The sequence below is a fragment of the Pelophylax lessonae genome (genome assembly GCF_965119305.1).
Source record: "Pelophylax lessonae genome assembly, chromosome: 3".
Lineage (NCBI taxonomy): Eukaryota > Metazoa > Chordata > Amphibia > Anura > Ranidae > Pelophylax > Pelophylax lessonae.
In genome coordinates this window covers 436916459-437060637 of record NC_138770.1, presented here as the reverse complement: position 1 = coordinate 437060637, position 144179 = coordinate 436916459, and the positions used below count along the sequence as shown (strand labels likewise).

Genomic DNA, 144179 nt, shown 5'->3' with positions numbered 1-144179 from the left:
TTTTATTCCTACTCCTCTTTTCTGACTGTTTTTTACTAGTTTTGAATTTGGCTAGGTTCAATGTCACTACTGGTAGCATGAAGGGAGACCTGGACCCTATAGAGGTTGCACAGGCAGTCCAAATCCTCCAGTATGGCACATCAATACATGCCATTGCCAGAAGGTTTGCTTTGTCTCCCACCAGTCTCAAGAGCATGGAGGAGATCCTAGGAGAGCTGGACAGGGCTGTAGAAGGTCCTTAACCCATCAGCAGGACCGGTATCTGCTTCTTTGACAGTGCTCATCCTGTTCCTCCTTGCACAAAGCCCTACAAAATTACCTCCATCAGGCCACTGGTGTGAATGTCTCTGACCAAACAATTGGAACCAGACTTATTAAGGGTTGCCTGAGGGCCCAACATCCTCTAGTGGACCCTATGCTCACTGCCTGGCACCATGGGGCTTGATTGGCATTTGCCATTGAACACCAGAATTGGCACATCTGGCCACTAGCAACCTGTGCTTTTCACAGTTAAGAGCAGGTTTACTCTGAGCACATGTGACAGATGTGAAAGGGTCTGGAGAAGCTGTGGAGAACGTTATGCTGTCTGTAAAATCGTTCAGCATTACTGGTTTTATGGTGAGTCAGTGATTGTCTAGGGAGGTATATCCATGGAGGGATGCACAGAACTCTACAGGCTAGACAATGGCATCCTGACTGCCGTATTGGGATAACAAATCCCTGGACCCATTGTCAGACCCTACGCTGGTGCAGCAGTGGGTCCTGGATTCCTCCTGCTACATGACAATGCCTGGCCTTATGTGGCGAGAGTATGCAGCCAGTTCCTGGAGGACGAAGGAACTGATACCATTGAATGGCCCCACGCTTGCCTGACCTAAATCCATTTGAGCTCTGGGATATTGTTTCAGCCCATCTGCTGCCGCCAGGTTGCACCTTAGTCTGTTCAGGAGTTCAGTGATTCCCTGGTCCAGATCTGGGAGGAAATACCCCAGGACACCATCCCTTGTCTCATTAGGAGCATGCCCTGACGTCAGGCATGCATACAAGCATGTGGGAGCCATGTACACTGAGTACAATTTTGAGTTGCTGCAATGAAATGCAATGCTGCATCTTTTTTTTTTTTCACTTTGATTTTTGGGGTGTCTTTAATTTCAGCCTGCTGTAGGTTGATAATTTTTTATTTCCATGAAACTATGTGGCATCCTTTCATTCCTAACACATTACCCAGTCCATATCAGTATAGATATCTGGCATAATATTTTTCCCCATTGAGATCGGATGTGTTTTCAAAGTGTTTCTTTAATTTTTTTGAGCAGTGTAATAATATAAAGAAACCAAACAAATGTAGCAGAATACATTTTGACCTAAAATTTATGAAAGATTTATTTGCAACATTTTATAACCGAAATAAAGAAAGTCGCTTTTTCTCTTTCGTTCATTGAAGGACACAGCTTCATATCTTCATTAGACGGATGGGTTATGCTGCACTTCCTAGGAGTAGGACACTAGGTGGAAAAGGGTTAACAAAAGTTAACAAAACTTTAACTACGCCCGTGGGGCAGTACCTGGTGGTATACGCCCACTTCTTGTTCCAGGATGTTTTTTTTTTTCCTGCCTAGTCAGGAGTAAGGACCTAGCTCCCTGTTGGGATCTTTCGTCCTGCCATCTTTTTTCCCTTTTAAACAGATTTCCTTTTCTTCATATTCTTTCTACAATTAAGTTGTTCCTGTGACAACTTCAATCACCTGCCAGAATGGGTGAGGCACTGGATATTCTAGATCCTTACAGTCATCCAAGTCTGGCCATCGAGCGCACGCAGGCCTTAGCTCTGCGCTAGGTCTGCCGCAACAGGGTCCTATGGAAGGACTAGCCTGCGAGTAGGACACCTCATGTGGACACATACGACCTGGCCACGGCCAGAGTCGCAGCCCCCCCCCCCCATGTTGAGATGGGGAGGTGCTCGGAGTGAACCTCCGCCTGGCTCCTAGGGTATGGTGAGTAGTGCCCCTGCTCCCTTGGGGCTCTGGGGTGTTTGAGGGGTCCTCCTGGGGTCGGTGGGTCTCCTGCATCCTCCCCTCACCCCCCTCTCTGGGGTTTCCTCTTTAGGGGTGGTTCTCCAGGTTGGGGGGGGTCATTGAAGTGTATTATTTTTTCCTTTGTGCTATGCTCCCCGCACTATCACTTCAGTAATAGTGCAGGATCTGCTGTCTGGTCCGCTCAGAGCGGTGAGCACTTGGATGCCTATATGCTCTGCTGGGCTGCTCCCCGTGCCATGGGTGGCCCCACCATTGTGGAAAGGGTAACATGTACGGCCGTTCGGCCACCATGTTCCCAGAGTCTGTGGCCATTCTGCAGTGACTGCCTGGAAGGCAGCAGTGACTATTTTGCTGTAGCCGTGACAAGCAGTGAGGGGGTGGCGACCTCTAGTGCTGGCACGGCTGCTTGCTGTTCGCTGGGAATCTGCATGCTGCGGCTGGTGCTCTTCTCTCCCATTTAATCTGAGACGGTGGTCGTGAGTCCTGGGAATATCTGTTGCTTGCAGGCAGTAGTGCTGGAGCATGTAGTCCCACAGGTGTCAGTATTGTGGGGTGCTTCAACTAATAGCTAGATACATATATATATACATTGATTTTTCATGGAGCCTGCAGGAATCATCTCAGAAAGGGGGGGGAGGGGAGGAATCCTCCTCGGGGTCTCACTCAGCCTTGGCAGCAATGATGGCCATATTACAGTCATTATTGGTAAAAGTGGACCGGGTCTTGCAAAAAGGACCTGGCAAAAAAAAAAAACCTGCCTTATCCATCTCCTCAGACTCCGAGGCTAAACTTGACGCTAGTCACCCCATGGGGTCTGCGTCCATGCACCTCGGGTGCTCTGATAGCAAGGATGATTCCTCTTCCACCTCTGCACATAGAAAGTGCTGGCAGAAGCACTGATTGTGTCAGTGCGAGAAACTCTAAAGATGGAGGACGCAGCGGCTGCAGCATCGGCCACTCTGGTGCAATTTGGCACCCGCAGGCCATCCAGAGTGCCTAAAGTGTTCCCTTTCCCTATTTATTTTGATGAGATTGTCACTAGACAGTGGGGGTCTCTGAAATGCATGCCTGGGATACCCAAGCGTTTCACAGGAAGGTATCCTTTTTATTAGTCTCTTTTGAAAAAATTGATGGTACTACCTGGGGTGAACTCACAGGTTTCTAGACTGAGTAAAGTTACGCTACTACCAGTAAAACACTCAGTCTTGAATCCTTGATCTGCCATCTTTTCATCCCGGCGGGTTCTATCCTAAGACCGGTGTTCATCAGGGTCTAAGACACCAAGGTTATAGCAGAGTGGGTGAAACTCCTATGCCAGGATTTGGAGGAGGGTCAGCACCCTCATGAAATAACAGAATTTTTGTAAAATCTTACCTGTAAAATTCCTTTCTCTGAGTCCCCTGACAGTTGCCACCTCTTCATATTCGTCACAATAGGGTAATTGACCTTTCTCCGTAGGAGTAGCTAGGCAACAGAATATGTCAATATTAAAGCTTTTAACATATCCCACCCCCAGGGGGTGGTACCCTCAGTCAATACCCTCCTGCTTCCTGTTCCATACCTCAGTTTCAGTAGAATAGCAGTAGAGTACATAAACAAACCCCAAAAGAGGGGCGGGGGCGGCGACTGTCGGAGGACTCAGAGAAAGGAATTTTACAGGTAAGATTTTACAAAAATTCAGTTTTCTCTTACGTCCTCCGACAGTCGCCGCCTCTTCATATTCGTCACAATGGGGACGTCCCAAAGCAGTGCAAAACATGAGGGGTGGGAAACGCATCCGCGCCTAAGGCAACGCAGTCTCCACATCAGAGAAAGTAACCTTACCAAAGGAAGGAAACCAGCTGGGCAACATGAAAAAACTTTGCTCAACAGGAGCAACAACCCAGGAAGAACAAATAACCTAGGGATAAAAAACATCCCAAACAGCCAAAGGCGCAAAAATAATGGACCTTAAGGTACTGCCGCACTAAGAACCTTGCGGCCAAAGGAAGCATCTGCCGATGCCTGAACATCCACTTTGTAGAACTTTGAGAAGGTGTGAACGGACGACCAAGTCGCCGCCTTACACACCTGGGCCACAGAAGCCCGATGATGACAGGCCCAAGACGTACTCAGAGATCTAGTAGAGTGCGCCTTCACAGGCATAGGAGGAACTTTCCCCTTCAAAGCATATGCCTGCTCAATGGTCTGTCTGATCCATTTGGCGATGTTAGAAGCCGACGCCGCCATGCCCTTCCGAGGTCCCTCAGGAAGGACAAAGAGAGAATCCGTCTTGCGGAAGGATTTTGTCGAATTCAGGTAAACCCTGATCGCCCTAACAACATCCAAAGAATGGATAAGAAAAGCCACCTCCTTCGGATGCTTAGGCTCCGCGCAAAGCGAAGGCAAGACAATGTCCTCATTGAGGTGAAATTCCGAAATCCTTTTCGGAAGAAAAGAAGGATTAGGTCGCAAGACCACCTTATCCAAGTGGAGTACCAGATACGGAGACCTGCAGGATAAAGCCGCTAGCTCCGAAACTCTGCGAGCCGAAGTGATCGCCACCAAAAAAGCGACCTTCTTGGACAACAGAGGCAACGAGATCTCCCTGATTTTTTCAAAAGGAGCATGTTGTAATACGGACAGAACAAGGTTCAAGTCCCATGGAGGCAAAGGCTTCCTCCTAGGAGGGACCAGGTGTCGCACCCCTTGAACAAAGGTGCCAACCAGAGAATTAGACGCCACAGGGCGTTGAAAAAGAACGGCCAGAGCAGAAATCTGACCCTTAATCGTGGCCAACGCCAAACGCTGGTCCACGCCCGTTTGAAGAAAAGCCAACACTCTCAAAACCGAGTATGAGCGAGGGGAATACCCCCTGGACTCACACCAGGCAAAATAGGCCTTCCAAGTACGGTAGTATATTTTCCCCGAAGAGGCCTTTCTAGCATTGATCAAAGTATGAATGACCTCTGGAGAGAGACCCCTATCCTTCAGGACCTCGGTCTCAACAGCCAGGCCGTCAAAGCCAGCGACTGTAAAGCAGGATGGAATATCGGTCCTTGAGACAGAAGATCTTCCCGAAGAGGCAGACGCCATGGAGCGTCGACCGCCAGATTCACGAGGTCTGCGTACCAAGACCGGCGAGGCCAGTCTGGGGCCACCAGAATCACCGTTTTTGGTTCCGAGGACAACCTGCGAAGGAACCGGGACAGCAACTGAATTGGTGGGAATGCATACACCAGCCAAAACTGATGCCACTGAGCCACTAACGCGTCTGCCCGAGGATCGCGCGTCCTTGCCACGAACCTTCCCACCTTGTTGTTCAGACGAGACGCGAACAGGTCCACATCCGGAAGACCCCACTTCGCGCACAACATCTGGAAGACCTCCGGGTGGAGCGACCATTCCCCCTCGTCCAGAGTCTGGGGGCTCAGATAATCCGCCTGCCAGTTGTCCACCCCTGGAATGTGAACTGTGAACTTCCGTTATCGCCGGGACGTGCGTCTCGGCCCAAGACAGAATGTCGGCCACTTCCCGAGCCGCTCGAGCACTCCTGGTGCCCCCTTGGTGGTTGATGTAGGCCACCGCTGTGGCATTGTCCGTCTGAACCTGAACCGGACAGCCCTGAAGCTTGTTCGTCCAGCGTTGAAGGCAAAGATTTATCGCCCGCAATTCCAGAATGTTGATCGGAAGGGAAGATTCCTCCTCCGACCAAGTTCCCTGGGCGGATAGAACGCCCAGAACACCACCCCAGCCCGACAGGCTGGCATCTGTGGTGATCACCGTCCACGAAAGCGGACGAAAAGATTTGCCCCCCGACACCGCCGGGGACTGCAGCCACCACAGAAGATTGCTTCTCGTGCGAGGACTCAACGATATCTGAAGATCCAGAGATTGTGGTCGGCCGTCCCACCTGGACAGGATCTCCGCCTGGAGATCCCTCGTGTGAAACTGGGCGAATGGAATCGCCTCGAAAGCTGAGACCATCAAACCTAAACACCTCATGCCCGTCCGAAGGGATGAGCACGGAATTTCCCGAAGGGATCTGACTTCGTCCTGAAGCGTTTTGAGCTGGTCTTCCGGCAGGAAGACTCTTGCCTGAACCGAATCCAGAATCATACCCAGATAGGGAAGACGAACGACGGGCACAGCGTCGATTTTGGAAAGTTTATCGTCCAACCAAACTCCTGCAGAGTTTGCATCGTGACGGACAGGTCCTTCACCAGACCCTGACTGGTCGCAGACCGAACCAGAATGTCATCCAGATACCCCAGGATTGAGATACCCTGGGCTCTCAGTAAGGCCAGAACCGGTGCAAGCACCTTGGTGAAAACCCGCGGAGCTGAAGCGAGACCGAAGGGTAACGCCACAAATTGATAATGATCCTCCGCAATGGCAAAACGAAGGTACCTTTGGTGACCCTCGAAAATGGGGATGTGTAGGTACGCATCCTTCAAGTCGCTGGAGGCCATGAATTCTCCTGGAACCAGAGCAGCCACCACCGAGCGCAGGGATTCCATGCGGAACTTGCGAACCAGCACAAAGCGGTTCAGAGCTTTCAAGTCCAGAATTGGACGTACCTTGCCCTCCTTTCTGGGCACAGTGAACAGATTTGAATAAAACCCCCGAAATCTGTCCCGATGAGGCACCGGAACCACCACTCCTTGAGCCCGCAGGTCCTGCACTGCCAGGTGCAGATCCCGCAAACGCTCCGGAGACAGTTGAAGGTTTGAGGGAAAAAACCTGTTCGCCGGCCGAGACAGGAACTCGATCTTGTACCCTGATCGAACGATCTCCTGAACCCACCTGTCCCGAACGCGGGCCAGCCAGGGTTGAAGAAAACCGAGCAAACGTCCCCCCACCCCAGAACTGGGTGAGGGCGTCCCTTCAGGCCGCGTTGTTATGGGCAGCGGAACCGGACTGGCCGGACTTCTGCTTACCTGCCCACGGTTTCTTTTGGGAGCCTTGACCCTTGAAGGGTTTGCCCTTCTAGTGCGACCGAAAGGCACGAAAGGACCCCTGAGGGGGCCTAAACGAAGCGTGCTTCTTACCTTGAGCGCCCTTAGCCTTGTGAGATTGGGGCAAGAGCGTGCTCTTACCCCCAGAGATCCCCTTAATCAGCGTATCCAGCGAATCGCCAAAAAGACGAGATCCCGAATAGGGCAAATTAGCCAAAGTCTTGCGAGACGATTGGTCCGCAGACCAACATTTTAGCCAAATTAAACGGCGTGTCAACACCGCCACGCTGTGCACACGTGCAGCCAAAGGAATTACATCCAATTCCGCATCACACAAATACATGACCCCCTGATGGATCTGATCCACCATTGCCAAAGTCGTCGGCGGGGCAGAATCAGCCACCAGGACGCGCCTGAGAACTTGCGTCCAATCCGCGACAGCCTGAGCTGCCATAAGGGAAGCAAAAATAGCTTTCAGCATGGAACCGGTAACCGAGTAAGTATGACGGGCCAGAGACTCCAGTCTCCTGTCCGTAGGGTCCCGGAACACCGGGGTATCCTCTGCCAGAATCGCAGTAGATTTATTCAAAACCGCCACCGCGTGATCCACCGGAGGCGGCACACACCAACGTTCATCAGTGGCGGGTGTGAAGGGATAACGCAGCTTGAACCTACTTGGCACAGCAAAAGGTTTCTTTAGATTGCGCCATTGTTCACTAACAGCGCGCTGAAAATCCTCAGTACAAGGAAAAACATGCGATGTTTTGCGCCTTCGCTGTGTCCCATAAGAAGCCAGAACGGCAGGTGGACACGGTTCATCCTGCAAATGCAGAATTTGTTTGATAGAAGCAACCAATTCATCCATGATTGCAAGCTCTTCAGACGAGCCAGGGGGAGAATCATCAACCCCCTCAACCTCTGCATCCCCCTCCGACCCTGCAAAGTCCAGGGACGAACGGAACCCCAATAAGGGGACCCCAGCCATAGCAGCCCCATCACTCTCTGAATCAGAGGATATTGAAACTCTGGGCCGTTTAGTGGATTGAGCAGCCACAAGCATTTGCACCTGAGCAGCCAGGTTAGCCACAACTGTGGCCAAATCGCCCCCCTCAGGGGAAACAGCAGCAGCCCCTTGACCACCCTGTAAAGGGGGAGGAAATTTGCTTTCCTGAGAATCCATGCCCCTAGAAGTGTGTAGAAAAAAGGGTAACTGCCCCTTTAAAAGCGCGGCGAGCGCAGCCCACCGCCCACACACACCTGTACAAGTCGACCCCCACAGGGAAAACTACTACTTAGGCAAGGACACAGGATTAAGGAGGATAAAAACCTGGAGAGATCACTGCTGCTGCTGTATCGATCGGTGTGCCCAGGGAAAAGGAAGTGATGTACCAGAAGCCGCTCCTATAAAGCCTATAGAAGGCTACAAGAAAATGGCCGCCGGGGGAGGAGGTAAATGCAGTATGACATAAGGCCGGAGCGATCGCCGCCAAAATGGCGGCGTTTGGCGCCAAAACCGCCGCTCCCAGCATATAGGAGAAGCCCTCATAAGCCTGTAGTTAACATTAAAATGGCGGACCGCAGCAGCGGCCGCCGCATGTTGCACCAAACATGTACCACAGCATGCCCTACAACATATAGCATGTCACACAGAGAAATCACACAGTTAGTAACACAGAACAGTGTATCACAGCCCCCCTCCTTGCAGCCCACAGCAGCATCCAGACAGGGAGTCTCACAGTGTGAACAGACATGCAGGGTTACACAGTCCCAGACTGACACCCACTAAACAGACAGGTCCCCACACAGAATACACTTACCTTCTGAATGGCGTGGGGAGCCTGCACAAGCGATCAAGCCACTGCACATGTGACAGGGAGAGTCGCAGCCAAGACGCAGTAGAACTGCGGTGCGAAACCGCATGGCGTCCGGTGAGGTAGCCACCTCACCACAGCATCCCTGCAGCGAACAGGGATGGGTCATTCACCAATGCCAGGAAAAAATACCTGACTGAATGCTCGATGGCAGGCTGGGAAGCCACTGGCCCACAACCTGCGACCAGGGGGGCCAGCCCGCATGATCCTCTTCATCAGAAGAACTAACTAATGCTGACAAAAGTAACAGCTAAGGAAAGAGAGAGAAAAAACTCAAATAAAATCAAAAAGAAGATAAAGGCTGAGACAAAATGCCCCAGCACAGAAACAGCCAGCTAACTCCTAACAGCTAGTCAATGAAACTGAGGTATGGAACAGGAAGCAGGAGGGTATTGACTGAGGGGACCACCCCCTGGGGGTGGGATATGTTAAAAGCTTTAATATTGACATATTCTGTTGCCTAGCTACTCCTACTGAGAAAGGTCAATTACCCCATTGTGACGAATATGAAGAGGCGGCGACTGTCGGAGGACGTAAGAGAAAGTAGAGTTGGTGGACCACTTGATACAGGGGTTGCAATACATTTGCGATAAAGCCCTGTAGGCCTGCAGAGCGTCGGCGACTTTACGCTGCATGATATGTATAAAATGTTGGTCTGCAGGCCAAGCCTCCAAGAAGGTTTTGATGGATCTTCCTTTTGTAGGGGACCGTCTATTTAGAGCCTCCATGGAAGAAATCATTAAGGGGCTCACGGGGGGGCAAGAGTACCTTGCTTTCCAAGGGTTTCTAAAAGCAGGGAGCTCTGCCGCAAATATGGTGCTGGTTTCTCTACTCACATGGTCAGGTTACAATTATAGGATTTTCGATCCTTGCCCCGGGCAAGGTTCTTCCCCTCCAAACCGAGTCTGTCAGCTGATCTGCTTCAAGGCCTTTTCAGAGCAGTGCAGGACATGTCACAAGGGATAATAATTCCGGTTCCACTGACGGAACGGTTTCAAGGTTTTCTTTATGGTACCCAGGAAGGAGGGAAAGGTTTGACCAATCTTGGATCTCAAGATAACAGGGATGTTAGGCGCTTGTGCCAAAGAGAAAGGACCCCAGTGCAGCAACAATAGTTAATTGAGACAGTCGGGGACTACTGGAGCATATGCTCTACAGGTGCTGATGTAAGACTCAGGGCAGCTCTGGCAGGCAAAAGACGAAAATCCCGCTGGCAACAAAAGGAGAAAAAAGGCACTGCCGAGTGTAGTATAAAATTTATTAACATGACATATATATCAACTCACATGGGAATTACCTTAGTCCATAGTTCCTGGATCGCTTCTGTATGTCTGCCTTCCGACTGGCCTGCAGCTGGGTGATGATGCTTACAGGAAAGGCCGTGGAGGAGCTGGATCAGGCAAAGGCAGCGGTGAACCGCAAGCCTTCCGGAAATGACGTAACGTGTCTCGGAGCATGCGCACTACGCTCCTTCCTCAGACGTATAGAGACACTCTGCATCGGTGCACATAAAAGGACCAGCGCCAGAAATGGCTGCAGAGGATGTTAAGGGGCAGTACAAGCGGCAGCAGGAAGTGGTCCAGTGCCATAGCAAATACAAACATGATATTTAAAAACATATAATAGCATATTTCATAAAGTAGTAGTAAAAGAGCATAAAAATTATTGCTAATCTGTATAAAAAAGACTGAAACTAAAAAAAGGACACACATGTCCCTTATATAAATTTGCACAATATAAAAACCACCACAAAATGGCCACCGGACTACACAAACATGGCCACCATGCATTGAGCACATAGGTTAAAAGAAAATGGCGGGACCCAGGAGGGATCTCAGGCCTCAAGGACAGGCCCAGGCAGGATGGGGGGCACTGGTAGGAGCCCCCACCAGGTGCAACCTCCCCCCCAGCACAGCTGATTGCATTGAGCACACAGGCTACAAGAAAATTGGGTCCGACCATCCCAAGGAGGAGCCCACATCCACCCCAATACCAGGAACCAAGAGGGCACCACTCTAGACAGAACCCCTCACCATCTAAATGGGAGGGGGCTGTCGGCCAGGAGGAACGCTGCGACTTGGGCCGAGACCCGGTTGTGTGCGACCTCACGAGGCATTTAACTCGCAGGCCAGCCTCGTCCGGTGAAGCTATGTGGCGGCCGACCTAGCGCTGAGCTGAGATTTGCGTGCGTTCGCTGGCCAAACTGGGGTGACCACTGGATCTAGATTATCCAGGACAGGGAAGGAATCCTGTCTATTAATAGACTATAGCCTCAAATGATGTCTTGTCTAATCTACCTACCAATGGTGGTGTGAGAGGCAGGGAGCCCACTTAAGGAACCTTCAGGAAAGATGAAAAAACTAAATTTTTGTAAAATCTTACCGTAAAATTACTTTCTCCAAGTCCTTTGACAGTCGCCGCCCACTAATACAGTCTTCACCAATGGGTATTGACCTCTTATCCACAGGAGCAAGCAATTTACATAGACACAACTACAGGGGGCTGTCCCTCTGGTCCCATACCCCTGGCTAGCCTCATTCCTCATTCCCAATTCAGTTTGGTAGCAAGCAGTAGATAGTCCATGAACCCCAAAAGAGGGGCGGGGGCAGCGACTGTCAGAGGACTCAGAGAAAGGAATTTTACGGTAAGATTTTACAAAAATTCAATTTTCTCTTACATCCTCTGACAGTCGCCGCCCACTCATACAGTCTTCACCAATGGGATGTCCTAAAGCAGTGTAGACATGAGGGGTGGGAAGCACAACCGTCACAAAGGCAACACAGCACCCAGATCAGAGAAAGGAACCTTCTCTGAACAGAAAAGTAAACCCTCTGGGTAACAGAAAAGCTCAACTGGAGCAACAACCCAGGAAAGCAAATAAACAAGGGGAAAATAACCCCAACAGACAGGGACCAGCAAAGCCAGGGCCCCCTCAAGGCACTGCCACACACAGAACTTTGCGGCCAAAGGAGGCATCTGCTGATGCCAAAACATCAAGTTTGTAAAATTTGGAAAAAGGTGTGCACGGACAACCAAATCGCAGCCTTGCACACCTGGGCCACCGAAGCCTGATGTCGGAAAGCCCATGATGCACTCACCGCTCTGGTAGAGTGCGCCTTGACAGGAAAGGGCGGAACCCGTTCCTCAATCGCATAGGCCTGTACAGTCTGATCGATCTTGAAATGGTTGCCGCAGACGCAGCTGTACCCTTCCAAGGTCCCTCAGGAAGGACAAAAAGAGAATCCGACTCTCTGAAGCATAAAGTGGACGACAGGTGATCGCCCGGACCACATCCAAGGAATGTAAGGCAAACTCCTTAGGATGCTTAGGATTCGCAAAAAGCGAAGGTAAGACAATATCCTCATTAAGGTGAAAATCAGAAACCACCTTAGGAAGGAAGGATTGGTTTGGTCGCAAGACCACCTTATCCCTATGAACCACCAGGTAAGGGGAGCGTCAAGACAGTGCCGCCAACACCGACACTCTGCGAGCAGATGTGATCGCCACCAGAAAGGCAACCTTTTGTGACAGCAGAGGCAGAGAAATTTCCCTGATGTTCCCAAAGGGAGAATGTTGCAAAACGGACAGAACCAAGTTCAAGTCCCAAGGAGGTAAAGGTGCTCCCTGAGGAGAAGCCAAAGGACGCACACCTTGAATAAAGGTGCGCAGCAAGAATTTGACGCCAAGGGGCGCTGAAAAAGGATTGCCAGTGCAGATAACTGGCCCTTAATCGTGGTCAACGCAAGGTGCTGGTCCACACCAGATTGCAGGAAGGCTAACACCCACGCCACCGAAAAGGAGCGAGGATGAATACCCCTGGATTCACACCAGGCAAAATAAGTCTTCCAAGTACGGTAATAAATCTTACCGGATGAGGCCTTCCTAGCCTTGAGCAGGGTAGGAATGACCGCCGACGAGAGACCCCGATCTCTCAAGACCTGGCTACCAAAAGCCACGCCTTTAAAGCCAGCGACCGTAAAGCAGGATGGAAGATCGGCCCCTGAGACAGCAGATCGTCTCGTAACGGGAGCCGCCACGGAGGCTCGACGACCAGTTGTATGATGTCCGCGTACCAAGACCGGCGCGGCCAGTCTGGGGCCACCAGAATCACCAACTTCGGTTCCGAGACCAGCCTGTGAAGGAGCCTGGACAACAACTGAATCGGAGGGAAGACAAATCAGGCGATACTGATTCCAAGGCACCACCAGCGCATCCGCGCGTTCTTGCCATGAACCTTCCCACCTTGTTGTTTAGCCGAGATGCGAACAGATCCACATCCGGGGTTCCCCATCTCGCACACAGCATCTGAAATCACCTCCGGGTGTAGGGACCATTCTCCCTGGTCCAGGGACTGGCGGCTCAGATAGTCGGCCTGCCAATTCTCCACACCTGGAATGTGAACTGCCGAAATCGCCGGGACGTGCGTCTCGGCCCAAGACAGAATTTCGGTCACTTCCTGGGCCGCCCGGGCACTCTTGGTGCCCCCTTGGTGACTGATGTAAGCCACCGCAGTGGCGTTGTCCGTCTGGACCCGCACAGGGTGGCCCCGAAGATCATCCAACCAATGGGGCAAGCACAGTCTGATCGCTCGCAATTCCAATACGTTTATCCTCCGACCAACCCAGCCCGACATCCGTGGTGAATACCGTCCACAACAACAGGCGGAAGGATTCCCCCTCCGTCAGAGCCGGGGAAGGGAGCCACCAGAGAAGATCCTCTCTGACTTGGCGACTCAGAGATATCCTCCTTTCCAAGGATTGAGGATGCCTGTCCCACCTGGCCAAGATCTCCGCTTGAAGAGATCGCGTGTGGAACCGTGTAAAACGGTATCGCCTCGAAGGCCGACACCATCAACCCCAGGGACCGCATGCAGGCCCTGAGTGACGAGGAATCCTTGTCCCGGAGGGACCTGACCTCGTCCTGCAGAGTCCGGAGCTTGATCTCCGGTATAATTGCTTCGGCAGAGTCCAGGACCAGTCCCAGGTAAGGGAGACGAACAGAAGGGGACAAGGTCAACTTCTGAACGTTGATGGTCCACCCGAACTCCCGGAGCGTCTGAACGCGAAATAGACTCGGGCTGGCACTCAATCTTAACAGGAGATCGTCCAGATATCCCAAGACCGCAATCCCCATGCGCCCGCAACAGGGCCAGAACAGGAGCCAGCACTTCGGTAAACACCCTTGGAGCCGAAGCGAGACCGAAAAGTAACACCACAAACTGATAGTGATCCTCCGCGATTGCAAATCGGAGGAACCTCTGATGACCCTCGAATATGGGGATGTGTAAATACGCATCCGTGAGGGAAATGGAAGCCAGGAAATCTCCCGGGCTTAAGGAGGCCACCACCGAACGGAGGGATTCCGCACAAAGCGGTTCAGTTTTCAAGTCCAGAATCGGACGTACCTTGCCCTCCTTCCTGGGCACAGTGAACAGAGTCGAGTAAAACCCCCGAAACCTGTCCCGATGAGGCACCGGGACAACCACCCCTTGGGCGAGGAGATCCTGAACCGCCCGAGCAAGATCGCGCAATCGATCTGGGGTCAAATGAAGATTTGAGGGAAAGAATCTGTCCGCTGGCCGCGAAAGGAATTCGATCTTGTATCCTGATCGAATGATTTCCTGAACCCGGATCAGCCAAGGGTCTAGGAAACTGCGCAGCTGTCCCCCCCCCACCCCTGTAATGGGTGAGGGTGTCCCTTCAGTTGGAGGCGGAAGGACCCGCCAGGCCGGCGTGGGTGGATTTTGCTTGCCAGCCCAGGGCTTCCTCTGACCACCCTGGCCCTTAAAGTGTTTCCCCTTGTCCTGTGCCTGGAAGGCACGAAAGGACCCCTGATTTGGTTTAAAGGAAGGGCCCCGCTTACCGAGGAAAAACGTACCCTTGGGGTTCTGGGGCAGCAGAGTGCTCTTGCCCCCAGTGACCCCTTTAACCAACTCGTCCAGGGAATCCCCAAAAGACGATTCCCCGCATAAGGGATGTCAGACACCATCTGTCTGGAAGCCTGGTCAGCCGACCAGCTCTTCAACCGCATTAAGCGACGGAGCAGCACCGTGACACCAGACAGCCGTGCTGCTAGAGAGGCCTCATCCAAGGCCGCATCACAAAGGTACAAAACCGCCAGATGCATCTGCTCCACCATCTCCACAGTAGTTGGAGGGGCGGAATCTGCCTCCAGAGTGCGTTTGAGCACCTAGGCCCAATCAGCCACAGCCTGAGAGACCATAACAGAGGCAAAGATGGGCTTCAGTAAAGAACCCGCCATCATATCCCTAAACACCGGAGAATCCTCCGAGGACATGAGAGAGTGGCCTTGTGCAACCTGGACACTGCGTGATCCACTTTAGGGGACACGGTCCATCGCGAATCCGTAGGAGACGCAAAAGGGTAACGGAATTGAAATCATTTTGGTACCACAAAAGGGCGCTTTAAATTACGCCATTGTTCGTTCACCGTTTCGTGACACTCAGCGGGACAAGGAAACACCTGTGCCGTTTTCCGGGTTCTGCGAGTCCCAAAGGAAGACTGCTTACCCGGTGGGTGGGGCTCATCCTCTAAATGTAGTGTTTCTTTAACAGAAGCAATAAGTGCAGACACAGCAGCGCGTTCTTTAGCTGCTTCAGGAGAAGGATCAGCCTCCTCCTCCCCCTCCACATCAGAATGAAAGGACTGAGACCCCTCGGGGGGGGGTAAACTGTCCAGGGCAACCATATCAGACTCAGAATCAGAGGATAATGAAAACCTAGCCCTTTTTCTAGAACCCCGTTCTGACATCAATAAATCCACCTTGGACGCAAAAGTCGCAAGTGCAGCAGCAAGAGAAGGTGAAGATTCAGGAGTACCTGAATCATTCACCAAGGCTGGAGGGAATTTGCAGTCCTGGGACTCCATGAGAAAAATACTATGGTGCTGGCCCTTTAAGACGCAATCGCGGCGACCCACCGCAAAGCACCGCAATAAGGATTACACTAAGGTACCCCCCTGAGATGGGAAAAGCACTGAAAACAGAAGAATATTCCCCAAAACCACCAAAAAGAACCCCCAGAAGTGTTACCACGCTGCTGGAAACGATCTCTGCATACAGGAGAGGAAGTGATGTCACTCGCTAGAGGCTGAACAGGAAATGGGCTAAGGGAAAATGGTTGTTAATGCATCTGAATGGGAGGCTCCGGTAAAATGGCCGCCGAACATGTGCAAAGAAGAACACCATGCCACACACAAGATGGCGCCCGAAGGCGCCAAAAACACTACATAGGGAGCTGCAGAAAGTGCCCACAGTTAGCCCAAAGCAGGTGCCCACATCCAAAATGGCGGACCCGCGGTTTTTGCACCGCAGCGGTCCGCACCCCCAAACACACTGATAAGTGGATAGGGACCCCCACGGCGATACATGCACCAAGAGGCCCCCGCAGGGCCCGGGAGGGATGCGAGCCCCGGACACAGACATGAGGGGAGAGCACCGACATCAGCAGACTGTCATCCCCAAAGAGAGGCCCCACACAGAAGTTACTTACCTCTCCATATGGTGTGGGCGCCTCAGTATCGCGGGAACCCCCCCACCCCAGATGGCGGGGGAGCCGGAAGCCGAAATAGGATGCGTTGCACGGTCAAAACCGCATGTTGAGGCATCCCGGCGAGGTAGCCACCTCGCAGGCTTTTGCCCCTGAGGACAGGGGCAGGTCGTTTGCTAGGCCAGGGCGCACGCATAGCCCGCTAAACACTCAATGGTGGGCTGGGATTCCATAAGATCCTCTGTCCTGGAGTACCAGGACGACCAGTCCAATTCCCAGCTCCGCAAACGCTGTAGTCTTCCGAAGATCCGACTAACTAAGCGCTTAACAAATAAAAAGCTAGTAGTGCAAAGAAAACACTTTTGCAGAAAATAAAAGTAATAAAACAGAAGAAAGGCTGAGACATATAGCCCCAGCACAGGGATCACCTATCTTACTCCTAACTAGGCAGAAGACAAACTGAATTGGGAATGAGGCTAGCCGGGGGTATTGGACCAGAGGGACAGCCCCCTGTAGGTGTGTCTATGTAAATTGCTTTGTTTTTAACAAGTCTTATCCTAGCTTGCTCCTGTGGATAAGAGGTCAATACCCATTGGTGAGGACGTAAGAGAAAAAAAAAAATGCATTTGATTGTTGAAAGGAGGTTGTAGCCAAGAGGTGGACTCTACCAGCTCATACCACATCAAACCAGGAAATTGTGAGGGAAGGAAAATATCCTGGATAAGGTGGAAGAAGGAAACCATGTAGAGGAGAAGAGGGTTTGCATCTCAGGACAACCTTTACTTTGTGCAACACCAGGAACGGCTACTTACATGATATGGCCACTAACTCAGAGACCCTCCACACATGACTGGTAGCATTGAGAAACAATACCCCGCAAGTAACCAGTGGAGACAGGGCTATCTGGGTATACACCCGGTTCCAAATTATTATGCAAATTCTATTTAAAGCAGAGTTCCGGCCTCAAAATTTTTTTCCCGATAAAAATACCCCCGGGACAGTCAGGGCTAGTGCATTTCAGCAATGATAGCCTCTGAACTGTCCCCGGGTTCACTTACCTTTTAGAAAAAATACTTACCTTGAAAATGTCTTGTCCAGCGCTGCCATCTCAGGTGTGGGCAGTTGAAGCCAGAGTGTCCTCTTTGGTGATGTTGGAGTCCCAGAAGGCCCTACTCATCACTTCCGGTGAAGGCGCGTCATCCCTGCACAGCTTCTGGGTATGCCTGTTTAGCTGTTTAGCAGGGAATGACGCGCCTGCAACGGAAGTGGCGAGTAGGGCCGGTGCAGGCGTATTGACTCCTGGGATCGAGGACGTTCGGCTCCTAGGAGTCAATGCAAGCAGGAAGTCACAGCGCGGGCTGCGGCCGCAGAGGGAGGAAGTAGAAGGAAGGCAAGTATATTTTCTTCAAAAACAAGGTAAGTAAAGCAAAAAAAAATGTGATTTTCCAATTCTTTTTCAGGTTACTTAGAGCAAGCGGATGTCAAATTTTTTGTTTTGAGGCTGGAATTCCACTTTAAGTGCCACAAAGATTTTTTTTTTTTTTTTTCAGTTTAACTCATGGATGGCATTGTGTCTCAGGGCTCTTTTGATCAGTGAAAACAATCTCGGAAACCTGTGATAATTAGATTGCCAGGTGAGCCCAATTTACATAAGGAAAAACTACTAAAGGAGGGTGTTCCACATTATTAAGCAGAGCACCATTTTCATACAATATGGGGAAGAATAAAGGATCTCCCTGCTGCCGAAAAGAGTGAAATAGTTCAATGCCTTGGACGAGGTATGAAAACATTCGATATTTCACAAAAACAATCATCGCACTATTAGGAGATTTGTGGCTGATTCAGAGCACATACGGGTTCTTGTAGATAAAGGCACATTGAGGAAGATTTCTGCCAGATCCATGCATCAAATCAAGAGAGCAGCTGCTAAAATACCATTACATAGCAGCAAACAGATATTTGAAGGTGCTGGGCCATTTGGAGTCCCACGGACATCAAGGTGTAGAGGCCTCCAGAGTCTTGCAACTGTGCATAAACCTTCTATTTGGCCACCACAAACCAATGCTCACAAGCAGAAATGGCTGCATTGGGCAGAAAAATACATGAAGACTAATTTTTCAAACAGTACTTTTCACTGATGACTGCTGTGCAACCCTGGATGGTCCAGAAGGATGTAGTAGTGGATGGTTGGTGGACGACCACCCTGTTCCAACAAGGCTGCAATGTCAGCAAGGTGGTGGTGGAGTCATGCTTTGGGCCGGAATCATGGGAAGAGAGCTGGTCGGCCCCTTTAGGGTCCCGAAGGTGTAAAGATGTCCTCTGCAAAGTATGTGGAGTTTCTGACTGACCGCTTTCTTCCCTGGTACAGAAGGAAGAACTATGCTTTCCTTAATAAAATCATCTTCATGCATGACAATGCACCATCTCATGCTGCAAAGAATACCTCTGCATCAATGGCTGCTATGGGGATAAAAGGAGAGAAAGTCATGGTGCGGCCTCCATCCTCCCATGATCTCAATCCTATTGAGAACCTTTGGAGCATCCTCAAGCAAAAGATCTATGAGGGTGGGAGGCAGTTTTCATCCAAACAGCAGCTCTGGGAGGCTATTCTGACACCTTGCAAACAAATTCAAGCAGAAACTGTCCAAAAACTCACAAGTTCAATGGATGCAAGATAAGGGGTCCTCCGTTAAAATGTTTAAAAAGTTAAAATGTTGTTATAACTTTGATTGAAATAGCTTTTGATTTCAGTAAATATGCTCCAAACACCACAAATGACAATTTGCATTTTGAAACTTACTGTGCATAGTAATTTGGAACAGTGCATTGTAAGTTTTTTATGTTTAACCACTTGCCGACTGCCCACAGTATATTTACTGCGGCAGTCAGCCCCTTACAGGCAAAGTGACGTAGTACTACGTCGCTAGCCTGAGAGCCTCTAGGGGGCAAGCGCGTGCCACCGGAGGCGCGCTCCCACCCCCGCTCGTTCCCTAACATGTCCGCGCGTGTGACCGGTGGACCCGATGTCCGCCGGTCCCTCGCGATCTCCCGGTGGAGAGGGAGAAAGGCAGGCGGCTAATGTAAACAAAGCTGCCTGTCATTCACCCTGATCTAACTGCAGAGATCATACGATCCTGCTATGTAGGATCATATATCTCTGTGGTAACATCACTAGCCACACCCCTTTACAGTTAGAAGCACGCCCCTAGGGACACACTTAACCCCTGCATCACCAATAAAGTTAACCCCTTCCTTGCCAGTGTCATTTTTACAGTAACAGTGCATATGTATAGCACTGATTACTGTAGTAATGTCACTGGTACCCCCAAAAGTGTCAAAAATGTCAGTCAAGGGTCCGATCTGTCCGCTGAAATGTCACAGTCTGCAGAAAAAAAAAAAAAAACACAAAAAAATGACAAAAATCTTTCCCTTAGTTAGTAAATGCAATAACTTTTGCGCAAACCAAACAAAATACGCTTATTGGGATTTTTTTACCAAAAATATGTAGGAGAAAACAAATTGGCCTAAAATGTTAAACATTTTTGATTTTTACATTTTTTTGGGGGGAATTTCATATAAAAAAATTTGAAAAATATTGTTATTTTTTTCAAAAGTGTCGCTCTTTTTTTGTTTATAGCACAAAAAGTAAAAATCGCACAGGTGATCAAATACCACCAAAAGAAAGCTCTGTTTGTGGAAACAAAAGGACGTCAATTTCATTTGGGTACAGCGTCGCACAACTGTGGAATTGTCCATTACAGTCACGCAGTGCCGGATCGCAAAATAGGGCCTGGTCTTTGAGCAGACAAATTCTCTGGGGCTTAGGTGGTTAAACCGCTGTATGGTCTTGGCCACCATGCTGCAGCTCAGTTTCAGGGTCTTGGCAATCTTCTTACAGCCTAGGCCATCTTTATGTAGAGAAATTTTTTTTTTTTTCAGATCCTCATACTTCGTTGCCATGTTTAACGTCCAGTGACCAGTATGAGAGAGTGAGAGCGATAACACCAAATTTAACACACCTGCTCCCCATTCACACCTGAGACCTTGCAACACTAAAAAGACACATGACACTGGGGAGGAAAAATGGCTAATTGGGCCCAATTTGGACATTTTGACCTAGGGGTGTACTGTACTCACTTTTGTTGCCAGCGGTTTAGACATTAATGGCTGTGTGTTGAGTTATTTTGAGGGGACAGCAAATTTACACTGTTATACAAGCTGTACACTCACTACTACATTAAGTAGCGAGCATACACTACTCACTACTTTATATTCTTGAGTGGTGTCACATGAAAAGATATAATAAAATATTTACAAATATGTGAGGGGTGTACTCACTTTTGTGAGATGTGTGTGTGTGTGTGTGTGTTCTATATAAAATCAAATCTTTATTTTTTCTGTGGAATTAACTTGGATTTCTGCCAGTCACAGACTGTTATGCCCCTCCAGCCAGTGTCTTGTGCTTATCTGGGTGGTGGACATGAAGGAAGAGGAAAGTAAAAGGGCTGTCCTATACCACTGTGTATACACCCACGTTTGACTGTGGCCTGCTCAGATGTGATAGGGAGGATGTGCTCAACTTAGAAACTCATTGAAAACTGAGCATGTGCAAAGCCGCCAACACTGCTCTGCAAAATCCCTAGCTGCATTGGAGACTTGGACATAAAAGGGGAGCAACCAGGTTTTTTTTTTTTTTTGCAGCATACAGAAAACAAATCTCATAGTGATTGAGTATGAACAACAGGTATTGATTGTTTTTTATGATGTGGGTTTAGTGACACTAAGTCCAGAAACAGCTGGGTCAATCACAGGAACTGTACACTTCTGTAGGAAACCCTCCTTAATGGAATATTGCGAAGGAAAATGTTTTTAAAGGGGAAAAGATTTTTAGGGTAAGGCAAGTCGGATGGACTCTAAAAGCGAGTGGACGAGGAAGGTCTTGGCAGGTTTGGGCAGTTTTACTGAGCTCATGCTGTAAACATTAGGATGAGCAGACTCAGGCTGCTGTAACACTAAACCTGATCATACAGCATCAATAACAGTAGCACTGGAAGCTTCGATGAGATCTCAACCAAAGGCGTCTCATTCTAATCTTGATTTCTCAGAAGTAAAGAGGGGGCTCTTCCTTGACTACCGCCTCAACTCCAAGAACAAAAGTAAGACTTACTCAGGAGCAGAGACCAAAGAGACTTGTGACATCTGTAATCCATGGACTTTAAAATGATTGAGATCCTACCTACCCATATAGTCAGAAAATTCCTCTCCAAATAGGTGGAAGGAAGGTTGTGTAACCGAAGGGCCAGCAGAGAATCAGACTGTTAACAGTAGACAGAACAGTTTCCTCCGATCCCCCACCGTACACAAGTCCATCGGACTCCTTGCCCCTATAAGTGCAAAATTTCCCCGATAGGGGTGCTCATGACCTTTGCTCATGCTGAGGGGGAATGGTCAACCCTTCTGTGGCAGGCCCTGTGAGCTGCTGAGTCCAGGAAACATCCAAAAGGTCACTGTGCTGGTATTCAGGAGTCCAGGTTCCAAGCGAGGAAGAAGCTGAAGCAAATTAGCATGAGCATGGGCAGTGGAGCTGTTGAACTCAAGAACACACAGGGGCAATAGCAGTTTGTGCAACAGACTTGTGCCAGAAGGGGATTAAAAATAGCACCAACCACAAAAAGGTTGATGTTCTGCTCCATGGCTCGACACAACATTTAAGGTGGTTGTAAACCCTCACACATATCCAATGAAGCAACTGGCAGCAGGTGAAACAAAGATGAAAGAAATCCTCCTACTTACATTGCACCTGTTTATCTGCAGTTTATACAGTTTGTCTGAACTTTCAGAGGCAGTGGGAGGGTAGCTGAATGGAGGGATGAGACACACGCTCTTGCACACAGGAAGAAAGCTCAGGCTGTGGCCTGAAGCTCCCTTTCCTGTCACTTTTTACCTCTTGGAGTCAGGAAAACTTGTCAGACGTGACATGCAGATAGCGAAGGAATGAGGCAGCAGACAAATGACACTAATGGTTCTGGATTGAGAAAAGCACACACTATAAAGGGATATGCTTAGTTCATATTTCATGCCACAGGTTTTTAACCACATTAAACTTTTGCAGCCCTTGTGCAGCTAGAACAATTCTGCATCTGCACTTCTGCTCCATGGCTGCGACATGACATTTAAGTTGCCTCAGACCATGCTCCTAAGTTGCCAGCACAATGGCTCAATACCCCTAAGCGTTTATAACCAGAACCAGCCCCATCCTAGCTTCACACACAACGATGCACATAACCCCAAAGGGTTCTTTGACACCACCACCGGCAGATCAGGCCCTGGACCTGTATAGCAGTTGTCCTCAACTCTGGTCATCGGGACCCACTAACAGGCCAGGTTTGCAAGATAACTAAATTACATCACAGGTGATCTCATTTGCTGCTCAGTGATTGCAGTATTCTAGTCTGCATCTCCCCAAGGTAATACTTAAAATCTGGCCTGTTAGTGGGCCCCGTAGAGTTGAGTTGACCATTGCTTTATAGCACCCTGTGGCTAACTCAACACTATGCACCACCAACCAAGGTGAGGGCCATGTAGGATCCAGTGTCTGAAGTAATTTTACAGGCTGGCCCTGCACTTTCGCTGGGCCAAGTCTGTGTACAGTTCCCCAAGTCAAGTGACCCAAAAAGCCACAGTGGCTATGGTATAGCTAGGCGCTTAATAGAAGAATCGTGAGAGGGGGGGGGGGGGGGAGACTGCGGCTTGCTGGGTGTTGGAGAGATTATAAAGGAGATGTCCCTGTGGCTATTTATTTATTTTTTTGGCCAGTGGCAAAGCAGCTTAAGGTAGCAGTATTTAGCGGTCTGGCTGAAAGTAAACTTATACTAAATAAGCTATAATACAATGCAACACTATATTACCACCCATTTCAGAATTGTCCTTATTCGAACTGGTCTGCTTAATCCCTCTCATAAAACCCCTCTGGCATCATTAAAGATCTATTATTCATACCATTACATAAGTCTAAAGGGAAAGTGTAAGCTTTTTAGTACAAAATTGTGTACTGTATTTGCCAACCAATGTAAAGTCCTTTCATTACAATTATCTTTAACTTTAGTTTTCTTAACAGAAATGCCCAACATTTACAACATATAAGCTACCTGTTTCCTATATCTGTAAACTTGATTAACCACTCCCGGACCGCCCACCACATATGTACTACGGCAGGGCAGCCTGGCTGCACAAAATCACGTATAGGTATGTGATTTTGTGCAGGGGTTCTCGGGGGCACATGTGCCTCCGGAGCACCGCTCCCGCTGTGATCAGACACAGGAGACAATCAGCGGGTCCAGTGGCTGCCGGCCAGCCGCGATCATTCAGGGGAATGACAGAACAGCCGCCTGCCTATGTAAACAAGGCAGACGGCTGTTCGGTCACAGAGGCAGAGAGAGATCTTGTGTTTTAGCTAAGCTGAAACACAGATCTCTTTTCCTATAGCACATCCACCCCCCACAGTTAGAAAGCACTCCCTAGGAGCACACACAGCCCCTTGATCACCCCTAGTGTTAACCCCTTCCCTGTCAGTGTCATTTATACAGTAACAGTGCATTTATTTTTTATATATAAACAATATAGAACGTCGCTATCAGTGTCAGAAGCATAAAACAAAAGCACATCAAGTGTATAATAAAAAACAAAGTGCTCCAGTGCATCTAATAAAGTGCATGTGCAAAAATTTTCATGAAATCTGAGTGGCAAAAATTTGAGAGTGGATGTGATAACCGTGCATAAAATGTGCACATAAAAGTGATGAATTCATAGTCACACAAGAAAAAAAAACTGGATTTTTGACTTACCGTAAAAGCCTTTTCTCTTAAGCTCATTGACAGACGCAGACTTCTTGATTAATATCAGTAGGGTTTATACTGCCCCCTACAGGAGTAGAACACTAGGCAGAAAAAAAGTTCTGGCTACGCCTATAGGCAGTCCCAGGGGGGTATACCCTTTCACTTCCTGCTATAGGATGCCAGTTCTTTAAACAAAGCAGTGTCAGAGAAATCATACCAACCCAACTCAAAAAACAGAGGGGCGGGTACTGCGTCTGTAAATGAGCTTAAGAGAAAAGGATTTTATGGTAAGTCAAAAATCCAGTTTTCTGTCGCTCATTGACAGACGCAGACTTCTTGATTAATATCAGTAGGGACGTCCCAAAGCAGTGCCATAAATGAGGGGTGGGACAGCAGAAACAAATCCACAAGGCTAAACATAGCCCACCAGGTAAAACAGGACTCATCGAGACCCATCTGAGAAACAGAACCCCTCAAGGGAGACTAAGAGCCCCCTTAAACAGCAGCCTGTAAACTTTGCGGCAAAAAGGAGGCATCCGCAGATGCCAGCACAACTTTATAAAACTTAGGAAAGGCACAACCAGACGACCAGCCAACCTGAAGCACAGAAGCCGGACGACGAAATACCCCAGAAGGAATTAAGCGCCCGAGCAGAAAGCGCCTTCACAGTGAAAGGAGGAACCTGACCCTTATTGAACCATCCTGTACCACCGTCTGCCTGACCCATTCTGGAAACAGTAGCAGCAGACGCAGGCAACCCTTTCCCAGGGCCATCTGTGAGCACAAAAAAGGAATCTGACTTGCGAAAAAAAGGCAATAGTTGCCAGGTACACCCAAAATGCCCGAACCACAACCAAAGCATGTATGCAAGTCTTCGGATGTGTAGGCTGAGGACATAAGGAGGCAAATAAGACGACTTCATGCAAAGTAAAAAACGGAAACCACCTTCGGAAGGAAGGACAGTCCCGGACGAAGCATCCTGTATCCCTATGCACCATCAGATAGGAAACGACAGGACAACGCTGTCAGTACCGACACCCTGCACGCAGCAGTAATAGCCACAAAGAAAAAAGCCACCTTCAGGGACAAAGTGAGCAGAGGAATCCCCTGAAAATTTGCAAAGGGAGGGGTCTGAAGAACCGACATCACCAAGTAAGGTCCCAAGGTGGTAACGGAGGTTGTACCGGAGATAGCAGGTGTCGCACCACCTGGATGAAGTATGACCAGGGGAAAAAAAATGGCCAATATCCTAAGGAATAATATTGCCAAGGCCGAGACATGACCCTCGATATACGCAAGGCCAACCTTGAGAAACTCCCCGGGGAAAGAAGGCAAACAATCGAGCCATGGAGCAAGAGCTTGGGGGAACCCCAAAAGACGCACACCACACAATATATGACTTCCACGTACTATAATCCATCGTTCTAGAAGTCGCTTTCCGTAGTGTGAGCAGAGTAGGGATGACTGAAGTAGACAATCCCCTTTTCTTCAACACCCGGCAATAAACAACCAAGCAAGCAAAGCCAAATCGACCGTAAAACAGGATGGAAGATTTGGTCCCCGACAGCAGGTCCTCCCTGAGAGGAATTCCCCAGGGAGCACCCGCGACCAGCCCAACCAGGTCGGCGTACCAAACGAGACCAGTCTGGAACCGCAAGAATGATCGGAATCCCTTCCACCTCTATCCCGCAAGCAGACATAGTAGTAACCTGAGAGGAGTAAAGGGATACAGCAGCTGATATAGACCCCACGGGCCCACCACCGCGTCAGCGGCGTCTACCTGAGAATCCCGGGAGCGGGTCACAATCTGCTGTACATCACTGTTGATCCGGGACGCCAACAGAGCCCCATCTGGAGTACCCCAACTTGGGCACAACTGGTGGAACACCTCCGGATGGAGAGACCATTCTCCCAGATCCAAGGTCCGTCGACCGAGGAAATTCGCCAGCCCATTTCCCACTCTTGAAAAGAGAACAGCGGAGAAGGCTTGAACAAGCGTTCCGCCCATCGGAGGATGTCGGCCACTTCCAAGGCCACAGGGGCAATTAAGGTACCCCCTCAGCAATTGACACAAGCCACGGCCGTGGCATAGTCCGATTGAAAGCGCACTGGACAATCCCAAAGACAAGCGGTCCGGCGAAACAGGCAAGCCTGATCGTTCCCAGTGCCAGCACAGAAAGAGGCCTACCTTCCAGGGACCAGATTCCATGAACAGAAAATCCACGAAAACCCCTCCACACCCAGATAGACTGACATCCGTGGTAACATAGACCATAAATCGAAAAGGAGGGACTTCCCTGGAGAAGCAGCAGGGGCTGAAGCCACCATATCAGTGACTCCCTGGGCACCAGGCTCAGCGGAATCGGATTTGTCCAAGGAAATGCGATTATTGTTCCACTCGAGAAGGGTGTCCTGCTGGAGGATTCTCATGTGGAATGAGCGAAAAAGGGCCGCCATGAAGGATGACACCAGCAGTCCCAGAACACACATACCGGCCCGAAGGGACGACCAGTTGCTGGGCAGCAACAGCTGATTGCAGTCCGAAGCTCGTAGAGTGCGTGCAAAGGAAGAAACACCCTGGCTATGGGCGCCGACAGTCCCCGCTGTCACAACATCGCCAGAACCAGAGCCAACCACCTATGTGAAGACCTGAGGAGCAGAAGCGAGACCAAAGGGTAACGCCACAAATAGATAATGGGCAACTCCCACTGCAAAGCGCAGAAAAAAATGGTGTCCTGCGCATAGAGGATGTGAAGGCAGGCATCATCGACAGCCATGGAGGCCAGAAAGGCCAATGCAGGGAGGCCAACACCATGTGATGGATTCCGTCTTGAAACTTTGAACCAGCACGAACCTGTTCATCTCCTTAAGTCCAGTATAGGACGCTGTCTTGAATCAAGGAGAGCCACGGGGCCGGGAACCGGCAAAGACGTTCCCTCACCCCAGATATGGGTGGGGTATCCTTCAGGCTGAAGCGGCCATGCCCGCAGGTCTGGAGAGATCTGATTCTCATTTTTCCAGACCAGGGTCGCTTGGAACCCCCCCCCCCCCCCCCCCGAGGGAGCCTTGAAGGACTTTGCCCCATCGAATGACCCTGAAGGACGAGAGAACTCCCTTTGTGCTGAAAGGAAGGGTCCTCACCAGCGACGGGGGTCCACACCCTTAGTAGCCTATTGGAGAAAGGTACTTTAACCCCAAGTGAGACTTGAAAAAAGTCAGTCAAGGAAGTCCAAAATCAAACGATCCCCAGAGGGAAGGATCAGGGAAGCAAGCTTTCAAGGCCGATCCGCAGACAAACACTTCAGCCACAACATGCGCCAGAGGACCACTGCCCAAAAAGGACAAACAGCCCAGCATGGGAGCAGTGACCAATGCAGGAGCACAAACAACTGCAGCCCTTGCACCAGTTGGTCCAGCAGCTCTGAAACAGCAAGGGGGAGCAGCCTCCCCTCCAGGTCACGGCGTAGTAGCGTAGCCTATGCAGCCAATGTGTGTGACACCAGGGCACCCAGCAACACCAGTCTTAAGCAGGCCCCGCCAGAGATAACAGTGCGGGACACAGATCCCTCCCTCTGATCCGGATCTGCACAGGATGGGGGAACCTCCACCGGGATCACAGCAGCTCCATACAGTCTGCATACCGGCGGATCCACCGTAGGTGGCACAGACCACTATGCAATGAGGGACCCTGCAAAAAGATTGCGTCTAGCACCCCCTCAGGCTGGGAGCAGTGTCCAAACCCCAGAGGAACGTTTTAGATGGTCCCACTATTGTTTGAGCATATTGCCAAGTACGCAGGAAAAGGAAAAACCTTTGCTGCTCTGGAAGGCAGGTGAAAGACAATGTATCACGCACAGAGACTAACAGTGCGTCCACCAGTGCCTAGGGCTTGCGAGGCAGCGAAGGCAAAAAGGGGACAGAAGACCCGACAGGGAGACCCGTGTCAGCAGCGACTGATGCAGACCCAGAATCTGAGGCATCAGATGAGGAAGGGGTAGGCGGAGGGTGTTTATTAGCACCCTGTCCTTTAAAGGCCACCCCCAGCCGGGACACGAATGAATCCAGGGCCACCGAAGTGCATTTATAGCCAGCCGGGAGACCGGCGGCCACCTCAAGGAGGTCAGGTAGGGACTCAAGTTCAGAAGGGTCCATTTTACACTAGGGGGACCCGTTAGCAAAGTTGGAGGAAAAAACGTTTTTTTTTTTAAAACGTTAATAGCGCCCCCAAGTGGCCAGGCAGCGCGCACTAGAGACCCCCCCCACAAAGAGAGAGAGACCCCCAAGGCTCACCAACCCACAGCCAGATGCACCAGAAGGCCCAGATTGTCGCAGCAGCACGCTGCAGAGTATTGCGCCCAGTTCTGGGGAGGTCAGCAGCGATTCTGCTGCAGAGCATTGTGCCCGGGTCTGGGGAGGTCAGCAGCGATCCTGCTGCAGAGTATTGCGCCCGGGTCTGGGGAGATCAGCAGCGATCCTGCCGCAGAGTATTGCACCCGGGTCTGGGGCTCTGCACACCTCCAGGAACTCCCATACAATGAACCCAAGCACTGACATGAGCCGGGTGTACCATGATGGCCGCCGCCATGCAGAGCACATGTAGGCTACAAGAAAATGGCGGCTCCGCGCGCAGCGCCAAAGGGGACCCCCCCCCCTCGTGCCTACCCACGGATCGATCGGCAGATGGGCCTGAAAAACACAGGTAGCAACCCCCCCCGCCCCCATCTGCGGCCTGTAACCCAGATGCAGCCCCCTGGAGTCACCTCCCAACAACCACACTAGGGGGGGGGCAGATAGGTGGGGGTGCGTAACAGGACAGAGGGGAACCCGGGATTGTGGGGGTCCGACCATCCCAGGGAGGGGCCCGCGTCCACCCCAAAACCCATCAGGGGGAGAGGGGGGGAACAGTTTACTCACCATACCGGAACAGAGCGGGCGCCACTCCAGACAAAACCCCTCGCCTCCCAGTGGGTGGGATGTCGGCCAAAAGGGACGCTGTGACTCGGTCGCTGACTGGTCGTATGTGACTCGGCAGGACGTTTAACCCGCGGGCGAGTCCCCGCCCAGTGGGACTATGTCGCGGCCGACCCAGCGCGGAGCTCGGGCCTGCACGCGCTCGTAGGCCGGCTGGGGTGACCACTGGATCTCAACATCCAGCCCGTCGGCCAGATCAGGCATAATTGCTTGAAGATCTCACAGGAACAACTGGAGAAAAAAGCCAACTAAAAAAAGATTTATCTAAAAAAGCTTGCCAGGACCAGAGATCCCAGCAAGGAACTTAGGTCCTTACTCCTGACTAGGCAGAAAAAAACTGGCATCCTATAGCAGGAAGTGAAAAGGGTATACCCCCTGGGACTGCCCATAGGCGTAGCCAGAACTTTTTTCTGCCTAGTGTCCTACTCCTGTAGGGGGCAGTATAACCCTACTGATATTAATCAAGAAGTCTGCATCTGTCAATGAACGACAGAGAAAGAAGAAATACATAAAAAATAATCAAAAATGTCCAATCAGTAGTGATAAAGTCTGTATAGTCCGTGAATAAAGTGACCCAACAAGCTGAAGTGATAACCGTGCATTCGCCCAACACCCGATGTCCAACATTAAGTGCAATGGCCGCTCACCTTAAAGCAGATTGCAGATGGATAGGGATTCACTCCATTATGGATGGTTCTCTGCTCATATAAAATAAAACAGGGTATGCATAGTGTAAAATGAATGACAACAGCTTTAATAATATAGTAGTAACATAGATGAATAGAGATGTAGCATAAAACTGGACCGGAGAGTCCTAAAGTAAAAGCAGCGAGGATATTCCAAACGTCCGGTCACGGTCGTAGTCACCCGACTCCTCCCGACGCGTTGCGTCACAATCCCGTGACTTTTTCAAGGGTTGTTTCAAGTATACACGCTATTGAAACTTTGTTTTAAGGTGGTGAGTGGCCATTGTACTTAATGTTGGGTGATTGCACGGTTGTCACTTCAACTTGTTGGATCACTTTATTCATGGACTATACAGACTTTATCACTACTGATTGGACATTTTTATTTATATTTCTTCTTTTTAATAATTTTTTGTGCGACTATGAATTAATCACTTATGTGCACATTTTATGCACGGCTTGCACATTCACTCTCAGATTTTTACCTGCTTTCATTAAATTGTTTGCACATGCACTTTATTATTAGATGCACTGGAGTAATTTGTTTATTATACACTTGATGTTATTTTATGCTTCTGACATTGATAGTGCCATTCCATATTGTTTATATATGGATTCTACATTGTATAGGTTGACACTTCAGGTATTGGCTGCTATACATTATTTTATAGTGTCACATCTATGTACTTTTTGCCTTACTTTCACTAAAACTTGGTAGCGCATTGGTTTGATTTATTTGAGTGCAATTTTTTTTTCAGCACTGATCACTGTATTATTGTCACTGGTCCCCAAAAAGTGTTACTTAGGTGTCAGATTTGTCTGCCCCAAAAAAAAAAAAAAAAAAAATTGCTGATCTCCGCCATTACTAGTAAAAACCATAAAATAAAAGTAAATCAATGTATCCCATAGTTTGTAGATGCTTTAACTTTTGCACAAACCAATCCAAATACAGGATTTTTTTTTTATTTTACCAAAAATATGTAGCAGAATACATATTGTCCTAAATTGATGAAAAAAAACACTTGATTTTTTTAAAAAAAAAATAATTTATTGGGAATGTTTTATAGCAGAAAAGTAAAAAAATTATTTTTTTCCTTATTTGTTTAGAGCGCAAAAAAATAAAAACCACAGAGGTAATCAAATACCACCAAAAAAAAGCTCTATTTGTGGGGGGAATTTTTTTTTTTATTTAGGTACAGCATCGCACGACCGCACAATTGTCCGTTAAAATAACGCAGTGCCGTATTGCAAAAAAGGGCCTGGTCATTAAGGGGGGGGGGGGGTGTAAAACCTTCCGGAGCTGAAGTGGGTAATCTATGGCTGCTATTGCCTTTAAACAGAAGCCATGGTACTATATGGAGTAGTAAAGAGGTTTTCACCAGGGTTATGCAATATAGAGGAAAACAAGATTAAAAACTCAAAATGTTTCCTCTTCTATACACCTTACAGGTAGAGCTGCACTCTGTTCCTTTTTTTTTTTTTTTTTTTTAAAACCGTGAATGCCATTCACTGTTTTGCACAGCAAAAACTAGTGTTCTATTATATCTGACTATATGTACATAACATATATACCACAGGACATGTATAGAGACAAAACATGATCAATGAAATACTTTAGACACAAGATAAAAATCTAGATTTGAGAGAGTCACCAATAAAATGTTTTACTGAGGAAATTTGCAGCAGCATTAAACCAGCTTCCACTGTTCTCTTCCTTTGAGGCTGGCCGAGTTAAAGCTTTCTCTACATCTTTCTGAGGACTTTCTTCTTCTGGTAAATAGTCTGGTAAGCATGAATTCTTTTCAACCGGAATAATTTCACTTGGCATTGGGAGATACACCTATATAGACAAAGCATCACATACCATAGGTTACCTAAAACGTAATGGCTCCACTACAAAATTAAAAGTTTGTATAAATCCTAAGCAAACAAATCCATATTTGCATTTCCAGAAGTCACAAATTTGTTAAGTCTCAGGGTATCTGCCCAAACATAGGAACGGAAGTGCAGAAAAAGTCCAGTGATTTGCCCACAATCCAGGTCACAAGAGATATCTGCAGCTCAGTGCACAGAGCACACCCCAGTATCTTTGCCACCAGTTAGATCTTCACTCCAGCACACGCCCCAGTATCCATGCTGTTAAAGTGATTGTAAAGTCCCGGTTTTTTTCCTATAAAAATAATAAACATGTAATACTTACCTTGCTCTGTTGCAGTGCATTTGCACAGAGCAGCCTGGATCCTTCCTTCTCAGGTCCCTCTTCTGTGATCCTGGCCCCTTCCTCTTGCATTTGAGAGATCAAAGATGCATTCTACTTATATTTAGACATATTGAAGTTATTTTATAAAAAAACATGTTAGCTTTGGGTCACTTTAACATAAAAAACACACTTTACTTCAATATTATTGTTAAAGTGATTGTAAAGTCTTTTTTTTTCCCTTTAAAAATAACAAACATGTCATGCTTTACTTACCTGTGCTATCCAGTTGGTTTTGCACAGAACAGCCTGGATCTCCCTCTTCTGTGATCCTGGCTCCTCCCTCCAGTTGAGTGCCCCCACAGCAAGCAGCTTGCTGTGGGGGCACCTGACCTGAGTCATAGCTCCCTGTATCCAGACACGGAGCCCTGCTCCCTTTCTCCTGATTGGCTAGCCGACTTTTACAGCAGTGCAAGCGAATGGTGTCGCAGCCAATCGAGGGGGAATTTCCATTCATTTCCTGTTGTGCCTACAGTACAAGAAGTAAAGGGAAATCTCCTATATGGGACTAAGAAAGATGGATTTTAAACCATTCCCTACTTTGTCTAAAATGAAAAAGCATCAGCATTTTTATATTAAAAAGATAAGTGCATAATTTTTACGATTTAAAGTGTTCAGCAACCTTCCCCTGTACTGCCAAACTTCTCCCTCATTGTGACAGCAGGGGGGGGGATGCTCTCTCCACAACCACTGTCACAATTTGAAAAAAGTACATATACCATACAGGGCTCTGGCCACACAGCCGTGTCATTTATTCACAGAGTTCTGTGAGTAAATGAACTACAGATACTGTCTGCCATTGCAGCAGACAGCTTGTAATGAACTGAGAGGGCGCGGATGAACGCTCTTAGTTCATGAAGTCTTCCAGCTCTCCAGTAACTGACTGCCCGTAGGGGAGGTATGAGCAGAAAGCTTTATTTAGAGTCTGCAGAAGCCTAAATTGCAGGTGAAATACTTTTATCCACAAAAAAACGTGCACTTGTCTTTTAATATAATGCATATACACATACATTAAGCTTCAATACGTTAAGAAATCCCGATGAAATGACAACAATTATACTAAAATCAAAACGTAAGTGATTATATGTTTGGTGCACAAGGTACACATATACTAGGGTTGATCTACTAAAACTGGGGAGTGCAAAATCTGGTGCAGCTCTGCATAGAAACCAATCAGCTTCTAACTTGAGCTTGTTCAACTAGGCTTTTATTTAAAAAAAATAAAATATGGAAGTTAATTGGTTTCTTTGCAAAGCTGAACCATATTTTGTACTCTCCAGTTTTAATAAATCAACCCCACAGTAAAGCAAAGGAATCCCTGTTTGCCACCAGAATTAGTGTCCTTATTGGAAGTTTTTTCCAATATTAAAGTTTTGGTAATTACTCAAAATTTAGTATTTTCATTTACTTTCAAGTGGTTCTAAAAAGGTTAAAGTTTTACTTTTACCTTAATGCATTTCCTGTACTAAAAAGGTAAACTTTGCTACTTGCTGTGCCCCATTTCCCCCTATATTTATCCAAATCCTATATTGATCCAGTGCTGTGTCCATCCACATGTCTTCTCACCTTTCTCCCCACTCTCACAAGCTTGGCTGGGAGCAGCGGGAGCTTTTGGCTTCTGCTTCTGTCATTTAAATCCCATGAGCAGAGGACTGGGCAGAGCTGAGCTGTGCGCATCAATGGCACATCTGCCACCACAGCAAGCACTTGCTATGGAGGCAGACACAGATGAGCAGGAGCCAAGTTCGCTGGCTGGACCCCCAGAAGGGGAGGGCTCAGGGCTGCTCTGTGCAGGGAGTTTATTATTTTTATTTAAGAAAAAAAAAAAAAAAAAAATTGCCTTTAGAGCTGGTTCACACTACTCCGACTTGATAAGTAGCTCCCAATGCTGTGCAAAGGAACCGTTCTAATCGGAGCGACTCAAGTCGCTCCGACTTAGAAAAAGGTTCCTGCTCTATTTTTTGGTGAAGTCTAAGCGACTTGCCTTGACTTCTATTATGAGAAGTCGTTTGCAAGCCGTGATGAAGTCGCGCTGCATGGGCGACTTTGAGTCGGATTAGTGTGAACCGGCTCTTAAACTGCTTTCACTTTTGGTGAGAACAGTACAAATACAGAGGGTAAAGCTCCATAATGGGGACACAGACTGCAAATAAAACCTGAAGGGTGTTCTAATCCCTCTCTACTGTGTCTAAAACTTAAAAAAAAAAAAAAAAAAAAAAAGAAAAGAAGAAGTTTTGCATTTAATCAGAAACGGGTTTTAACCTTTACATCTGTAAGCATAGTGTGGAAAAGCTAGTCCATATGAAGCCAAGGAGTAGGGCAGGCACTTCTTGTAATCTTGCTAAATGTATGCTGTGCTCCACTGAAACAATGGTTGCAATCAGCTTATGTTGTTTTCACCTAAAAAGGTCCTAAAATTACTATTTTGGATACTGTGTGCGTACACACACCTGTTACTTTGAGTTTGAACCTATAAAGAGTCAAATTTATGCAGAAACTAAGATTTCACAGATCTTACATATACAAAGTGATATTCACTACCATTACAAACCATACCTCATTGCCCGATTCATTCTTTACCACTTGCTGTGCCTTCAGCACTTTGGTTTCTGCAATGGCTGAAGTTAAACACTGTAAAAAACAATTGTAACAATGAATGAGATAGTAATGTACAGCTGCCTTTCCTAGTCACCATCTCTATCTATAGCTCTATCAAGCATTCACGGACAGCCTTAAAATCATGGGATTTTTGTACTTACCGTAAAATCCATTTCTCCGAGTTCAACGGACACAGCGCTCTATAATCCTCTATAAATCATAACTAGTGGGTTTTATTACCTCCTCCAGGAGTAGGACTAGGCAGAACAAAAAACACCTGGCTACGACCATGGGCCATCCTCAGCTGGTATATAACCCCCCTCTATGCTCTAGGTCAGGGGTGGGGAATCTTTTTTTCTGCCAAGGGCCATTTGGGTATTTATAAAATCCTTTGAGGGCCGTACAAAATTATCAACTGAAAAATGTGCCTGTTATATTTGTTCAAACATTTAATTAACTCACCCCTAAAGTGATGGCTGCAACTGCTTCTGTTTGGTGAGGTGTGTGATGTTAGCTGGTATTGATGATGTTGCTACTTGCAACTGGTTTTCCAGGTTTGCGTCGGTCAGTCTGGAGCACAGTCGACTCTATGTGGTGGTAAGTTTTGAAAAGAACTGTTGATGGGTACTGCTGGTTGGTACTGCTGGTGGGTAAAGCTGGCTGGCACTGCTGGCTCGGGCTGGTACTGCTCTGGGTACTGCTGGCTGATACTGCTGACTCAGGCTGGTATTGCTGTGGGTACTGCTGATTTAGGCTGGTACTGTGCTGTAGGTAATGCTGTGGGTACTGCTGGCTCAGGCTGGTACTGTGCTGTGGGTACTGCTGGCTGGTATTGCTGTGGGTACTGCTGGCTCAGGCTGGCACTGCTGGCTGGTACTGTGCGGTAGGTACTGCTGGCTGGTACTACTGTGGGTACTGCTGGCTCTGGTTTGGTACTGCTGGTTCTGCTGTGGGAACTGCTAGCTATGGCTGGTACTGCTGGCTTTGGCTAGTACTGCTGGCTCTGGCCGGTACTGCTGTGGGTACTGCTGCCTCTGGCTGGTACTGCTGCCTCTGGCTGGTACTGCTGTGTGTGCTGCTGGTGGAAAATACTGGAAGGGAGAAGTGTAGCGTGCAGCGGCGCTGCGCTGGAGGAAGAGACGATGTCTATTGGTCACAGGCGGAGTGCATTTGATATCACTGCGCCTGTGACTCACTCAGACTGTCAGAACGGAGCCGGAACTATATAGGAAGCATCGGCTCCGTTCTGACAGATCAGCTGAGACACAGACTCAGCTGCACGGGGGGCCGGACCAGATGACTTCATGGGCCACATATGGCCCTCAGACCGTAGGTTCCCCACCCCTGCTCTAGGTAATCAGTTTAGGGGCAAGCAGTATTAGTATCAGAACTCCAGAGGGGTGGTGCTGTGTCCGTCGATGAAATGGATTTTACAGTAAGTAAAAAAATCCCTGTTTTCTCTTTTGTTCATCAACAGACACAGCGCTCCATAAATCATAACTAGTGGGACATCCAAAAGCAGTGCCAAAAGGAAAATGAGGGGTGGGGAAAATAACCCATGGCTAAACATAAGAGCCCTTAACCAGGACGCAGGAGCCTTAACCGGGACACAGGAGCCCCGTCTGAAAAAAAAAAAAAAAAAAAAAAAGGTATAAAGAATAAAACACCCCTCAAGAGGGAACAGCCCCTCTTAAAAACAGCAGACTGCAAAACTTTGAGGCCAAAAGAAGCATCCGCAGATGCCAAAGTATCTACCTTATAGAATTTTATGAAGGTATGCACGGACGACCAAGTGGCCGCCTTGCAAACTTGAGATATTGATGCTGGATGATGGAAGGCCGAAGAAGCACTCAGCGCCCGAGTAGAATGCACAGGGACAGGGAAAGGTGGAACCTGACCTTTAATGGAATAGGCCTGAGTCACCGTCTGTCTGATCCATCTGGAGATGGTAGCCAAAGAAGCGGCCAGCCCTATTCTTGGTCCGTCCGTAACCACAAAAAGCAAGCCTGACCTCTGAAAAGACTCCGTAGCTGCCAGATACACCCAAATAGCACAAACCACATCCAATGTATGCAAAGCAAATTCCTTGGGATGAGCCGGCTTGGGACACAAGGAAGGCAACACAACATCCTCATTCAAACTGAAGTCAGACAACTTTGGGCAGGAATGATGGACAGGGACAAAGAACCACTTTATTACTAGCTACTAGTGGTAGGTTACTAGTGGTAATTATTATTACCACTAAATAGGGACTGCAACAGGATAATGCCACCAATTCCGATACCCTGTGGGCTGAGGTAATAGCCACCAAGAATGTCACCTTCTGGGATAACGTAGGCAAGGGAATTTCATGAATATTCTCAAATGGAGGTTTCTGGAGAACTGAAAGCACTAAATGTAAATCCCATGGATTTAAAAGAGACCGTACAGGTGGAGCCACATGTTGAACCCCCTGAATGAAGGTACGAACTAAAGAGTGCGTGGCTAGGGGGGGTTGCTTAAATTAGATTTAATAGATTGCCAAGGCAGACACCTGGCCCTTGATGGTACTCAGGGCCAACTTCTGATCAATGCCCCGTAGAAGAAAGGTTACCGTGCCTCAGAAGAGGATCGAGGGTGAGCAACAATCGACTCACACCAAGAAATGTACGCTTTCCACGTACGATGGTATATCTTGCTGGAAGACGACTTCCTCACCTTCATCATAGTAGAGATGACTGATCCAGGCAAACCTCTATCCTTCAGTACCTGGCTTTCAATAGCTAAGCCATAAAACTCAGCAACTGTAAAGCAGGATGGTATATTAGCCCTTGGGACAAATGGTCTTCTCTCAGAGGAAGCCCCAAAGGGACATTTATGGCCACCAGGATGATTGGAAGATCCTCGTTCTTGACTCCTCGCAGGGACTGTGGAAGAAGCCTGAGCTGAGGATGACGCTGGCCTTACCGAGGCACTTGGGACGCCTATGGCGTCTGCCAGAGGAACCCATGATCACACCACGAACCTCGGTGTCCTCCTGTGGAGCCGAACCTGCTAAAAAAGGAGCTGCATGTAGGACTGTGCAAACAGAACTGTCTTCAAGGTGGATACCACCAGACTTAGAACCTGTATGCAAATCGGGATAGAGAATGGTCTGTGTGACAGCAGCTGGAGAATCACCGCGGGTGGTTCCTGAAATTTGGCCAGAGGAAGGACCACCCTGGTCAGAAAAAAAAAAAAAAAAAAATCAGACCTAGGTAATTTAATTTTCTGTATAGGGATAGGGGGAACCTTAGATAGTTCGGACATCACCTGAACCTTTGCAGGATTTCACGGATCTCCTTGATGCTCACCAGTCGTCCACGGGGCTGGAAACCAGCAAAGATGTCCCCCCATCCCAATAATGGGTGAGGGCAGACCTTCATGCTGAAGGGGTCTTCTCTTTGGGTTCAGAGAAGCTTGCTCTAGGCTTACCAGACCAAGGTTGCTTGGAACCTCCCGGGGAAGATTTGAAAGATCTATTTCCCTTATTCTCCATTCCAGAAGCACAAAAGAATTTTCAATGTGCTGATAAGGAGGGCCCCCGCCTGCTACGAGGCTCATTCCCTTTCCTGGATTGTGGAAGGAAGTTATTCCCCCCCCGTGACACCCTTACTGATGTCATCCAGGGTAGCCCCAAACAGTCCATTGCCTTGAAAGGGAAGATCAATGACAGCTTTCTAAGAGGCTTGGTCTGCGGACCAATTCTTAATCCACAGCACGTGCCTAAACACCACCGCTGAAACAAAGTTTGGACACCACAGGAGCTGTATTAACAGCCGGATCACAAATAAAGTGCAGCCCATGGACCAACTGGTCCGCTAAATCAACATAAGCAGCGGGGACCTGCTCACCCCCTTTTGGTGGTATTTGATCACCTCTGCGCTTTTTATTTTTTGCAATTTTAATTAAAAAAAAAAAGATTTTGCGAAAAATTTACATTTTCTACTTTGACTGTTAAAAAATGTACAATATATTAAATTTTTGTCATATTTAGGCCAAAATGTATTTAGCTACATGTCTTGACAAAAAAATTCTCAATGAGCATATTTTTATCCACTTTAAGACTGGAAGATTTTACCTCCTCCCTGACCAGGCCATATTTTGCGATTCTGCACTGTGCTACTTTAAAGGACAATTGCGCGGCCGTGCGAGGCTGTACCCAAATGAAATTTAGGTCCTTTTTTTCCCCACAAAGATTTCTTTTGGTAGTATTTGATCACCTGTGCGATTTTTAATTTTTGAAAAAAAGAGCGACAATTTTGAAAAAAAAAAATTATATATTTTTACATTCTGTGTATTATATATATATATATATATATATATATATATATAAAAAAAAAACATTCTCCAAAAATAAAAAAATAAAATAAATAAAATAAATGTATGAATCAAAAATGTTTAACATTTTAGGCCAATTTGTTTTTTGCTGCATATTTTTGGTAAAAAAAAAAAAAAAAAAAAATTGCAATAAGCGTATTTTGATTGGTTTGCGCAAATGTTATCGCGTTTACCAACTACGGTAAAGATTTGTCATTTTTATTGTGGTTTTTTTTTTTTTTTACTAGTAATGGCGGCGATCTGTGATTTTTTTGCGGGACTGCTACATTACGGCGGACAGATCAGACCCCTAACTGACATTTTTGACACTTTTGGGGGGGGGACCAGTGACATTACTACAGTAATCAGTGCTAAAAATATGCACTGTTACTGTAATAATGACACTGGCAGGGAAGGGGTTAAATGTATGCCTCATGCTTACTGACGTGTGTGGGGGGAGGGGGTTCTGTGAGAGACAGATCGCAAGTTCAGCTATGCTGAATCCTGTGATCTCTCCCTGTCTGTCACAGAGAAGATCCGCCTGCTTTGTTAACACAAGTGGGCGGATTTTCTCACACTTTCCCCGACTATCAGGGAAGAGAGGCGGTGATCCTCCTCCTCCGCTTGCTCCCGCTGTGTCTAAACACAGCGGGAGCGAGCCTCCGGCGTCGCACGCCGCCGAGACAGCTAGGAGTCCAGCGACGTAGGTCTACGTCGCTGGACCTAGGGCTGCCACTGTGCCGCAGTAACAGCACAGTGAGCGGTCCTAAAGTGGTTAAAAAGGACTCCTCAAAAGGGATAACATACAATAAAATGTTTGGGACCACAAACTGTAATTTTGGCTGTTCCCATTCCTTACAGGAAAACCTGTCAAAATAAGGCACATAAGGAAACACCTTTGAAGTGCGAGGTGACTTATTTATACCAAACGACACAGCCACGTTTGTGGCTACATCAGCCACATCCTCCATTTTTGAAGTCTCACCACTGAAACCACTGAATCTAGATTATCCAGTCTGTCACCCAGCCCGGCAGTTGATTGTAGACCTCCCGAGAGAAAAAACAGAAAAAGATGTAAGGAAGGAGAAAGTTGCTAGGACCAGAGATCCCAGCCGGGAGCCTAGGTCCATACTCCAGACTAGACAGATAAAAACTGATTACTTAGGAGGAGAGATGGGGGGTTATATACCAGCTGAGGATGGCCTATGGGCCTAGCCAGGTGTTTTTTGTTCTGCCTAGTCCTACTCCTGCTGCTTGTAATATAGAATTGCAATACTATGTACAATCCATTATTACATCTAATAGGAGTACATTGATCTTTTTCTGTTTTATTTGTATAGAAATCCTCTGAATGTTGGTACTGAGCTCCTGAAGAAGTGCGAAATTGGCACAAAACATGTTGGGCTAAGGGTACCCCAAAATTTCAGACATGCTCCTGTGGTGTTATTTGTCTATCTTTGCTGCTATTTAGGAATACCCTGGTTGGGAGGTTCTCCAATTACATTATTTTGTTGGAGAAAAATATTCAATCACTTAGGATGCCTGTCCTTGTTGAAATTATTTACTTGTATCTATTTTTTCACCATTGTGTAAATGTTTCTAAAGGAATTGTAATAAAAATCATTTTTAGACAATTTTAGTCTGTTGTAAAATTTTGGTGTGCCATTAAAGTCGGTTCTCTTATGCAACCCCTTACTAATTGATTTAGGATGAGGCACAGATTTATACATTAGGGTCCACAGCGCCACTCTGTGGTGACACTCAAATATTCTATTCCTGGAGGAGACAATATAACCCACTAGTTATGATTTATGGAGCGATGTGTCCGTCGAACGAAAGAAAAAAAAACTAAATTTGTTCTCTACAACTCAGCCAGATACATAAAAGTGCATTCCTTTTATAGCGAGCACATCTCTTTGCATGAAAAGCATTGCACCACGCAAACAGTGGATCATAGGTGCAATGTCAGACTCCTGCAGACATTTCCTCCAGCTTTCTGCCTGTACCTCTGTACAAGCTTTCAGTTAGAAAGCTTGGAGGAAAGATCAATAGAATACTAGTGTGTCAATTACCAGGGGTTGCTTAGGAACAGGTTAAATGCTCCATCCTACCCAGCGAACCCCTCCATTAGCCTTACGCCCACTTGGTTCTCCCACTGGCCCTCTGTTTTCGCACCATGTTGTTGTTACATGACACTTTGTGGGTTTACCTGTGATTTATGTTGCTCCTTACGTGCATAGTACTGTTTATATGTGTATCACTTTTGTACCTGTTCATTTTTGGTGGGCTCTATTACCTGCCCTTTATTGCTGTGTTCTTTTGTGCTATGTATGCTTTATTCCTTAATAAAATGTTTTTTTTTTTTTTTTTTCAAAAGAACATTTTCAGATTCAGAACTTTTTACTTTTTTGTTTTTTTCTTCTCTCCACCGCTTGGCATTTGTGGTCAGTTCCACAACATAACTGTATGGGGGAGAAGGGCAGGTGATGTTGAGATGAGTCAATAAACTCTTTTCAGTCCACAAAAAAAAAAAAAAAAAAAATGCTCCATCCTAAATACACGCGCAACATGTTCCTAAAGATGAACTTAGCCTTCAAAGTCTTGACACACAATTAGGCACACCTCATTTTAGATTCTTTAGAAGTTTTAGGATCTACTAACAAGCAACACTCTTTTCAGAAATTTTAGGACAACATTAAACAATTGACAACAGGAATGGATAAAAGAAGCCAGAGAAATGGTATCATTAAAAGTAGAACTATAGACACAACTTTGTCATTTTGGATAGAGTAAGGGAGGGTTATTTCCCCATCAGATTTTTTTATTTTTTTTGTTTGCCATCTGTGTCCCATTGCAGAGATTTCCCATAGCCAAACAGGACGGGAGAGGAAACCCCTGCAAACTAAGGGAATTCCTTGGGGACCCCCAGAACTAGTTCCCATTGGAAGATTTCCCCTCCATTACTTTTCTGGGGACAACCCAAAATTTGGGATTTTTGTTTTACTTTCAATGACATTGGTAAACAGGACAAAGCGGGTGAATCTCCTTAATGGGGCGCATAAAGCTATAAAAGTAGCAGCACTGTGAGAGCTCGATACCTACCCGCCCGTTTTTCACCCTTTCCTCCTGCCACTGCTGGGACTACTCCTTGTGACTGATATGACCAGTGGTAGGCACTCCTCGCTGCCTTGCAAAACTGCTAACTTTTCATCTGCCACGAGCGGAGGGGGAGCTCCTCCCGCCGAGGCCTCTAACATAGCGACTCAGACAGAAGACTAGGAGCCAGGTGAACTTTGCAGCCCTTATGCAGACTACCACTACCTGCCAGACTGTCCTTACAGGTAAGATTGACTCCCTATAGCTTGAAATTGGCCCGATTAGAAACGTCATGGACAAATTTCATACCCGCCTGATGCTGAGCACCATGTGGGGAGTAGGAGGATATTCTCAATGATCACACAGCCACCCTCCATACTCTTAAGAAGGTGAAGGCTCTGGAATCATGAGCAGAGGATGCGGAGAATAGAAACAGAAGATATAACCCTGGTATTGTGGGTCTGCCGGAGGGAGTGGAGGGTCTGCTCCGTTCCCTTCTCCCGCAGGCCCAGTTCTCGCCCTTGTTCGTGGTCGAACGAGCACACAGGAGGCCGGCAAGTGGGGGCCCCACCACGCACCTTTATTTTCTGTCTCCTCAATTTTCGCGACCGTGACCTAGTCCTGAGAGGCTAGAAAGCTAGACACCCCCTGCTACAAAGCCATTAAGCTCTTGATATTTCGTGACTACTCAGTGGACACTCAAAGGATTAGACGTTCGTTTGATCGTGTCAAGCTCAGTCTCAGAAACAGGAATATCAAGTATAGCATGCGCTTTCCAGCCCGATTTAGAGCCCAAGACAGAGAATTTGTCCACTTCAATTCCCCTGAAGATGCCTCGCAAAGGGTGGAAACTTTGCCCAAAGCCTGAGGATCCTGCCTGGCTAAATTTAAACAACTTGGTTGGCTTTACTGTACCTATACTACACGAGATTGCCTAATAATGGAATTTTACAGGGGCCGTCCTTCGCTTCTGATGGCTGGTATCTGATACTGGCCAGCATGGCCCCTTTATTCTGGAAACAAGTTGCTCTACGTATTATGAAAAATGTCTGAATAATGGGATTTTTGACATACCATAAAATCCATTTCTCTGATGTTCATTGACGGACACAGCTCCTAATATTCATAACCATTGGGACGTCCCAAAGCAGTGTTAAACAACAGGGGTGGGAACAGCAAAACAATTCCTAAGACTAAACAGTAGCCAACCAGGCAACATGAGCTCAACCTAAACAACTGGAGCTCACTTGAAACAAACAATACACCCTCAAAGACGATTAGGTCCACTAAACAGCAGCCTGCAAAACCCTGCTGCCAAAAGCAGCCTCTGCAGATGCCAGCACATCCACTTTAAAAACTTTGTAAAAGTGTGCACCGACAACCAGGTGGCTGCCTTGCAAACCTGCGTCACTGATGCCTGATGAAGGAAGGCCCAGGAGGCACTAAGCGCCCGAGTAGAGTGCACCCTAAACAGGGAAAGGAGGAACCTGACCCTGTCTGATCCATCTGGAAATGGTTGCAAAGGTAGCAGACAACTCTTTGAGGCCCATCAGTGAGTACAAAGAGTCTGACTTCCTGAAAGACTCCGTAGCTGCCACCTGACACCCCAATTGCCCGGACCACATTACAGGCAATTTACTTCGGATGTTTAGGCCTCAGACACAGGCAAGACAACACAATGTCTTCATTCAAATTAAAATCAGAGACAACTTTTGAGAGGAACGACGGACAGGGGCAAAGTACCGCCGTCCTGATCTCTGAATTACCAGGTAAGGTGAACGACAAGATAATGCTGCCAGTTCCAACGCACGCAAAAGGTATTAGCCACCAAGAAGGCAACCTTCTGGGACAATGTAAGCAGGGGAATCTCCTGAAGATTCACAAAGGGAGGCTTCTGGGAGGACCGAAAGCACCAAATTGAGGTTCCAAGGTGGCAACGGAGACCGCACTGGAGGAACCAAAACGTTAGACACCCTGAAGATAGGTACGCATCAAGGAGTGTGTGGCCAAGTGTCGTTGCAAGAAGACCTCCAAAAGCAGACACCTGGCCCTCGATGGAACTCAAGGCCAATTTCTGTTCAACCCCCATTGAAGGAAGGTCAAGATCTGAGCCACTGAGAAGGATGAACCTCAAGAGACTCACACCATGCAATGTATATCTTCCATGTACAATAGTAGATCTTCCTAGATGTAGATTTCCTAGCTCTTAACAGCATAAGAATCACCGACTCAGATAAACCTCTATCCTTCAGCACCTGGCATTCAACAGCCAAGCTGTCAAAGAAGAAGCAGGATGGGACAGCAGATCCTGAGAGGAAGCTTCCAAGGAACGTAGATGACCAGCCACACCAGATTGACGTACCAAGCCTGCCGAGGCCAGTCTGGAGCTACTAAAATGACTTGAATCCCTTCTGCCTCTGAGCCACTAAGATGACCGGAATCCCTTCTGCCCCGATCCTGCATAGAAGGCTTGTCAGAAGCTTGAGAGGAGGGAAAGTGTAAATCAGACGATACTGACCCCGCAGGGCTACCAGCGCATCTGCAGCGTCCGCCAGAGGATCCCGTGACCGAGCCACAAACCTCAGCAGATGCCAACAGATCCACCTTGGGGATGCCCCACCGGAGACACAACTGATGAAACACCTCCGAATGAAAGTACCACTCCCCTTGGTCCAACGCCTGCTGACTGAGGTAATCCACCTACAATGTTTTCCACCCCGGGAATGTGTACGGTGGAGAGGGCTCGAACGAACCATTCTGCCCACCTTAGAATGCCGGCTACCTCCAGAGCGGCAAAGACACTTTTTGTGCCCCCCTGGGGATTGACATAAGCCACGGCCGTGGCATTGTCCGATTGAATGCGCACTGGGCATTCCTGAAGACGATCCATCCAATGGTCCACACACAGTCTGATCGCTCAGCGTTCCAAGACATTAAATCGGTAGTCTAGATCTAGACTCTTCCAGTGACAAAATCCCTGGAGCAGAATGTTTGCAGAGGATGCCTCCCAAGCGCGGACAGACTGAAATCTGTGCTGACCACTGTCCAATACAAGGGGAGGAAGATTTTGCCCTGATGAAGCGCCGGGGAACGAAGCAACCATATATCAGGGACTCCTTCGTTCCCCGACTCAGCCAGATCTGAGAAACTGCAGACTCTTGTCCCATTTGGCCAAAATCTCCCTTTGCAGGGACCTCGTATGGAACTGTGCAAAACGGAACCACCTAAAAAAAAAAGGTAGACACCATCAGGCTTCGCACCCACATGCAAGTCCAGAGGGATGACCATCTGCTGGACAGCAGGGGACAAATTGCAGCCTGCAATTTCTGGAGTTTGTCCAGAGGAAGGAGCACTCTGGCTAAGGCCGAGTCCAGAGTCAGACCAAGATAGTCTAGCTTTATGGACAGAACCAGAGCAGACTTGTGAAAATTCTGAATCCAGCCGAACTCCTGTAAAGTTCGTATGGTAATCTCCAGGTTCTCCACCAGAGCAGTAGGAGTCTCCGCTCGCAGAAGGAGGTTGTTCAAGTAGTCAAGTACCGCGATTCCCCATTGGCGTAACAAAGCTAGCACCGGTGCTAACACTTATGAAGACCCGATGAGCAGAGGCGAGACCAAAAGAGTAACACCACAAACTGATAATGCTCCTCTTCCATGGTAAAGCAGAAAAAGCGCTGGTGACCGGCACATATTGGAATGTGAAGGTAAGCATCCTTGATGTTGATAGAAGCAAGAAAATCCCCCTGACGCAGGGATGCCACCACCGTACGAATGGACTCCATTCTGAACTTCTGCACCCGCACAAAGCAGTACAGCGCCTTGAGGTTCAGAATTGGACGCACCTTGCCTTCATTCCTGGGAAGTGTAAACTGGTTTGAGTAAAAACCCTGAAAACATTCCAAAGTCGGAACCAGGACAATCACCGCTTTTAGTAACAGGTCTTGTACCGCCCCAAACAGACCCTATAAGCGTTTCGGGGACAGGCACAAGTTGGAAGGAAAGAACCTTGCTGGGGACAAGAACGAAACTCAATCTTGTAGCCGGTCCGAATGACTTCGTGGACCCATTTGTCTTGCACTAGGGAAGTCCACGGGTCCGGAAACTAGCGAAGACTTCCCCTCACCCCAGATACGGGTGGGGCGCACCTTAATGCTGAAAGAGCCTTGTCCACGGGTCTGGAGAAGCCCGCTCTCGGCTTGCAAGACCAGGTTTGTTTGGATCCTCCAGGAGGAGGCCCTGAAAGGCTTCGAGCCCTTGTCAGTCAACCCTGAGGGATGAAAAAAATTTCCTATGAGCCAAGAAGGAGGGCCCCCATCTAAAACGAGGTTCCTTGCTCTTAGTAACCTGAGGAAGAAAAGGTCCTCCCTGTGAGACCTTGAATGATGTCATCCAGGGTAGCTCCAAACAGGCGATCTCCTTGAAAGGGTAGATCAGTCGAGGCATTTCTAAAAAAAAAAAAGAAGAAGGTTGGCAGACCAGCATTTGAGCCTAAAGACACTAGGGGAGCCGCATCCAAAGAGGCATCCCAGATAAAATTGCAGCCCCTAGACCAGCTGGTCCGCCAGCTCAGCAAAAGGTGGGGGGGGAGCTGTTCCTCCAGGTCACGGCGCAAAAGCTTAGCCCACTTGGAGTTTGCAACACCAGGGCAATGGTGAATACCGGCCTCAGTGCCGAAACAGCCAGAGTGTACATATTGCGGGCCACAGCCCCTGCCTTCCTATCAGCCGAACCCTTCTGGCTGGGGACTCTTCAACTGGAATCATGGTTGCCTTGTTCAAACTGGAAACCGGAAGGTCCACCACCTATGAAACAGTCCACTTCTTAATAAAGGGACTTCTCCTAGCGGCAATGGCTAAAAAAATAACTTGGGGACCCCAAGGGGATGCTTTGGCTGTCCCCACTCTTTAGCAACAAATTGTCAAAATAGGCGGGGAAAGGAAACCCCTTTGCCGCTCTGGATGGCTTGTGAGTGCCAAAGGGAACCTGCCCTTTCATCGCAGCTGCATCCTCCATCTTTAAGGTCTCACGCACAGATACAATCAATGCGTCCACCAGCGCCTTTTCATGCGTGGTTGCAGATGTGGAGGAATAATCCTATCATGAGTATTCTGGGCACGTGGTCGCAGACCCAGCAGGGTGACCCACGTCTGCAGCGGCCGAACCAGATTCAGGACCTGATGAGACAGATGAGGTGGGGGGCGCTTTTTGCTAGCCAGTCGCCCGAAAACCACCTTCACCCGGAACACAAAGTACTCCAGGACCGCTGTCAGCACATCCATAGATGGTTGAGACCCAGAGGGCCCCGCAGGCTTAGAATGGATCAGGTGGAGAGGTGTGTTCTAAAGACTCCATGAGTCACCAGGGGGACCCCACAAAAAAGGTGTAGAGCACTGCAAGGGACAACCCCCACCGCGCTGGCAGCACCACCTGGTCGCCAGGCACAAAGCAATCCTCAGCAGAGGGAGAGAACCCCACTAGACTCACCACCCAGCTGAAACAGGCACCTGCAGCCACCAGGATAATCTGCACTGCATGCATGGCGATCAGGAAGCAAAAAGATCCAGGAGTCAGCACCAGGGGATGAGCAGGGGCTCCCACTGACGAAATCGCCGCCCACAGGACTCCTGTCATTGCCGCTGCTATTTTCATTGGCAAACCACCGCAAAATGGCCACCTGACTACACAAATATGGCTGTAGTGCATAGAAACACACAGACTAACAAAATGGTGGCCACGCACAGCACCACAAGGCTTCCAGGGACCCAGGAGGGTTCCCCAGGCCTCAAGGACAGACCCAAGCAGGATAGGGGCCCTTGGAGGAGCCCCCACCAGGTACTAATGCCCCCCCCCGCACAGCCGATCCTTGTCTGGGCACCCCCCCAGGAGGTGGACCAGACCACCCAAACAGCCCCAACATAAATGGGGTGGGGGGGGAGACGACGGATGAAAGGAGGGTGCCTGACGGTAAGGAAGGGAACCCAGGGGTCTGACCATCCCAAGGAAGGGCACATGTCCACCCCCAAAAAACTCCAGGGGGCGAGGGGGGGGGACAGCTACTCGCCATACCAGGAACTGGGTGGGCACACCCCTGGGACTGCTAAAAGGCATAGCCAGATTCTTTTTCTGCCTAGTGTCCTACTACTGTAGGGGGGGGGGGGCAGTATAACCCAATGGTTATGAAGACCAGAAGCTGTGTCCGTCAATGAACGAAGAAGAAATACTCTTTAGCTATTTGCAATGTTCCAAGTACTGTGAACCGCAGTACTCTGGGTGACCTTTAATTCTGCAGGGATGGTTGATCCTGTGATTCTCTCATACAGGTGGACTTCTTCGGAACAGACTAAGATGCTATGAGACTGCAATATTCTTCGGTGTTCCACTGCACATGCCTGATTGGCAGTTGCCATCCCTGTTCTTGGGCTTAAAAGCACACCTGTGTTTAAGGACGGGGGGGACTGGGGGTAGTAGGGGTTTGGTGTTTTTCTCTCTATTTCTTTGTTTTTTTATTTTTTTTGTAAGTCACAATTCTGTATCTTGCGGCTAATCGGGTGGAGGGAGATGTCCGCTTCCATCTACCACTGTAGAATGTAATATGATTACGGTTTGTACGGTGGAGATTCAGAGCCTGCACACATTTCTTGATTACCAATTATGGCCCCCTATTTATAATCCCCTGGAATGTGAGGGGTTAAACTCTAAATGGTCCCACACCGGTATTCTGCAGGAAACACCTTATGGACAGCAGAATACCAGCTCTCAAAAAACCCTGGATAGGTTCACACTATCAGTTTACCTACTCCTACTCAAGAGGAGTCAGTATCCTGATACACAGGTCTCTCCAGTTCACTCTCCTGGATCTCCACTTAGACCCAGATGGGAAATATGTTATCCTTCATGCCATCTGTGATAAGCTGGAACTGGTGCTCGCCACTATTTATAACCTCCCCAGCTAGTATGTCATTACTCTTCAAAGCATGCACCATTGCTGGCCAGATACCCTACTGCAAATTTATAGATTAGATAGATTAGATAGATTAGATAGATAAGATAGATAGATTAGATAGATAGACACACACCGTCACACGGCGGTTTGCACTGCAGGCAGCCACCATCATCTGTGTTCCGCATAGGGTGATTTCAATGCGAGCATTTTCTCATCTAAATGTAAGTGTGATTCTTTACATTTAATAAAATGTTAAAAGATAATGCACCATTGGCGGTTCCTTTCTTTCCCCACTTATATTGAGGTTAATAACAGCGAATACCCACCAGAGACTGACCCATCACCTACCGTGTTGGAAGGGAGAAGTGTCTGTTGATTTACAGCTCTACCCAGTCATTGATTTGGTAAGAGGCTCAACATCCCCACTCCTCTTGGATGGTGTTAGGGGTCACATCTTCCCAACCTTTTTGGTGTTTGATCTCTGGAGCGGAATCACATATATATGCCCTAAATTCTCATCTTTTTGGTAAGAAGCTACGCTGGTGGTGGGACACTGAATTTAGTCACGTGATCTTCACCTCTTCTGTTTAAGGCTTCATCACAACAAATTTAACTGGACTATTTTTATATATCACTTGGGACTTTATACATCACCATGCACACCTGAGACACACATTGATGTTTTCACTGTGATTGCTGTGGTTTAATGTTTGTGTTTTATGCAATCCTTCTAATGTCATTAGCACATTTTGTTGTACACCTTTATTTTTGATGTTTTCAGTACACGGTTGGTTTGTTTAAAATCCTTCCCTTGTTTACACCTTGCAAAAGATTTATTTCAATCATCACCTTATTGATTAGCGCACCTGAGACTCCTGGCCTGGCTGGCTAAGGAACGCTCCACAACTTCACACAGCCAATATTAGAGATGGGGGCTCCCTTTGTTCTGACCCAATCCAGATTAACGCTCAGCTTGCTTTATATTATGAACGCCTTCATTCTTCTAGAGTGGACTATACTCCTGAAAATTTGGTGACTTTTCTAGACTCTGTAGACTTCTTGGTGTTAAAAACTGCAGCTAGACAAGGAGCTTAGTTGCTCCTTTTACACTGAAGGAGGTGCAGGCTGCAATAGCCTTTCTCCAAAACGGGAAAGAACCAAGGACCAGATGGTCTGCCTGCCAAATGTTTTAAAATGAATGCCGAACTAACGATATATTGCTTTCATGCGTTGGTCCACACTGTGTTGGAGCAGGACTTTCTTCCACTATCGATGTCAGATGCAGATATAGTAGTGGTGCCTAAGCCCAGTATAGACCCTGAACTATGTAATTCTTACGGGCCTATTTCTTTGCTTAATGTAGATGCAAAGATTTTTGCCAGGATTTTAGCCAATTGCCTTAACTCAGTGATCCTGTCTCGGATTCATGGCGATCAAACTGGTTTCATGCATGGTAAGGGTACGGACATCAACCTCCGCCGACTATACACTGCTTTAGCCTATGTTCGCAGTGGTGATTTTCGCTGGATGAGGAGAAAGCCTTTGATTCTGTGGAGTGGGAATTCCTGTGGCAGGTGCTCCAGAACTTTGGCTTTGGATCCCAATTTGTGTCCTGAACCGAACTACTCAGTCTCCCACTGCCAGAGTTAGGACCAATGGCACTTTGTCCACATCCTTCAAACTGAAAAGGAGGTACCAGGCAGAGATGCCTGCTCTCCGATCTATTCGCGCTTGCTATGGAACCACATGCCATCCTTATCTGCTCCCTACCTATGATTATTACATGTCTCCCAGTCGGTCCCCTATTAGAAAAAATAAATAAAAATAAATCTTTATATGCAGATGAAACCCTATTTTATCTGCCTGATGCCTCAGATTTTCTTTGGGCGGCCCTTGAGCTTATAGACCGGTTTGGAAGATTTTCTGGTATTAGAATTGAAGTAAATCACTACTTTTTTCCTATTACAATCGCCCCTAGCCTTCTCCAGCCCAGACTGACTTTTCAATGCCAGGCATGGAAGTCTCCCTAGTGAGCAGAATTCATTTCATAAAAATTACCTCTCTAACCAAGTTCCTTTATGTTTTTCGTAATACACCATACCCCGCTTACTTTTTTTTTTTTTACTAAGCTTGACCACGTCGTAACTAATTTCATTTAGAGGGGTTCCTTCCCTAGAAAAGCCAAGTGAACTCTGCAGCTACCCTTGTTGCTAGAGGGACTAGCGCTACCCTGTTTTCCTCAGTATTATTGGGCAGCGAAGTTGGCGACAGTGTGCCGATGGTTTGAACAGACACGTACCAATCCATCGGTTAAACTTAGAAGTGGCCATCCTAGGCTACTCAGTGTTAAGTAACTAAGGCTGGCCATACACTATACAACTTTCTTGTGCAACTTTCCTTTAGATTTACCAAAACCATGTAATATAGGGTCAAACCTACAAACTTTCAATTTGTATGCAATCAGGCAGGCCTTTGCACTACATAGTTTAAGGTAAATCTAAAGGAAATTGAATAAGAAAATTGTATAGTGTATGGCCAGCCTTAGTGTTTACAGGCCCAAAGGCATACCAGAACATGACGACTTTGATGCGCACAACGGTCATAGTATAGGGTCAGATGTTTACTGCTATCTCTGAAAGGGGAGAGATTTCTCCTCATACTCCACTATGGTGCACCCCCCCGTTTATCACATCTCTGTTGTTATACTGGACTCTAATTTATGGGCCAGGTTTGGTATTAAGAAGTTGTAGCAGATTATGCCGGAAGGACGACTGCTACCATTAAATATAGTCTTAAGCTTACTTTTAATCTCCCCTCGTGGAAGTTCTTCCGTTATCTACAGCTACACCATGCTGTCCAGACACAATTTCCCACTCCGGTCACAGTGACCTCGCACGCGGTGGAGCGTTTCCTCATTTCCAGCAGTGTGAGCAGAATCCCATCATCCCTATACCTTAGGATCTCAAGTCTATTTAACATCTGGCAGAGATATACCTTCCCTTACCTCTGACTGGGATGAGCAATATATTTCACAGGTAATTTTAGCTAGAGACAGATCGATTCAACTAAAAATTTCTCCGTAGGGCGTATTACATTCAACTAAAGCACTCTAGAATCTACCCTTCTCAATCTGATCAGTGTCCCAGGTGTCAGACAGACTGGCACATTTATACACGTAGTGTGTGGTCATACCCACTGATCCAAAAATTCTGGAGAGAAGTGGTGGATGAGAAACTCTATGGGAGGACTGTTAGTTGCCATGGACCCTAGGGTACTTTTATTGGGTATCTGCGACACAGTAGCTCCCAAATCACACCTCTGTCTTTTATACAGCCCTTTATGCAATAAAGACTATCCTATCTCAATGGAGAAAAAAAGAGAAAGGCACCTCTAAGTGCAATATTGAAAGGTTTATTATAGAGCACAAGGGTTTAAAAACACTTACAGGATCGTGGTTAAAAAGGCATATCATAGAAAAGTCCTCATGCAAGTCGCTTGTTCATCTTCTCTGTGGGGGAGAGTGGAGAGAGCTGTCAGATTCCCGGAAGACATGCAAAGGCAAGGAGGCAATGAGGCAGCCTGGGTTCCGGAATCACGCTGGAACGCATGTGGATGATGTGGCGTCAGTGGGCGGTAACGCATTTTGGAGCATGCGCGGCTCCTTGAGACAAACAGAAAGTCCAGAAATACACAGGAAATCAGACAGGGGCAACACTCAGAGTAAAGGGTACTAAGGACTTGAGTGGATAAACTCATGACATCCTCAGCAATGGAGAATGAGGGGGGGATGCCTCTGCAATTGTACAGTGCTGCCAGGAGATGTTGCTTCCAGAAAGAGAAAAGGTAGGTTGTGCGGCTGCAGTAACCTCATTGAAAGTGAGGTGACGCAGGCACACTTGGCACAACAAAGGAAGCACAAAAAGGCACAAGTGCGCAATTCTAGACAGAAACAGCCCTAAATTGAGGAATACTCCAGGGGGAACAGGAGAACAAACGTATTCTACTCTGTACTCCCTGCTAAAGCTTCTGTTGGAAGGATACACAGAGAAATTACCCTGAGATTCACACTCCACAAAGGGCATATTATTCCCCCAGGGTTTTTCAGGAACAGGCATATCACAGCCATGGACCTATAAAGAACCCTGCAGCTAACTTCACGTTTTGCACGATTTGCGAAAGAAAAGCACCTACAACAGAGACCAGCACATATCAGCAACGTTACAGGCTGGCTCTGCTTCTTCCTCCTGGCTTCGTCCAGGAACAGTTCCCCAAACCCTCTGCCAAGGAGTCAAATGATCTGAAAACTGCAGTAGATCAGTAGCAGGAATCTCAATTTGGTGGAATATCAACAGAGATCAGGAGAAATCTCCATAGAAAGAAAGCTTCTATCAGTAGAAAGAAAAAGTACATCACTCAAGGATACCAGCAAAAAACTGAGGCTAAGAAAGTGGCAGTGGTTACATAGGTGGATGTCCCTACAGCCTTCCTTTTTTTGCCAGTATCCAATCACCTGAAGTCAGCTGCATGTAACCCAGGCATAATGATGAAACAGCTATGTCCCATATGGATAAGAAATAATTGTATTCTACATGCCCTAGTGTTGATGTGCAATGATTTGCACATATCAACGCAGATAGAATGAACAAGCTCTTTAGTTCTATGTTGCTAAGACCTGGTATAGCAAAAGTAGGGGGCTGCAATTTAAACCTCTTATTATTGCACCAATTGCATGGGGTAGTAGAAGGTCTAAAAGCAACCCCTGTTAATGGTGCAAGACTGTGCAACTAGCATTACCACAGCGAGTTGGATCTTGATGTGCTTTGTGTACTTCTTCCTGATCTGTGCAGTAATCCAGTGTGAAACATTTCCTCTGTTCAGGCGCTCCTAATCAAACCAATCACTGTTGCCCTCTCTTCTAGTACAGAGTGACTGGTCTTGTAATAGTTTTCTGCAAGCAGCCTGTGGAGGTTGGATCCATTGAGTGGCTCCCACAACTCTGTTCTCTGCACAAAGTTATGTTCCACACAGTGATGAGGTCACCACAACATATACAGGGTAATATCTGGGTTTGCAAAAGCATGTGGCACACAAACTGGATGTATATCCTTTGAAGCACAAATAACAAACAAACATTTAATGAAATATATTACTTAAAAATAACAGTGTTCTGATTTTTAACATCGGACTCTTCCTTAAATCTCCCAGAGACTTCTGCTATTAATATATCGGTGTCTACACACCTGTTGCGGCCTTTATGTGGGCTTTCTACTTACCCTCTTGAACTTATTTTGCTGGACTGGTGCTTTAAAATCTTACCTCAGTTGCCAGTTCTGGTTTTACCCGAACAGTGCACCTCCTCAGGGCTATCTGAAAAGTGAAGCTGATGACGCCTTTCACCTTTAATAATGCTTCTTCACACAGTGATTTTCTGGCCTGTGATTTAAGTCAGGAGAAACACTTCAGTCCAAATCTTGCAATGCTAAACAGGATTCTCTACTTGGCCTGACAAACTGACCCACAACTTTCAGAGCATTCCAAAAAGTGTGAAAAAATTCTTACAGGGGAAGGGATACGGTGAGCCTGTTTGCAATTCAGATGTTCAATAGGAATAAAGTTACAGGTCCACATATGCAAATTAAATTGTAGCACGTCTGCTTATAGGAATTCTTTTCATCAACACACATACAGGTGCATCTCTTAACCCCTTCCATACAGAGCAGTTAGACACCCTTCCTGCCCAGACCAATTTTCAGCTTTCAGCACTCTCACACTTTGAATGACAATTGCTCAGTCATGCTACACTGTAACCAAACAAAATTTTTATCATTTTTTTCACACAAATTGAGCTTTCTTTTGGCGGTATTTGATCACAACTGGGGTTTTTTTTTTTCGTGATATATGCAAAAAAAAGAGCAAAAATTTTGAAAAAAAAAAAAAAAACACAACACTTTTTTAGTTTCAATTATAACATTTTGCAAAAAATTAATTTTTCTTCATACATTTGGGCTAAAATGTATACTGCTACATGTCTCTGGTAAAATTAACCCAAATTAGTGTATATTATTTAGTCTGTGTGAAAGTTATTGAGTCTAGAAGCTATGGTACCAATTACTGAAGATTGATCACACCAGATGTACTGACGGCCTATCTCCTTTCTTGAGGCCCTGAAATGTCAGGACAGTACAAATACCGCCCAAATGACCCCTTTTTGTAAAGTAGACAGTCCAAGGTATTTAGTAAGAGGCATGGTGGGTTTTTTGAAGATGGAATTTTTTCCCACAATTCTTGGGAAAATTAAGAAAAAAATGTTTTTCTTCTTTTTTTCCCCCCATAAAGTTGTCAATTTATAAGCTATTTCTAACACATAGCATGTACACAGCAAAAATTACACCCAAAAATACATTCTGCTACTCCTTCCGAGTATGGCGATACCACATGTGTGAGACTTTTACACAGCCTGGCCACAAAAAGAGACTCCACGTCCAAGAAGCACCTTCAGGCGTTCTAGGAGCATAAATACACATAAAACTTTCTTACTACCTATCACACTTTTCAAGGCCCTAGAGCACCAATACAATGGAAAAGTCCACAAAATGACCCCATTTTGGAAAGCAAACACTCCAACGTATATTCTATGAGGCATTATGGGTCGTTTGAACATATTTTTTTCCACAGGTTTTTGGAAAATGTGGGAAAAAAATGAAAACTTTTTTTTTTTTTTTTTTTACACAAAGTTGTCAATTTATAGGATATTCCTAACACATAGCATGTACACAGCAAAAATGACACCCCAAAATACATTCTGTGACTCCTCCTGAGTATGGCAATACCACATGTGTGAGACTTTCACAGCCTAGCCATATAGAGGGGCCCAACATCCAAGGCGCACCATCATGCATCCTAGCCACTTGCCTAGGCCTATTTTTGACATTTGGTGTTTACAAGCTAAAATCAGTTGTTTTGCTAGAAAACTGCTTAGAACCCCCAAACATTATATATTTTTTTTTAGCAGAGACCCTAGAGAATAAAATGGAGATTGCAATATTTTTTATCACACCGTATTTGCGCAGCGGTCTTCCAAACGCAATTTTTTTGGAAAAAATTCACTTTTTTTAATTAAAAAATAAACCAGTAAAGTTAGCCCAATTTTTTTCCATAATGTGAAAGATAATGTTACGCCGAGTAAATAGATACCCAACATGTCATGTTTCAAAATTGCGCACGCTCACGGAATGGCGACAAACTTTGGTACTTAAAAATCCCCATAGGCGACAATTTAAAAATTTCTACAGGTTGCCATCTTTGAGTTACAGAGGTCTAGGGCTCAAATTATTCCCCTTGCTCTAACGATCGCGGCAAAACCTCACATGTGTGGTTTGAACACCGTTTACATATGTGGGCGGGGTTTCTGTATGCGTTCGCTTCTGCGCGTGAGCTCACGGGGACAGGGCGCTTTAATTTTTTTTTTTTTTTACTATTTTATTTTTTATTTTTACACCGTAAAAAAAAAAAAAAAAAAATGATAATTTTTATTTCTATTAAAAAGGAATGTAAACATTCCTCGTAATAGAAATAGGCACGACAGGACCTCTTTTTTGTGAGATCTGGGGTCAAAAAGTCCTCAGATCTCACAAGTACACTAAAAGATAAAAAAAAAAAAAAAAAAAAGACCTTTAAACCGGTTGCTAGGCAACAACATTTTCAGTAGCTCCGGTCCTCCAAGACCATAGAGTCAAGTGAGGGCAAGCTTGCCCTCACTCGACATCCTGTCTGTGAGGATCTGGGACCGGATCGTTTTCCCCGCTGCCGGCAGGACCGGAACGTGGCGGGAGGGGGGGGCGCCTCTTCCGCCATCCCGGAAGGGTGATCCCACGGCGAATCCGCCCCTGGGACCACCCTTATCGGAAAGCCAACTGTCCACCGTTTAAAAAAATACCAGGGTTATGGCAGCTATCTGCTGCCATAACACCGGTATTTAGGTTTAAACGGAGGACGTATATAAACCTTTTTGGACTTGGTGGCTGTATGAAGGGTGATAGGTACTCGGGTACTTTGTTGGGCAGGTGACAGGTACTCTGGTACTGATGAGCAAGTGGCAGGTACTCGAGTACTCCGATAGGCAGATGACAGGTACTCGGATACTCTGATGGGCAGGTGACAGGCAGGTAATAAGTACTGATGAGTAGTACTGATACTGATAGGTGATACTGTACTGATGGGTACTGATGATCAGTACTGATACGTGATAGGTACTGATGAGTAGTGATGGGTACTGATGAGCAGGCGGCAAGTACTCGGGTACTTCAGGCGTCAGGTACTCTGATGAGCAGGTGGAAGGTACTCGGGTACTCTGATGGGTAGGTGACAGGTACTCAGATGACGGGTACTCCGTTGACAGGTACTCAAAGTACCCGAGTACCTGTCATCAGAGTACCCGAGTACCCGTCATCAGAGTACCCAAATACCTGCCACCAGCCCATCAGAGTACCCGAGTACCTGTCATCTGAGTACCTGATGGGCTGGTGACAGGTACTCGGGTACTTTGATGGGCTAGTGACAGGTGCTCTTTATTGGGGGGGGGGGGGGGGGCAATCAGTGTGTTTGGGATGCACTATGATTGGTAACTAGCTGTTACCACACTCTCTTCCTCACACAGGATCAGTGTGTGAGGAGGAGAACACGGTGACAGCTAGTTACCGTGTTCTCTGTTGACATTTGTGACCGGCTGTGATTGGACACAGCCGGTCACGTGGTAAAGAGCCAATTTCATTGGCTCTTTACCTAGATCGGGAATCGACTCTGTCCGAGGGACGAGCCTCGTCCCCGATCGCTGCTCTGCGCGCCCCGGGGGCGCGCATTGCAGAGAGAATGAGCGGCTCGTGCTGGAGCCGCTCATGTGATCGGCTGTTATTGACACAGCCGATCACGTGGAAAAGAGAAAAATTTCTATTGGCTGTTTACCTTGATCAGGGATGGGCTATGTCCAAGGGACGAGCCTCACCCCCGATCGCCGCGCTGCGCGCCCCTGGGGGCGCGCAGTAGAGGGGGGAGATCCGGGCGACGTCATATGACGGCGGCCCGGATCCTCACAACCACTTTGCCGACGTCATTTTACATGACGCGGTATGGAAGTGGTTAAAATTAGATCATCAAAAAGTTATTTATTTCCAGTAATTCAATTCAAAATAGATGCGTTACACACAGTTATATTTCAAGCATTTCTTGCTTTTCATTTGAGGAACAGGTCATGCAGGTAGTGAAAACCCAAAATTCAGTATCCCAGAAAATTTAAATATATTACAGAAGACCAATAAAAAATAAATAAATAAAATAAATAAAAGGTGGTGTTGAGGTGTTCTGGAAGCCCAGGGTGTTCCGATAGCAGCCTTCAGCTCATCTGCATTGTTGGGTCTGGTGTCTTATCTTCCTATTGACAATACCCCACAGATTCTCTATGGGGTTTAGGTCAGGCGAGTTTGCTGGCCAATCAAGCACAGTGATACCATGATCATAAAACCCGGTATAGGTACTTTTGGCAGTGTGGGCAGGTGCCAAGTGCTGTTGGAAAATTATAATTTTTTTTATATATATATATATATATATATATATATATATATATATATATATATATATCCCTTAGCGCAGACAGAAAGAGGGTATGTAGCCCATATGTGCCATAATGTCACTGTCTAGGGTGGTGCAGTTAAAAGATTCCACTGTGTATGGCTGCAGCACTTCATTGAGGATATTGAATGCCTCTGAACTGTAAATAAAAGAAAAAAAAAGGCGGAGCCGCCAATTAAATCTGCATCTCCATAAAGTTGGTCAACAGTGGGAAGTGCTCTAGAATTTCCTGGTAGCGGGCTGCGCTGACTTGGGACTTGATAAAATACAGTGGACCAAACACCAGCAGATGACATGGCTCCCCAAATCCTCACAGACTGTAGAAACTTCACACTGGACCTCATGCAACTTGGATTCTGTGCCTCCCCACTCTTCCTCCAGACTCTGGGACCCAGATTTCTGAATGAAATGAAACATTTTCTACAGTCCGTGATGATTTGGATAGCAATGTCACCTGCCTGTGTTGGTCCACTGCATTATCAAGTCCAAAGTCAGCGCAGCCCGCTACCAGGAAATTCTAGAGCACTTCCCACTGTTGACCAACTTTATGGAGATGCAGATTTAATTTTCCAGCAGGACTTGGCACCTGCCCACACTGCCAAATGTACCAATACCTGGTTTAACGATCATGGTATCACTGTGCTTAATTGGCCAGCAAACTCGCCTGAACTAAACCCCATAGAGAATCTGTGGGGTATTGTCAAGAGGAAGAAGAGACACCCTAGACTCAACAATCCAGAGGAGCTGAAGGTCACTATCAGAGCAACCTGTGCTTCCAGAACACCTCAGCAGAGCCACAGGCTGATCGCCTCCATGCCACCCCGCATTGATGCAATAATTCTTGCAACAAGGAGTCCCGAGACCAAGTATTGAGTGCATACTTTACTGTTATACTGTACATTGACATACTTTTCAGTAAGCCAACATTTCTGTATTAAAAATCCTTTATTGTTATGTAATATTCTAGTTTTCTGAGATACTGAATTATGGGTTTTCACTAAATGTAAGCCATAATCATCAAAATTAATAGAAAGAAACGCTTGAAACAGATCACTCTGTGTGGAACATGCCTATATGCAGTAATGTATACGAGTTTCACTTTTTGAATTGAATTACTGAAATAAAACTTTGATGATATTCTAATTTTATGAGATGCACCTGTATAGTGGTGCGCATACGATTTTCTTTCTAGTCCATTGGAGGACACAGGAATTCAGCCATCTGGCAAACAGAAAAACTGCGAGTCCGCCCTCCTAAAACTCCTCCTCTAATCTAGGTCTTAATTTTTTTTTTTTTTTTTTTACTACTGTGCCAGGAGGATGGACGCTTTTTTTTCCAGTTTGCTGGAAATTCTAAACCAATTTTTTGCTAACCTTTTTACTTTGTGAGTAAGGCTGTTCAGGATGATGAAGCAGCAGGCTACCTCGTTATTACACCACTGGGCACCGTTGAAGTTTAATGCCCCATCAGTTCCACTGTGATATGGGTTACTGATGAGGAATGTCGTAATCCACTGAGAAGTGTTGTGTGCCCTCTGTTTCTTGCCATTCAGTGTACAAAAAACACCATCCCGTTGCTGATCCTGTTTGCAAGCACCACTTGGAACTCTGGTCTTCAGTTTGTTCCCACAGCTAGTCAGCTCTGGCAACCTGACCTTCCTCAGCACCAGCTGCCTAAGTGCGCATGTACCTAAGGCCTTGCCTCGGACCTTGGGACTTGTTGCAATATCACTACATGGAAGCAACATGCTTGCACATAAACAGAGTGGACAGCTCAGCCCCTACTACGCTAGTCTTCAGTATCCGCTGAGGGGACTTTTCGGCCACATGCTCTCCACTCTTTCCAAACAAACAGACTTTACACATGCTCCTGGACCATCCTCTGCAAAGTCCATCTCTGAACCGCCTAAGCCCTTCAGATTAGGCCACTGCTCCCTTTGATCAGTAACTCAGATTCTCTCTTTGGAGACTGTTGGGAGTTTGAGACAATGTAGTCACCTGTCTTTACTGCAGAATTGTGAGAACTTTTTCGGAACTTATATCTGCAGTGCCCACTATCCTGCATTTAGAGTAGCCTGCTGTCTACAACTTTGGAAATATTAGAGCTCCTAAAGCTGCACAAATCTCTATTACACTCGCTATTCATTATATTGCTCTATGTGTACTGGAACCACAATGAAAGGGTCCTGAGACCCATCTGAGTGTGCGCTGGAACTGTTCCATTTTGAAAGGGAATTTAGTGAATAGTAGCCTATTCCCACTGTGGAGCCAACAGTGAAGCAACGTAAGGGGGAACATCACTGGGAAGGTAAAAGTATTTATCTTTAAGGATTGTACCAACAAGATAAAGTCCCCCTTTAATCTCAGTTTGAACTAACTGGTTCTGCTCTTCATCCTGTGATGCCCTTAATCTGTTAAACTATGTCACTTCTCAGTGAGATCTTTCCAGTGCTGGGGTAGACCACTGTTTTATAGATTAGTGAAACAAATGTTTGGAGGCCTTATACTTCAGTTGGGATGGCTTGTTACAAGCATCCAGACTCATGTTTCACATAGGTCTGATATCCATAGAGATATGCAGAGCATACTGGTTGCGCTGCTGCGACAATGAGGCCATATCCAGGGAGCATCTATAACTTGCTTGGAGTTTAACGGATGTTTTGGCCCTACACTTGAAAATATGATCAGTAAAGCCACAGGAAGCCAGAGCTTGCTCCTATCGCAACGTATAAGGTTTAGGAAGGGCCTGAATTCCACCGCTCTTCTACTGCTCTGAGGTACCTTTGAGACCCGTTCCTCTTAGGGGTTAATCACCAGTGTTTTCTGTTGACCACATCAGGTTGTGAGTCTTCTCTTCCCTACTTGGGAAATTGCTATTATTTTACCTGTCCTGGTGGCTTACCTTTATGCATATTTGGTGTTCTCTTCTGTGTGAAGTCACCCCCCTCTGGCAGTGACCTTCTATCCCCTGTTCTGAGCTTCAGGTTGATTTTCTCTGTTCTCCCTTTGGTCAGGTTGGTAGGTTCCCCTATCTAATTGGGGGCTCCACCTCACCCAGGTTAAGGCATTGGTCCTCCAGACAGCTTCTGGGCTGCAGGCAATTTACATTGCTTTCTTGCCACCTGTTAGAAGTGGTTGCTGTGTTGCCCACTCCTTTGTTGAACTGCTTTTGGATGCCCTGACTGTATCTCAATTCATGGGTCCTTTAATGGATTAGAAAGAAAATCCGATTTTTGTATTTATTTATTCTAAAAAAAAAAAAAAAAAAAAATATTGAGTCCTATGAGGGACACAGGTGGCTTCCCTCTGTTTCTGCTCATGCTCTTGGCACTGCTTGATCACAAAGAACTGAGGCTTGCTGGCTAGGAGGAGTTCTACCAGGGGCTGGCTTACAGTATTTCTATTAGGTTGGAATGCTAAATGCGCTTAGTGCTAGAGCGTGAATACATTTCAATGGCCAGGATACATTTCTATTCTGGCCAATGAAATTACCGTCCAAGTGCTTGATGCGACTAAACACGTTAAAAAAAAAAAAAAGAAACGCGGCTGTAGGCTTGTTTTTGATGCGGCTTTTCTCCTGCTGGTAGAAAAGCATTTAGGAGAGCTGGGCAAACACCCAGTGTGCATGAGGTCTTAAAAGGAAAACTAATGCAGCCACCACATCTAAGATTTGGCAAGCTGCATTATAAAAATATTTTTTGTTTTTGTTTGGGGTTCAATACCACTTTAAACCTTAACTATATTCAATTACATGTCTGAGGTGGACTCCTACAAAAGGATTCATATCCCAATGTTACTTAATGCTGTTAAAGTTTTCTACGGGAGCATACCATGAGCGTGGTATCTAAGTGGGAAAAAGACATAGGAGCAATTGGAAGAGGCTCTCTTGGAGGTCAAACAATGTTCCCTGAATGTGGCACAGTGCCTCTCGCATCTGTATCTACTCCTGCAGGTTCACTACATGCCAGTGAGGCTGTTCCACATGGGCAGGAGGGAAACCCCCATATGTACTAGATGCAGCAGGGAAAAAAAAAATTACTTACCGTAAAAATCCATTTCTCTGATGTTAATTGAGGGACACAGCTCCTGTCATTCTTGACCATTGGGTTATGCTGCCCCCTACAGGAGTAGGATACAAAGCAGGGGAAAAAAAAAAAAAAAAAAAAAAAAAAAAAACCTTCTGGCTACCCCCATGGGCAGTCCCATGGGGGTATACTACCTCTCCCTGTTATGGTCACTCAGTTTTGTTACAAGCAGTGTCTGGAGAATTATAACTCCACAGAGGGGTGGGTGCTGTATCCATAAATGAACATCAGAGAAGTTGATTTTTCGGTAAGTCAAAAATCCCATTTTCTTTTTCGTTCATTGACAGACACAGCTCCTGTCATTCTTGACCATTGGGATGTCCCAAAGCAGTATTCAACATGAAGGGGTGGGAAACTGCAAAAAATTCCCAAGCATAAACATAGTAGAGTGGGCCTTGACAGGGAAAGGAGGAACTTGACCCATAATGGAATAGGCTTGAACCACCGTCTGTCTGATCCATCTGGAAATATTCGCAGAGGAAGCGGACAACCCTTTGCGAGGTCCACCTGCGAGCACAAAGAGTATCGAGTATCTGACTTCATGAAAGACTCCGTAGCTGCCAGGTACACCGCAGTTGCCCAGACCACATCCAAGGCATGCAAGCCAATTTCCTTTGGATGTTTAGGCCTGGATCACAGGGAAGACAACACAATGACTTCATTTAAATGAAAGTCAGAGACCACCTTAGTAAGGAATGACGGACAGGGGGGAAGCACCACCTTATCTGGTGTTTCACAAGGAGAATGCCACCAGTTCTGACACCCTGCGTGCAGAGGTAAAAGCCATCAAAAAGGCCACCTTCTGGCAGGGGAATCAACCCGAATATTTTCAAAAGGAGGCTTATGTAGAGCTGAAAGCACCAAATTAAGATCAAAGGCAGCAACGGAGCCCACACTGGAGGAACCAAAATGTCGGACATCGAGAAGAAAAGTGCACACCAGGGAGTGTGTGGCCAAAGGTCGTTGGAACGATCGCCAAGGCCGATACCTGGCCCTTAATGGTACTCAAGGCTAATTTCTGTTAACCCCCATTGAACCCCCATGCACCCTAAAAGAGACTCACCATGCAATGTACGTCTTCCACGTACGATAGTAGATCATCCTCGGGAGTGGATTTCCTTGCTTTGAACAACGTAGGAATCCCAGACTCAGACAAACCTTAAGGCCTTGTCAAAGCCAGCGACTGTAAAGCAGGATGGAAGATCGGTCCTTGGGACAGCAGATCCTCCCTGAGAGGAAGCCTCCACGAACGTCGGCAACCAGCTGTACCAGATCGGCGCACCAAGCCCGAGAAGGCCAGTCTGGGGCTACTAAGATGACCGGAATCCCTTCTACCTCAATCCTGCGTAGGAATCTGGGCAGAAGCTTGAAGAGGGAAGTTGTAAATCAGACAATACTGACCCCATGGGACCACCAGTGCGTCTGTGGCGTTTTCAGTGGATCCCTTGACCGAGCCACAAATCTTGGCTCAACAGAAAGGTGAAGAGACGCCAACGGTTCCACCTCGGGAGTGCCCCACCGGAGACATAGCTGATGAAACACCTCTGGATGAAGAGACCACTCCCCATGGTCCAACGCCTGCTGACTAAGGTAGTCTGCCTGGTAATTTTCCACCCTGGGAATGTGTACAGTGGAGAGGGCTGGAACGAACCGTTCTGCCCATCTTAGAATGCCGGCTACCTTCAGGCACTTTTTGTGCCCCTTGGTGATTGACATAAGCCACGGCCGTGGCATTGTCCGATTTAATACGCACTGGGCATCCCTGAAGACAATCTGCCCAATGATCCAGGTACTGATCCAGGTCTGATCGCTCAAAGTTCCAGGACATTTGATAGGTAGTCTGGACTCTTCCAGCATCCAAATTTCCTGAGCAGAATGCTTGCCGAGGATGCCTCCCCAGCTGGACAGGCTGGCATCCGTGGTGACCACTGTGCAATACAAGGGGAGGAAGGATTTTCCCAGCCGAAGAACGAAGCCACCATATCAGGGACTCCCTCGTTCCCCGACTCAGCCGATTCGGATTGTCCAGAGACTAGGGAATCTTGTCCCATTTGGCCAAAATCTCCATTTGCAGGGACCTTGTATGGAACTGTGCAAAAGGAACCGCCTCAAAAAAGGTAAATGCAATCAGGCCCAGCACCCGCATGCAAATCCAGAGGGATGACCATTTGTTGGACAGCAGGAGAATTGCAACCTGCAATTCCTGAAGTTTGTCCCGAGGAAGGAGCACTCTGACTAGGGCCGAGTCCAGAGTCAGGCCCAAATAGTCCAGTTTTGTGGACGGAACCAGGGCAGGCTTCTGAAAAAATCAGAACCCAGGCGAACTCCCGCAGGGTTCGTATTGGCATCTTCAGGTACTCCTCCAGAGCAGATGGAGACTCCACTCGCAGAAGATTGTCCAAGTAGCCCAGTACCGCGATCCCCCGTTGGCATAGCAAAGCTAGCACCGGAACCAACAATTTTGTGAAGACCCGAGGAGCGGAAGCGAGATCAAAAGGGTAACGCCACAAACTGATAATTCTCCTTTCCCACAGCAAAGCGGAGAAAACGCTGGCGACTGGCACATATTAGAATGGGAAGGTAAGCATCCTTCATGTCGATAGAGGCAAGAAAATCCCAGAGGTAGGGATGTACCCACACAAAAAGTTTAGCGCCTTGAGGTCCAGGACTGGACGCAGGTTGCCTTCCTTCCTGGGGACTGTGAAAAGGTTTGAGTAAAAACCCTGAAAAAGATCCGAAATCCGAACCAGGACAATCACCTCTTGAATGAACAGGTCTTGTACCGCCCCAAACAGACCCTTTAACCGGTCTGCGGGCAGGCGCAGATTGGAAGGAAAAAACCTTGCCGGGGGACCAAAGCGAAACTCGATCTTGTAACTGGACCGAATAACTTCGTGGACCCCCTTGTCTTGCACCAGGGAAGTCCACGGGTCCGGAAACAAGCAGAGGACACCCCACCCCTGATATGGGCGAGTGCACATCTTCATGTTGAAGGAGCCTTGTCAGCGGGTCTGGAGAAGCCCGCTCTCGGCTTGCCAGATGAATTTAGTTTGGGGCTGCCAGAGGAGGCCCTGAAAGGCTTCGAACCCTTGTCAGTCGAATCTGGGAATGAAAAAAAAAACTTTTTATGAGCCAAGAAGAAAGGTCCATGTCTACGACGAGGTTCCTTACCCTTAGTAGCCTGTGGAAGAAAGGTATCCTTCCCACTTGTGAGACCTTTAATGTGATCCAGGGTAGGTCCAAACAGATGATCTCCTTGAAAGGGAAGATAAGTCAAGGCTTCCTTAGACATCTGGTCTGCAAACCAGCATTTAAGCCAAAAAAGACAGGCGAGCCATCAGGGGAGCTGCATCCAAGGAGGCATCACAGATAAACTGCAGCCTCTGGACCAGCTGGTCCGCTGGCTCAGCAAAGGCAGGAGGAAGTTGTTCACCCGCCAGGTCACAGTGTTGGAGCTTAGCCCACTCGGTCAGAGTCTGTGACACTAGGGCAATGGTTAATACTGGCCTCATTGCCAAACCCGCTAAAGTGTACATAATGCGGGCCACAGCCTCTGGCTTCCAGGCAGCCAGACCCTTAAAGGCCGGGGACTCTTCCCCCGGGATCATGGTTGCCTTGTTTATTCTGGAAAACAGAGGGTCCACCACCAATGGCACAGTCCAGTTCTTAAGAAGGGACTCCTCATAGGGGTAATGCCTAGTAAAGCGCTTAAGAACCCCAGAAGAACGATTTAATTGTCCCCACTCTTTAGCGACAATTCTGTCAAAATAGGCGGGGACAGGAAACACCTTTTCTGCTCTGGATGGCTTGTGAGTGCCAAAGAGTACCTGCGCCTCCGCCGCAGCTTCAGCCACGTCCGCCATCTTCAGGGTCTCACGCACAGATACAATCAGTGCATCTACCAGCGCCTTTCATGCGCGGTCACAGACGTGGAGGAATCATCCTTACTATCAGAGGATTACAGGCACGTGGTCGCAGACACAGCAGGGTGACCCACGTCCGCGGCAGCCGAATCAGATTCAGGACCTGATGAGACAGATGAGGCAGGAGAAGGCGGGGGCGGGGGGGGTGCTTTTTGCTAGCCTGTCACCCAAAAGCCGTCCCCCACCTGGGACACAAGGGACTCCAGGACCTCTGTCAGTGTATGGGAGGGTCCCGCAGCCTCAGAGAGGGGAATCCGGTGGGGAAACGTGCTCCAAGAAATCCATGAGTCACCCACAAAAAGTGTAACACACGGCTACGGTACAACCCCCACCGCGCTGGCAGCACCACCCGGTCGCCAAGCACAAGGCACAGAGCGATCCTCAGCAGAGGGGGAGAGGACCCCACCAGACTCACCACCCGCCCACAAAGGCACCTGCAAGCACCCAGAAATTCTGCACTACACGCGCAGCGATCAGGAAACTAAATGATTCAGGAGTCAGCAGCAGGGATAAGGAGGGGCTCCCACCGCCAAAAACGCCGCCCACAGGGCTTCACTGTCATGGCCGCCGCTATTTGCAATGGTAAACCACAAGAAAATGGCCACTGGACCACACAAACATGGCTGCTATGTGTAGGAATACACTGCCTACAACAGAATGGCAGCTCCGCGCAGCACCACAAGGCACAGGGACCTAGAATGGGGGGGGGGGGGGGGAACCAGGCCTCAGCACAGATCCAGGCAGGATGGGACACCCTGGTAAGAGCCCCCACCAGGTACAACCTCCCCCCCCCCCTCCTGCACAATCAATTGTCCGGCCACGCACCCCACCCCTATTGCCATTAGTGCCCTGCCCCCCACCCCAGGAAGGTGGCCAGACCACCCAAAAAAAATAAATCCCCAGGGTATGTGGAGGGGGAGGGAATGACAGGATGAGGGACTTGACAAGGGGGGGGGGGGTGCCTGTGGGAAGGAGGGGAACCCGGGGGGGTTCCAACTGTCCCAAGGAGAGGCCAATGTCCACCCAAAAACCCTCCAGGGGTAGAGGGGGGACATCTACTCACCATACCAGGAACCAGGTGGGCAAAGCTCCAGACAGATTCTCCTCTCCATCGAAATGGGGGGCCGTCGGCCAGGAAGAACGCCGCGACTACAGCCAAAGCCAGGTGTTTTTTCTGCCTAGTGTCCTACTCCTGTAGGGGGCAGCATAATCGAAAGGTCAAGAATGACAGGAGCTGTGTCTGTCAATGAACGAAAGAGAAATATTTTAACACAGGGCAGTTTTGGAAAATTTGATAAGCTCTGGGCTTCCTTGGTTAGACACACCAGGCCTGGCGCCTGTTGACCTTAATATAGCACACCTAATAATTGGCATGGAGTGATAATGATCCTGATATGATGGTATCCTTGGGCAATGAAGGAGTTAAACGTATACATGATTTACTAAGTATCCTATTTTTTTAATTTACGTTTTAAGCTCATTACCAGTTGACTGTTGTACTATAACATTTACTGCTGAGATGCATTCATGCTTTTAAAAATGTATGTTCTAATGTAATGCATTTGATATAGATTCTGCAATGCTGGAATGATTTGTTTATTGAAACTTTATTTGAGAAAAAAAAAAAAAAAAAAAAAAAGCTCAACTCTTCAGACAAACGATAGACATTATTGCAACAGAAAGAGAAAAATAATCTCAATGAGAGGTTCCAACAGTTTTCCACTCTATGCAAAATGAAAGACGTTTTGGCTGGAGATATAATTGAATCATCTATGTTTCTATAAATAAAATTGGTTTAAGGACAGGGTACTTACCAGATTATCAAGCCCATGGATGTGGAGTGTTATAATTTTTGCTCTTTTGTTGGAACTTGTAAAGAAGAACTGGGGTTTGGCTTTGTTGCTGTTTTGTTCTGGATTATGCGTTTGAACGGACGCACTTAGCAACATGTAAACTGTCTGTGCAAGTAGTTTAATATGATTATCGATATCACCTCTGAAAGGGGGAACAAAAAACAAACACGACAGCATTATTTCTGTATCATTCTCCATTGTACTTGTTACATTACATTGTACTTGTTACATTCTTACATTGTACAATGTAACTGCCAACAGATTTGAAAAATTCCACTAACTAGGCTGGGTTCACACATGTCCGGCTGCAGTTTGCAGTCTGGAGCTTTTCTGTTCACTGGTTTAGGTGAAATTCAGGGCCAAATTTTTCCCTGAATTAATACCTGAACCAGATACAAAAATAAAGCAAAATACCCTTTTCAAAACCGCACCGCACCTGCTCTGGACACGTGTGAACCGGCTCTATAGAAAGCCGGTCCCATTCACATGTTATGCAAATTGGATTCGGGTAAAAACGCATCCAATTTGCATATGTGAACCCAGCCTTACACAGAAGTGTTCCAAGCAGAAATTGAACCGTTTAAATCTGAACCCAGAGAAAAAAAAAGGGAAATGTAATGTTCAATTACATATATGTGAACTGTTCTACCTGCCTAATCAATTGAAAATCATGAAATACAACCAGGGCTAATGGGTTAACTAATGGGCACTGATGGGGCAGCACTGAACGGTGGCACTGATGGGCTGTCCACGAAGGAGCAATAAGGAAAGAACAACCGATCAAGCCCGCAACCTCAACCCCAGCTGTCACTGGGAAGATGATATCTGAGGTGGGCAGGCAGTGAGAGCAAGTCATGCTCATCACTGCACCGCCCACCAGCGGAGGGCATCGGTTCGCAGAAAGCAGTGAGTATCCCGCACCAGTAGGCAACAAAGCCGCGGCCTCATGTATCGGCCAGCCCAACCTTAGTCCGCGTGCGGGGGGTTGAGGTCCACATGGGAAGAATCCAGACTGCTGCAGTGTGGCCCAAGCACCAGGACCCAATTTCCAGTCGATACTGCAACCTGGCACCAGGGTTTTGTCGAGCCCTGAACACGACCATTGTGCCAGAGAGCACAGCCAGGTCCTAGACCTCTTTCTGTAGTCTACTGGTCCAGAACCCACTTCAATGTCCTCATTTTACTTTGTTTTCCAAAAACTAGCTGATGAGTTCATCCCTTGCTCTGCCCCACAATTAGCATATGTTCAGGCAGCATTATGCAAAGTATTGGAGTTTACCTAGTAGTGAGTACTTCCCCCCTCCTAAGGCTAGAATTCTGATGTGTAGAAGATTTCAGGAGGCTGGTGTCAAGACAAACCCAAGTATTTATCTAGATAAAAATTGTAATAAATATATTAATTAAATAGTCTTTTTATTCCTACCTGGTGTCCACCTTTGAATTTAAACTCTGGATTTGTCTGTTAATGTCTAGTTAGTGAATCACTACTTAATTCAGCCAGATCTCATGGATGAGGTGGAAATATGGTAATGTACAGATCTATTGAGGCGACAATGCCCCCAGAAGGAGGGAGGCAATATCTAACCTTGCATTTTCCATGCAAAACTTCTGAACCCATAGGAACAAGTTGAGAGTCTTCAAATCCAGAATGGGTCAAGCTCCTCCATTCAATTTTGGAACCATAAAGAGGTTTGAGTAGGAATATTGAAAGTGTTCTCCTGCTGATGCTTTGGCTCACAATCTGTTGGACAGCTGAAAGCAGATTTTCCCTCTGTGTAAGGGAAGGAGAAAGGTTGGAAAGCATGAAGCAGGGAGGAGGTAGAGTGCAAAACTCCAGTTTGTGGCCCATAGAAACAACACTCTGGGACCCAGGCACTAGAGGCCAGCAGACATCCTCCTCCCCTTGAGTAGTGGGGACATTGCATCACTGTGCAAAGGCAATACACAGCACCACAACCCAAGAGGGACACCCACAGTAGGTGAGCTGAGGCTATGGTCTGTTAAGGCTCTGCCAAGAAGACGCCTAAAACACTGCAGTGCCTAATAGTGCAGCTGAGTTGATTAAGGAATCGTTTTGGAAGAAATTATGCAGAGAAATCGAGAGTAAAGACTGGTAAGAAGGTAAGCTTCTCATTTTAGAAGAAATCTACTGCCTAAGTACGCTAACAAACAACTGAGACAAGCTGGGAATGTGAGGGGTTGCATAGGGGATATCCCTGAAGCTATCTGCAAAAGGATTTTACAGTGAGTACATTAATTTCAATTTGCCTGATTATTTGCCTGATTATATACATTCAGGGTTGTCTGATGTTTCTCAAACCTGGCAACGAGAAATAATTAACTAATTGATACTTAGCAGATTAAAATATAGAGTCATCCATTGTAGTACATCAACAAATATTCTACAGAAATGCAAAACTATATGCTATATTCATAGCTCACTGAATATATAAAACATAACCAACTTACCTGTTTCTTATATTCTCCAGACTCACCATCATACCAAGTTCATGCCTCATAATTTCACAGTGACTAGCATTCTCACATAAATAGCGAATAGCCTATTTTGGGGGAAAAAAAAGAAATTACTAGTGTTTGTAGAGCTGACTGGATGCCTTTACTGAGCTCTCCTGCTTTTGTCTGCCGGCTCAAGGCCAGCTGCAGCAAAGATCTGTCCATTTTAACAGAAAATACCTGAACAAACGCCTAGACAATTAGTCACATAACTGGATACTATAATAGCCAATCATTGGCATTTACCACTGCTTAGCCATGAAATTAGGCACCGTGCACCATCTACCCCAGTGCCACGATGCTGAGCTCATTACCTGAAATCTGGGGATAAATCGTAAAGCATGCATGCGCTCCATGTATGGAGAATGCCATTGATGAGCTTCTTTTGAAAATGCTAGCTGCTAGGTTTCCTGTACCATGAACACACAGATTGAAAGCAATCTGGCTCCTGCGGATTACCCTTTATAGTTACATAGTTAGGTTGAAAAAAAAAAAGAAAAAAAAAAAAAGAAAAAAGAAAAAAAAAAAAAAAAAGAAAAAAAGAAAAAAAGAAAAAAAAAGAAAAAAAAAAAAAAGAAAAAGTCCATCTGGTTCAACCAAAAAAAAAAAAAAAAAAAAGTCAAACCTAAATGACTGAAGCAGTAATGGCAGCCTCCATGTTTCCGTACAGCAGACTTCCTGTAGTTGGAGCTGAGTGAAGGTGGGACATGCCGCCAAGAAGGGGATTACCTCCTCGCACTCCTCTCGGCCGCTGGCCCAGCTCTCCAGCATCTCTGAACTACTCCCGGGTTAGCCTCTCTTCCAGAAGGGCGCTCTGGTGCTAGGAAACCCCCGACTCCACCAGAGCCTCCACGTCCCTAAGGAGTGATGGGAAATGCTCCTAGATCTTACAAGTGGGGTACCTGTCAAAATCAGGTACCCTCTTCCCTCAAAAAGTGCCCAATGTGGCAGTGGGGGGTGCAAACATGCGTAGCTTCCCCTTTGGGTTTTGGCGTCTGTTCTTAGGCAGGACTTTTACTTTTAAAATGTATAGATTTCCAAAAAGGATGACCTAAAATTAGAAATGGAAAGTCAATGCATTCTGTACAAGTATTTATTAATTTTTTTCTCCCCCTTTTTTAAGGGCTCTTTCACACCAGCAAGCCATGCATATCAAGGTCTGCTGGCGTGCGCTGGGAGTCACAACACCAATCCCATCACATCAATATGTTTCCCTTTTATCACAGAACGTATGACATGTAATACAGTTCTATGCACCACAGTGGTGTTGCAATGCAGTGGTTCACGTTGCAACCTACTGCACTAGGAAAAATAAAATTACTTTTTTTAGTTCACACCACATGAAACCATTTCCCCTTTCTTGCAGTGGGGCTGTACTTTAAATAATTGTCAATGCAGCCCCAGTGCATCTAGTGTTGCACGCTGACTATACTTTAATTGGATCAATCCCAGCATTGGATCGGGTGTGATAAGATCAACTCACTCTCCACTAAGATAGTTCCCACAGTCTATCTGCATGTCCCCCTCAATGATTACATCCTAAGATATACCAATTGGATGACACTCTCTTTCAGTACTTTGATCTACTCTCCCCTTGCTCTTCACACCCAGTGTACATCCCATCACTGTGATGCTCCTGTCATTAGAGCGAGACGTCACCCATTCAATCTATACGTGTTCACCAAGGAACTGATACTAACAGATGAACTTTCATGCTACACACAATGAGTGGCCTCATATCATGGAAACGGCATTTCTCTACTGCCATTAAAGTTAGGCCACACTAGGGCTAAGTGCAATATGCAGTCAGCATAGACTCTTGATATTTTTGATATACATATACGGCTATGCAGAGCTGACTTACATATTCCACATACCTCGTTTGGCGTTTGGGAAACTGTCACTTTTATATACTGTGGTCTTCATAAGAGCTATAACTGTATTTGTACTGGCTCTCTTTTAAAGTGGAGCTTCCACTTTTTTTTTAGTCCTTTTGGGGGGGGTGACCAAGTTTTCACAGGTACCCGCTCCCACTTCTGCCCTGAGCGGAAGTTCTCCTTTCCCCCTCCCTCCCTGCAATCTTCTGGGACATGTCAGAGGTCCCAGAAGATTGCCGGCCAATCAAGACGCGCAGCGCAACTCGCAGTGCGTAACCGGCTGTAAAGCCGCAAACTAACAGCTGGGTGCCCAACCTAGTGATGCCGGCGCCGCTGAGACCAGAGGGAGAGGATCAAAGCTACAGGAGACCGCATCGCTGGATCGTGGGACAGGTGAGTGTGTGTTTATTAAAAGTCAGCAGCTACACTTTTTGTAGCTGCTGACTTTTAATAAAACACAGAAAAGGCTGGAACACCACTTTAATATAGTCCAATAACCCTATGCACTTTAGCCATCACTACCTGTCTTATTGAAACCACTTCCTTGAATCACTGGAGGGCTTTACCCTCTAGGACAGGGGTCTCCAAACTATGGCCCTCCAGCTGTTCAGGAACTACAATTCCCATCATGCCTAGTCATGTCTGTGAGTGTCAGAGTTTTACAATGCCTCATGAGGCTTGTAGTTCCGCAACAGCTGGAGGGCTGTAGTTTGGAGATCCCTGCTCTAGGAGAATACAAACCCCCCTTTTTTTGTATGCATCTCCTTGGTTATTAGACAAGTACTCTATTGGTGATATGGTATGCTCATTATGTTGATTAATTACCCCCCACCTTCTTGGTTTTTTTTTGCTTTGACTTATCAGTTACCATTGTTCTTAGCTCCCTCTGTGTTGTCAGTGGGAGGAATAGTTCACCAGCGTTGGTATCAGTGAGAGGAATAGCACCTCATCCTTGGGATGTGGTTGGAGACCTCGGCAAGTTGGAGTTCTTGGCAGAACACTGGAGTGCAGACGCTGTCACCTGTTCTGTGAAAACACCAAGTGGCTGAAATCTCCAATTATTGCTGCTTGTAGAGTCAGCGGAAGGGATGTTGTTGGAGATGTCGGCAAGTTGGAGTTTTTGGCAGAACACCGGAGTGTATAAGCTGCCGCCTGTTCTGTGAAAACTCCAAGTGGCTGAAATCTCCAAATATTGCTGCTTGTAGAGTCTTACTGGAAGTGACGTGGTTGGAGATTTCAGCAAGTTGATGTTTTTGGTAGAACACCGGAGTGCAGATGCTGTCACCTGTTCTGTGAAAACACCAAGTGGCTGAAATCTCCAATTATTGCTGCCTGTAGAGTCAGCGGAAGGGCCATGGTTGGAGATTTCGTCAAGTTGGATTTTTCAGCAGAACACTGGTCCTTGCCCACATACAAGGGGCATGTATACATATGGCTGCGGGCGGCCTTAGCCACTTCTAATTGGTACAGGTGACCTCTCCCAGGCAGGTTCGCGCTATGATCGGAGCACACCTGAGCTCATCCCTAGTCATTACAATGGCATACGCCCACCCGCCTTGCAGCGCTGGGGGTCATTGGTTCAATTCCCAACATTGAGGACAAGGACTGATGTGAATGTACATTATTGCCTCGTTTCCACTGAGCGGATCGGTTCGGGTCGGTACGCTAATTTGAGTGTTTCCATTATGAAAGTGGCCCATACAACCAAACCAAACCGCACCATTCCTGGTCCTGCTTCAGATGTAGGGCCGTAGGAAATGGTACGGTACGGTTAGGGCGGAGCTACTGGCGTCACACGATACATTCCACTGATTGGCGGACAGGAAACCATCAATGCTCACATCAAATGAAAGAGCAAAACAAACACCTCATTTGGCGTAAACCCCGCATGGTCCCTGGTGGCCCGACTTGCAGTGGAAACGCTCACCTGAATAGACCGGACCATTCTAATCCTTCCAAACTGTACCGACCCGAACCGTTCCGCTCAGTGGAAACGAGGCATTAGTATATGAATATTGTCCTGAAACCCCTGTTCCCACACCATGCTGCTTCCCTGACCTGCACAGCGCCCTCCACCACAGCTCCATCCTGATGACTGAGAAGGAGGATGAGCCCCGCCAGGCAGCTCTTGTCATTGATGATCCCGGCTCTATTCCGGGGCTCGGCCGCTAGGCTCTTCAGATGGCTGACCACAGACACGGCATCCATTCTCTTCCCCCTGGATAGAAGGCTGTCCCTGTCAGGTGTCAGGGTCTCTCCACACGTACAGCAACACCAACCCGACCGTTACCTGTTCTAACGTGCAAGGCTACGTACGCCGATTGGTTCGTTCCGCCGTCACATGGTCACACAGCGCTCAGCTGCCCAATCAGGGGGTAGCTTGTGATCTCGCGGCGCTGAGTTTGAATGAGTCTCGTGCTACTTCCTGTCCTGCAGAGAGCTGAGAGCTGCACGGAGGGTCAGGACTGTCACCTACAGAGTGGGGGGATCTTAGAGCTTCCAGTGCTGGTAAGTAAACATTGTACGGTATGCACCCGGTGTAAGCCACTGCTTCCATGTGTCATCCGCACTATTCTGAGGGACCTTGCTGATTTCAGCACACTTACCCTCTAGAATATTCTATTCCAGCTTTTTAAACCTGAACTATTGGCATGTGACACCCCCCCCAAAAAAAACACCCTTGAAGTGTAGTCCCACCCACCAAGCTTGCAGGGGTTAATTTGGTAGTAAACCGTGAAAAAAAAATTTTCCCCCTGTAAGATAAATAATGTGCTAGTATACATCGCATTCACATACTAGCACTTTATGAATTACTTACCTTAGAATGAAACCTTTCAAGGGAGCACTATCACCACTGACAGGGCTTCCATCATCACCCAGTCTTCCTTCTGGGGTCACATGAGTGGCTGGAGCCGCGATGACGTCACTCACACGCGTGTGCGCAGGAGCACATATTTATGGCACAAGCTCTGAAGGTCCAGGCTGTTGATTACTGCAGATCGTCGGGTAATGCCTCCACTGGCAGCTGGGGTGATTTGAATACTGCGCATGTGCAGATTGTCGCAGGCATTACCTGACAATTTGCAAAGTGCAGAGGCAGAATCTGATCGTCAGATTCAGCTTCACTCTCTCTGCGCATGCGTGTCCTGTTGATTACTGCAGATCGTCCGATAATGCCTCCAATGGCATCTGGGCTAACGTCAACATTGCGCATTTGCAGATCATCAGAAGCATTATCCGACCATAAGCAAAGCGTTCTGTAGATTACTGCAGATTGTCAGAAAATGCCTCTGATGGCAACTGGCATGACGTCCACATTGCGCATGCGCAGATCGTCTGAGGCATCATCCGATGATCAGCAAAGTGTGGTGTTCTGTCGATTGCTGCTTTTTGTCAGATAATGCTTCAGACGACAGCTGGGATGGCATCAACACTGTACACTTGCAGATCATTGGAGGCATTATCCGACAATCAGCAAAGCCCGGTGTTCTGTAGATTATTGCAGATCGTCAGAAAATGCCTCTGACGGCAGCTAGCATGATGTTCACAGTGCGCATGCGGGAATGGTCTGAGGCATCATCCGATGATCAGCAAAGTGTTGTGTTCTTTCGATTGCTGCAGATCGTCCGATAATGCCTCAGACGGCAGCTGGGATGACGTCTGCACTTGCGCAGAGGCGGAATCTGATTGCCGATTTCTGCCTCGCTCTCTCTGCGCACACGTGTTTTGTCAATTACTGCAGATCGTCAGATAGTGCCTCCAACGTGCACGCGCAGTGTTGACGTCACACCAACTGCGACAATTTAAAAAAAACCTGATCTGGCAACCAAGTCACAAAGCAGTTATTCTCCTTATACCGCAAGGTGGACCAAGCCAAGTGTCAAATAGATCAAAGTATATGAAGCAACCTAACTGCCTCAAAGATCATTTCCTCTACATCACTTCTCCTTTAAAGAGAAACTACACCACATCTAAACACACAACAAACCATAAACACCATTTCATTCTTTTTTAATATTCATAGCAAACTCCTTCATCCATCCATGTCTCCATGCTTTATTTTGCTGAGAAATCACTGTGAAAAACACCCCCTAGCATTTCTGACTGTGGCCATCTTGTGAAAGGACAGATGATTCATTTAGCATTTACTTCCTGGAACCCGTCTGTCCTTAGCTCAAGCAGGAGGCTGTGATTGGCTGAGAAAGCTGTTCTCCCTTCCTGAAGACTCCTGAGTTGAATGACATTATTTGCCTAGGCCTGGAACCCAGAATGTAAGAAGAAATGTAAAAGGAAAAAAAGTTTAAAACAAATGTGTACTAATGCTAGTAGCATAAGTAGCATAATGCTAGTAGCAAAAACCCATTATAAATGCTATAGGCATATTATTGAGCATTACTTCATTCTTAATGATGAACGCTTGTGTGACCGACCTGTAAGGCCTTGTTCTTGTTGGAGATACAACAGCTTTCAGCTTATTACAGATAAACTGCAGTTCACAAATAGGACAGTAGATGTCACTAATGCTTAATGATATGCTATGCATACTCTATGATGTGTTGTCATTTCCTGTACACTATACTGAACTTGTTGGTTATCTCTTCCTGTCTGTGTTCTTCTTACAATGAGAAAGTGACATCTTTGATATCTGTGTTATGTTCCAATAAAAGAAGCCAGTTCCTGTTTACTCCACACTGTCTGATCTGAATGGACTCCGCTGCACCCAGTGATCGCACTCTGCAACAGTTCTCACTTGTGGCAGTCCTTGCCACCCCTCCGTTGTGTATCACTTTTCCGAGGACAGTTAACAGGCGGCTGAGAGGCGATCTGTATTTGAGCACCACAAATCGAAAACCCTGTTTAATATTCAAAGCAAACTCACCCACCCATCCATGTCTCTATACTTTATTTTGTTGAGAAATCCCTTTGAAAAACACCCTCTAGCATTTATAGTTACAACCATCTTGAGTAAGGGCGGATGATTCATGTAGCATTTACTTGCTGTAATCCATCTGCCCTTAACTCAGGCATGCAGACAGGAGGATGTTGATTGTAGTGTGATTGTAAAGTCTCGCTTTTTTTTTCTCCTAAAATAACAAACATAGTATACTTACCTCCTCTGTGCAGTTGGCTTTGTTTAGAGCAGCCCGGATCCTTCTCTTCTCCAATCCCTCGTTGCTGCTCCTGGCCCCTCCCTCCTATCGAGTGCCCCCACAGCAAGCAGATTGGTATGGGGGCACCTGATCCAAGCTGTAGCTCTGTGTGTCCATTCAGACACAGAGCTGCCGTTTGGCCCCACCTCTTCTCTATCCTGATTGGCTAACTGACTTTGACAGCCATGGGAGCCAATGGCGCTACGGCTGTCTCAGGAGGGAGAGTCCCTGATGGCCGAAGGACTCGTGGACATCGCTGGACAGAAATGGGGTTCGGGTAAGTATTAGGGGGGCTGCTACACACTGAAGGTTTTTTTTTTTTTTTTTTTTTATCCTAAAGTGGAACTTCACTCTCTCAATCAACATGGACTATTTCTAATCCTTATGCCGCTAGCATTAGTAAATAGATAGGAAAGTATATCACATTTACTTGTTTTACTCTTTTATTTTTGCATTTCTTCAGTTACTTCCTGATTTCCATGCCTAGGCAAATGATGTCATACATCCCAGAAGCCTTGAGGAGGGGAGGGAGAGTTCTCAGCTCAGCCAATACCTGAGACGGATTCCAGGAAGTATACGTTACATGAATCTTCTGCCCTTACTCAAGATAGCCATGCCAGGGGGCATTTTTCAAAATGAATTCTCAACAAAATAAAGCATGGAGGCATGAATGGATGGAGGAGTTTGCTTTAAATACTAAAAATGAATGAAGTAGCGTTTTTGGTTTGTGGTGCCCAGATGCAGTGCAATTCCGCTTTAATGCATAGAATGCATTAAGATAAAAAACCTTCTGACTTTACAACTCCTTTAACCACTTCTGGACCGGAAGAATTTGCCCCCTTTATGACCAGGCCATTTTTTGCGATTCGGCACTGCGTTATTTTAACGGACAATTGCGCAGTCGTGCAACGCTGTACCCAAATAAAATTGATGTATTTTTCCCACAAATAGAGCTTTCATTTGGTGGTATTTGATCACCTGTGTAATTTTTATTTTTTGCGTTATAAACAAAAAAGAGCGACAATTTAGAAAAAAAACAATATTTCTCTTACGTCCTCCGACAGTCGCCGCCTCTTCATATTCGTCACATATGGGGTATTAGACTTTGCTCCGAAGGAGTAGCTAGGCAACAGAATATGTTAACAATAAAGCTTTAACATATCCCACCCTCAAGGGGTGGTCCCCTCAGTCAATACCCTCCTACTTCCTGCAACCATATCTCAGTTTTAATGTCTAGCTTGTCAGGAGTGGCTGGCTCTCTCTGTGCTGGGACTTTCTGTCCCAGACTCTTTCTTCTTTTTAATATTTTGTTTGAGTTTTTCTCTCTACCTTTATTTTGCTGTTATTTTGTCAGCGTTAGTTAGTTCTTCGGACGAAGAGGATCATGCGGACTGGGTCTCGGGCTGATCCCCCTGGTCGCAGGTCGTGGGTCAGTGGCTTCCCAGTCTGCCATCGAGCGTTCAGCCAGGTAACGCTCCTGGCATAGTGAACGACCCATCCCTGTTCGGTGCAGGGATGATTGGTGAGGTGGCTACCTCACTGGACGCCGTGCGGTTTCTTAACCCCCATTTTGTGCGTCTTGAATTGCGACTCTCCCTGCCTCATGTGCAGCGGCTTGTTCGCCTGTGCGGGTCCCCCACGCCATGTAAGGTAAGTGTATCTATGTGGGGACCTGTCTGTCTAGGGGGGTGTCAGTCTGGGACTGTGTAACCTGCCTCTATTCACACTGCTTGTCTCCCTATCTCTCGGCTGCATGCTGTGGGCTGCAGGGGGGGGGGGGGGGGGGGAGCTGTATGACACTGTGTGTGTCAGACTGGTCAGTGTGTGAAGCTGTGTGCTGTGGGGCATGTTTTTTGGCATGTTTGGGCACTGTACAGCGATCGCTGCGGCGATCTGACATGTATTCTGATATTGGAATGTAATGTGTGTTTTAATGCACTGTGGAGCGGCGGTTTCGGCGCCAAACGACGCCATTTTGCCTACACCCGCTCCGGCCGCATGGTTTACATGCATGGCGGCCATTTTCTTGTAGCCTCCATAGGCTTACATAGAAGCGCCCTGGCAGCATCACTTCCTCTTTCCTGGAACACCGATCGAGGCAGCAGCAGCGGCGAGGGTCTCCTCAGGTTTTATCCTTCTGTTCTTGCTATCCATTGCCTGTGTTCAGTTTGCATATTCCCTGTGGGGGTCTCATTGTGCTTGAGTGTGGTGCGGTGGGCTGCGCTTGCCGCGCTTGCTTAAAAGGGGCAGTTAACCCTTGGTTGTCTGGCATTACAGGGGCAATGGATTCTCAGGAGGGCAAATTTCCTACAGTATTGGTGGAAAGCCAGGGGACCGCTGTTTCCCCCCCAGGGGGGGATTTAGCCTCTATTGTGGCTGGCCTTGCTGCTCAGGTGCAAATGCTGGTGGCTGCTCAATCTACTAAAAGGCCCAGAGTTGCTCTTTCCTCTGATTCTGAGGGTGAAGGTGATGGGGCTGTTCTGGCAGGGGCCTCCTTATCGGGGTCCCGCTCCTCTCTTGATCTAGTGGGGTCTGAGGTGGAGGCTGAAGTTGAGGGGGTTGATAATTCTCCCCCTGGCTCGCCTGAAGAGCTTGCAATCATGGATGAGTTGATTGCTTCCATTAAGCAAACGCTGCGTTTGCAGGACGAAGTGTGTCCCCCCGCTGCCTTGGCGGCTTATGGGACGCAGAGGAAACGCAGGACGCCGCAGGTTTTTCCCTGCAATGCTGATTTTCAGCGCGCTGTTAAGGATCAATGGCGCGATCTGCGCAAGCCTTTTGCGGTACCGAGTAAATTCAAGCTGCGTTATCCTTTTTCGCCTGCCACTGATGAAAGGTGGTGTGTGCCTCCACCAGTGGATCATGCAATTGCGGTTTTGAACAAAGCCACTGCGATTCCTGCAGAGGGTTCCCCTGTTTTCCGTGATGCCACGGATAGGAGATTGGAGTCTCTTGCCCGTCATACTTATTCTGTTACGGGTTCTATGCTTAAGGCTCTGTTTGCTTCTCTCATGGCGGCCCAGGCGATCGCAAGTTGGACGCAGATGCTTAGGCGCGTCCTAGTGGCCGACTCGGCCTCGCCGGCGACCCTGGATATGGTGGATCAGATCCACCAGGGTGTCATGTATCTGTGTGATGCGGACCTGGACCTGATTCCGTTGGCTGCACGTGTGCACAGCGTGGCGGTGTTGTCTCGCCGCCTGGTTTGGTTGAAATGTTGGTCGGTGGACCAATCTTCACGTAAGACCTTAGCCAATCTGCCTTATGATGGGTCTCGCCTTTTTGGGGAGTCCTTGGATGTGTTGATTAAGGGGATCACCGGGGGTAAGAGCACTCTCTTGCCCCATTTCCCCAAGGCTAAGGGGGCTTCTGGGAAGAAGCATGCTAATTTTCGGCCCCCTCAGGGGTCCTTTCGTGCCTTTCGGCCGCACTACAAGGGCAAACCGTTCAAAGGTCAAGGCTCTCAGAAGAAGCCCTGGTCTGGTAAAGAGAAGTCCGGCCAATCCGGACCTGCAGCCCATAACAGTTCGGCCTGAAGGGGCGCCCCCACCCAGTTTTGGGGTGGGGGGACGCTTGCTCGGTTTTCTTCAGCCCTGGTTGGCCCGTGTGCGGGACAGATGGGTTCTGGAAATCGTTCGATCTGGTTACAAGATCGAGTTTCTCTCTCGGCCGGAGAGCAGATTTTTTCCCTCAAATCTTCAACTGTCTCCAGAGCGCTTGCGGGACCTGCACCTGGCGGTGCGGGACCTGAGGGCTCAGGGAGTGGTGGTTCCGGTGCCTCATCGGGACAGGTTTCGGGGGTTTTATTCCAATCTGTTCACCGTGCCCAGAAAGGAGGGCAAGGTTCGTCCGATTCTGGACTTGAAGGCTCTGAACCGCTCTGTGCGGGTTCGCAAGTTCCGCATGGAATCCCTGCGGTCGGTGGTGGCTGCCCTGGCTCCGGGGGAATTCATCGATTTGAAGGATGCGTACCTTCACATCCCCATATTCGAGGGTCATCAGAGGTACCTTCGATTTGCCATTGCGGAGGATCACTACCAGTTCGTGGCGTTGCCCTTTGGTCTCGCCTCGGCTCCGCGGGTCTTCACCAAGGTGCTTGCACCGGTTCTGGCATTATTGAGGGCCCAGGGCGTTTCTGTCCTGGGGTATCTGGACGACATTCTGGTTCGGTCTGCGACCAGCCAGGGTCTGGAGGAGGACCTGTCTGTCACGATGCAAACTCTATAGGAGTTTGGTTGGACGATAAATTTTCCAAAGTCGACACTGAGTCCGTCGGTTCGTCTCCCCTATCTGGGAATGATACTGGACTCGGTGCAGGCGAAGGTCTTCCTGCCGGAAGACAAACTCAGGACTCTCCGGGAGGAAGTCAGGTCCCTCAGGGACGTTCCGAACTCGTCTCTGCGGACGTGTATGAGATGTCTGGGATTGATGGTCTCGGCCTTCGAGGCGATTCCTTTCGCACAGTTTCACACGCGGGGTCTCCAAGCGGAGATCCTGTCCAGGTGGGACGGGCGACCTCAATCTCTGGATCTTCAGATCTCGTTGAGTCTTCGCACCAGGGAAAACCTTCTGTGGTGGCTCCAGTCCCCGTTGGTGTCCGGGGGCAAGTCGTTTCGTCCGATCTCGTGGATGGTAATCACCACGGATGCCAGCCTGTTGGGCTGGGGTGGAGTTCTGGGCGTTCTGTCCGCTCAGGGGACTTGGTCGGAGGGGGAGTCTTCCCTTCCGATCAACATTCTGGAATTGCGTGCGATAAGTCTCTGTCTTCATCGCTGGACGGACCGGCTGCAGGGTTGCCCGGTTCGGGTGCAGACGGACAATGCCACGGCGGTGGCCTACATCAACCACCAAGGGGGCACCAAGAGTGCCCGAGCGGCTCGAGAAGTGGCCGACATTCTGTCTTGGGCCGAGACTCATGTCCCGGCGATAACGGCGGTTCACATTCCGGGAGTGGAGAACTGGCAGGCGGACTTTCTGAGTCGCCAGACCCTGGATCAGGGGGAATGGTCTCTCCATCCGGCTGTCTTCCAGACGTTGTGCGCGAAGTGGGGTCTTCCAGATGTGGACCTGTTCGCGTCTCGCCTCAACAACAAGGTGAAGAGGTTCGTGGCAAGGACGCGCGACCCTCGGGCAGACGCGTCGGACGCGTTAGTGGCCCCGTGGCATCAGTACAGGCTGATGTACGCGTTTCCACCGATTCAGTTGCTGTCCAGGTTCCTTCGCAGGTTACACTCGGAACGCAGCACGGTGATTCTGGTGGCACCGGACTGGCCTCGCCGGTCCTGGTACGCAGACCTCGTGAATCTGGCGGTCGACGCCCCGTGGCGTCTGCCTCTTCGAGACGATCTACTGTCTCAAGGACCGATATACCATCCTGCTTTACAGTCGCTGGCTTTGACGGCCTGGCTGTTGAGACCGAGGTCCTGAAGGAGAGGGGTCTCTCTCCGGAGGTCGTCCATACTTTAATCAATGTGAGAAAATCTTCCTCGGGGAAGGTTTATTACCGTACTTGGAAGGCCTATTTTGCCTGGTGTGAGTCCAGGGGGTTTTCACCCCGCACGTACTCGGTGTCCCGTGTGCTGTCTTTCCTTCAAACGGGTGTTGATCAGCGTTTGGCGCTGGCTACGATAAAGGGTCAGGTGTCTGCTCTGGCCGTTCTGTTTCAACGTCCCGTGGCTTCCAACCCATTGGTTGGCACCTTTATTCAGGGTGTGCGGCATCTGGTTCCCCCGAGGCGGGATCCTCTGCCCCCTTGGGACTTGAATCTCGTTCTATCCGTGTTACAACGTGCTCCTTTTGAACAGATCAGGGAGATCTCGTTGTCTATGTTGTCCAAAAAGGTCGCCTTTTTGGTGGCGATCACTTCGGCTCGCAGAGTGTCGGAGCTGGCGGCTTTGTCCTGCAAGTCTCCGTACCTGGTTATTCATTTGGATAAGGTGGTCTTGCGACCTAATCCTTCTTTTCTTCCGAAACGAGTTTCGGACTTCCATCTTAATGAGGATATTGTCTTGCCTTCGTTGTGCACGAAGCCTAAACATCCGAAGGAGGTGAGATTGCACTCTCTGGATGTTGTTCGAGCGATAAGGGTTTACCTTAAGTCGACTGAGTCTTTTCGAAAGACGGACTCCTTGTTTGTTCTTCCAGAGGGTCCTCGGGAGGGCATGGCGGCTTCGGCCTCTACCATAGCCAAATGGATCAGGCAGACCATTGAACAGGCCTATGCCTTGCAGGGGAAGGTTCCCCCTGTGCCTGTGAAGGCGCACTCGACTAGATCTCTGAGTACGTCTTGGGCCTGTCGTCATGGGGCTTCTGTAGCCCAGGTGTGTAAGGCGGCGACTTGGTCGACCGTGCACACTTTCACAAAATTCTACAAAGTGGATGTTCAGGCATCGGCGGATGCTTCCTTTGGCCGCAAGGTTCTTAGTGCGGCTGTTCCCTAGGGTCCCTTGTTGGGGACTCCTGGCTGTTGGGATAAGTTTTGTATCCCCTGGTTTTTTGTCTTTTCCTGGGTTGTTGCTCCTGTTGAGCACTTGTTTTTTGCTGTTGCCCAGCTGGTTCCTTCCTTTGGTAAGGTTCCTTCTTTGATGCGGAGACTGCGTTGCCTTTCGGCGCGAATGCGTTTCCCACCCCTCATGTTTGCACTGCTTTGGGACGTCCCCATATGTGACGAATATGAAGAGGCGGCGACTGTCGGAGGACGTAAGAGAAAACGGAATTTTTGTAAAATCTTACCTGTAAAATTCCTTTCTCTGAGTCCTCCGACAGTCGCCGCCCCCGCCCCTCTTTTGGGGTTTGATTGTGTACTCTACTGCTATTCCACTAAAACTGAGATATGGTTGCAGGAAGTAGGAGGGTATTGACTGAGGGGACCACCCCTTGAGGGTGGGATATGTTAAAGCTTTATTGTTAACATATTCTGTTGCCTAGCTACTCCTTCGGAGCAAAGTCTAATACCCCATATGTGACGAATATGAAGAGGCGGCGACTGTCGGAGGACTCAGAGAAAGGAATTTTACAGGTAAGATTTTACAAAAATTCCGTTTTTTCACATTCTTCTATATAACATTCCCAAAAAAAATGTCAAAATCAATTTTAACGTTTTAGGCCAATTTGTTTTCTGCTACATATTTTTGGTAAAAAAAAAAAAATCACAATAAGCGTATTTTGTTTGGTTTGCACAAAAGTTATCGCGTCTACTAACTATGGGAAAGATTTATGTCATTTTTAATGGGGTTTTTTTTTTTTTTTTTTACTAGTAATGGCGGCGATTTGCGATTTTTTTTTTTTTGCGACATTGCAGCAGACAGATCGGACCCCTAACTGACTTTTTTGACAATTTTAGGGTGACCAATGACATTTCTATAGTAATCAGTGCTAAAAAATATGCACTGTTACTGTAATAATGACACTGGCAGGGAAGGGGTTAACACAGTGGGTGATCAAGGGATTAAATGTAAGCCTAGGGGAGTGTTTCTAAAGGCCCGTACACACGTAGCGATTGTCGGCCGTAAATATTCGGCCACCGACCGATCGGCCGATTGTATGATGCTTCCGACAACCGACTGCAAATTTTCGGCCGAACAGCATCTGGTGTGCAGGCTATAAAATTTTTGTTGGCCAACACCAGAACGGCCGATTGTTCCTCAGTCAGTACAGAATTCGGCCGACAACCAGCAGATGAGCAAGACTGGGCATGCTCAGAGAAGAAAAAACACACGGAAAGTAAACCATCACATGATATCACTTCTGCAGTCGGCTGTTGTTGGCCGAAAAAATTGTGTGCAGTCTTTAGCACTTTTCAACCGACAGGACAGCCCCGGACAAAAGACGGCCAATCGTTCGGCCGACAATCGCTACGTGTGTACGGGGCTTAACTGTATGGGGATTGGGCTTCTGAAATGATCATAGAGACCTGTGATCCTATATAGAAGGATCACAGGCACTGTGTGATCATTCCAGAGAGAACAGTCAGCTGTGTTTACAATAGCTGACCGTCCTCCTCTCTCAGCGGGGAGCGATCGTGGGTTCCCGGCGGCAATCAGAGCCACCGGCCCCGTGCATCTGAGTCCCCGCTGCCGAGTGGGGGCGGGAGTTCGCCGCTGCCGGCACGCGCTCGCCCCCTAGCAGCAGGTGCGCGACCGACGTAGGGCTACGTTGGTTCGCGCAAGAGTGCCAGCCTACCGCAGTAAGACTGCGACGAGTGGTCCTTAAGTGGTTAAGAGTGTTAACACTGAGAGGGGTGCTGACAATGCTGCTGTCCAAAGGTTGTACTACTACAGAATACAGACACCCTTATACAGGAAGTGTTTTATTGGCTGGATGGCAAGGTGAAATGAAGGAAAAAATATTAGAAAGAAGACTAATGCAGTTACCACATCTAAGGATTAAAATAGTAAGCTGCAATATATTCCATTTTTGTTTTTGGGTTTAATACTGCTTTTAAAAAATAATAACCTTCTATTGCTCTCAGCCTCCTCCAAATCTCCAAATTATTTTTCTGCTGTGAACCGACTTCCTGTTAGAGCTTTTGTTCTTCATGGTTCCACTGTATAGGTGTAATAACTGACTTCTGGCAGCCTTGATTATGCATTATGCTACTGTGGGGTGGTCAGCAAAGTGGTACATTTCATAATTGTTGCTATTTTTTCAGAAGGAACACAGAATGTGAAGATTCTCAAAAAGTTTTTTTGGAAACCGTCTTCCTTTTGGATAATGAAATGTCTCTTCTTCTGGAGTTTATTAGAGAGCTTTTAGAGTACCTGGGCATTCCACCTGACAGGGTAAGTATAGTTTTCTCGAAGACCTGAACTTTCGTGACTGCCATTGTGTATTAAAAATCACCTAAAATAAGGAAGCTGTGCTCAGATAAGGCAAGTAGAGGGCTTGTCACCAATCATCCCTGTGGGCTCCTTCTAGCTGAACTTTTGCCGTTTTACTGACTCCTTGTTCTGCACTGTATCCTTGTGTGCAAGCAGCCATCCTGGTAGATGTAGAGCTTTGCTACTGTATGGTATTGCTGCCCCCCAATTACTAGGGATTTTATGATTCCTGGGAGTTATTTAAAAAGTAAAGGAAGTTTAGAAAGCTCAGATCCAGAGTATGAATGAAATGGGGAGATATTTGCACTGCAGGTTCTCATGTAAAAAAAAAAAAAAAAAAAGCTTCCCCTCCAGCATTGTGGTTGGCTTATTAAAAGCCTATTCTCTTGATGAAGTGGTTATACTGGGGCCATGGCTGCAGTCATGAGCCCAGTATCGTTTTTTTTTTTTTTTCTGCCAGTGATGCTCTTTCATGTAAAAGCAATCCTAGCAGTTAAAAAATGAAATCAGATGCTTTTAAGGGGCAGAGGAGAGATATAACATTTTTCCCCACAAAAAGAGCTTTGTTTTGGTGATACTTTAATCACTGGGGTTTTTTTGCTAAATAAACTAAAAAAAGACCAAAAATTAAAAAAACAAAACACTTTTTTCTTAGTTTCTGTGCTTTTGCAAATAAATAATCTTTCTTTATAAATTAAGCTAAAAATGTTTAGGCATCAGCACCCCCTCTCCCCTCTTGTACTTGCCTGAGCCCTCATTCGATCCAGTGCTGTGCATGTTTGCAGCTCTTCCCTCCCTTTCAGCTCCTGCTGCTGTAAATCAAATCAAAGACCGTTATGAACGGACGGGGCTGAGTCTCGCTGTCTGTGTCAATGGATGCAGCAGCACAGCTCGGGAATGAGCACACACAAGTGGCGGCATGGGAAGCGGCTTCCCATGGGGACACTGGATAGAGAGGGAGGGCCAGGAGCACCAGCAGGGAACCTGGGAAGAGGAGATTCGAGGCTGCTCTGTGCAATTCTTTTGCACAGAGCAGGAAAGTATAGACAGGTTTGTGTGTGTGTGTTGTTTATTTATTTTTTTTTTTCTTTATAATCACTTTAAATAATAGTTGTTCCTTTTTTTATAGCTTGTGCCAATATGGGAAAGGTATATCAGCAGACGTCGTTTTCTTCGCGCTCTAGTAAACTACCTTCCTCCAGTGTTCTTTCAGGGAATCGATTTACAGGTATTTATTATAAACCGATGTAATCCTTGAGTGCCGTTTGTTTAATTTAACACAGTTTAGCACATTTAGCCAGATTTCACATGTGTTAGACCCTAAAAGTGTGCATATATTTTTGAAATATTGGGATCAGGTTTTTTACGTAATCTGCTATAATGAGACTGCATATGGGTGACCTTCAATACTGTAGTGCACCTGTGTTCATATTCTCACCTAGCGGTAAAACGGCTTTAAAACATGCCCTCACTGACCTCTGTAGCTGCAGGCATTCTGGAGAAATTCATCTTTAAAAAAGAGACACTGAAATCACAACTTCTCTCCCTGTGCAGAAGAGATATGCAGCCTGCCAGCCTTCAAATGTTAACAAAAAGCAGGTGCTCCAAGCTTTGAGAAAAAAACTAAAACCAGATTTCGGAGTTTCTGTTGTGATCCTTGGGGATGAATTAATCCAGGATAACTGCAGCTGCAGAGGTCAGGTATGGCTTGCTCTAAAGCTCAGTTACTGGTGTGATTATGTTCTCAACCAAACTGTCAAGCCATCAAATGGTTGGATGCTATAACTGATCAAATGTGCAGCCCCATGGCAGCGGCAGATCAAACAGGATTTAAGATGGCAGCTTCCTTGGTTGTAAAGGCTAAGAGAATTTAGTTCTGTTTTAATATGCAAATACTTTTATATCCATTGTGTAAGCACAGTTGCACTTTAACCCCTTGGCGCCGGCCGTATGCAAATATGCGGCCTCTCTGCGGTATATTTGCGAGACTTGCTGTCCAGAAACAGTTACCGGTGCCTAACCGAAAGCTTTTTGGATAACGTTACAGCCAATCATGGTAGTCATAAGATCTTAAGCCCCACCTCCTTGTGTCATAAACCTCATAAAGGGCTGGGAGGCATTGGTCTGAAGAGGTAACTGATGTCCATTTGGATGCAATAAAGGGTACCTGTCACTTAAAGAAAGTTGTAGGTATGCCAGAGTGAGCAAAAATCAAATACATTTCTACAGGTGCATCTCAAAAATAGAATATCATCAAAAAAAGTCATTTATTTCAGTAATTCTATTTAAAAAGTAAAACTCGTATATTTTATATAGATGTGTTACACACGGAGTGATGTATTTTCTCTATCGCTCATTGACAGACGTAGTCCTCGGTGATTCAACACCCTCGGGTTATGCTGCCCTCCACAGGAGTAGGACTAGACAGGAAAGAAAATGCTCTGGCCACACCCTAGGGGCAGTCCCCAAGGGTATATCCTCCCTCTCTCTGCTACAGCAAATCAGTTTTTTTCTGTCTAGTCAGGAGTAAGGACCTAGATACCTTGCTGGGATCTTCGGTCCTGGCAGGATTTTTTTCTTAAAGATTTTTAGACAGCTTTTTTTCTCCAGTGTTCCTGTGAGATCTTCAAGCAAGAAAGCTGAACTGGGCGACGGGCGGGATGTTGAGATCCAGTGGTCACCCCAGTTCAGCCTACGAGCGTGTGCAGGCCATAGCTCCGCGCTAGGTCGGCCGCGACATAGTCCCACTGGACGGGGACTGACCCTGCGAGTTAGACGTCTCGCTGAAACGCCAAAGACCATGAGTCACGGCGTCCGTATTGGTCGACAGCCCTCCAACTTCGGTGGAGAGGGGTACTGTCAGGAGTTGGCGCCCGCCTGGTTCCGGTACGGTGAGTAGTATGTTCCCCCATTTCCCCTGACGGGTCCTGTGGTGAACGCGGGCCCCTCTCTGTAATGGTAAGGATGGGTTTCCCTCTATCCTATAACATGGCACAGATCCCCCTATATTGAGTGTGATTTTTGTGTACAAAAAAGCCAGAAGGCTTGGTTTGGGAGCTGACAATCTAATTACAAGTATGTTTTAATGATTGTAATCTGTGGCAGTACTGGAATCTTACTGTGATAATAGAAAGTATCCTACCTGTCAGAAGCCACAGGACATGTATGCGGCTTTCCAGGTCATTCCTCCAGCTAAAGCATGCCTCCCGACGGCCACGCGGTCCGCCAGGGTTCGGTCAAGCTGATCTCCATGAGAGAAAGATTTTGCGATGCCGAGATACTCTGCAGTCACGCCGCTATTCTGTAACAGACCGCCGTAGATCGCACGAGGCCGCCATTTTGGCGTAGCCTCGTGTCTTCAGCATGGGGGCGGCCATGTTTGAGGTGACCCAAACACCTCGTGGAGCTAGGGGAGGCGCCGGAAGGCGTGCGGAGGGGCGGAGCCGCCTCCTTTCTTCCCGGGCAGCCAGCCAAGAGACTTCCTGTTTGTTTGAGACAGTGCTGAGACTAGTTGCAGTGTACTCTGAGCATCAAGTGGTGAGCCTGGGGGTCTATCTCTCTCTCTCTCTCTCGCTCGATAGGGATCCCTAGCAGGTAACACTGAGGGGCTTTGTGGCGCTGGGGGTCTGAAAAAAAAAAATTATTTTAATAATCGATTAGTTGCCGATTATTTTTTCGATTAATCGGATAAAATAATGAAAAAAACTCAATATGCCTTTTTTTTCATTTATTTAAAATAATAATGAGCAAACAGAGTGTAAGTGCCGGTTCACACTTGTGCGATGCTGGAAGGCTGCGTATTCGCAGCCTGTTCCCGCATCGCATCCGCACAAGAGGCAGTTCACACTGCCATATGCGATACGCAGGGGTGTCAATTAAATGTTAACGACACCCCCAGTTTGATCGCATATCGCAGTGCGATCTGACAGTTCGCACAGGATCGGATCGCACAAGTGTGAACCACTGCGCGATCCGATCCTGATGCGGCTGAAAAAAAGGGTCATGTGCGGGTGCAGTGCGAATCAGCGCACCCGCAGTAGTGTGAACCAGCACTTAGTGCCGGTTCACACTTGTGCGGTTTGCGAAATCGCATGTAATTCGGAGCGCACTGCTCCTAAATTACATGCGATCTCCTGTGCGGATGCGAGTTCAGCCATACACTTTGTATGGCTGAATTCGCAGCGCATCCGCAGCAAACTCGCACATGAGGCATTTTTTGAGCCGCCTCAGGATTGGATCGCACAGTGGTTCACACTTGTGCGATCCGATCCTGTGCGAACTGTCAGATCGCACTGCGATATGCAATCAAACTGGGGGTGTCGTTAACATTTAATTGACACCCCCTGCGTATCGCATATGGCAGTGTGAACTGCCTCTTGTGTGGATGCGATGCGGGAACACGCTGCATATTCGCAGCCTTCCCGCATCGCACAAATGTGAACCGGGACTTATACCAAAACTTTTTTTTTTCTTCTTCTTAATTAAGCTTCTATATACTGTAAATAATATAATAAATGCTTATCTAGATAAAAGAGTTAACATTCCTTATAAGGTGCAATATTATAATAGAAAAATAAGTGAATACAAACATCCATGTCAGCCATAGATATGAAATAGGCAGCATAGAAAGACCCCCTATATGTGCTATATGGACGTTTTTAATCACTTATTTTTCTATTAGAATATTGCACTTTATAAGGAATATTAACTCTTATCTGGAGAAGCTTTTATTATATTTTTTGCAGGCTGCATTGCATGGACAGGACACTGTAGCTCTAATCTCGGCACTCACGTTAACTTCTGCTGCTTCTGTGCTCTTTTCTGCCTCCCCTCGATCTGACTCACTCCCTCACTGACCTCAGCAAGAGGGCGGAGAGGAAAGGCAGAGAGGAAAGGAGGGGGGAGGAGGGAGGAGAAGGGAGGGGGGAGGAGGGGGGAAGTCACGGAAGTGCATAGCTGTGAGAGAGAGAGATAGCCGTCGGCTTCACACTGCAGACAGCTCGCTGACAAGCGGGGAAAGTTCACAATGCAGCACAACTAATCGACGGAGCAACTAATCGATAATGACAATCGTTGACAACGATTGTAATTATCTATTATTATCGATTTAGTCGATTAGTTGTTTCAGCCCTAATTTACAGCAGTTTTGGAGTCTATGGTGGCTCGGGTGGAGGCGGCCTGTCAGGAACAGGGGTCAAGAAAGCGACCCCCGCCTACCCCTATATCATCTGACACTTCAGACTCAGAGTCTGAGATGGTCATTGCAGCTGCAGGTCCCTCTGCAAGGGCTGTTGTCTCAGGTAAAGTTCCTTCAGACAGTGAGGAGGACGTTCATACTTCCGCCATAATTCGGGAAGAAGCATTGGTGGACGCACTAGTTGTGGCGGTTCGGGAAACCTTAAGACTTGAGGTTTCACCGGCAGAGGCAACTGAAACAGAGATTCCCTTTGGTACTAACAAACCCACCAAAACGGTGAAGGTTTTTCCTGTACCCAAGTGTTTTGGTAATAAAATTAAAGAAGAATGGGAGCATTCTAAGCGTACCTTTACTATTTAAAGTAAAGATAGCTAGACGCTATCCGTTTGAGGAATCCCTCATTAAGAAATGGACGGTACCACCAGTGGTGGACCCACCTATTTCCAGACTGAATAAAGCCACGGTTATTCCAGTAGAGGACACTTCGTCCTTTGAGGATCCGGTGGATCGGAAGGTGGAAGCGGAGTCCCGCACTATTTTTTCCCTGATAGGGTCAGCATTTAGACCAGTAATTGTCATTGGTCTGGTTTCCCAGACACTTTTGGAATGGGCGAGATTGGTGCGCCAGGACCTGAAGGGGAAAGATATCCCCCAGGGAACATCCTGAATTGATGGAACAGATTATACAAGGGCTACATTTTGTCTGTGATGCAGCCTTGGATGCTACCCCCCTATTAGGGCATGCATCTATGTCAGCGGTAATACTCAGACGTGTGCTGTGGTTAAAATGCTGGTCAGCGGACCTAGGTTCCAAAAAGACCTTGACGAATCTCCCCTTTCAGGGGAATTGCCTACTTGGGGCCACCCTAGATGAGATCATTAAGGACGCCACTGGGGGCAAGAGCACTTTCTTGCCACAGGCTGCTAAAGTTAAGGGACCTCGTAACAAGCGAGGACCTTTCTTTACCGCCCATAAAGGGTTCGTACGCCCGGCTGGAACAAGCGGGAAAGGCAAGGCTCCTCCAGGAGGGTTCAAGAAGGGCTGGTCGGACAAACAAAATACCGACTCAGCCAAACCCGAAGCAAAGGATTACACAGCCTGAAGGTGCGCCCCCACTCGGTTTGAGGGTGGGGGGACGTCTTCACCGGTATTCAGGGCATTAGATCGAGCATCGATCACTGCTACCGGTGCGATTCTTCCCTTCCAACATTTTAGTACTACAGGGAGCGGCAGTTACCGTTCCCTGAACAGATCTTTTCCTTTACCTTTTCCAAAGATTAGTCTCAGTTCCCCACAAGAATCGGATCCGGTTGAACAGACAGACCAAGAAGCCTTTAGCCAGGTGACTTCGGTCCCGGAGGTTCAACCAGGAGAGATCACCGTTCCTGATAGGAATCAGGTGTCTGATAAATGTGTGGGAACAGAGAACGAGCAGACTTTGTCGGATGGTCGGGGCCAGATAGCTCTAGGGCCGCCTGGTTCAGATCCAGTCAGCGCCAGTGGTCCTAGAAATTCTAGGCTGGCCTCGTCAAGCCGGTCTGGCCGACTTGGACATACTAGTCGCGGACGTTCCTTGGGAACTTCGTATCAGGGAGTGTCTGCGGTCTCAAGGACCAATCTTCCATCATGCTTTACAGTCGCTGGTTTTAATGGCCTGGCCATTGAGACCCAGGTACTGAAGGACAGAGGGTTGTCAGCTTCAGTTATTCCTACCCTTATTAAAGCAAGGAAAGCGACTTCCAGCAAGGTCTATTATCGCACATGGAAGACTTATATCGCGTGGTGCGAATCTTTAGGGATTCCTCCACGTACCTATTCGGTGACCCGAATATTGGCCTTTCTGCAGAAAGGGGTTGAGCAGAAACTAGCCTTGAGCACCATCAAAGGTCAAGTTTCAGCATTAGCAATCTTCTTTCAGAAACCTTTAGCTACCAAGTCCTTGGTGCGGAATTTCATCCAGGGGGTGCGGCACCTGGCTCCACCAGTCCGCGCGCCCTTACCGCCCTGGGATCTTAATTTGGTTTTGTCGGTTCTACAGAAACCTCCCTTTGAAAACATCAGGGAGATTCCCTTGCTTACTTTATCCCAGAAGGTGGCCTTCTTGGTGGCTATCACTTCTGCACGCAGGGTGTCAGAACTGGCTGCATTATCATGCCAGTCCCCATACTTAGTGATTCATAGAGATAAGGTAGTGCTTCATCCTAAGCCATCCTTTCTTCCAAAGGTGGTTTCATATTTTCATCTGAATGAAGATATCGTACTACCTTTCTTGTGTCCTCAGCCCAAGCATCATCGGGAACATGCGTTGCATTCCTTGGATGTGGTTCGGGCAATCAGGGTTTACCTGAAGGCTACGGAATCGTTCCGTAAGACGGATTCACTTTTTGTGATCCCGGATGGCCCCAGAAAGGGGTTGCCTGCATCTGCCGCGACTATCTCCAAATGGATTAGACAGACGGTGGTACAGGCTTATTCTATTAAGGGTCGGAGTCCTCCGTTCCCTGTTAGGGCGCACTCCACTCGAGCGCTCAGTACTTCCTGGGCCTTTCGCCATCAGGCGTCAGTGGTCCAGGTATGTAAGGCGGCCACCTGGTCGTCGGTACATACCTTTAAGAAATATTATAAGATTGATGTGATGGCATCGGCGGATGCCTCATTTGGCCGCAAGGTTTTGCAGGCCGCAATTTGAGGAGACCGGTGGTCTACCTCGAGCGTTTTTTTCTGTTGAAAAATTTCTGTTGAGTCTCATCACTGAGGATGAGCATTGTAAACTTCTAGTTGGCACCGGTTGGGCCTTCTAGATTGGATTTGATTTCCAATTTCCCACCCCTCATTTGTGGTACTGCTTTGGGACGTCCCGAGGGTGTTGAATCACCGAGGACTACGTCTGTCAATGAGCGATAGAGAAAAATGGATTTTTGTAAAATCTTACCGTAAAATCCTTTTCTCTTAGCTCATTGACAGACGTAGTACCCGCCCCTCTGTTTTGGAGTTGGGTTGGGTTAAATTCTCTAGACACTGCTTTGTGACATAACTGATTTGCTGTAGCAGAGAGAGAGAGGATATACCCTTGGGGACGGCCCCTAGGGTGTGGCCAGAGCATTTTCTTTCCTGTCTAGTCCTACTCCTGTGGAGGGCAGCATAACCCGAGGGTGTTGAATCACCGAGGACTACGTCTGTCAATGAGCTAAGAGAAAAGGATTTTACGGTAAGATTTTACAAAAATCCATTTTAAGCATTTCTTTCTTTTAATTTTGATGATTATGGCTTACAGCTAGTGACACCCCAAAAATTCAGTATCTCAGAAAAGTAGAATATTACATAAAACCAATAAAAAAAAAATGATTTTTAATACAAAAATGTTGGCTTAGTATTGAGTGCAGTATAGTATGCACTCAATACTTGTTCAGGGCTTCTTTTGCATTAATTATTGCATCAATGCGGTGTGTCATGAAGGGATTAAGCCTGTGGCACTGCTGGGATGTTTTGGAAGCCCAGGTTGCTTTGATAGCGGCCTTCAGCTCGTCTGCATTGTTGGGTCTAGAGTGTCACTTCTTCCTCTTGACAACACCCCACAGATTCTCTATGGGGTTTAGGTTAGGCAAGTTTTCTGGCCAATCAAGCACAGTGATACCATTATCATTAAACCAGGTATTGGTACTTTTGGCAGTATGGGCAGGTGCCAAGTCCTGCTGGAAAATGGATGCGGCTCCCCTAGTGGCTTTCGGCAGTGGTCCTTCGGCGTGTCTTTTGGCTTAAATGCTGGTTTGTGGACCAGACTTCTAAAAAGGCCTTGACTGATCTTCCTTTCAAGGAGATCACCTGTTTGGTGCTACCCTGGACGACATCATTAAAGGTCTCACATGGGGGAAGAGTACCTTTCTTCCACAGGCTACTAAGGGCAAGGACCCTTGCCGTAGATGTGGGCCCTCCTTCTCGGCTCATTAAGAAGTTGTTTCGTCCCTGAGGGGCGACTGACAAAGGATCAGAGCCCTTCGGGGCCTCCTCTGCAGGATCCAAGCGAACTTGGTCTGGCAAGTCAAGTGCGGGCTTCTCCAGACCCATGGATAAGGCCCTTTCAGCATGAAGGTGCGCCCTCACCCATATCTGGGGTGGGGGGACGTCTTTGCTAGTTTCGTTCTTAACCTTCGGTAAGGTTCTTCCTTCCAACATGCGACTGTCCCTGGTCCGCTTACAGGCTCTTTTTTGGGGCAGTGTTAGACCGAGGACTACGTCTGTCAATGAGCTAAGAGAAAAGGATTTTACGGTAAGATTTTACAAAAATCCATTTTAAGCATTTCTTTCTTTTAATTTTGATGATTATGGCTTACAGCTAGTGACACCCCAAAAATTCAGTATCTCAGAAAAGTAGAATATTACATAAAACCAATAAAAAAAAAAAAATGATTTTTAATACAAAAATGTTGGCTTAGTATTGAGTGCAGTATAGTATGCACTCAATACTTGTTCAGGGCTTCTTTTGCATTAATTATTGCATCAATGCGGTGTGTCATGAAGGGATTAAGCCTGTGGCACTGCTGGGATGTTTTGGAAGCCCAGGTTGCTTTGATAGCGGCCTTCAGCTCGTCTGCATTGTTGGGTCTAGAGTGTCACTTCTTCCTCTTGACAACACCCCACAGATTCTCTATGGGGTTTAGGTTAGGCAAGTTTTCTGGCCAATCAAGCACAGTGATACCATTATCATTAAACCAGGTATTGGTACTTTTGGCAGTATGGGCAGGTGCCAAGTCCTGCTGGAAAATGGATGCGGCTCCCCTAGTGGCTTTCGGCAGTGGTCCTTCGGCGTGTCTTTTGGCTTAAATGCTGGTTTGTGGACCAGACTTCTAAAAAGGCCTTGACTGATCTTCCTTTCAAGGAGATCACCTGTTTGGTGCTACCCTGGACGACATCATTAAAGGTCTCACATGGGGGAAGAGTACCTTTCTTCCACAGGCTACTAAGGGCAAGGACCCTTGCCGTAGATGTGGGCCCTCCTTCTCGGCTCATTAAGAAGTTGTTTCGTCCCTGAGGGGCGACTGACAAAGGATCAGAGCCCTTCGGGGGCTCCTCTGCAGGATCCAAGCGAACTTGGTCTGGCAAGTCAAGTGCGGGCTTCTCCAGACCCATGGATAAGGCCCTTTCAGCATGAAGGTGCGCCCTCACCCATATCTGGGGTGGGGGGACGTCTTTGCTAGTTTCGTTCTTAACCTTCGGTAAGGTTCTTCCTTCCAACATGCGACTGTCCCTGGTCCGCTTACAGGCTCTTTTTTGGGGCAGTGTTAGACCTTTTACTTTACAGGTGATGGTACCAGATCCGATTTTGGAATGTTTTTTTTTTAGGGGTTTTACTCAAACCTATTCACAGTCCCCAGGACGAAGGCAAGGTGCATCCAATTCTGGACCTCAAGGCGCTGAACTGCTTTGTGCGGGTGCACAAGTTCAGAATGGAGTCCGTTCAGGGGGATTTTCTTGCCTCCACCGACATCAAGGACACTTGCCTTCACATTCCAATATGTGTCGGTATCCAGCGCTTCCTCCGCTTTGCGGTGGGAGAGGAACATTATCAGTTTGTGGCTTTACCCTTTGGTCTTGCCTCTGCTCTTTCACAAAAGTATTGACCCAAGTGCCAGGATTGTTATGCCAAGGGGGATCGCGGTACTGGGCTACTTGGACATCATCCTTCTGCAAGCAGAGTCTCTTACTGCTCTGGTGGAAAACCTTGAAATCATCATACGAGCTTGAGGGAGTTTGGCTGGGTTCTGAATTTTCAGAAGTCTGCTCTGGTTCCTTTCACAAAGCTGGACTATCTGGGTCTAACTCTGGACTCGGCCTTATCCAGAGTGCTCCTTCCTCTGGACAAACTCCAGAAACTACAAGACTGTGCCTGGAACATTGGACAGATCATCTTCAGGGATGTCTAATGCGTATTCAATCAGCAATGCCACAGGCGTGGCTTATGTCAGTCACCAGGGGGGCACAAGAAGTTTCCTGGCGGCTCCAGAGGTGGCTGGCTTTCTAAGGTGGGCAGAACGATTCAATTCAGCCCTCTCCGCCGTACACATTCCTGGGATGGAAAACTGTCAGGGAGATTACCTTAGACGGCAGGCGTTGGACCAAGGGAGTGGTCCCTTCATCCAGAGCTGTTTTGTCTCTGGTGGGGCATCCCCGAGGTGGACCTGGTAGCTTCCTGCCTCAACAGAGGTTTGTGGCATGGTCACAGAATCCTCTGGCGGACGCCACAGACGCGCTGGTGGCCTCGTAGGGTCAGTATAGTCTGATTTACGCCTTCCCTCCTCTCCAGCTTCTGCCAAGACTTCTACTCAGGATCGAGGCAGAAGGGATTGTGATCATCTTAGTGGCCCTTGACACCTTAAGTGCAGTCTCTGTTGGCCCTTCGGACTTTGGTTTGGTGCTCTCAGTCCTCCAGAAGCCTCTTTTTGAGAATCTTCAGGAGATTTCCCTGCTTATGCTGTCCCAGAAGGTGGCCTTTTTGGTGTCTTTCACCTCTGCTTGCAGCGTGTCGGAACCGGCAGCGTTATCCTGTTGTGAACCACCAGTAAGGTGCACAGTGATAAGGTGGTTCACAGTGATCAGGTGGTTCTTCACCCTGGTCTGTCATTCCTTCCTCAGGTTGTCTCGGATTTTCATTTGAATGATTATGTTGCCTTCCCTGTGTCCCAGGCCAACACACATGTAGGAAATTGCTTTGCATGCCCTGGATGTGGACCGGGCAATTAGGGTATACATGGCAGCTACGGAGTCTTTTAGGAAGTCAGACTCCCTATTTGTGCTCACTTATGGGCCTTGGAAAGGGTTGTCCGTTTCCTCTGCGACCATCTCCAGATGGATCAGACAGACGGTGGTTCAGGTCTATTCCACCTGGGGTCAGGTTACTCTTTTCCTTGTCAAGGAGCATTCTACTCGGACGCTCAGTGCTTCCTGGGGTTTCCGTTATCAGGCATCAGTGACGCAGGTTTGCAAGGCGGCCTCCTGGTTATCGGTGCACACTTTCACAAAGTTCTATAACGTGGATGTGTTGGCATCTGCGGATGGTTCCTTTTGGCTGCAAGGGTTTTGCAGGCTGCTGCTTAGAGGACCTGGTCCTCTTTGAGGGTGTATAGTTTTTTCAGGTGAGCTCCAGTGGTTTTGGTTTACCTGCTTGGCTATAGTTAGCCATGGGAGTTTCTTTTCCACTTTTCCCACCCCTCCTGTTTAACACTGCTTTGGGAAGTCCCACTGGTTAAGAAGATCAGGAGCTGTGTCGTCAATGAACGAAAGATGTTTTGACTTATGCCCCATACACACGTGCAGATTATCTGCAGACTTTTGTCTGCAGACTTACCTTTTCTATGTAGTGCAAGGGCCTGCCGGATTGCATACAAATTGAAAGTGTTTAGGTTTGACCTCATATTATATGGTTTTGGTAAGTCTGCAGACAAAAGTCTGCAGATAATCTGCACGTGTGTATGGGGCATTACTGTAAAATCCATTTCTCTGATGTTTATTGATGGACACAGCACCCAACCCTCTGTGGAGTTGTAATTCTTCTGACACTGCTTGTAACAAAATTGAGTACCTAGAGCAGAGAACCTAGAGCAGAGAGAGGGCGTATAACCCCTGCCCATAGGCATAGCCAGACTTACTTTCTGCATAGTGTCCTACTCCTGTAGGGGGCAGTATAACCCAATGGTTAAGAAGATCAGGAGCTGTGTCCGTCAATGAAAATCAGAGAAATTAATTTTATGGGAAGTCAAAAATCCCTATTTTTTTTTTTTTTTTTTTATTATTATTATTGGTTTTATGTAATCTTCAAATTTTCTAGAATACTGAATTTTGGGTTTTCACTAGCTGTAAGCCATAATTTTCAAAATTAAAAAAAAAAAAAAATAAATGCTTGAAATAGATCACTCCTGTGTAACGCATCTATCAAAAATATGTATTTCACTTTTTTATGTTTAACCTACCCAGAAATATTAACCACTTGTCGATCTCAATACGTATACATACGTTGCGGTTTGCAATTGGTTTACCGACATTATGGCGATATTGTTTTTTTCAGCTGGCAGCTGGCTTTCTCTTGAAAGTGTCCCGAGGCAGCGGGAGGGCACATTCTCTCCCGCTGCTAAACGGTGTCTCTCGAGCTTACCATTTCCCCCGATTCGTCCAAGAAATGATCAGACAGTGCTGCCGGCTGGTCACAAAGATGACAGAGTAGATCAGCTTTGGTCTTCTCTATGGCCTTGGAGGACCGGAGCGACATCGTAACGTTCCTTCGGGTCCAGGGTAGGGTGGAAGCAAACAAATTTGGTCTTTCGCTTTCAAAGGTAAATAAGAGATTTGGAATCTTTTTGACCCCAGGTCTCTTCATAAAGAAGACCTGGCACCCTTTTTCTATTAAATAAACAAAAACAATCAGCGCAGACAGGTAGATGTAGCCAAATATAGATGGAAATGCTGGCTGAACACCGACCCGGGACACACAGCAGAAATCCCAGAACGAAATAACAAGCAAAATGATGCAGCGCAAATCCTAATAGTATCCTGAAAAAAAGTAATACATAAAGGAAAGAGTCCCAAAAATAAAATAAGAGTCCTTAGGTCCACTTGGTGTTGAAAAAGGATGTAGGAGACAGCGACTCCACACAGTGATCTCCCTCCACCAGAAAGCACACATATGCCCTCACCTCATATTTTGACCCCTGTTTTACCAGAAGGCCAAAAATCGCTGTATGTATCCACATCAATCAGCGGGCTCCAGATTTGCTAAGGACCAGGTAGAACCCATATACAAAATGCCCCAGGTAATGGTATTCACAGAGGCTCTGTGGAGTATATGAAAAAACAAGAGAAGCGGGACCTCTAAGTGTAAACTGTAAGCAATAAAGACTTTTAGACAGCAAACAGCAGGCACATCGATCGTGTAATGTTACACCTTCAGCGTTGTGGGCTCTGCATAGCGGCAGCCAGCCACACACGCTCGAGACAGCAGCAGCGGGTGACGTCAGACGGATGCGACTCCACCTCCCGTACGCGGCGTTACGTCCAGCAGGACTTCGTCAGCGGGGGTGGAGTCAATTAGTCACCACAGTCATTAAATAACAAGACGCTGCTCACATGATATCAGGACGTAATAACAGGAACGCACTGATGAGGACATCTAGTGGTCATTTGTAAGTATTACATCCTCTATGAATAATACCAAAAGGACCCACAGGGCCTCATGTGTATTATATATTCTATATATTTTAATTTTTATGTGTTTAATATTCACAGCAGCGGTTGATGTCAGGGTTCTAAAATATCTTATTTATTGGAGCATTTATTAAATTTTATTATAAGATATGTTACCTATATTTATTAATCCACATGAGGCCCTGAAGAATACCACTGCAATGAAAAGCTCTTACACATCATACCATGAGTTCTGCTCAGCCCAGGAGGAAAGACCCATAACAACATCATTTATTTATTTTTAATCCTACAATTATTATAAATGTATAGGTTCACCTATGGAAGGTTTATAAAATAGATATATGTACCTCTGTCATAACATTTATGAGAATACCATTTGTTTTTTACATAGTCGCAGTCCCTAAAAGGGAAGGTTAACAACAGTAGGGCTCTGTGCATCATAATGTAAGAGATGAAAAAGTATTTTGTCAGCATTAGGTTAGTCAGCTGACATGGCATCAACAGGTTACATCTGAGAAAAGGTGAATATGTAAATGTGAATCTTCCATATATATGGCTACATAGTTATAACTTAAAGTTATTTCATGCAAACACTTTTTGATAGGAAGACAAGGGAATCTCTATAGGAGATTTTTTTTTTTTTTTTTTTAAACATATAAGCTAATCCAGAAAATGAACCCTGCTGTACTTCCTGTTTCTAATATAGGATCTACAATTACTCGAACGCAAAGACTATGGCTGGACTCGCAGTGTGGTTCGAATCATTGGAACTTTACTGCCATTGGAACCTTGCCCTAGACTACACTTTCAGGTTTGTGTCATTAAGGCTGCAATGCAAATATAAGTTAGCCTATCGTGAATTTTAAACTGGCAAACAAAAGCGGATGCTGCCTTAAATCAAGCCTTTTAGCCACGTTAGGGAAACTTCGCTTTTGTAAAGGAAAAAAAAAAAAACGATAGCAAATCCAAGTTGGAGCAGGAAAAATTGGAAATAGGCGGGGGGGGGGGGGAGAAGCTGACGAGGTATCCATGGGCATCAGAAAATTTAAACCGAGGTAAGTATTACTGCCTTTAGTTCCCCTTTTGAGGCTGTCATAGACCGCTGAAATATCCTAAGGTGTGTGTGTTTTAACATAATCCATCTTGGCAAAAGTAGATTTCTCTTTCGTTCATTGACATAATCCAGTAGAGGAGAAGCTAGTCAAATGCATATGTGCATGATTGTTTTCTCTCGTTCAGACCATGGGCTGAACAAAGGGAAAAACAATCAGATTTATAGAAATCTCCCTTGCCAGTTACTGTATTTAGACAGCTAGCACCCATGGTGTCAGAATACCCAAACAGTGACTGCATCAGATTGCATGCAGTCACTGTTCCATCTGACATTTTTCCACCCAGCTTCTTCAACAAAGGTTGATTGAAAAAAATGGGATTTTTGACTTACCGTAAAATCCATTTCTCTGCTGTTCATTGACAGACACAGCTCCTGATCTTCATAACGATTGGGTTATACTGCCCCCTACAGGAGTAGGACACTAGGCAGAAAAATAATCTGGCTACGCCTATGGGCAGTCCCAATGGGTATTCTCCCTCTCCCTGCTATAGGTACTCAGTTTTCTTTCTGCCTAGTTAGGAGTAAGGACCAAGTTCCTTACTGGGATCTCTGGTCCTGGCAAATTTTGTTAGATAGAAATGATTTCTCCTGTTTTTTTCCTGTGAGATCTACAATCAACTACCGAACTGGGTGACGGGCTGGATAATCTAGATCCAGTGGTCACCCCAGTCTGGCCAGCGAGCGCGGGCAGACCTCAGCTTCGCGCTAGGTCGGTCGCGACATAGCCCCACTGGATGGGGGCTGGCCTGCGAGTTAAACACTTTGCGAGGTCGCATACGACCGGGTCTCGGCATGAGTTGCAGCTTTCCTCCTGGCTGACAGCCCCCCATTTCAATGACGAGTGGTTATGTCTGGAGCGTTGCCCACCTGGTTCCAGGTATGGTGAGAAGCTGTCCCCCCCCCCCCACTCCCCCTGAAGGGTTTTGGGTGGACGTGGGCCCCTCCTTTTGGACGGTCAGACCACCGAGTTCCCCTCCTTCCCGTCAGGCACCCCCCTTTCATCTGTCCCCAATCCTACCCCCTCTCCAATCATGATGAGGCTGTGAGGATGGGGGCAGGGCGCTGTGCTAGCGATGGGGGCCGGAGGGGACGCACCGCTGGCGACAAGACGATCGGCTGGGGGGGCAGGGGTTGTACTTGGTGGGGCTTCTGCCAGTCCCAGACGTTGGACCAAGGGGAGTGGTCCCTTTATTCGGAGGTGTTTCATCAGTTGTGTCTCCGATGGGGCATCCCCAAAGTGGATCTGTTGGCATCTCGGTTCAACGGAAAGGTGCAGAGGTTTGTTGCTCGGTCACGAGATCCTCTGGCTTCCTCCCGGGGAGGATCTGTTGTCCCAAAGGCTAATCTTCTATCCTGCCTTACAGTCGCTGGCTTTGATGGCTTGGCTGTTGAACGCCAGGTGCTGATGGATAGAGGTTTATTCCAACGCTGTTAACACGGTGGCTTGGATCTTGACCTTCTTTCAATGGGGGGGTTAAACAGAAATTGGCCTTGAGTACCATCATGGGCCATGTGTCAGCTTTGGCGGTCCTCTTCCAACGACCCTTGGCCACACAGACCACCACAAGGTGCGTACCTTTCTTCAGGGGATCCGACGTTTGGTTCCTCCAGTGTGGTTTCCCTTGCCACCTTGGGACCTCAATTTGGTGCTTTCGGTCCTCCAGAAGCCTCTCTTTGAGAATCTTCAAAAGATTCCCTTGCTTACACTCTTGTCTCAGATGGCCTTTTTGGTGGCTATCACCTCTGCCTGCAGGGTATCGGAACTGGAGGCGTTATCCTGTCGTTCACCTTACTTGATGATTCGCAGGGATAAGGTGGTTCTTCGCCCCCTGTTAATCGTTCCTCCCAAAGGTTGTCTCTGATTTTCATTTGAATGAAGACATTGTTGCCTTCCCTGTGTCCCAGCCCGAAACATCCGAAGGAAATTGCCATGCATGCCTTGGATGTGGTCCAGGCAATTAGGGTGTACCTGGCAGCTATGCAGTCTTTTAGGAAGTCAGACTCCCTATTTGTGCTCACGGATGGGCCTTGGAAAGGGTTGTCCGCTTCCTCTGCGACCATTTCCAGATGGATCGACAGATTGTGATTCAGGCCTATTCCATCAAGGGTCAGGTTCGTCCTTTTCCTGTCAAGGCACACTCTACTCGGGCGCTCAGTGCCTCCTGGGCCTTCCGTCATCGGGCGTCAGTGACGCAGGTTTGCAAGGCGCCCACCTGTTTGTCGGTGCACATTTTCACAAAGTTCTCTAAAGTGGATGTGTTGGCATCTGCGGATGCTTCTTTTGGCTGCAAGGTTTTGCAGGCTGCTGTTTAGAGGACCTGATCCTCTTTAGGGGGTGTATTTGTTTTTTTCAGGTGGGCTCCAGTTGTTTTTGGTTGAGCCTGTTTGGCTACTGTTTAGTCTGGGGAATTTTTGTTGCTGTTTCCACCCCTCATGTTTAACACTGCTTTGGAACGTCACAATGGTTATGAAAATCAGGAGCTGTATCCATCAATGAACGAAAGAGAAAATGGTATTTTTGACATACGGTAAAATCCATTTCTCTGATGTTCATTGACAGACACAGCATCCACCCCTCTGTGAAATTGTAATTCTTCTGACACTGCTTGTAACAAAACTGAGTACTTATAGCACGGAGAGGGAGTATACCCCCTGGGGCTGCCCAAAAGCATAGCCATATTCTTTTTCTGCCTAGTGTCCTACTCCTGTAGGGGGCAGTATAACCCAATGGTTATGAAGATCAGGAGCTGTGTCCGTTAATGAACAGCAGAGAAATGGATTTTACGGTAAGTCAAAAATCCCATTTTTTTTCAATCAACCTTTGTTGAAGAAGCTGGGTGGAAAAATGTCAGATGGAACAGTGACTGCATGCAATCTGATGCAGTCACTGTTTGGGTATTCTGATACCATGGGAGCTAGCTGTCTAAATACAGTAACTGGCAGGGGAGATTTCTATAAATCTGATTGTTTTTCCCTTTGTTCAGCCCGTGGTCTGAACGAGAGAAAAACAGTCATGCACATATGCATTTGACTAGTTTCTCCTCTACTGGGTTATGTTGGCACATCCCCCCTCTCTTTATCTTCATAACTACTTCTTTATATTTCTAAGCACTATTCCTCTCCCATAACAGCTGCCAGCGTCTTCTCCCCTTCTGCTATTGGAGTGCAGCAGTAACAGCGTTGTCAGTCTGCTTCGAGAATTAGGGAGCTGACTGTGTTTTAGGTAGTATCCTGAGGTATTGTTGTAGTATTTCCAAAAAGACATGGAGAACTATGCATGTGATGCAAAACTGCGTTTAATTATTTTTTTCTTAGATTTTTTTCCCCCCACATATACACTTAAAAAAAAAAAATACACTACTAACTGGTATATGGAATAAAGTTATAAACATTGTCACTACAAGCACAAATTGTGAATTTATCAACTTTACGATAATTTTCGCTGAAAGTACATTATAGATTTCTTTTAACATGCTTTATGCATTATTAAATCCTCCTTTTTGTCAATCTGTTCCTGAAGCGTGTTTTAGGCCCCAAAGCACTGGAACCTAGAGAAAAAGAAATGGTCTACAGACCCGATATCCTATCGCTGGCTGACGCCCCATTTCTGGTGGATAATGATATTACGTCGTACACAAGATTAAGGTAATGTTTATGTCTTTTTTTTTTTTTTTTCTCATGTGGACAACACTTGTTTCTCAGACTATAATACCAACATATTTCATCAGACATCACCTTTCAGCAAATATGCCAGTGGGAGAGTATAACTTGGCAAGATCTAGCGAAGAGAACCCAGCAATGACAATGAATATTCAGAGTAGCAACAATTTAGAAAATGTTTCTTTAGCATCAAGTGACCATGCAATTCAGAAGATAGCAGCGTTGGAAGATGAGCTGATACAGCTAAGAGCACAGATTGCTGCCATTGTCGCCATGCAAGAAACAAGAAGCACACATTCTTGTAAGTTACTTGCAGTTATTTTTGGCAGAAAATATATCTTTTTTTTTTTTTTTTTTTTTTCTCTTTCTTTTAAGTACCAACTTGGTAACACCAGCTTCCCTTTTCTTTGCAGGTTCTGAAGCGTTGTCATTTGGTAGCCCTTGTAATGCTCTTCCGCCTCCATTTTTAACCTCAACACCTATTAATGCTCAGAGCCTGCTATCTACACCTGCTCCACCCCCTGCTCCACCACCACCACCACCACCACCTATCCCACCTGCTAAGATTAACTCTGCAAAGTCCGCAATTGATCTCATTAAAGAACGTAAGGCAGCTCACAGGCATAGTCCAAAAGAGGTAGATGAAGCACAAAAAGACGATTTGCAAAAGCTGCCCAGTATGATGGATGTTTTAAAGGATATGAATTCAATTAGACTTCGTGCTGTTGAAAGGTAAAGATGATTTATAGTGTTTTGAAGTAGAACCAAAACTTTTTTCAAAACCCAATTTTGAAAGTAGGGGGTAGGATTAAAACTTCTTTATGTTTTTTATCTCTGTCCATTTTGGTGTAAAATATGAATTGAGAGGAACTCTACTCAGGATAAAAGAAAATGCTAACTTTGGCAGATGGTACCAGAACAGATAAACTACTTGGTTACCGAACCTCTGTTACTGTACTGGTGTCAACTGTGAAGTTCCAGATTTCTACATCTGTTCCAATTACAATGGTCACTAGGCTGATGTCAAAGTGATTGTAAAGTCTTGTTTTTATTTTTTGATAAAATATCAAACATAATATAATTACCTCCTCTCTGCAATGGTTTTGCACAGGGCAGTCCAGATCCTCCTCTTCTCGGGTCCCTGGCTGGAGCTCCTGACCCCTTTCTCCTGTTGAGTGCCCCCACAGCAAGCAACTTGCTATGGGGGCACCTAAACCAAGCTGCAGCTCTGTATCCATTCATACATGGAGCTGTCATTCGGGCCCTCTCTCTCCTGATTGGCTAACTGAGTTTGATTGACAGCAGCGGGAGCCAATGGCACAGCTGCTGTTTATCAGCCAATTTGGAGAGAGATTCCCGAACAGCTGAGGCACTTGGGGACATCGCTGGATAGAGAGGGGACTCAGTTAACCACTTAAGCCCCGGAAGATTTTACCCCCATTCCGACCAGGGGGTATTTTGCGATTCGGCACTGCGTGACTTTAACGGACAATTGCGCGGTCGTGCGACGCTGTACCTAAACTAATTTGGCGTCCTTTTTTTCCCACAAACAGAGCTTTCTTTTGGTGGTATTTGATTACCTGTGCGATTTTTTGATCACGCGCTATAAACAAAAAAAGAGCGTCAATTTTGCAAAAATAGCAATATTTTTCACATTTTTTTATATGAAATTCCCCCCAAAAAAAATGTAAAAATCAAAATTTTTTAACATTTTCGGCCAATTTGTTTTATGCTACCTATGTTTGGTAAAAAAAAATCTCAAAAAGCGTATTTTGATTGGTTTGCGCAAAAGTTATCGCGTTTACTAACAAAGGGAAAGATTTTTGTCATTTTTGGTGTTTTTTTTTTTAACGCGTAATGGCGGCGATCTGCGATTTTTTTTTTTTTTTTTTTTTTTTTTTTTTTTGCGGTACTGCGACATTGCGGCGGACAGATCGGACCCTTGACTGACATTTTTGACACTTTTGGGGTTACCAGTGACATTTCTACAGTAATCAGTGCTATATTTATGCACTGTTACTGTAAAAATACACTGGTAGTGAAGGGGTTAACTTTATTTGGGAGGGAGGGGCTGTGTGTGTCCCTAGGGGCATGCTTTCTACTGTGATTGGCTGTGGCTTGAGCTGTAAGGACACTGATCAACGGATCTACATAGTAGATCCATGTGATCAGTGTCTTTACAGCGAGGAGAATGACAGGTGGCTTGTTTGCACAAGCTGCCTGACATTCTCCCTCTCCCCCGCCGATCGCCGAGTGGCCGGCGGACATCGGGTCCGCTGGTCACACGCGCGGGGGGGTCCGTGACCACGCGGGAGCGCGCCTCCGGCGGCGCGCGCTCGCTCCCTAGACCCTCACAAGCAAGCAACGTAGCCCTACGTTAGTTTGCCTGTGAGGGGCTGACCGCCGACGTAGATAGTCGTGCGGCGGTCGGCAAGTGGTTAAGTATGAGGGGGGTTGCTGCACACAGAAGGCTTTTTATCCTAATGCATACAATGCATTAAGATTAAAAAAAAAAACCCTTCTGACTTTGCAACCACTTTAAATTGATTGTAAAGGTTACCTTTGTTAAAAAATGCACAGAGCGGCCTAGAATCTCCTCTTCTGGGGTCTCCAACTAAGGCTGTCCACTCCTCCTCTTCTTTGTCTGCCCCCATAGCAAACTTCTTGCTATGGGGGCAGATGTGCAAGCTTGATCCTGGGCCATGCTGTGTGTTTCTATTGGCACCACTCCCTGCTCTCTACTCACAGGATTTGACTGATGGCATCATGAGCCAGTGGATCCCACTGTCTCAGACAAGCCTGTGAGAGAGATGAGAAGAGATGCTACAGAAAGGACAATGCTATATCAATAATGGACTTGTGTTTAAGATGGTTCTGGGGGGGAGGGGATAAAATATTAAATTATTATTTTTTTACTTTTTGTCTTTAGAATCCTTTTAATTTACTGAATGAAAACTTAGACTGCAATACATCTGAGAAGATGTTATGGCTTTCTATGCTTCACCAAAATCAGAAAAGCAAGGTTTGGCAGGAGTCACACTTTGTAGTCATGTACAGCCCAGTTATTGGGCAAATTAGGCATTGTGTGCTGATAATTGCACGTGTGTAAAAGAGGTGGACAAGCCCTTTGAATCAATCCTTCTTTTTTTTTTTTTTTTTTTTTTTTTTTTTTTTAAATCAAATGACTACAATAGTAAATACATTATATACTATATCTGAATAAACATGATCCAGAACTGTAGTGCTGTGTAGGATGTTTGTGGCCAATTTGGCAGTTTGTCCTTTAAACATGCATAATGCAAATAGCTCATTTTATAGTTTGTTAATATTACTTTCTTTTCCCCTAGGTCCCCAGGGGGTACACCTTTAACAAAAAAAGATAAGAAGAGGCGTTCTCTTAATGACCCTGCAGCTATTATAGCTCATGCACTGAAGCAAAAGTTTGCACATAGACATAAAAATGAGTCATTTGACAAGGAGAATAGATCTCATGAGGCGTCCCCATTCTCCAGTCCTGAGACACCAATGGTACAGTACATATATACGTTCCAAAAATATTTTCTGTCTTTCTGTCTGCTCCAATGATACCTGATATCGGTTTTCTGCTTTATAACATGATAACTTAAAGCTGAGTTCCACCCATAAGTGGAACTTCTGCTTTAAATACTCCTGACCCCCTGACATGCCACATTTAGCATGTCATTTTTTAGGGGGGTGGGGGGGGGGGAGTATAGCTGATACCTAGTTATGACAGGCTTCCGCTCAGCCTGCCTCTCCCCCCCTCCCCCTCCCTGCAATCTTCTGGGGCACTGCACAGGACGCGACTCGCACGTGCGCAGTGCGCACCCGGCTGTGAACCGAAAGCGGTCACGGCCGGATGCCCACACTAGTGATGCTGGTGCCGCTGAGAGGGAGAAGAGAGAGGCTTTGTGCGGCTGCATCACTGGACCGTGGGACAGGTGAGTGTGTGTTTAATAAAAGTCAGCAGCTACACTTTTTGTGGCTGCTGATTTTTAATAAACACAAAATGGCTGGAACTCCGCTTTTTAAAGTGTTACTAAACCCAAGACCCTGCATTTGCTATAGCTGGTCTACCACAGTACACAGAACATGGCAATGCAATTGTTTTAGCAAATATAAACTGCTGAATACCTTTTCTTATAAGAAGTGTATAGCAGTCTTGTGATTTCTGTCATTGTCCAGTCGAGCACTGGTTAAAGCTTGTAGGAGGAGTTTTCTCCTCTTGCTGTCTATGAGGCTGCATGACCCCTGACTCTCTGACTGGACAGTGCTGATTGGCTCTGTGCTGATTACATGCACTCTGCCAAAAAAGAAAAACTCTAACGCCAAACTAAGCGTATGAAGAGGGCCCCCAAGGCTCGGTACTATCAGCATATGGATTGAAGACAGTGGAAGAAGGGGAGGATCAGAGAAGACAGGATCAAACATCCTCTTTACATAATGCTCAGGATTAACCTCTTAGGTTCCACAGTAAGTATAACAAACATGCTTTACTGCATATACAGACTGATTTTACTGTTGTGGGTTTAGTAACACTTTAAAGGCACTTTAATTCCAGTATGTTTTAGGAATGTCTTTTGTGTTGTTAAACTCATTAAACATAATTTATATTATGTAAGCCCCACTTGCATGCTGTCATAGCTGCTGACCGTCTTCCTTTGCAGGACCATGTATCGATTAGAAGATGAAATTCAATGTATGGGATAGAACACTTTTTTTCTTCTATGAGGTGGTTTCACTGCCTTGCCGGGTCAAATGGTATATTAAACAGGGAGCAGAAAAAAAAAAAAAATTGTTGGATTTTTAAATAGGTCCCCAACCCCCCCCCCCCCCCCACCCCGTTTGTCTTTTCTTTTTTATATTTTTTTTTTAACTTGAGCTTTCAAGGACTGTGCTGGAACAGCTGACAGCAATCTAAAAATCTTGCTTGCTGATGTTTTTTCAAGATTTTTATTGTCTAAACAGGTTTTAAATTGTTATGCTTTCGGCCCCCTTGATGATACCAGCAGGTCCCTAATTTTATTGTTTACAGTGCTAAGCTAAAAAAAAAAAAAAAAAAAAACACATTTTATATCCCACGTAGTTAATGGATACCTAGTGGTTCTGCCACAGATGCCCATTCAGTTTCCCTCCTGACAATCCTTCTGTGTTGGCATATATGCTTGCAGAGCTGATCCCTGACTTCAAGCACTCCTCTGTTCTCCATGGACACATTTGAGGGCCACGTCATAAAAAAAAAAAAAAGTTTGATGTAGCATTTTTTTGACACTAGTACTAACAGATTTGTAGATCCCTCCCCCACCCCCCAACAGAAAACCTAAAAAGTTGACAGAATTATGCCTAGAGATACACTTTAACCACTTAAGCCCCGGAGGATTTGGCTGCTAAAGGACCAGACCCCTTTTTTCAACTTGGCACTTCGTGACTTTAACTGATAATTGCTCGGTCATGCAATGCTGTACCTAAACGAAATTTACGTCCTTTTTTTCCCACAAACAGAGCTTTCTTTTGGTGGCATTTGATCACCTCTGCGCTTTTTATTTTTTGCGATATTAATAAAAAAAGAGCGAAAATTTTGCAAAAAAATGACATTTTCAACTTTGTCTTTTAAAAAATATCCAATATACTCAATTTATGTCATTTTTTTTGGCCAAAATATATTTAGCTACATGTCTTTGACAAAAAAAAAATCAATGAGCGTATTTTTATTGGTTTGCGCAAAAGTTATAGCGTCTACAAACTATGGTGTAAATACTGAAATTTACGAAGCTTTAATTTCTGACTGCCTATCTCATTTCATGAAGTGCTAAAATGGCGGGGCAGTACAAAACCCCCCCAAACTACCACTTTTTGGAAAGTAGACATCCTAAGGAATGTTCTGAGAGGCATGTTGAGCTCATTGAATATTTTATTTTTTTGTCACAGGTGTTTGAAAAATGACTAAAAAAATTTTTTTTTTTTTTTTTTTTACACAAAGTTGTCATTGAAATGATATATTGCTCACACATGCCATGGGTATATGTGTAATTACACCCCAAAATATATTCTGCTGCTTCTCCTGAGTACAGGGATACCACATATGTGAGACTTTTTGGGAGCGTAGCTGTGTACGGGAGCCGGAAAACAAATCACCACCATCAGAATTTCAAAGGGCGTACATTTTTCATTGCATTTTCTCACTACCTATAACGGTTTAGGAGGCCCTGAAATGTCAAGATACCACAAAACCCCCCCAAATGACCCCATTTTGGAAAGTAGACACCCCAAGCTGTTTGCTGAGAGGCATGGTGAGTCCATGGAATATTTTATATTTTACCACAAGTTTCGGGAAAATTACAATTTTTTTTTTTTAATTTTTTTTTTTACACAACGTTGTCACTAAAAGATAAATTTCTCACACATGACATGGGTATATGTGGAATGACACCCCAAAATACATTCTGCCGCTTCTCCTGAGTATGGGGATGCCCCATGTGTGAGACTTTTTGGGAGCCTAGCTGTGTACAGGACCGCGAAAACCAATCAACACTCTCAGGTTTTCTAATGGCGTAAATTGTTCATGTCACCTCTGCACTACCTGTCGCAGTTTCGGAGGCCCTAAAATTCCAAGATAGCACAAAACCCCCCCAAATGACCCCATTTTGGAAAGTAGACACCCCAAGCTATTTGCTGAGAGGCATGGTGAGTCCATGGAATATTTTATATTTTGCCACAAGTTCCGGGAAATATATATATATATATATATATATATATATATATATATATATATTTTTTTTTTTTTTTTACACAAAGCTGTCAGTAAATGATATATTGCTCACACATGCCATGGGTATATGTGAAATGACACCCCAAAATACATTCTGCTGCTTCTCCTGAGTACAGGGATACCCCATGTGTGAGACTTTTTTTTGCAGTCTAGCCGAGTACAGGACCCCGAAAACCAACCTCCACTTTCAGGCTTTCCAAAGGCGTAAATTGTTGATTTCACTCCTGACTACCTATCACAGTTTCGGAGGCCCTAAAATTCCAAGATAGCACAAAACCCCCCCAAATGACCCCATTTTGGAAAGTAGACACCCCAAGCTGTTTGCTGAGAGGCATGGTGAGTCCATGGAATATTTTATATTTTGCCACAAGTTCCGGGAAATATGTATATATATATATATATATATATATATATTTTTTTTTTTTTTACACAAAGCTGTCAGTAAATGATATATTGCTCACACATGCCATGGGTATATGTGAAATGACACCCCAAAATACATTCTGCTGCTTCTCCTGAGTACAGGGATACCCCATGTGTGAGACTTTTTTGCAGTCTAGCCGAGTACAGGACCCCGAAAACCAACCTCCACTTTCAGGCTTTCCAAGGGCGTAAATTGTTGATTTCACTCCTGACTACCTATCACAGTTTCGGAGGCCCTAAAATTCCAAGATAGCACAAAACCCCCCCAAATGACCCCATTTTGGAAAGTAGACACCCTGAGCTATTTGCAGAGAGGCATGTTGAGTGTTTTGCAGATCTCACTTTTTGTCACAAAGTTTTGGAAATTGAAAAAAGAGGAAAAAAAATGCATTTTCCTGTTTTTTCTTCATTTTCCAAAAAAATGAGAGCTGCAAAATACTCACCATGCCTCTCAGCAAATAGATTGGAGTGTCTACTTTGCAAAATTGGGTCATTTGGGGGGGTTTTGTGCTATCTTGGAATTTTAGGGCCTCCGAAACTGTGATAGGTAGTCAGGAGTGAAATCAACAATTTACGCCCTTGGAAAGCCTGAAAGTGGAGGTTGGTTTTCGGGGTCCTGTACTCGGCTAGACTGCAAAAAAGTCTCACACATGGGGTATCCCTGTACTCAGGAGAAGCAGCAGAATGTATTTTGGGGTGTCATTTCACATATACCCATGGCATGCGTGAGCATTATATCATTTACTGACAACTTTGTGTTAAAAAAAAAAAAAAAATTATTTTCCCGAAACTTGTGGCAAAATATAAACTATTCCATGGACTCACCATGCTTCTCAGCCAATAGCTTGGAATGTCTACTTTGCAAAATGGGGTCATTTGGGGGGGTTTTGTGCTATCTTGTAATTTCAGGGCCTCTGAAACTGTGACAGGTAGTCAGGGGTAAAATCAGCAATTTACGCCATTAGAAAACCTGAAGATGTGGATTGGTTTTCGGGGGCGCGTACACAGCTAGGCTGCCAAAAAGTCTCACACATGGGGTATCCCTGTACTCAGGAGAAGCAGCAGAATGTATTTTGGGGTGTCATTTCACATATACACATGGCATGTGTGAGCAATATATCATTTAGTGACAACTTTCTGTAAAAAAACAACAACAAAAAAAGAAATAATAATTTTCCCGACACTTGTAGCAAAATATAAAATATTCCATGGACTCACCATGCCTCTCAGCAAATAGCTTTGGGTGTCTACTTTTCAAAAAGGGGTCATTTGGGGGGTGTTTGAACTGTCCCGGCATTTTATGCTCAATCTTATCCACACATCACCCACTCTTCTAACCACTTGAAAACCAAGCCTTTTCTGTGCCTTTTTGTTTACATGAAAAAATATTTTTTTTTTACTAGAAAATTACTTTGAACCCCCAAACATTTATATATTTCTTTAAAGCAGAGGCCCTATAGAATAAAATGGGGGATGTTGCAAATTTTTTTGTCACACGGTATTTGCGCACAGATTTTCCAAACGCAATTTTTGCGAAAAAAATACATTTTTTTTTAATTTATTTCACAAATACACTATATAATTCCAATTTTTTTGGTAAAATTTAAAAGATGATCTTATGCCGAGTTCATAGACACCTGACATGACATGCTTTAAAAATTGCGCACGCCTGCGCAGCGGCAACAACGTACGTACATTTTTAAAAACTTTAAAAGTCTCTACAGGTTACCACTTTAGACTTACAGAGGAGGTCTACTGCAAAAATTACTGCACTCGATCTGGCGATCGCGGCGATACCTCACATGCATGCTGAAATTGCGGTTTACATATGACACTAGACCAACGCTTGCGTGTGCCATTGCGTGCAAGCACGGGGGGAAAGGGGGGGGGGCTCAATTTTTTTTTTTTTTTTTTTTTTTTTTTGCTTTTTTATGTTATTTTGACACCTTTCCTTTAATTTTTTTTTTTTTAAATCATTTTTATTGTTATCACAGTGAATTTAGATATCCCCTATGATAGCAATCGGTAGTGACAGGTACTCTTTTTTAAAAAAATTGGGGTCTTTTATACTCTAGATCTCTCCTCTGACCTTAATGTATCTGACCACGCCAAAATTGGTGTGATAAAATACTTTCCCAATTTCCCAATGGCCCTGTTTATTTCTGGCGAAAAAGAAGTCATGAAATGCTCGTAGCCTCCGGCATCTTAGGCCATAGAGATGATTGGAGCCATTCTAATCTTCAATTAGCTCTATGGTTAGATAACTGAACCACCGGCTGCACTCTCGGGTTAACCGGTGGGACAGGAGAGCCCGAGAAAAACCACGGAAGGCTGCGGAAGGCGGCGGTGGGGGGGGGGAGACCCCTCCCACTGCATGTAAAAGCAGTCTAGCGGCCAATTACCTGCTAGGATTGCTTTTACATGTTAGCCGACCGCTGGCTGTAAAAAACTATACCAAGATGATGCCTAAATCTGCAGGCATCATCCTGGTACAACCACTCAAAGTCCAGCAACGTACCAGTACATTGCTGGTCCTTGTTTGGCATATAGGTTTTTTTTTTTTCATGCAGCCTGTGGGCTGAACGGAAAAAAAGAGAACCTATCAGAAATCAGCACAGGAATAATGCGTAGTATTACTCATCATTAACCGCCCAAACAACCACCCACTGAATTTAATGATGGGTATACACGACACTATCCACGTATACCAAAATAGGATTTTAACTGCAGTGCTGAAATCAGAAAATCACCACAGCTGCTATCAGCAAAGGTATCCATATATGCTGAGCGCAAACACTGTTTGTGTCAGAATATATAAAATCAATGCGTGGTAGCCGACGAGGGACCTGCAAGAGAAACAGGTCACAAAAGAATGAAAAAACAAACAAAGTACATTAAAAAAAGTACATTAGGAAGAGTAGGACATATAAAATGACTGACACAACAAAAGTTTTTGGATTCTCATCATTAACCGCCCAAACAACCACCCACTGAATTTAATGATGGGTATACACGGCGCTATCCACGTATACCAAAATAAGATTTTAACTGCAGTGCTGAAATCAGAAAATCACCACAGCTGCTATCAGCAAAGGTATCCATATATGCTGAGCGCAAACGCTGTTTGTGTCAGAATATATAAAATCAATGCGTGGTAGCCGACAATTACCTGCAAGAGAAACAGGTCACAAAAGAATGAAAAAACAAACAAAGTACATTAAAAAAAAGTACATTAGGAAGAGTAGGACATATAAAATGACTGACACAACAAAAGTTTTTGGATTCTCATCATTAACCGCCCAAACAACCACCCACTGAATTTAATGATGGGTATACACGGCGCTATCCACGTATACCAAAATAAGATTTTAACTGCAGTGCTGAAATCAGAAAATCACCACAGCTGCTATCAGCAAAGGTATCCATATATGCTGAGCGCAAACGCTGTTTGTGTCAGAATATATAAAATCAATGCGTGGTAGCCGACAATTACCTGCAAGAGAAACAGGTCACAAAAGAATGAAAAAACAAACAAAGGACATTGAAAAAAGTATAGTAGGAAGGAGTAGAAGGACATATAAAATTACTGACACCACAACAGTTTTTGGATCCTTTTATTTTACTTTCTAACTGTTCCTTTATTTCTTGATTTGGGAGGGAGTGCGATCTTCTGCGATCTTCTCTTCCAGCTTGGGTCTCTCAAAATGTCGATGGACATCCAACATCCTTCGAGACCCTGTGTTTATGTGCCCTACACTGTGTCGTGCTGTACCCTACACTAATACTCCACTAGTGTATGGTAGCGCTCAAAACATTCCCCGATGCAGAGACCAGGATGGTCAGGACATTTGGGACAATAATAACGGGTGTCACGCCTAAATCCGCGCCTGCTACAGACACGACATCGTCTTTGGGGTCGTATTTGGTAGGGGTACTCGGGAGGGCATAAGGAAAATGCCTCTCATGCAGCCGGCTCACTGCATCTGGAAGGGGAAGTTGGGCAGGCATGCCTCCTGGGTACAGGTAGGCAAGGATGACCGCTTCCTGGAATTCCCGGAAGGGTCCAGTTCGTCCTGACGCCCTGTATAGGACAAAGGCGTTCAGCATAGCCAATTGGAAAAGGTAAACAGACACTTTTTTGTACCAGCGTCTGGCTTTACGGGCAACTAAATACGGCGCCAAAAGCTGGTCGTTAAGGTCCACCCCTCCCATGTTAAGGTTATATTCGTGGACACAGAGGGGTTTCTCCATAACGCCAGTTGCCGTAGGGATTTGGACTGTCGTGTCTGCGTGAAGGGAGGACAGAACATAAACATCCCGTGTATCCTTCCACTTCACCGCAAGTAATTTGTCCGTTTTCAAGCAGGCTCTCGCCCCCCGACTAAGACGGGAATTTACAAGCCGTTGGGGGAAGCCCCGGCGATTAGGTCGCACGGTGCCACATGCACCAATTTGTAAATCAAGCAGGTGACTAAATAGTGGCACGCTTGTGTAAAAATTGTCCACGTACAAATGGTACCCCTTTCCGGATAAGGGTGACACCAAGTCCCAAACAATCTTACCGCTGCTCCCTATGTAGTCTGGGCAGTTCGGGGGCTCCACAGTGCTATCTTTTCCCTCATAGACACGGAAATTAACTGTATAGCCTGTGGCCCTGTCACAGAGCTTATACAACTTGACCCCGTATCTGGCACGCTTGCTGGGGAGGTACTGTTTGATAGCAAGACGGCCAGTAAATTTAATCAGGGACTCGTCAATGCAGACAACTTGTTCGGGGGTAAACAAGGCTGCAAACCGCTGATTGAAGTGGTCTATGAGGGGCCGAATTTTGTGGAGCCGATCGTATGCAGGGTCTCCCCGAGGACGACAGATTTCATTGTCGCTGAAATGCATAAATCGCAGAATTTGCTCGTATCTCCCCCTGGACATGGAGGCAGAGTACATGCGCATATGGTGAGCTGGGCTAGTGGACCAATATAGCCGCAATTCACTTTGTTTAGTTATGCCCATGTGGAGGGAAAGGCCCAGAAAGATCTTAAATTCGGAAACCGTTATAGGATTCCAGCCGAATCGTCTGGCAAGGTGCGAATTTGGGTTGGCGGCGATAAATTGTTGAGCATATAAATTTGATTGATCCACAATAGATCTGAAAAGATCTTCCGTGAAGAACAGCTCAAAAAAGTTCAGGGGCGTAAAACCAGCTGTCTCCACGTGGATTCCAGGTTGGGCGGTGAATGGGGGAAGTACTGGCGCTGTAGAATCAGTGGGTTGCCAATTGGGATATGCCAGCGCATCAGGGAGGGCACTATGGGCTCTACGGGCCTGTCTTCGAATACGCGGTGGCTGCGGGCCACTACTTGTGCTAGCCACCGCACCAGCTTCAACTGCACTTAGGGGACTCGCCACGTCACCAGGTCTTACTGCAGTGCTGGTTGTACTAGGTCCAGGTTGTACTAGGCCGCTGGCGCTTGCCAGGTCGCCAGAAGGATGAGCGGCACTAGTACCCACACTCTGCTCCATACGAGCACCCTGCGATTCCTGCATTTCAACAACACCAGAATGGGGTCGGGTACGCCTGGGTCTAACAGGGACCCATCTGTCGTCGGAGCTGTCTGTCAGGGAGCCGCTGCTGTCATCTGGTTCGTATACTGACCCTGATTCTGCCGGTGAGGCTTCCCCATCGCTCTCACCTGACATGGACATTATACTGTAAATAGCTTCATCACTGTACGAACGTTTAGACATTTTGGTAACTAAATTTACCCGTACAGTGATGCGACTCACAGGTAATAAAAGCACCTGGTTGTCGAAGACTATTTCAAGCGCTACCAAAAAAACTGCTAATGCTAGCAGGGATCAGGCCTGACTCTGCTAACACAGCGGTTTTGTGTCTTGTGTTTTTTGTAAGTGACAGTAATCTATTGATTACTACACTTACCTGGGTGAAAGGGTTAAACGCAGGTGCTGGCCGGAATCAGTGCTGATCGTGCAAACACCGCGTTTTGGGAACCCTAAACTATGGGGGCGCTAGTATAGCTCTGATCAGATCAGATATTGATCTGTTCAAACACTATACTAGAAATGGAAGTGTAGGTGCGTGCGTGCGTGTGTGGCAATCAAGGGGTTACTTCTAAACTATGCGCCGGGGATCTGGGGGGGGGGGGTGGCGGGGACCCTAAACCTCCTTTGGGAAAGAAACTAGCTAGCTAGAGCAACCTCAAGTCACAATGACACCAATACAAAAATACAGTAAAAACAGTATATTATGTGTGTATTAGTGCTAATGTGACAGAGGGTGTAGGGGTTAACGGGATGTGATCAGGGGGGGATCAGGGGTTTAAATCTTTATTGGAAGGGACTGGCGGGTATCCTAAGGATAAAAGGAACGGTGGCAAGCGCTAAACCTGGTCACAAGTCACACTTATACGGGTATATAGAAAATGCTATATACTGTATACAGTGTGCGTTGTGGCAGGGGGTGTAGGGGTGATCAGGGGGGGATCAGGGGATTAAATCTTTATTGGGCGGGTGGCGGGGACCCTAAACCTCCTTGGGACACAAACTTAGTCGCCTGCGCTAATTCTGATCACAATCACACTAATACAAAAATACAAAAACACAGTATATTACGTTTGTATTAGTGCTGATGTGACAGAGGGTGTAGGGGTTAACTAGCGGTGATCAGGGGGGGGTCAGGGGAGATCAGGGGCTCAAATCTTTATTAGGGGGGGGGTGGCGGGTAATTCAAGTGGAAAAAAGGGGGTCGCAAGCGCTAGACCTGACCACAAATCACACTTATACGGGTATATAGCAAAATGCTATATACTGTATACGGTGTGTGTTATGGCAGGGGGTGTAGGGGTGATCAGGGGGGGGTCAGGGGCTTAAATCTTTATTGGGCGGGTGGCGGGGACCCTAAACCTTCTTGGGACAGAAACTTAGTCGCCTGCGCTAATTCTGATCACAATCACACTAATACAAAAATACAATAACACCGTATATTGCGTTTGTATTGGTGCTGATGTGACAGAGGGTGTAGGGGTTAACGGCGGTGATCAGGGGGGGGTCAGGGGAGATCAGTGGGTTAAATCTTTATTAGGGGGGGGTGGGGGGTAATTTGAGTGGAAAAGGGGGGGTCGCAAGGGCTACACCTGTTCACAAATCACACTTATACAGGTATATAGGTATATGCTATATGCTGTATATAGTGTGTGTTGTGTCAGGTGCTGTAGGGGTTAATTGGGGGCGCGATCGGGGGTGAAATGTGCCTATCTAAGTGTGTATGTACGTGCTTGGTGCTGTACTTACAATTAGATGTGCTCTCCTCTCACGCTGGATCCAAAAAGACCGTTGGGAGGGGAGGGCACATCTCCTCTAAGCCTGTGTTTACATTTCACAGGCTTAGAGGGAGATCTGATTGGGCAGGACCGATCAACAGGTCCAGACCAAAAATGATTGGCCTGGACCTGATGACTGATCGGTTCTGAACCCAATCGAGTCATCGGCGGGACCGCGGGTGCGCGCGCGCCAGAGCGGCGAAGGCTAGTGACGTACCGCTACGTCACTCTGCCTGGCCGGGGCTGACCGCCGCAGTATATAGTCGTGCGGCGGTCGGCAACCGGTTAATACCAGAAGGGGACAGGGCTTATTAACAAGCTGAGGATAGGTTGGGACACTATAGCTGTCTGTACATAGAAAAGTGGGTCCTTCCCAGGCTCAAAGGAACTGTCTGGAAGGCAACTGTAGACATATGCAGGTATAAGTTGTCTGTTTACATCTCATTTTTTATAGAATTTGATGTACAGGTCAGGTTCACAGATTTCTTTCTACTATTCTCACACTTCCTGTTTTAGGGTGACTACATTCATTCTCCATGCTCTCCTTGTGTTTCCTGCTCACCCGTAAGATGGACTACACATCCTCATGCTGATACATTCAGATTTATGTGTGTTGTATGCAATAGAGCAGAGTATGTGACCTGAAATAATGGCACTGCTCCTTCTATGCTAATAGCACTGAGCTGCATCCGTGGAAGATGGGGAGCGTGCACAGGACAAAAAAGAATCCTGAAAACAACATTAAGACTTTTTTTTAACAAAAAGAAAAAAGCTGAGCCATTGTATGGCTTCATATTTTAGAATGATTGATGTAAAGAAATAAGATGTGTGGCTTTTAATACTTGAACAAATAAGGGCTCTTTCACACGGTCCGCCTCTGTAGGCGGATCCGTGTTGCTCAGCGGGGATCGATCCGCGATCCCCGCTGAGCCGGCGGATGACAGCTCCGTCTCCGCTTGCAGAGCGGAGAGGGAGGTGTCTCAGCCCCCGCTGCCCTCTATGGGGGATCGGATGAGAGCGGACCGCCTGTCCGCTCTCATCAGATCCGATCCGATTACTGAACGGATGGAAAAATAGGGTTTCCATCCGTCCAGATTTCACGGACAGTATCAGATACGGATGGCAGCGGGTGTCAGCGGAGGTGTCTCCGCTGACACCCGCTGCCTCATAGAGCTGCATGGAGGATCCGATCAGATCCGCCTAAAAAACTGACAGGCGGATCTGATCGGATTGCCCGTGTGAAAGAGCCCTTAGGGACACAGGACGTTTTTGCAGCTGCTTTTAGGGACTTCCAGTGTTTTTTATTTATTTATTTTTTTATTTTTTACTGCCTCTGAACTCTCTTCAGCGTTGTCCTATGTATCCATGCACACATAAACTTTCATTTGGAGACATAAGCATTTAGGGGGCAGAAAAAGAAAAAAAAAAGTTTCCTGTGCGCCCTGGAGCAGAGGCTGTTTGACTGTAAAAATGCAAAACGCCAGAAAACGCAACTAAACGCTGTAACAAGCTTTTAGCCATGTTTGGAGTTTTAGGCATTTTTACATTTTTATGGAGTGTTTTTATTGTAAAAACGCTAACGGCAATAAACGCTATTCTAAAACACTGCTAAAGGCGCGTTTTTAACGCTTTGCTTTTCCTGACAGCGCTGGCATTTTCTAAAACTCCTGTGTGCACGAGCCTTAAGTGTTTGGACGAGAGTATAGATTCCTCTGTGGTTCCTACACTCCCTGGAATCCAAAGTTATCCAAGACAAAAACAAATATACAGAGGCACACTTTTGCCTTAAATTTGAAGCTTTAAAGAATAAGTAAACCCAACATTTCATATTCCTGATATGTGCCTGCTGTTTTATGTACTTGTATGACAAGTAATGTGTCCTGTTCTCTCTGTAATGTTTCCTTTGTGTGAAATCCCTGGTTTTCCTGCCAGTCACCCTGCTTTCCTATTAAAAACTGACCATACTAGGCGTGGTCAGTTTGCTGGCTCAGCCTGTGAACTTAGCCTGCTCTCCACCAATGGTTAGACTTGTTCTGACATTTCCCCCGCACAGCTATTACCTGGGAGGACTAGTGTACTGCTGTTTCTCCACCCTCGCATACTAAGCAGCTGAGATCAGAGGGTTTTCAATCACTTTTTTTTTTATTGGTTGAGCCAGATGGACTTGTGTACAAATACCTTTATAAACTTGTTAACACTGAACATGAAAATTGTATATACATTGAAAGCTGTATACTGTTTTGTATTATTGTTTTGTTTTTTCATTGGATAAATAAAATCGTTTAACCAAAAAAAAGGGGGGGGGGAGGTATTTAAAATGTTTTTCATATTCATACACAAATGTTTTGCCTTTCATTTCTATTTTAAAGTGAATGGGTTATTTTAGGCTCGGTTCACACTTATGCGATGCGGGAAGGCTGTGAATTCGCAGCCTGTTCCCGCATCGCAAACGCACCCCGGCAGTTCACACTGCCATATGCGATACGCTGGGGGTGTCAATGTAATCTTAACGACACCCCCAGTTTGATCGCATATCGCACAGGATCAGATCGCACAAGTGTGAACCGCTGTGCGATCCGATCCTGATTAGGCTGCAAAAAAGGGTCCTGTGTGTGTTTGCTGCGGGTGCGGTGCGAATTTAGCCATACAAAGTGTATGGCTAAACTCGCACCGCACAGCCGATCGCATGTAATGAAGGAGCAGTGCGCTCCGATATTACATGCGATCGGCGCAGCCGCATCAATGTGAACCGGGACTTACAAGTTGAGGGTTTACTTACACTTTAACATAACTTATTTCAGATATTTGGTATACTTTTTAACTAGAAAAAGAATAGCTATCCAAAATCTGTCATGTGAAAGATTTAGCATAAGTCAAGCTATATTAGATCATATAATCCAGGTTTGCTTCATTATGTAATTTTGACAATCTACTTTGTATCCATAGTTTGGACGCCATCTACTGAAGCCAAATGGGCAGAGAGCTATGAAAGAAATTCCAAGAAAACAGGCATTCAATTAATTTATACCCTGTGTTCAATGAATTGCACTGAACTAATTTAACTGAAAAAAAAGATTGAAACACATCTACAACATTTTATCAAGCTCTGACTTTATGGATTTTTTTCCATTTGGACATGTTTCAATAGACTGCTTTACTGTAAGAGTTTATCAGTTTTGTTATTTTTATGTGATGTGGGGTTATATGACTTTTAGTTTACAAAATGTCTAAATCTTAAGTAATTATTGGGAAAATACGGACTGTCATGAAACCTTCCCGGGACCACCTCTCACCATTTTCATCATATATTGCAGGATTATACAAACTTTTCACATTTCACATATTATCTGCTTTGCATAGGTATTTGCAGCTTTCTGCACAGGAGACAATGGTTATTACGGCTGGTAATGTTGGTATGGGAAATGTTTTGCTTTTTTACATTGCTGTAATATCATTCTGACATTGCAAAAGCAATCTTCCCTTTTGGTTTTTATAGTATTATTTTAATGTAAATGTTAGATATGTGTACACTGTACCTGGTAATGTATTTCTTGTTTTAAAGCGGATCTATATGTTGTCCATAGAAGGCAAAAATAACAGTACTTCATAGTAGGCACAATAAATCTAAACCTTTCTAGAGCTTCTCTGGGAGCCCAGGAAGGAGACCTAGTATGCTTTATCGTGAGGGCTGGAGGGGAACCTGATTAAATCTGTGTCAGTTTAGAGGGTGGTCGGTCTGACAATTATAGGATGCCTTTTCTGCCTGCTGTAAAGTAAATCCTCTTATTTTTTTCCTTTTTATATGTATGTAGAGTATGTTTGCTTCAAGTCGATTTAGGACCCGTTCACACTTGTGCGACTTCACATGAGGACTTTCTACCCTTCAAAGTCACATGACAAGTCCGTACCCCGAGATTTCCAATGAGTACCATTCATATCTCTGTGCGACTTCAAGTCGCAACTACTTCAAAGTAGTCCCTGCGCTACTCTGGGCTGATTTTAATGCGTTTTGAGGTCCAAAGACATAGGCATTGCTTCAAGTCCAACTAAAATCGTGCGACTTTTAAGTTGCACAAGTGTGAAAGGGGCCTTAATGTGCGTTGCCCTCCTATCCCCTTCCACCCATCCCTTTGTCAAATGAGTTCTCCTATCAATACACCACACCTATTCATACATCCCATCCCAACTTTTAGTTCTTGATAGTTTGATGTGGCTCTAATTTTCCTACAGTTCAAAGTAGAAGAGTTCACTGGCAGGAAAAGAGACCGCTTCTGCTGTGTAAAGCATCATACTCTCTACAGATGGTTCTACACTACTCATCATTATTTAATGCTTAACCGTTTTTGCAGAGAGTGCTATTTACTTGCAAAGAAGCATCCTATTCATCATGCTAAGCAAAGAATGATGGGAGAGATATAAGAAAGTGGGATTTTCATGAATGTGAAGAAAGTTTTTTTTAGAAGTGACAGTTTCGTGGGGCATGCAGAAGAGGGTTTAAAGTGACACTAAACTCTAGTTTAATTAGAAACAAATCTATGCAAATGTGTATTCTTAAAGAGGTTGTAAACCCATTAAAATTAAAACTAGCTCATTATGAAATACTTACCTTACCTTACCATGTTCAGTCGCCCGTCTTCTGGGATCGCGGCATCCGGCCATCTGATTGGCCGGAGCTGCGGTGACGTCACTCGCGCGGGAGCCGACGTTCACGGCACGGGACTCTGAAGGAACAGGACAAGCGGCCGTTCCTTCAGAGCGCATGCACCAGTGACGTCACTGGCTGCATGTAAGGTAAATATCTCCTATACGGTACATGTTTAGGAGATATTTACAGTACCTATAGGTAAGCCTTATCATAGGCTTACCTATAGGTAAAAGTTGCAGAGGAGGGTTTACTTCCTCTTTAATTTAGAAAATGTACTACCTTCTATTGCTCCCAGCCTCCTCCTAAATCCCCAAATTCCTTTATTTGCTGCTGTGATCCAACTACCTGTTGGCTACGTTCCCATATACAGTGGGACCATGGGGAACAAATATAAGCACCGTCTTAGCAGGAAGTCGGATCACAGCAGCAAAATCAAAGGAATTTGGAGATTTGAAGGAGGCTGAGAGCAATAGAATGTACATTTTTAAATTAAGAATGCATACTTGAATAGAATTTTTTCTTTTTATACCAGAGTATAGTGTCCCTTTTTAACCTCAAATTCAGGTATGACTAGAAATTTTCAGATGCATACTTTATACTTCTACAAAAAGTAAGAAGCTTTGGAATCGCTGAGACATGAAGGCATTAACAGCAATTAAAGTGGTGTCAGAAGTTCTGACCCTTCTTCACTTTATGAAAAATGTGTTTTTGTCTCTGCTTGAGCTATGCTTTAATTGTGTTTATATAAAACTAAGGTAAGCACCTGAATTTGTCTTGATATTGGCTTACTGTAATCTTCTGCACAGCAGGGCCAGGAATCCGAAAGAAAGTGGTGACCGCACAGGGAGCCAATTTAAAGCGGTAGTAAATGTTGAAGAAAAACATTCTTCATGCTAGGCAAAGGCATAATGTCCACAAACGAAGATGTACATCTAGGGTAAGCCCTCCTGGAGGTAGACCAACGGTGCTCCAAAGCTCATGATATCCTCCTGGCACTTTACGCAGCATGAGAGTATAGGGTGAAGAGTCAGCAACTCGTTCTCCCAATAAAAGTACTTTATTGATAAAGAGTACAGTGTGCAAGTTAGAGCAGCTTACGTGTTTCCGTAAAATAACCTTATTCATTGCCTATGAATAGGGTTTTGTTTACCGAAATGCATAAGCTGCTGTAACTTGCACACTGTACTCTTTATCAATAAAGAACATTTATCGGGAGAACGAGTTTCCGACTCTTCACCTCATCCTCTCAAAGGCATAATGTGCTAGTATGCATTGCATACTATCACATTATGAAAGACTTACTTTGAAACAAAGCCCAACGGAACCCTGTCATCACTGCAAAGGTTTCCATCTTCACCTGGTCTTCCTTCTGGGTTTGCGGGCTGTGGCTGCTTGAATGATCGAGCAATGATGTCACTCCTACACATGTAGGCGGGAGTCGCAGTCACGGCACAGAGCTCTGAAGGAATGGCAATGTAAGTTCCTTCAGAGCGCATGCCCTAGTGACGTCACCGGCTGCTGCTCACTAGAATATCTCCTAAACCGTGCACGTTTAGGCGATATTTAGCCTACAGATAAGCTTTATTATAAGCTTACCTGTAGCCTAAAAAAAAAAATGAGTTTACTACTGCTTTAAGTTTTAGTGCATTGCTGTGCATCGAACACTGAACGTTTCATGAGAGAAGAGGGTACCGACTGAGAACCTTATTAGTGGGTTGCTAATTTTTATGGTCCAGTTAAAGACTTTGTTTATCTAAAGTTAGCAAAAAAAAAAGTTTGTTGTATTAACGGGGAAGTATAGCCAAAGCTTTTTTTGGTCATACATCCATTGTGGCCCCCAGGAGTGTCTTACTTTGCTCTCCTGTGATCCAGAATCAGCTGACAGTGGGCTAAAGATGTCACAGAGTGGCTCCAGGTTCTGCATGGATACCAAAAATAATGTTGGGAGCCACCCAGGTGCCTGATTGGCAGCTGGCTCACCCTCTCTGTGTGCCACTAAGAGCTTTACCCAGCCGTTCCTGCCAGCTCCACAACCTGGCACCTTAGCGAATTGTGCAGGGGCAGAGCAGAGAGCACTGAATGATAGTCTCTGCTCAGAGCACACAGAGAACTGCAGGATCAGTGCCATGTCATCTGTCAGTTCTCGGGCTTAAAGCCGGTGGGGGACAGCTGCAGCATTAGAACGATGCTACAGCAAAGGGGTGAGTATGTATGTTTATTTATTTATTTTTTTTTAAACTTCTTGAAGTGAAAACCCCAGCCAAAACATTTTTTTCTAGTTTTGGGTAGACTTTTATTTTTGGGTAGAATTTTATTGCTTCTCTCCGGAGTGGAGATATTTTCCTCACTTCCTATCTGAAAAGGAAGTTTAAATGAAATCTTTCCAAAGTGCAGAAATCCCACCTCTGATAGTTGTCATCAGAGCACTTTCATTTTTGTTCTAGTGACAGTGAAGACCAGGGCAATAAGTAGGAATAAATCTCCCAATCAGGGACACTTTGGAAAACCAGAAAACATTTTTTTACTGGAAGTCTACATTTAAATGTTTTTTTGATGCATCATTCTAGCTATTTGGGCTTTTTAATGTATTATTTTTATATTTTATATCGAGCCCACCCATAATAGACATCAAACATTATTGGCTTTTTTAAAAACGTGCAAAACCAATGCAAAGTAACAGGGACTTAAGGATATGGAGCACTTGTGATTCACTCTCCTTCCTCCAATATTCAAACCTTCAGCCACTCACTCTCCCGTTGGGTGATGGTCAGGGTAGAAAGTCCTTAGCCCTGTATAAGCTAAAAGCTGTGACTTATCTCTTTGATCGCAAGAGGGAATCAAAAGCCAGGTCTTTTGTATCTGGGTGACAGTTAACTGAACCTTTTGCTTTTGAATGGACAAAGCACAGTTTCACCCTAAAACACTTGATCAAAACAAACTGCAGCTAACCCATGCCAACCTCAAAAGGGTTTTTTTTTTCTGGATAATGGGTAATGTCCCCTATGTGTAGGAACAGAGAAATACCTATTTTTTTGCTCCTCCTTTCAAGGATCCCTGCACTGCTTCTTTTATATACCTGCTTATTTGACATAGACATGAGAAACCTTTTTTCTGAATGGTTTGATTGTAAAAGGCTGTACTCTCAAGTAACAGCACCGCTTAAAGTTCTGGTGTTGGGTATAGGGAGGCGACATTCTACAGGGAGTCCTCAGAAACTAGGATTTCATTGTCCTGTGAAAACCATTTGGGCCAAAGGGTTTTGTTTTTCCTTAGTCCTACATCGCATGACAGTAGCTAATTATTAGCCTATTGGGTTATGCTCCACCTCCAGGTGATTGAACACTGGTAAATAGCAACTCAGCCTTGCAAAAACCCTCCCACTCCCAGCATTGCCTCATTTTTTGCTTGTGTCCTTAGTTGATGGATATACCTCACTCTACTGAGACAGTATTTCTTTCTATTGTGCTATTAAAATCTTCTAGCAAATTATTTTTTGTGTTATTTTGGATTAATTCTTTGGATCTGGGACACCGAACATGCTGGGCGCATCCTTTACAGCTCCCACAGTTTGTGTAGCACAGGTCATATTGTGACCTTGGGACTCCATGTGGTGTGACACCCCTCCCCACTGTTTTTGGTACTGTAAGAGCCGGTTCACACTGGGGCGACCTGGTCGCCTGACAGGTCGCCGTAGGTCGCCTGCCATAGAGAAGCTGTGGACCCATTCTAATAGGAGCGACACAAGTCGCTCCGACTTAGAAAAAGGGTCCGGAGCTTCTTTGGGGCAACCCGGAGCGACCTGCATTGACTTCAATATTATGAAGTCCGTGCCGGCTGCACCGAGGTCGCGGTGCGAGCAGCGCACCGCGACTTGTGAGGTCGCCCCGGCAAGTCGGATCGCTCTAATGTGAACCGGCTCTAAGTAGTATGCCTCTTACAAGGTACAGCTGGTATGGTGGATTTGGCACAAGGTGGCCAGTGAACTGGGGGAATTGAAGCCCATCATATGGCTGGGGATTTTATTTCTTCTACAGGTTCTTTCATGGATCAGCATCTGTTTTTTTTTTTTTTTTTTTTTTCACTTACTCCATCAGGGGATCTTTCTTCAAGTACCATTTTGTTCAAGGCAGAATTTTACTACTGCTTTGCCCACTGTGTTTCACAACTAACAGATATCCATAGGGATTTATTACATAAGTGTTCCAGGTCTCCACCTCCACAGCAGCTAACCTGTGAGTTACCCCTTCCAGAGTTGGAAGTGGAGAAGAAAGGGTCTGATGAAGCATGTTCCTCAGAATCTGACAAATCTTCACAAGAAGAAACTATGACTTTGAACATTTTCCAGGCAAAAAAGCTACAGTGGGACTCCTAACCGAGGTGGTCCGTAAGAACTTAACTGTCATTGTCAGTGCACTTTGTGCCTAAGATGACGGATGGGGTCGTGGAAGGCTTTCAAAGCAGCCAAATATTTCTACTACATTCTAAAACAGAAGAGGTATTGTACAGGGATAAGGTTTTTGCTCCCCCAGATAGGTTCACGTAACAAAATTCAATAGAGGGACAGGTTCTACTTGCCTGCTCTGTGCAATGGCTTTGCACAGAGTAGCCCTGATCCTCTTCTTTTTGGGTCCTTTGCTGGTGATCCTGGCTCCTCCCCCCTATCCAAGTGCCCCCAATAGCAAGCCTCTTGTCCATTTTTACACTCTCAATCTTACACAGAGTGTGGCTTGGCCCTGTGGCCCCCGCACTCTTATCGGCTAACTTGCTTTGTGTGAGCCATTGAGGAGAGCGAGACCCAAAAGATCTGCTGCTGCTTTTGTGCACATCACTGGATTGAGATGGGGCTCAGGTAAGTACAAGGGAGGGGGGGGGGGTGGAGCTGCATTCACACGTGTCCACTTACCTGGAGGTGGAGCATAACCCAATGGTCTAAAAAGTAATTTTCTGTGTCCAGTGATGTACTCCAAGAAAAGAGTTTTACAGTTATGTCAAAAATCCTATTTTTCCCAAGGCCGTATGTAATGTGCTTTTTCCATGGCACTTTTAAGACAAAATGTGAAAGTTAGTACAGATGTTTGTATGCTTTCTGTGTTTTTTTTTTTTTTTTTTTTCCTGCACTGTTTTCATACATCGTTTTGACTTTTGCAATTATGCTGCTTTCTTACAGGTGTTTATAGTTTTCCATTATTACATTAAAAGTGCTGTATATAAAAAACTTTGTAAATAGTTTTAAAATAAAGCCTTACATTTTACCTCAAACCATAATTGTTTTTGTGGCCTGATCTCATTTCTGCCTTCTGTTCCCACTGTTATGTGAATGTACAGATAGCACACACATGGGGAGTGAGAGCCTGTTCATTTGTAGGTCGCCTTCCTTTTTTTCAGAGCCAATCTTTGTCATAAAATAGATAACACAAGAGCAAAGAAAAAAAAATCCATTCTGCCCACTGTGCTTATATTCAGAATGGCAGGATTGGCTTTTGTAAGAGATCATCAACCTTACACCTATTTTACACTCCAATGTTGAGACTGAGGTATGCATTGCAAGCATGAAATAAGAGGAGGATAAGAAGAGATATTATGAAAGAGTTTATAAAAACAGAAGAAAAAAACTGAACTCCCAACTGTTCTAGCAGCCCCGAACTTGATCCATGGTTGAAGTTCAGATCTAGAACATAGCACACAGAGAGAGACACACCTGGTGGTTGCTGGTAACCTGTCCTCCTGGAGTTAAGGTCCAGACTCCAGCACAGCAGCACAGAGAAAATTGAGAGATGATCCTTCCACGTGGTACTGGTAAACAGGCAGGCAGGCTCAGCTGAGCTAACAGCACTCAGGCTCAGGTGCTGCCCACTCCCTCCTGCTCTCCTCTGTGCTGCTGTTCTCCTGGAAGCTTCTGTAACTGGCTGGACAAGTCAAGACATGTCTCTGGAGTCTCAGTCTGGACCAGAAAGGAGGTGTGGAGGTGGAGCAGACAGACGAGAGCACTGTCAGCCAGAGCCTCCCACATCCCAAACCAAGCCTACAGCCCGAGTAACAGCAAGCAGCAGCATTAAAATAATGCATTAGAGCCTAGTGCAGCGCAAAAAATAAACATTTCTCTTACGTCCTCCGACAGTCGCTGCCATCTTCACATTCGTCACAATGGGGTATTAGACTTTGCTCCGTAGGAGTAGCTAGGCAACAGAATATGTCAGTATTAAAGCTTTTAACATATCCCCACCCCAGGGGGTGGTCCCCTCAGTCTATACCCTCCTGCTTCCTGTTTCCTGCTTCAGTTTCAATGTCTAGCTTGTCAGGAGTAGCTGAATGTCTCTATGCTGGGGCATTTTGTCTCAGCCTTCTCTCTTTTTTGATTTTATTTGAGTTTTTTCTCTTTATTTAGCTGTTATTTTTACCAGCATTAATTAGATCTTCGGATGAAGAGGATAATGCGGGCTGCGTCTCGGGCTGACTCCCCTGGTCGCAGGTTGTGGGTCAGTGGTTTCTCAGCCCGCCATCGAGCGTTCAGTCAGGTACCGCTCCTGAGTTTTCTGAACGACCCATCCCTGTTCCGTGCAGGGATGCTAGGGTGAGGTGGCTACCTCACTGGACGCTGTGCGGTTTCTCAACCCACCTTCTGCTGCGTCCTGGATGCGACTCTCCCTGTCTCATGTACAGCGGCTTGTTCGCCTGTGCGGGTCTCCCACGCCATGTAAGAGGTAAGTGTATTCATGTGGGGACCTGTCTGTCTGGGGGGTGTCAGTCTGGGACTGTGTTACCTTGCCCTGTGTTCACACTATTGATGTTTCCCTATCTCTCACACTGCATGCTGTGGGCTGCAAGGAGGGGGGGCTGTGCTGCACTTCTGTGTCAGTCTGAGTGTGTGAACAGCTGTGTGCTGTGGAACTTGATGCTATCATGTTTGGGGCACATTACAGCGCCGCTGCGGCGGTCCACCATGTTAATTATAACTATGTGGTGTATTTTTATTCCACCTTCATGAGGTGGGGGAGCGGCGGTTTCGGGGCCAAACGGCGCCATTTTGGCTGTACTCGCTCCGGCCGCATGGTACACATGCATGGCGGCCATTTTCTTGTAGCCTCCCATAGGCTTTAATGGAGCGCCCTGAATATCAGCAATTCCTTTTCTACAGGAGCACCGATCTGGCCAGCAGCAGCAGCGGTCTCTCCAGGTTTTTTCCCTCTATTCTCTGTATCCTTGCCTGAGTATAACTTCTCCCTGTGGGGGTCCCTGGTGTGGGTGTGCTTGTGTGGCGGTGGGCTACGTTCGCAGCGCCTTATTTAAAGGGGCGGTCACCCATTTTATTTTACTAATTTTGGGGCATGGATTCTCAGGAAAGCAAATTTCCTGTCACATTGGTGGGAAGCCAGGGGACTGCGGTTTTCCCCCTCAGGGGGGGATTTGGCTGCGATTGTGGCTAGCCTTGCGACTCAGGTGCAATTGCTGATGGCTGCTCAATCCTCAAAAAGGCCCAGAGTTTTCAATTTCCTCTGATTCAGAGGGTGTTGGTGATGGGGCTGCTGTTGCTGGGGTCTCCTTGTCGGGGTCCCGTTCCTCCCCGGACCTTGTAGGGTCAGAAATGGAGGCTGAGGTTGAGGGGGTTGATATTTCTCCCCCTGGCTCGTCTGAAGAGCTTGCACTCGTGGATGAATTGGTTGCTTCTATCAAGCAAACACTGCGTTTACAGGATGAACCTTGTCCTCCTGCTGCCTTGGCGGCTTATGGGACGCAGAAAAGACGCAAAACATCGCAGGTATTTCCCTGCACTGATGATTTTCAATGCGCTGTAAAGGAACATGGCGTAATATACGCAAGCCTTTTGCTATACCAAGTAGGTTTAAGCTGCGCTATCCTTTTACGCCCGCTACTGATGAGCGTTGGTGTGTCCCACCTCAGGTGGATCACGCGATAGTGGTTCTGTATAAGCCCACTGCGATTCCTGCTGAGGATATCCCGGTGTTCCGGGATGCCACGGACAAACTGACGGAGTCCCTTGCCCGTCATGCCTATTCTATTATGGGTTCTATGCTGAAAGCTTTATTTGCTTCACTTATGGCGGCCCAGGCTGTCGCGAGCTGGACGCAGGTGCTTAATCGCGTCCTGGTGGCTGATTCTACCCTCCAGGCGACTTTGGATATGGTGGATCAAATCCACCAGGGTGTCATGTATTTGTGTGATGCGGACCTGGATATGGTTCCGTTGGCTGCACGTGTACATGGTGTGGCGGTATTGTCTCGCCGTTTTGGTTTGGTTGAAGTGTTGGTCGGTGGACCAATCTTCGCGTAAGACCTTGGCTAATCTGCCCTATGATGGTTCTCGCCTTTTTTGGTGAGTCCCTAGATACGTTAATTAGGGGGATCGTGGGTGGTAAGAGCACGCTCTTACCCTAATCCCACAAGGCTAAGACGGCTCCTGGTAAGAAGCCGTGGACTGGTAAGCAAAAGTCCGGCCAGTCCGGTTCAGCGGCCCACAACAGTGCGGCCTGAAGGGGCGCCCTCACCCGACTCTGGGGTGGGGGGACGCTTGCTCGGTTTCCTTCAGCCATGGCTGTCCCGGGTTTGGGACAGGTGGGTTCAGGAAATCGTTCGATCTGGCTACGAGATCGAGTTTCTCTATAGGCCGGAGCGCAGATTTTTTCCCTCAAATCTTCTACTGTCCCCGGAGCGTTTGCGGGATCTGCATCTAGCGGTGCAGGACCTGAGGGCTCAGGGAGTGGTGGTCCCGGTGCCTCATCGGGACAGGTTTCGGGGGTTCTATTCCAATCTGTTCACCGTGCCCGGGAAGGCGGGCAAGGTACGTCCGATTCTGGACTTAAAGGCGCTGAACCGCTTTGTGCGGGTGCGCAAGTTCCGCATGGAATCTCTGCGGTCGGTGGTGGCTGCCCTGGTTCCGGGGGAGTTCATGGCTTCCATCGACTTGAAGGATGCGTATCTTCACATCCCGAATTTCGAGGGTCACCAGAGGTACCTTCGATTCGCCATAGCGGAGGATCACTACCAATTTGTGGCGTTGCCCTTTGGTCTCGCCTCGGCTCCACGGGTGTTCACCAAGGTGCGGGCACCGGTTTTGGCTTTGTTAAGAGCCCAGGGCGTCTCTGTCCTAGGGTATCTGGACGATATTCTGGTTCGGTCTGCGACCAGCCAGGGTCTGGAGAAGGCTCTGTCCGTTACGATGCAGTCTCTGCAGGAGTTTGGTTGGACGATAACTTTTCCAAAGTCAGCACTGTGCCCATCGGTTCGTCTCCCTTACCTGGGAATGGTTCTGGACTCTTTCCAGGCGAAGGTCTTCCTACCGGACGACAAACTCAGGACTCTTCAGGAAGGAAGTCAGGTCCCTCAGGGACGCTCCATCCTCGTCCACACGGACGTGCATGAGATGTCTGGGATTGATGGTCTCGGCTTTCGAGGCGATTCCCTTCGCCCAGTTTCACACGCGGGGTCTCCAAGCGGAGATCCTGTCCAGGTGGGACGGGCGACCGCGATCTCTGGATCCGGATTTCGTTGGGCCATCGCACCAGAAGGGTTCTTCTGTGGTGGCTCCTGTCCCCGCCGGTGTCAGGGGGCAAGTCTTTTCGTCCTCTCTCATGGACGGTGGTCACCACGGATGCCAGCCTGTCGGGCTGGGGTGGTGTTCTGGGCGTTCTGTCCGCCCAGGGAACTTGGTCGGAGGGGGAATCCTCCCTTCCGGTCAGCATTCTGGAATTGCGTGCGATGATTCTCTGCCTTCAACGTTGGCCGGACAGGCTGCAGGGCTGTCCGGTTCGGGTGCAGACGGACATTGCCACGGCGGTGGCTTACGTCATTCGCCAAGGGGACACCAAGAGGGCCCGGGTGGCTCGGGAAGTGGCCGACATTCTGTCTTGGGCCGAGACGCATGTCCCGGCGATATCGGCGTTTCACATTCCAGGGGTTGGAGAACTGGCGGGCGGATTATCTGATGCCGCCAGTCCCTGGACCAGGGGGAATGGCCCCTCCGTCCGGGTGTTCTCCAGATGTTGTGCGCGACGTGGGGTCTTCTGGAGGTGGACCTGTTCGCGTCTCGTCTGTACAGCAAGGTGTACAGGTTCGTGGCAAGGCCACGCGATCCTCGGGCAGACGCGTCAGACGCGTTGGTAGCTCCGTGGCATCAGTACCGACTGATGTATGCGTTTTCACCGTTTCAATTGCTGCCCAGGTTCCTTCGCAGGTTGGTCTCGGAACCAAAACACGGTGATTCTTGTGACACCGGACTGGCCTCGCCGGTCCTGGTACGCAGACCTCGTGCATTTGGCGGTCGACGCCCCGTGGCGTCTGCCTCTTCGGGAAGATCTCCGGTCTCAAGGGCTGATATTTCATCCTGCCTTGCAGTCGCTGGCCTTGCCGGCCTGGCTGTTGAAACCGAGGCCCTGAGGGATAGGGGTCTCTCCCCTGAGGTCATTCACACTTTGATCGACACGAGGAATTTTTCCTCGGGGTAGGTCTTTTACCGTATTTCGGAGGCCTATTTTGCCTGGTGTGAGTTCAGGGGGTCTTCACCTCGCCCGTGGTCGGTGTCTGGGGTGTTGTCCTTCCTTCGAAAGGGTGTTGACAGCGTTTGGCGCTGGCTATGATCAAGGGTCAGGTGTCTGCAATGGCCGTTCTTTTTTCAACGTCCTATGGCATCTATCTCCTTGATTGACACTTTTGTTCGGGGGCATCTGGTCCCTCCTAGGAGGGTGCCTCTGCCTCCTTGGGACTGGAATCTTGTTCTGTCCGTGTTACAACATGGTTCTTTTTTGAACGGATCGGGTAGATCTCGTTGTCTATGTTGTCCTAGAAGGTCACCTTTTTTGGTGGCGATCAATTCGGCTCGCAGGGTGTCGGAGCTGGCAGCCTGTCCTGCCATTGTCCGTATCTGGTCAATCACTTGGTTAAGGTGGTCCTGCGACCTAACCCTTCTTTTTTTCCGAAGAGGGTTTCGGAATTTCACCTCAATGAGGACATTGTCTTGCCTTCGCCTTGCGCGAAGTCTAAACATTCGGAGGAGGTGGTGTTGCACTCCTTGGATGCTGTTCATGGCGATTAGGGTTTACCTAAAATCGTCTGAATCTTTTCACAAGTCGGATTCTTTGTTTGTCCTTCCGGGGGTCCTCGGAAGGGCGTGGCGGCGTCGGCTTCTGCCGTCGCCAATTGGTTCAGACAGGCCGTTGAACAGGCCTATGCTTTGCGGGGAAAAGTTTCCCTTGTGCCTGTGAGGGCGCACTCTACCAGATCTCTGAGTACGTCTTGGGCCTGTCGTCATGGGGCTTCTGTGGCCCAGGTGTGTAGGGCGGCGACTTGGTCGACCGTGCACAACTTCACTCTGTTCCACAGAGTGGATGTTCAAGCATCGGCAGATGCTTCCTTTGGCCGCAAGGTTCTTAGTGCGGCGGTCCCTTAGGGTCCCTGGTTTTGGTCCTTTGGGCTGTTTGGGATTTCTTTGTATCCCTGGGTTATTTGTTTTTTTTCCTGGGTTATTGCTCCCGTTGAGCAAAATTTTTTCTCGTGTTGCCCAGCTGGTTTCCTTCCTTTGGTAAGGTTACTTTCTTGATGTGGAGACTGCGTTGCCTTTAGGCGCGGCTGCGTTTCCCACCCCTCATGTTTGCACTACTTTGGGACGTCCCCATTGTGACGAATGTGAAGATGGCGGCGACTGTCGGAGGACGTAAGAGAAAACGGAATTTTTGTAAAATCTTACCTGTAAAATTCCTTTCTCTGAGTCCTCCGACAGTGGCCGCCCCCGCCCCTCTTTTGGGGTTTAGGTACTCTACTGCTATTCCACTGAAACTGAAGCAGGAAACCGGAAGCAGGAGGGTATAGACTGAGGGGACCACCCCCTGGGGTGGGGATATGTTAAAAGCTTTAATACTGACATATTCTGTTGCCTAGCTACTCCTACGGAGCAAAGTCTAATACCCCATTGTGACGAATGTGAAGATGGCGGCGACTGTCGGAGGACTCAGAGAAAGGAATTTTACAGGTAAGATTTTACAAAAATTCAGTTTTTTCTCTGTCGCTCATTGACAGATGCAGTCCTCCTTGATTAATATCAAATTGGATTATACTGCCCTCTACAGGAGTAGGACACTAGGCAGAAGGAAAACGTTCTGGCCACACCTTAGGGGCAGTCCCAGAGGGTATATCCTCTCTCTCTCTGCTACAGGATGTTAGTTTTTTTCTGTCTAGTCAGGAGTAAGGACCCAAGTTCCTTGCTGGGATCTTTGGTCCTGGCAAGATTTTTTTTAGAAATTTTTTTTTTTTAGGCAGCTTTTTTCTCCAGTTGTTCCTGTGAGATCTTCAAGCAATTATGCTGGAGCTGGGCGACGGGCTGGATGTTAAGATCCAGTGGTCACCCCAGTCAGGGTACGTGCGCGTGCAGGCCCTAGCTCCGCGCTGGGTCGGCCGCGACATAGTCCCACTGGACGGGGACTGGCCCTGTGAGTTAAACGTCTCGCCGGGACGCCAACGACCAGTTGGAAACGGAGTCGCGGCGTCCGTATTGGTCAACAGCCCCCCCACTTCGGTGGAGAGGGGTTCTGTTAGGAGGGGGTGCCCGCCGGTTCCGGTATGGTGAGTAGTATGTTCCCCCTCTCCCCTGTCGGGTTTTGGGAATAGACACGGGCCCCCCTGTGGATGGTTGGACCCTTTTTGGTTCTGGGTCCCTCCTCTATCCTATAGCAGGTGTCACAGATCTCCCTCTTGAGTGTGATTTGGTGAATAAGAACCAGGAGGCTTGGTTTGGGAGCTGACTATCGGAAGTCACTGTATGAGTGGGCACTGTAAAGGGACCATGACTGAAGTCAGGGGCTGGCATTACTGTTTAGGATGGCCATGTAAGAGGATGATATGATCCTACCTTATACATAAGGTTGCAGTTGCCTGGACTACCGCCATCCGCCCGCAGGCTGCACAGGCCGATGCCTGCCTTCCGCAGGCCGCACGGTGTAGCAGGCCGCTGCCATCTTTCCACAGGGGCCGCCGCCATTCTCCCACAGGTCGCGCGGGGCCGCCATCTTGGCGTAGCCTCGTGTCTCCGGCATGGGGGCGGCCATTTTGGAGATGACCAGCTACCTCGAGGAGTAGCAGGGGAAGCGCCGGAAGGCGTGTAAAGGGGCGGAGCCGCCTCCTTTACCCGGGAAAACGATCCAAAAGACTTCCTGTCTGTAAAGGACAGCGCTGAGAGCAGTTTGGTAGAAGCTTCTGTGCATCAGGTGGTGAGCCCTTGGGGTCTCTCTCTCTCTCTCTCTCTCTCTCTGTGGGGGTCCGAAGCAGGTAACACTGAGGGATTACAAAAAAAAAAACAAAAGTTTTTTCTCTGTCGCTCATTGACAGACGTAGTCCTCTTTGATTCATATCAATTGGGTTATGCTGCCCTCTACAGGAGTAGGACTAGGCAGAAGGAAAAACGTTCTGGCTCCACCTTAGGGGCAGTCCCAGAGGGTATATCCCCTCTCTCTCTGCTACAGGATGTCAGTTTTTTTCTGTCTAGTCAGGAGTAAGGACCTAAGCTCCTTGCTGGGATCTTTTGGTCCTGGCAAGTTTTTTTTTTAGAAAAAACTTTTTTTTCTTTTTTAGGTAGTTGTTTTCTCCAGTTTTCCTGTGAGATCTTCAAGCAAATTACGCCGGATCTGGGCGACCAGTGGTCACCCCAGCCGGCCTACGAGCGCGCGCAGGCCATAGCTCCGCGCTGGGTCGGCCGCGACACATTCAAGTAAGTATGCGGGACCGGGCGACGGGCTGGATGTTGAGATCCAGTGGTCACCCCGGCTCAGCCTACGAGTGCGTGCAGACCATAGCTCCGCGCTGGGTCGGCCGCGACATAGTCCCAGGACGGGGACTGACCCTGCGAGTTGAACGTCTCGCTTGGACGCCAGGAACCAGCAGAGTCACGGCGTCCGGATTGGTCGACAGCCCCCCATCTCGGTGGAGAGGGTACTGTGAAGAGAGGGTGCCCGTCAGTTCCGGTATGGTGAGTAAATATTCCCCCTTCCCCCCTGTGGGGTTTTTGGGATACGGGCCCCTCTGTGTATGGTCGGATCTTTTCTGACATTAAGGTTCCCCCTTTAGCCTATGACTAATTCACCTATCCCCTGGATAGGGTGATCTGGTTTGGGAGCTGATACTCCAGCAGGCTTGGTTTGGGAGCTAACACTCTAAGCAAACCTTGGTTTAGGAGCTGACACTCTAGCAACCTTAATTTAGGAGCTGACACTCCAGCAGGCTTGGTTTGGGAGCTAAAACTTTAAAAGCAACCTTGGTTTGGGAGCTAACACTCTAACAACCTGGGTTTGGAAGCTGACACTTCAGCAGCCTTGGTTTCTCTAGCAGATTGATCCAAGGAAGCCTGGTTCGATTTACCATAGTAACATATAAATATCCAGAGCAAAGGAGGTATAGCCTACCTTAGACTGTAAAGATCGCCAGGGCTCCCGCAGGCCGACAGGCCGCCATCAGCCGTTCCAGAGCCGGTCACAGGCCGCTGCACTGAAGCAGCCACGCTAGATCGGCAGTCCGCCGCCATTTTGTTGTAGACCGCATATCTGCATTGCCTACACAGGCCGCCCGCAGGTCACGCAGGCCGCCATTTTTTCGAAGTCTATTGTCTTCTACATGGGGGCGGCCATGTTTGATGTGCCCAGCCGACCTCGAGGAGTAGCTGGGAACGCCGGAAGGCGTGCACAGGGGGCGGAGCCACTTCCTTTTACCCGGGAAACCTAGTACAGGACTTCCCAGTCTGCACAGGACAATGCTGACAGCAGTTTGATAAGGAAACTTCTCTACATCAGGTGGTGAGCCCTTGGGGTCTCTCTCTCTCTCTCTCTCTGTGGGGGTCCAAAGCAGGTACGCCGAGGGGCGCTATTGCGCTGGTGGATTACATATAAAAAAAAAAAAAAGGTATTTTTTATTTAAAAAAAAAAAAAAAAAAATTTTTTTTTCATTGGCAAAGTGTCCTGCGTTAACATGGACCCTGCCACACATGTATCGCCACCTGATCCCCTCGAGGTGGCTGCAGGACCCTCCAGTTCCCCACTGACTATTGAGTCATTATCAGCAGTACTGTATTGGAAACCTTTTTTTCCCGGGTGGAAGTGGCTTGTCAGGGACAGGGCGCAAGGAAGCGACCCCCGCCTACCCCCAATTCATTTGAAACTTCAGATTCAGAGTCTGAGCCTATCCCTGCAGTTGCAGGTACCTCATCTGGGGTTTGTGTCTCGGGTACTGTCTCTTCAGACAGTGAGGAGGATGTCTCAGCATCTACCATAGCCCGAGAGGAAGCGTTGGTAAACGCATTAATTGTAGCCGTTCGGGAAACCTTAGGACTACAGGTTACACCATCAGAAGTAACTGATACTGAGATTCCATTTGGTACTAATAAACGCGCCAAAATGGCGAAAGTATTTCCCTTACCCAAGTGTTTCGGTAATGTAATTAAGGAAGAATGGGGTCATCCAAAACGAGCCCCTACTATTTCCAAACGCATTAATAGGCGTTATCCGTTCGAGGAATCCCTCCTCAAAAAGTGGACAGTACCATCTGTGGTAGATTCTCCTATCTCCAGATTGAATAAATCTACAGTTATCCCATTGGAGGATGCTCCGTCCTTTAAGGATCCAGTGGATCGTAAGGTGGAAGCCGTGTCTCGCGCCATCTTTTCCCTGATTGGGTCAGCTTTCAGACCAGTAATTGCTATTGGTCTGGTTTCTCAAACTGTAACAGAATGGACCAAGTGGTTACGCCGGGATTTAGAAGGGAGTGATATCCCTCAGGCGGTATCAGATCTGTTGGAACAGATGATACAAGGATTACAGTTTATCTGCGACGCTGCGCTAGACGCCACTCCATTATTGGGGCGAGCATCAGTCTCAGCAGTGGTTCTCAGGCGTACACTGTGGCTAAAATGTTGGTCGGCAGACCAAGGTTCCAAGAAGGCTTTGGCTAATCTCCCTTTTCAGGGTGAGCGCCTATTTGGGGCCAACTTAGATGAGATCATTAAGGATCTCACTGGAGGCAAGAGCACTTTCTTGCCACAAAGTACTAAGGGTAAAGGACCTCGTCAGAGACGGGGGCCTTCCTTTTCCGCCCATAAGAAGTTTTTTCGCCCCACGGGCGAAAAAGCAAAGCCCTCCAAAACTCCTTCGGGAGGTTTTAAGGGGCGCTGGTCGGGCAAGCAAAAGCCCGGCCCTTCCAGACCTGAAGATAAGACTACTAAAGCCTGAAGGTGCGCCCCCACCCATAGCGGGGGTGGGGGGACGTCTTCGCCGGTTTCCGGATCCATGGCTTTCCAGAATCCCGGACAAGTGGGTTTGCGAGGTCATAAGGTCAGGTTACAAGATCGAGTTTCGATCTCTCCCACCGGTGCGATTCTTCCCTTCCAATATCCGACTTTCTCCGGAACGCTTAGAAGCTCTGCGGGGAGCGGTCACGGATTTACTACAACAAGGAGTGGTAGTCCACTTTCCTTGGACAGAGCGTTTTCAGGGGTTTTATTCAAACCTGTTTACAATACCCAGGAAAGAGGGCAAGGTGCGTCCAATTCTGGACTTAAGAGCACTCAACTTTTTTGTCAAGACACAAAAATTCAGGATGGAGTCCATTCGCACAGTGACAGCCTCCCTGCATCAGGATCTGGATTTTTTGGCGTCCATAGACATCAAAGATGCCTATCTTCACATTCCCATTTACGCAGGACATCAACGTTTCCTGCGTTTTTCCGTAGAAGAGAATCATTATCAGTTTGCGGCGTTACCCTTCGGTCTCGCATCGGCTCCTCGGGTCTTCACAAAGGTGTTGGCCCCAATGTTGGCGCTATTACGTCAACGAGGCATATCGATTCTAGGTTACCTAGGCGATCTTCTACTCCGTGCGGAGTCTCCACAGACCTTGTTACAAGACCTGGAGATCACCATGATCTCTTTGCAAGAGTTCGGGTGGCTAGTGAACCTGCAGAAGTCATCTCTGGTTCCCACCAGGAGGCTTGAATATCTGGGTCTAATTCTAGACACGTCCAGGGCAATAGTGTTTCTTCCTGCGGGGAAACTCCGGAAAATTCAATCAGCAATTCAGTTGTTGCCATCCGACAACTGGCCTTCTCTTCGGACTTGCATGAGAGTCCTGGGGTTAATGGTGGCCTCTTTCGAAGCAGTACCATTTGCCCAGTTCCATACCCGAATCCTTCAAGGAGAGATTCTTCTCAAATGGAATCGGAATCCAGAATCTCTGGACAATCGGATCCGATTGAGCGAATGGACCAGGGAGTCCCTGGTCTGGTGGCTTCGATCTCCGGCGCTCAGCCAGGGGAAGTCATTTCTGCCAATATACTGGACGATTGTGACCACGGATGCCAGTCTATCCGGTTGGGGAGGAATTCTCGGTCGATTAACTGTCCAGGGGCTCTGGTCCCTGGAAGAGTCCAGGTTACCGATAAATGTATTGGAACTGAGGGCGATCAGACTTTGTCTGATACACTGGACCGAGCAGCTCCAAGGCAGCCCGGTTCGGATTCAGTCGGACAATGCCACAGCTGTGGCTTATGTCAATCACCAGGGGGGCACCAAGAGTGTCCTGGCGACCAGAGAAGTGGCCCACATTCTTCGTTGGGCGGAACGGTGTGTTCCAGCTATCTCCGCGGTGTTTATTCCGGGAGTAGAGAATTGGCAGGCAGATTATCTCAGCCGTCAGACTCTGGATCAGGGGGAATGGTCCCTCCAGCCAGAAGTGTTCCACCTATCCGCACCCCGGATGTGGATCTGTTGGCATCTCGACTCAACAGGAAGGTGCGGAGGTTTGTGGCTCGCTCCCACGATCCTCTAGCAGAAGCCGCAGACGCGCTGGTCGCCCCGTGGGGGCAGTATCAGCTACTATATGCCTTCCCTCCTCTCAAGTTACTGCCGAAGCTTCTTCGCAGGATAGAGGTGGAAGGAATCCCAGTTATTCTGGTAGCTCCGGACTGGCCTCGTCGAGCCTGGTACGCCGACTTGGTCAGACTAGTAGCGGACGTCCCATGGCGACTTCCTCTCAGGGAAGATCTGCTGTCTCAGGGACCAATCTTCCATCCTGCTTTACAATCGCTGGCTTTAACGGCCTGGCTATTGAGACCCAGGTGCTGAAGGACAAAGGGTTGTCAACTTCAGTTATTCCTACTCTAATTAAAGCTAGGAAAGCGACTTCCAGAAAGATTTATCATCGCACATGGAGGTCTTATATTGCGTGGTGTGAATCTCTTGGGTTTCCTCCACGTTCCTATAAGGTTAACCGAATATTGGCATTTCTGCAACAAGGAGTTGAGCAGAAACTGGCCTTGAGCACTATCAAGGGTCAGGTTTCAGCATTGGCTATCTTCTTTCAGAAACCTTTGGCTACTCATTCCTTGGTACGGAATTTCATCAAGGGGGTGCGACATCTGGCTCCGCCAGTGCGCGCGCCTTTACCGCCCTGGGATCTTAATCTGGTGTTGTCGGTTCTTCAGAAACCTCCCTTTGAAGATATTAGGGAGATTCCCTTGCCTACGTTATCCCAGAAGGTGGCCTTCTTGGTGGCCATTACTTCTGCACGCAGGTTGCCAGAACTGGCTGCATTATCTTGTCGTTCCCCATATTTGGTGGTTCATAGAGATAAGGTGGTTCTACGTCCGAATCCATCCTTCCTACCAAAAGTGGTTTCAGAATTTCATCTGAATGAGGATATTGTATTACCTTCCCTGTGTCCTAAGCCCAGCAATCATCGGGAGTTTGCTTTACACTCCTTGGATGTGGTGCGGGCGATCAGGGTATACTTGAAAACGACGGACTCGTTTCGCAAGACGGATTCACTTTTTGTGATCCCGGATGGCCCCAAAAAGGGGTTGCCTGCATCTGCCGCGACAGACGGTGGTACAGGCTTATTCTATTAAGGGTCGGGAGCCCCCGT

The 144179-nt window shown here is 47.0% G+C and overlaps 2 protein-coding genes across 2 annotated transcripts; one reads left to right on the top strand and one right to left on the bottom strand.

Moving 5' to 3' along the window:
* Nucleotides 1-31373: 31373 nt before the first annotated feature.
* LOC309549431 (armadillo repeat-containing protein 1-like) lies at nucleotides 31374-75187 on the bottom strand. The gene is made up of 6 exons (XM_082249722.1): nucleotides 75008-75187; nucleotides 71028-71119; nucleotides 68520-68700; nucleotides 54391-54507; nucleotides 34657-34731; nucleotides 31374-31683 (listed from the first exon to the last, which is right to left on the bottom strand). The coding sequence occupies exons 1-6, from the start codon at nucleotides 75155-75157 to the stop codon at nucleotides 31492-31494; spliced, it is 807 nt and encodes a 268-aa protein (XP_082105848.1). The 5' UTR covers nucleotides 75158-75187; the 3' UTR covers nucleotides 31374-31491.
* A 162-nt stretch (nucleotides 75188-75349) lies between these two features.
* Nucleotides 75350-123711, top strand: MTFR2 (mitochondrial fission regulator 2). Its single transcript, XM_082249721.1, has 9 exons — nucleotides 75350-75475; nucleotides 86750-86879; nucleotides 88048-88146; nucleotides 102015-102119; nucleotides 105943-106067; nucleotides 106151-106383; nucleotides 106496-106814; nucleotides 109430-109610; nucleotides 123576-123711. Exons 2-9 carry the CDS (start codon nucleotides 86817-86819, stop codon nucleotides 123648-123650), a joined length of 1200 nt encoding a protein of 399 aa, XP_082105847.1. The 5' UTR covers nucleotides 75350-75475; nucleotides 86750-86816; the 3' UTR covers nucleotides 123651-123711.
* The last annotated feature ends 20468 nt before the right edge of the window (nucleotides 123712-144179 follow it).

Excerpts from the sequence above, each read along its gene's own strand:
- MTFR2 (XM_082249721.1), top strand. The coding sequence starts at position 86,817 with ATGTCTCTTCTTCTGGAGTTTATTAGAGAGCTTTTAGAGTACCTGGGC. Across the intron at positions 102,120-105,942 it reads GCCCTAGACTACACTTTCAG|CGTGTTTTAGGCCCCAAAGC; the intron begins GTTTGTGTCATT and ends CTGTTCCTGAAG. Across the intron at positions 106,815-109,429 it reads AGACTTCGTGCTGTTGAAAG|GTCCCCAGGGGGTACACCTT; the intron begins GTAAAGATGATT and ends CTTTTCCCCTAG.
- LOC309549431 (XM_082249722.1), bottom strand. The coding sequence starts at position 75,157 with ATGGATGCCGTGTCTGTGGTCAGCCATCTGAAGAGCCTAGCGGCCGAG. Across the intron at positions 68,701-71,027 it reads CTGGAGAATATAAGAAACAG|AGGTGATATCGATAATCATA; the intron begins GTAAGTTGGTTA and ends TCCCCCTTTCAG. Across the intron at positions 54,508-68,519 it reads TCCATGGGCTTGATAATCTG|GCCAGAAAATCACTGTGTGA; the intron begins GTAAGTACCCTG and ends CTTAAATCACAG.